General features: G+C 46.5%; 5 protein-coding genes across 7 annotated transcripts; 3 read left to right on the top strand and 2 right to left on the bottom strand.

Moving 5' to 3' along the window:
• The first annotated feature begins 25263 nt into the window (after positions 1 to 25263).
• SMARCD2 (SWI/SNF related, matrix associated, actin dependent regulator of chromatin, subfamily d, member 2) lies at positions 25264 to 34060 on the top strand. 2 transcript variants are annotated; one of them, XM_004617991.3, is made up of 13 exons: positions 25264 to 25770; positions 29253 to 29437; positions 29593 to 29635; positions 29730 to 29852; positions 30977 to 31132; positions 31645 to 31740; positions 31843 to 31944; positions 32046 to 32207; positions 32330 to 32427; positions 32542 to 32677; positions 32756 to 32878; positions 32970 to 33071; positions 33143 to 34060. In XM_004617991.3, the coding sequence occupies exons 1-13, from the start codon at positions 25555 to 25557 to the stop codon at positions 33194 to 33196; spliced, it is 1596 nt and encodes a 531-aa protein (XP_004618048.2). In that variant the 5' UTR covers positions 25264 to 25554; the 3' UTR covers positions 33197 to 34060. The 2 variants fall into 2 exon arrangements, with proteins under 2 accessions (XP_004618048.2, XP_054989829.1); XM_055133854.1 differs by lacking the exon at positions 25264 to 25770 and adding an exon at positions 25957 to 26238.
• Positions 34061 to 34115: 55 nt separating this feature from the next.
• PSMC5 (proteasome 26S subunit, ATPase 5) lies at positions 34116 to 37943 on the bottom strand. Of its 2 annotated transcripts, none has more exons than XM_004617992.2 (12): positions 37822 to 37943; positions 37352 to 37423; positions 36400 to 36469; positions 36052 to 36149; positions 35849 to 35905; positions 35544 to 35774; positions 35193 to 35319; positions 34902 to 35092; positions 34722 to 34820; positions 34494 to 34604; positions 34317 to 34403; positions 34116 to 34218 (listed from the first exon to the last, which is right to left on the bottom strand). In XM_004617992.2, the coding sequence occupies exons 1-12, from the start codon at positions 37843 to 37845 to the stop codon at positions 34165 to 34167; spliced, it is 1221 nt and encodes a 406-aa protein (XP_004618049.1). In that variant the 5' UTR covers positions 37846 to 37943; the 3' UTR covers positions 34116 to 34164. The 2 variants fall into 2 exon arrangements, with proteins under 2 accessions (XP_004618049.1, XP_054989830.1); XM_055133855.1 differs by lacking the exon at positions 37822 to 37943 and adding an exon at positions 37757 to 37821.
• Positions 37944 to 38038: 95 nt separating this feature from the next.
• FTSJ3 (FtsJ RNA 2'-O-methyltransferase 3) lies at positions 38039 to 46624 on the top strand. The gene is made up of 20 exons (XM_004617993.3): positions 38039 to 38440; positions 38786 to 38891; positions 39169 to 39215; positions 39804 to 39883; positions 40244 to 40343; positions 40438 to 40632; positions 41541 to 41656; positions 41752 to 41856; positions 41939 to 42039; positions 42193 to 42273; positions 42363 to 42506; positions 42581 to 42716; positions 43964 to 44145; positions 44285 to 44402; positions 44478 to 44725; positions 45126 to 45205; positions 45286 to 45385; positions 45491 to 45674; positions 45752 to 45846; positions 45938 to 46624. The coding sequence occupies exons 1-20, from the start codon at positions 38374 to 38376 to the stop codon at positions 46125 to 46127; spliced, it is 2475 nt and encodes an 824-aa protein (XP_004618050.2). The 5' UTR covers positions 38039 to 38373; the 3' UTR covers positions 46128 to 46624.
• Positions 46625 to 46728: 104 nt separating this feature from the next.
• On the bottom strand, positions 46729 to 92982 carry DDX42 (DEAD-box helicase 42). Its single transcript, XM_055133852.1, has 18 exons — positions 92791 to 92982; positions 77469 to 77705; positions 75929 to 76079; positions 70929 to 70990; positions 68987 to 69023; positions 68004 to 68153; positions 63930 to 64034; positions 61928 to 62047; positions 60433 to 60609; positions 59732 to 59860; positions 58953 to 59052; positions 58217 to 58264; positions 57461 to 57558; positions 56059 to 56335; positions 51625 to 51851; positions 49842 to 49952; positions 48896 to 48997; positions 46729 to 48378 (listed from the first exon to the last, which is right to left on the bottom strand). Exons 2-18 carry the CDS (start codon positions 77687 to 77689, stop codon positions 47569 to 47571), a joined length of 2925 nt encoding a protein of 974 aa, XP_054989827.1. The 5' UTR covers positions 77690 to 77705; positions 92791 to 92982; the 3' UTR covers positions 46729 to 47568.
• A 698-nt stretch (positions 92983 to 93680) lies between these two features.
• Positions 93681 to 112176, top strand: CCDC47 (coiled-coil domain containing 47). The gene is made up of 13 exons (XM_004617995.3): positions 93681 to 93890; positions 99698 to 99967; positions 100526 to 100633; positions 100952 to 101126; positions 102937 to 103058; positions 103363 to 103428; positions 103912 to 104013; positions 104170 to 104280; positions 106555 to 106640; positions 107835 to 107893; positions 108458 to 108567; positions 109026 to 109193; positions 111375 to 112176. Exons 2-13 carry the CDS (start codon positions 99704 to 99706, stop codon positions 111453 to 111455), a joined length of 1452 nt encoding a protein of 483 aa, XP_004618052.1. The 5' UTR covers positions 93681 to 93890; positions 99698 to 99703; the 3' UTR covers positions 111456 to 112176.
• The last annotated feature ends 6371 nt before the right edge of the window (positions 112177 to 118547 follow it).

The following is a 118547-nucleotide window of genomic DNA, read 5'->3' as shown; positions in this document are numbered from 1 at the left end:
TTTCAGCCATCTCCCCAGCCAGGCAACTATCCTCAGAAGGGCAGGGAGACCCTCTGAGGATGGAATGAGAGGCCAATTGCTCAAGAGTTGACAAAGGGTGGCCAGACTTCTGGCTATATGGCTCGCTATAAAAGCAAAGGGAAGGTCAAGCCTTGTAGGAGGGTTAACTCATTGTACTGAGCTCTGCCAGCTGCAAGCCTAGTGAGGAAAGTCATAGCTGGACAATGCCTGAGGAAGTGGATTGTCCTCCCTCAAAGATCCATGGCGGGGCTGGAGTGATAGCATAGCGGGTAGGGCGTTTGCCTTGCACGCGGCCGACCCAGGTTCAAATCCCAGCATCCCATATGGTCCCCTGAGCACCGCCAGGAGTAACCCCTGTGCATCTCCAGGTGTGACCCAAAAACCAAAAAAAAAAAAAAAAAAATTAAAAAAAAATTAAAAAGATCCATGGCAACCTGAGAACCTGGGTAGGCCCTACTGTAAGCACTGATGGGCAGTGTAGAGTGGGCAACAGTGCCACCATGTGGCAGCAAGAAGTACAGGCAAGTCAGGTTCGTGTCCAGGCTCCCCCAATGCAATTAGATGAACTTTCTCTGAGTAATTCTGGGTGCCTGGGGTCACGGATGCCACCGGGTGGAGTTTGCAGTCTGAAGGTCTCCATAGACCTGATGCAACTGATTCCAAGATTCAAAAAGAACTGGAAATTCCTAGATTCAGAGACTCTCTTTTTTAAAAATAATTTCACTAAGTACTCTGGAGCAATAGCATAGTGGGTAGGGCGTTTGCCTTGCATGCAGCCAACCCAGGTTCGATTTCCCTGTCCCTCTTGGAGAGCCCGGCAAGCTACTGAGAGTATCCCGCCCATATGGCAGAGCCTGGTATTGAATACTCGTGGCGTATTGGATATGCCAAAAACAGTAACAACAAGTTTCACAATGGAGACATTACTGGTGCCCACTTGAGCAAATCGATGAACAATGGGACAACAGTGCTACTGTGCTACTTTGCTTTACTGATAAAGAGGGGAAAAATCAAGACTTTTACCTACATAACCCTTTGATGCACAATATTTTGCAGAGGTTTGTGGATATTGCCAAAAAACAAAGACATATTGCCAAGGGGCAGAGTGATAGGTGGGTAGGATACTTGCCTTGCATGCGGCTGACTGGGGTTTGATTTCTGGCATCCCTAAGTATCATCAGGTATGATCCCCGAGCTCAGAGCCAGGAATAAACTCTGAGCACAGCCAGGTGTGACCTCCCCCAAAACAAAAACACATTGCCGAAGTGCTATTTTAACTTGCTTGACCCAAAATGTAACTTAAAATGTTTTTTTAAATTATAGTTTAGATACGTGCTTACAGTAGTATTAGCATTTATGGTCATGGTATACTCACCTCACCTCATTTCACCTCACCACCATCACAGCACCCAAGAATTTTCACCCAGGCCCCCATGCCAACTTCTAGTCCACGTCATCACCCTCCCCTCTCCCTCCCCCCCATTACAGTGCTTACTTCTGTATTCTAGTGCCTACAGTTTTTTTCTGCACAGTATTCCAATACGTCTATATACTTATTTTGGAGGGTTCACACCTGGCTGTATTCATGGGTCATTCTTGGTTTTGAGATACCATGTGTGGTACCAGAGATTGAACAAGATTGGCTGCACACAAGGCGAGTGCCTTACCCACTGTACTATTTCTCCAACTCTACCAGTTTTTTTATCCATTCATCTGTTGGACATTTTGGCTGTTTCCATATCATGACTACTGTATAAGTGCTGCAATGATCATAGGTGTACATGTAACTTTGGGGATGTTTTTGTACATCTGGGGTAGATGTTGAGAAGTGGAATTGCTGGATCATATGGGATCTCTAATCTTACTTTTTGGAGAAATCTCCATGATGTTTTCCATAAAGGCTGAGGCAGACAATATTCTCACAAACAATAAGATATGTCACTCACACCAGTGAGGATGGCTGTGTTTGAGGGGATGTTAAAAAACAAACAAACCTCGGGACAGAGATATAGTACAGGGAATTAAGGCGCTTGTCTTGCACTCAGCCAACCCTGGTTCAATCCCTGCCACCACATATGAGCACCACCAGAAATGATCCCTGAACACAGCCCTGAGCACCAACCCCACTCCACCTCCAATAAAAGAAGTCTCACTGACCTCTACTGGGATGGTTGTCTGGTTTTTTTTTTTTAATTAGACTCTGGGAAGAATGGGAAAGACCATCCAGTGTCAGGCAGAGTCTTGCACCTACTAGGCATGTGCTCTATCTACCATTTAGAATATCCCTAGGCCCCTATAATCTCTTTAACTTGATTTCTAATGTGCTTCCCTAAATGCTCAGTTCATAAACGAAATGATTATATTCTACTACTCACTTGACAAGACAGTGGGCGGGAGTGGATGTTTCATAAAATCAAACATAATTGCTCCTGATTCCATCTTGGAAACGTCCCTGATCTGAGTGAGACACCTTCCTAATCTTGGGAGCTTTCCCCAAATCCTAGATTAGGGCAGAATCATTCATGTCTGCCTATTTGCTCGAGCATGATCCTAGATTATAAGCTTGTCAAAGGCAGGCACAATTTTTTGTTCATCATTCTATCCCACTGCCATGTATGTGGAACCAAAGACATTCTTCTTTTTTGTTTTTGGGGTACACCCAGAAGTGCTCAGGGATCATTCCTGGTGGGCTTAGGAGAACCTTATATGGTATCTGGCATCAAACCTGAGTGGCTACATGCAAACCTGACATGCTGTATTATTGCTCCGGCCCAACACTTTTCAAACCTAACCCACAGAATAGAGCTCAGGGAAGACTGGGAAGAACGAGAACTTTTCCGCTCTGATGTTTGATGCTGTGTTCTAACTGGATCTATTATTTGTGGGTTTTTAAAAAAATTTTATTTGGGGTCACACCCAGCTGTACTTACTCCTGACAGGCTCAGAGGACCAGATAGAGTGTCAGAGAGAAACCTGGGTCAGCAGCCACATTTAAGGCAAAAGCCCTTCCTGCTGTCATCTCTTTGGATCCCTGGATCTATAATTTGGAAGTCTGTAAACCTCTAGACAAAGTCTGAATTTCAGTTTTGAGAGCTCATCAAATTGGCTGCTGTGCAGAACTAATTCACCATCTGCCCTGGACCACTACGTCTGTTGCCAACTCGTGTGACATTCTTTTCTTAGAAATTGTACTCAAGATACAATCATTTGGCTAAATAAAATCTGTACACAATGACACAGGAGAGAAATACATTCAGATGTCACCAAATCACTTTTATTTTTACATGCTGAACATTTCAGTGACCCATATCTGACTGACAGAGGAGAAAAATCCTGGTTTTATGATTCTTCCTGTCTCCTTTTAAAGGTTTCTCTTAAGCAAGTTCAAGACAGAAGGAAGCTAAATTATAAGGCCATATGGTGAACATTGCCCTGCGAGGATTCCCCTTGAAGTTTAACTATTTGGAAATAGTTTACAGATACATGAAATATATACTTCTTTGTCGAAATGAAAAATAATTTGGAATTCTACCTGAACAGCCTGTTTCAGGTTACTAAACTATTATACCGAGTGTGAACTTGCAGGTGATCACTCTGCTTCAATAGATTATGAATAGAAACTGAGACGTTAGAAGCCCTTGACTTCTGAGGCCAGTTCCATGAAAGAACTCTACCTCCCATTTCAGGCAGAACACCCATCTGGGTAAACTGCCTGACACTCTTTGGAATATTCTTACAATTTTCATACTCGCCTTAGGCACATAATGGGTGATCAGTGAACTGAAGCCTGACCAATCACTAACCCTCAATGCTGTCATTAAGTTCATTTGTTTTTCAGAAACTCCTATGAGGTGATCAGGGGGATGTGAGGGCAGGACTAGGGTTTTGATTCCTGATCTCTGTTTCTACTCACTCCATAAACCCTCTTCCCAGACTAAGAAAGACATTAGTTCCCTCTAGAGTAGTGAAGAACGGGGAGAAGTGAGTTGCATTCTGTGATACTTCTGTTAATTTCTTCAATTTATGTTTGTGACTGTGGGCAGTGAGAAAGAGTGACAATGGGGAAAGAACAGGTTCTATTTTTAAGTCTAAGAGTAAACTGGTTAAACCGACAGCAGGAAGTCATCCTCTCACTAGCTGAACACTGAAGCTGAAACCTCTAGTGATCAGAGTGAAATCAAAGGAGTTGAGCTTATGGATGGATTAGAGACAAGGGACAAGAGGGCTTGAAATACGTTTTATGGGACTCAAAACACAAATGGTAATGTGGCCTCACTTCTGCCTCTTCCTTTCTCCTTTACTCCCTCTTACTTCCTTAAGAAACCCCAGTAGTGAAAGTCTCCTTCAACCAAATAGTAATTTCTATTTAGCAAGTATGTGCATTGCTATATTTTTGCTTCTTGAACTGCAAACTGGCTTTCCTCATCTTTGTTCTTCTCTTTCTGTCTATAGGGCAATTTCCTCCTCTTTATTTTGCAGGACCCATAGTTCAAGTAGAGCACTATGGTGATTATACCTATTCCAAGAGCGACAATAATAATGACGAAGATGGTGCAGTTGATTCCTTCATCCAGTCCTGTCCAAGCACAGAAGACAGAATTTGGGAGGATTCAATGGCAAGAGAATCACCCGACTCCAGCCCACCAGACCTGCTTTTTAGCACTCCCCACCGTTCCCCACCCAGTCCACGAAAACCTTTCATTTTTCCACATTTGAATAAGCATCCCAAGCCCAGGGAACTTCCTTCCTGGGCCTGGCAATGGGGAGACTATATTCACCTTGAACAATGACAGAAATGTCTTTGCTGACTGAGCCCAGCCTGTTGGTGGCTGTGCAGCAGTAGGTTCCAGTGTGGTTCTGGGTTGCCTTCTGTGGCATGTGGAGGTTGAAGATTGCTCCATTCCAGGTACACACCAAGGTGGGAGTTGGGTTTCCCTTGGGGATGCAGGAAAGCATCTCTTCCGTCCCTTCCACCCACGTCTGGTTGCCAGGACACCCAGATTCCTCTAACTGTGGCTGGTCTGGAAGGGAGAGAGTTGTCCGTGGGGTAGCACTTAGAATACCAAAGTAAGGGGCAGCCCCTCCCCAATTCAAACATAGTGGGGATTTGGTTCAAAGGTGGAACACATGCTTCATCTGTGTGAGGCCCTGGTTGATCCTGGCACCACATGAGAGCTACCTAGTGTGTGGCACTTTATGGCCGCCAAGCACCACTGGGTCTAGCCCAGAGCTAATAACAAAAAACAAGATCACAATCAATGCTGTGCCCTCTTTGTCCAGCAGCTTTCTTCCCCAAGCTGCAGTTCACCAGTTCCCTGCTTCTCCCTTCCCTTCGGGCAAGAAGTCAAAGACACAGCCTCAGGCATTCTAACAGATTCAGCCCAAACAGCTCTGAGGATCCAGTTAATGGTGACACTGAGGCCCCTGCTTCCCAACTTGCTTCCCAGTGAATGTGGACATTATGTATGGAGAAGAATCTAGAGAGGAGGATTAAAAACAAAAATCAGGGGCTGGAGCGATCACACAGCAGGTAGGGCATTTGCCTTGTATGCAGCGGACCAGGGTTTGATTCCCAGCATCCCATATGGTCTTCTGAGCACCGCCAGGAGTAATTACTGAGTGCAGAGCCAGGAGGAACCCCTGAGCATCACTGGATGTGACCCAAAAAGAAAGAAAAAAATAAACACACAACCCCCCTTTTTTTTTTGGTGCAAGGGGATTGAATGCACACTGAGGCATCCATTTTGCCACTGAATCATATCCCTGGTCCCTCACAATACAGCTTTTCACGTGAAAATTTCCCTACTCCTCCTAAGCTCAGACCACGCTCTCAGTCATCAACCTTCGACAGATCTTCAAGCTGATCACTCTCATTATGTTTTCTTCTCTGCTCCCACTTTCCTCTCTTGTTTCTTCTGATTTACTCTCCTTAAATCAGAAGAAACAAGAGAGTAAAGTAAGTTTTGGAAAATTCTTATTTGATTTTCTCCTTCTTGCTATATGAGAAAAAGATGATGACTTTAATAATGAAGGTACTGGTCAAGAGCTCTGGAAGTGGGAGACTACTAGTCCCTACTAGTAGTCCCTGTTTTGACTTAGATGGCTTCGCTGCCATGTAAGTAATGGCCTGGATCCACAACTTCACCACTAATCTGGGGAGAGATGCAAGCCAAGCCGCTGAAACTCATGGGTAGACCGGTCTTCGAGCTGAAAATACTGGGGTGCTCTGAAGAGGGCCAAGTCCCTAGCCTGAAGTCCCACCAGCCACACCCCCACTCCACAGCTGCGGCCATACAAACAGCTCGACTTCACTACTTCACAACTTATCTCTGCAGAGATGCCGAACTGACAAAAAAATTCCAGGTATACCAGCTTGTGGTTTGAGGATTCCGGGGTCTTCTGGGAATGAGGACGGGCAGCCTCCCCCAGGGCCCCGTGCTGCCGGAAGTTCCAGCAGCCCTATCCATATCCCACAGCTACAGCCATGGAAGCAGAGGCCCAGCTCCACAGCTGATCTCGGTAGAGAGTCAAGCCAAGCCAAGCTGCTGAAGCTCAGCAGCCCAGTTCCACAGAACATGGAATTCCAGGAGCAGGCAGCTGCATACCAAATTCCATCATACTAACAGCCCCGTAGGAGCACACCGAATTAGATGGGAAAATAGCATAGAAGCCAACTAAGCTCAATAAACAAAAGCAGTAACACAGGGGGCTAAACTAGCAACAAACAGCTTAGGGAACCCTCAATGACTTTAATGACCCCATGGTGAGATGCAAAAAGTTTTCTTTGACTGCAGATTTTTTTGATGATTCCATTAGCTGTTTTGTTGTAACAAGCAGTATGAAATGATTTTTTTGTGCCTGCTAGGGAGACAGACTAGAAGGGTTGGTTGGAAACTGGGAATAATGGCAGAGAGAAGGTCACACTTGTGGTGGGACTGGTTTTGAAAAACATCGAATGCCTGAAAGAACAGTATGACGAACAACTTTGTAAATCAGGGTGTTTAAATAAAGTATAAAAAAATAATTCGAGCATCTACTCACATAAGACATGGAGCTGTATTGAAGTGGTTTTGATCAACTGCTGACCCTGAACTTCCAAGGAGGCCTCACAGGAGAAATTTCGGCCATCGTCTTCCTCCCTGGCAGTAAGGAAAAGCCAAGCAGGATTCCCAGGAGCAGGAAGATCAGGGGCTTCCTTAAGTCGAAGAGTAGGACTGGGTGACGTTAATATATGCCCTGTGCAGGTCACATTAATGTCTGTCCCTGCCAATGGGTATAATTCTTCCATCTCTAGAACTGGTGGAGGGAAACCTATCAAGAAAATAAAAAAGAGGAGCAAACATGTTTCTCAAAACTGGCAGCATTTCTGTACTTCTGCTGCTGTAACTCAGTTCAGTTGGGGAAGGACTGGGCACCACTCCTGCTTGTGTGTAAAAGGCAGAAGTGTGCTAGTAGAGAAATCTGAGAGTTTATACAATAAATGCAGTCTGTCCACATCTGACTACTCCTTGGAGCACGAAGAGCATAATGTCTTTTTACCCTGGCCTTGAATCAGAGTTCCTAGGGACAAGTTCAAACATTCACAATCCCTGTGAACGGATGGCTTAAGGAAACAGGGTGAAGGCTGTCTTTCTCTAAACGGTCGGCACTTAGCAAAGATGAAGATGAATATCATTCACTTGCAAGTAGACCTAGCAAAGGTTAGCAGGGGCATTTGTCCTAAGCCTTTAATTCTTGGGGAACCCTGTAGGAGAAAGGAAGAGGCAAGGTACTTACTATAAACATGCACCGGTTCTCTTGCTTCCTGTTCCATTGGACCCAGAGATACAAGGCAAGACAGCTCCTGATCACCTGTCTCCATGGCCCGAACCGTGGCATTGGCCCGTGCTGTGTCTCCCTCCCAAGAGAGGAGGGGGCTCAGCTCCTGGTCTCCCAGCAACATAGAGAACATCACCTCTTCAGCTGGGAACACCCCAACCACCTCACAGCTTACAGACTCTGCCATTCCAACCTCCAGGAGTGGAGAGATCCATATTTGAGGACTCTGAGAGAATTCTGTCAAAATACGAGACAAAGGAAAGGAAAAAAATCATGCGAGTCAAGTGTCATGTCAAAGTAGAACCCTATACTTTGGGCAGGGGAATGAAACCTCTATCTCTGTCCCTAGTGTGAATTTACAGCCCAAGTAAATGCTCAGTTATCCTCACACCTTCTATCTTAAACCTTATAGGAATTTAGTCCCAGAGAACAAGGGATGAGGAGGAAAAAGCCTCCCATGCAAGGATTCCTCCCATGCAAGGATTATGACTTACTGAAGATTCGAAGCATCTTGATGGTTGAGTTGCTTTGAAAGAACTCTCCACCCCGTGAACTCAAGTCCAGCTCTGCATGGCAGGAGAAATTGCATCTGTCATACTCCTTCCGGGCTCTTACATCAATGGTGACCTCAGATATTTTGGAGGCAACAGTCGAGTTCCTAAAGTCCTGTCTATGAAGTTCTTGATTACCCTGGAGAAGGGTAATGTTGAGGTTCTCCAAGGGTGCGACTCTGGCCACAGAGCACTTGACTGTAAAGATGTCACCCACAGCCACCCATGCAGGCTGGAGCTCCAGGATCACCTGCTCTGGAGGCTCTTGAAGACAAAGAATGATTGGTGAGAGGCAGCAACTCACTTTTCCGAAAAGAAATCATTTAAAAGAAGAAACTACTAGGAAGTGAAGGCTAGCCTCCAGCCATCTGACGCCTACTGCCCAAGATGGGGTAAGTTCACCTTCCGGCTCTCTGCTCATAAGAATGGCTACAGGGGTAATTCAGAAATGTGACTGTGGAGAGGTCACTTGCTTTGTTTTGTTGCTATTCTGGAGCACTTTCCCCTCTTACAGGGTTTCAAAGGCATGAGCAGCCACTAAGGAGCTCCTCTGCATCCCAGTTGTTCTGCAGGAGATGTTTAAGATCCTCCTTTCCCATGACATTTCTCCAACTATCAAAGTCTACAAAGACCAGTTCTTCAATCCATGTTTATCCTGGAATATCGTGACAAGTGATACACACTAATTTTTACTTATTTGATCATTTATAAGTATTGGGCACATAGGTCTAATGTTCTGCTCCTGTACTCTGCTAATTTAAAAGCCACACCAAGGGAAAATAGAAGTCTCTAGAAATCCTGGACAGGAATCTTTATTAAGGGCTCTGCTTCTCCACTCAGAGAGAAATTTCCAATTATTCTCAGAATGAGACCTGGTCATACTGCCCCACCTTTCCCTTCCCCCCATCCCTCAGCCCCACTTACGATATACCGTGATGCCAACGCTTATAGCTTTTTGGATTCCAGCACAGGAGAAGAAGCACTGAAAAATGGAATTCTCTGTGACATCCTCCAGGAGAAACTCCTTCCACTGAGGCCCTTTGCCCATCTGGGATTTCCTTAAGATGGTCTCAATTCCACTGGGCCCTGGGTCTGGGCAAGTGGTGCTGCAGTTGACCTTCAGGGACTGTCCAAACTCTACCAGGGCCGGATCTGGCCACACAGAAACCTCAAAGAGCTCTTCTGTGCCCCCTAAAATGATCAACACACACCAAAGATTCTGATGAGGGTCACATGTCCTCCCCATTCTACCTCCCCCGCAAATAAAACCAGAGCCTACCTATTTTAAAGTTAGAGAAAAGGAAACCTACCATGAACTTAAAAAAAAAAAAAGGCACAGGAGAGCCAGCTAAAAAGGCTCTTATTGAACAAGTCAGAACCTTGATTCTGCTGCCTCTTCCTCTGCTCATTTTCCTTGAGATATTGATTCATCATTAGAATCACCGTGGAAACTATGCCATTACTAAGAATTATGCCTAGAAAACTAAGACAAAACATCTCGACATCTCGGAAGCATCCATGATTGACTACTGAGGGTCCTTGTGGTGTGAGTAGACACCCTGAGAAAATTTTGTCATAGTGTTTCTCTCCAATTATGAACTAAAGATTGCCTTTGCCAGAAGGACCAGGAAGGCCTGTAAAACCAGCAACTCTAGTACTACCTTAGTTAGAATGAATCAAAACTCCTGAGGGTGGGGCTGGAGCGATAGCACAGCGGATAGGGCGTTTGCTTTGCACGCGGCCGACCCAGGTTCTAATCCCAGCATCCCATATGGTCCCCTGAGCACCGCCAGGGGTAATTCCTGAGTGAAAGAGCCAGGAGTAACCCCTGTGCATCGCCGGGCGTGACCCAAAAACCAAAAACCAAAACAAAACAAAACAAAAAAAACTCCTGAGGGTGGGCCCTGAAAACGTGCCAGTGAATAGGCATCCCATGTGACCCTGACACACAGCAAATTGTGAGAACCAAAAGGCTACCTTGGAGGATCCCTCACTCCCCCAGGCACTCTTTGCCACTTTCTCAAAATGAGTTGTTTAGCTTTGGTGCTAGGGGAACAGACATTTTGGGAAACTCAGGAATTCAGTCTCTTGGGAAAATCTCAGGTCCAGTTTGGGAGCTACCAGGAAAAAGTGAGACGCCTAATAAAGTGAGGCACAGTCTCCTGAAAGCTTCCCCACAGCTTCCCTTCAGTTACTCCATGTCCACCAGGCACTGTATCTCCCAAAGATCAGTCCCCTTTGTGAATTCTTGTCCTATAAAAATCCTGTTGTAATGTCATACACTTATGCTCTGGGTCCTTCCTTGTCATAATATGAAGAACCACTTCCTTACAACTGAGGTACAAGCTCCATTCTATCCAGATCCTACTCTAGCTTATCAAGACACAGAAGGAGGCAGCAAAGAAGTAAAAAGATTTTCAAGGGGCTGGAGCAATAGCACAGTGGGTAGGGCATTTGCCTTGCACGAGGCCAACCTGGGTTCAATTCCCAGCATCCCATATGGTCCCCTGAGCATCGACAGGAGTAATTCCTGAGTGTACAGCCAGGAGTAACCCCTGTGTATCACAAAAAGAAAAAAAAAAAAGATTTTCAAGCACAACAAAATAGTGCTTGGAGAGCAAGCAGGGAGCCCAAGAGAAAAGGTCTATTTTGTAGAGAGAAGTGGTCTTTACCTAAAATGGTCTATATCCTGTCCCTTCACTTGGGTTATCCCAACTACAAGTCCAAGCTCCTAAGAAGCCTGTCCTTGTTTCACAAGCAATGGGAATCTCTCTCAAAGGTCTGGATGAATGAAACCTTGCGTGTCACCTACACTCCGGGATTCCTCTGCTCTTCTTCACTGACCAGCCACTTGTGCCCTGGCACATCCTAACTAAGGATATTCCCAGAAAGTCTCACCTGAGCAGTGAATCCAGGCCAGTAAGGCCCAGACAGCAAACAGTGGTCTTTTCATCCTTTTGAGAAGGGTCAAAAGCTGGAGGAAGAAAGAAGACATCAATGCTGGAGAAAGTGTCCAACAAAAGAAAGAAAAGAAAAAGGATACAGAATGATCCATTCTCGGATCTTGTTAAAATTAGTCCCTTGTCTTCAGAAATTGCACCAAGAGAATCAGTGTACCAGTAGTATTAAAAAAATTGTGCCTATTTATTATGAAGGGGGGTTTATAGATTTAGAGAAAAAGAGGGGGTTAGGTCATACCCAGAGGTGCACAGGGGCTACTCCAGAGGGGAGTTCAGAGTTAATATAAGCTTCAATTAAACTTATGTTTTCATGTTTGCCTTCATCTACTTGAGTCAACAGAAGAATTCTATTAGCATAAAAACAGGAAAAATGAAGTTGAAAGAGGTCTTCAGAGTTAAAGACAGTATAGGGGACAGGGCACATGCTTTACAAGATGTGGCCAACCTGGGTTCGATCCCTGACACCCCATATGGTCCCCCAGGAGTAATTCCTGAATGCAGAGCCTGGAATTATCCCTGAGCATCTCTGGGTTTGTGACTCCCCAAAACAAGCCAAACAAAAAAGGTGTCTATCTGGCACTATCCATCTGATAAACAGCATCGATATATTCTCTGATGTAAGGGAGCAATGCTTCATCAGGCCTCTCCATGGTGTTAGAGATGTATCCTTCAAAACACTGTCTCTTCTTTGCTTCTACATTCAAGAAACCTTCTGGATTATTCTCTGAGTAATCTCTTTTGTCGCCACTCCATACCAAGCCTTTTCTTTCAAAACCCCACACAAGAGGTTTTGAAAGAAAGATGGTACAGGAGAAAGAAAGTCAGAGAGACAGAATAGGAGATAAGAATTAGAGGATAATCATTCATTTATATATTTCACATAATACACCAGACCCTGTGCCTAGGTGTTGAAGATATAAGGTGAGTAAATTTCAGTCTCCTATCCTAAGGCAATTCCTAGTATGGTGGTGATTATTCATTAAAATAATTCACTACAAGGCCAGAACCACAGCACAGCATGTAGGGAACTTGCCTTTGATTCCCAGAACTACCATGTAAGGTCCCCTAAGCACCACCAGGAGTGACCGCTGAGCGCAGAACCAGGAACAGCCCTTAGGATTTTAAGGTGTGATCTACCATCCCTCTTCCCCAAGAAAACTCATTCAAGTCTATTTCTTCTGAGAACAGTTTCCAGACTAACACTATCTCTCTTAAAATACCTCATTTGTTATATGTAGTCTCACTTTATACCAAACATGATTTCTCAAGCTGAGTATCAAAATATAATTTACTTTAGTCAATTCTTTTTTCTTTTTTTTTTGGTTTGTTTTGGGACCGCACCCTGTGATGTTCAGGGCTTATTCCCAGCCCTGAACTCAGAAATCACTCCTGGCAGGGCTGGGGAACCATATGTGGTGCTGGGGATCAAATCCAACTGTTGAGGACTATCCACTGTACTATTTCTCCAGCCTTTTAGTGTATTATTTTAATGAGTAATCACTACAATACTAGGAATTTCCTGAGGGCATGAGATTGAAATGTACTCATCTTACATCTTCAACCCTAGGCATAGTGCCTAGTATATAATGTGAGTTATACAAATGAATGACTACCCTCTAGTTCTACACTCTAGTGTATTTAAATGTTCACATATTGAGTTTTGTATCTTTATTTGTATGTTGGTCTGAATGAGTGTTTTGATCATTTTCATAGATACTAGCCCTATCAAAATTTCTATTCCCGGGGTCAGAGAGATCAGGCAGTGGGTAAGGTGCTTGTCTTGCACACAATCGACCCAAGTTGAGTCCCTCACACCACATAGCCCCAGAGTTCTGCCAGGAGTGACTCCTGAGCACAAAACTAGGAGTAAAACCTGAGTACCACTGAATGTGATTGTAAAACAACAAACATTCTACTCCAGATTAATTTTACCCTTATTTCAGAATAAAAATGGTAACACCATAATTCAGAATTTTCTTTGCAAATAATCTAGAACTGGCTTTTAAATGATGCCAAAATGTCTTTGTTTTCCTACTGTTCTCTGATTAAAAAAAAAAGCTATTTCTAAGTTACCCTATTTGCCAAACCTAGCTCCAAGTGACTTATACTTCTTTCTAGTTCTCCATTAATTGAAGCTATTCTTTTTCTGTTTTGTTTTTGAGTCACACCCAGCAATGCTCGGGGGTTACTCGTGCCTCTGCAGTCAGGAAATATTCCTGGTGGTGCTCAGGAGATCATATAGGATGCCAGTGATTGAACCTGGCATGCAAGGCCAAATGCCCTGCCCATTGTACTATCTCTCTGGCCCATAACTGAAGATATTCTAAATAAAGTATTCGCGCCTCTGAAGATAAATTTGAAACAAAAATTTTGAGTCATAACTGCCAGAAAAAGTACAAAAGGGGGCCAGATCAATAGTATAGCAGTGAGATGCTTGTCTTGTACAGAGTTCACACAGGTTCAATCCTTGGCACCCCATATGGTCTCCCAAGCCCTGCCAGGAGTGATCCCTGACTACAGTATGCCCTAAGCATCCCTGGGTATGGCCCAAAATTAGGAAGCAAGAAAGAGAGGGAGAGAGAGAGAGAGAGAGAGAGAGTGTGTGTGTGTGTGTGTGTGTGAGAGAGAGAGAGAGAGAGAGAAAAGAAAAGAAAGAGAGAGAAGGAAAGGTCCCAAGTGGGGCTGCTTATATTCACACATTCTTTCAGCAGTTACTGAACACTTAAAATAAGTTAGCTCTTAAAAAGGCACTGACACTGCCAAGATATATCCTATAGCAGGAATTTCTGCAAGTTAGCAGGAAAGACAAATGTGAATAAAAATAACAATGCACTGTGCCAAGTGTTATTATAAAAATTGAGACAGGGAGTAATGTGAGAATGAAGTGAATTAAATCAAGTGTTTAGCCCAACTCCTGGCACATGAGCCCTCACAGTGAGTTATGATGGTGACTGCACTGCTGTTGCCAATGGTGCTGAAATGCCAAATTACTTGGGAATGCTGAGGCGCGAATCATTACTTCTCTCTGAAAGAGTTGAGATTTCTCAGAGACACTGCTTTGGAGCTGAGTTTTCTATTATTTATGGAAGTTTATTAAAAGATAAGGCGACATGAAGAACAGGTCAGGCTTATTTGAGAAGATGTAAAAAATTCATTATGGATAACAGTTCACTTATAAAGAAGAGCTGTGAGATAAACTTAAAAGAAGCAGTTACATGCTGGGATAAGTAAGCAAGAATCCACAGAGCTTCTCAAATGGCCTTTTTTTTTTTTCTTTTTGGGTCATACCCGCCGATGCACAGGGGTTACTCCTGGCTCATGCACTCAGGAATTATGCCTGGCGGTGCTCAGGGGACCACATGGGATGCTGGGAATCGAACCCGGGTCGGCCGCGCACAAGGCAAACGCCCTATCCGCTGTGCTATCGCTCCAGCCCCTCAAATGGCCTTATTTTTGCTAAAAATGAAAGAATATCCAGTCTTATATTTCAAAATGACTACACTAGCAATATTGGAAAAAGAAATGTAAATAAAAGACACTGGTTGGGGGGGCTGGAGCGATAGCATAGTGGGTAGGGCGTTTGCCTTGCACGCGGCCAACCCGGGTTCGAATCCCAGCATCCCATATGGTCCCCTGAGCACCACCAGGAGTAATTTCTGAATGCAAAGCCAGGAGTAACCCCTGTGCATCGCCGGGTGTGACCCAAAAAGAAAAAAAAAAGACACTGGTGGCCACAAAATCAATTAGAATTGGGGTCGGAATGATAGGACAGTGGGTAGGGCATTTGCCTTGCATGCAGCTGACCCAGGTTTGATCCCCGGCACTCCATATGGTCCCCCGAGCACCATCAGGAGTAATACCTGAGTGCAGAGCCAGGAGTGACCCTGAGCATTGCCAGGTGTGATCCCCTGCCAAAAATCAACTAGAAGACTACTGGAGAGGCCAGAGCCATAGTACCGTGGGTAAGATGCTTCTAGTCATGAAGGGGTTGGGAGGTAGAGAAGTCGGCATTGGGGGAAGGGCAGTCAACATGGACACATTGTTGAGTTGTTTCAGCCACTTAGCATGACCTGGACTTCCTGTCCGAGTTTGAGGTTTCCCTATCCAATATATTCCAGGGTTGCATGTACACACACACACACACACACACACACACACACACACACAATCCTCTTTCCAATGTCTCTTCCCTCTGCCTGGTTTGTCCCCTCCTCCCTGAACATCCCTTTCATCTCTTTACCTGACTCAGTGTCCCCTTGCCATGAGACCTCCCATGAAGACTTTCCATCCCTGGAGCCTGGCCAGTATATAAGCTCCCTTTAACTACACTACTGCTTTCCTGGGAGGTGGGTGGTATTTGGCCACCCCCAGACTACTTCTGGCTCTGTGCCCAGGTGATCCCCTGCTGGTCGCTCAGGGGATCCTATGTGGTACCAGGGATGGAACCAGGGTGGCCTACACGCTAGGCAAGTGCCATTCCCCAGGACTGCCTCTGTGGTTGGAGTCTAGGCTATCGCTTTCTTTCCCCACCTTCCAACAGGCTCTGCTTAGGTCTGTGCCGCCCTCTGTGGCCTGCAGAGGACTGGAAGGCCCTCGAGGAAGCACCCATACTGGGCACGAATGGGGCAGGAGGCTGCTGCCCAGTGGTAGCACACTCCCCACCAACACCTGCACGTTTAGACCAGCTCAGTCACCCGGTGCTGACTGGGATTCTCCTGGCGAGACCACTGACCCCTCCCATCCTCCAGCTGGAAGTTCCTGGCATGGAGGTGCACCAGAAGCTGTTCATAAGATCATGGGGGGTGGGGCTTGAGTGATAGCACAGAGGGTAGGGAGTTTGCCTTGCAAGTGGCTGACCCGGGTTCAATTCCCAGCATCCCATATGTTTCCCTGAACACCGCCAGGATTAATTCCTGAGTGCAAAGCCAGGAATAACCCCTGTGCATCACCAGGTGTGACCCAAAAAGAAAAAAAAAAGAAAAAGGCTGGAGCGATGGCACAGCGGGTAGGGCATTTGCCTTGCACGCGGCCGACCCAGGTTTGATTCCCAGCATCCCACATGGTCCCCTGAGCACCACCAGGGGTGATTCCTGAGTGCAGAGCCAGGAGTGACCCCTGTGCATAATCGGTGAGACCTAAAAAGAAAAAATAAAATCACGCGGGGTGTTGCGGGGGAAGATAGCACAGCAGGTTGAATGCTCAGCACATAGGGAGTGATCCCTGAGTGCAGCGCTAGGGGTGAGCCCTGAGCACTTTGCGTGTGTGACCCACCCCTCCACCCCTCTACAGAGCTCCTGGGTGGAAAGATGGAGTGGCGCCAGATACTCACAATGGGACAATGCAAGCAACTGGGGGAGGAGCCCCGTGGGCCAGTCCATGGCGCCCTTTCGCAAGCCTGTCCTGGGAAAATCCATCCTTGTTCTCCCTCTGGAAATCTGCCTGCTGGACCCCACGGCCTTGTGATCCCCACCCCCCACTCGCCCCTCCCCACACACACCTCAGCCCTGGCTTTTTTTTTTTCTTTTGGGTCATACCTGGTGATGCACAGGGGTTCCTCCTGGCTCTGCACTCAGGAATTACTCCTGGCGGTGCTCAGGGGGACCATATGGGATGCTGGGAATCGAACCCGGGTGGGCTGCGTGCAAGGCAAACGCCCTCCCCGCTGCGCTATTGCTCCAGCCCTCAGCCCCGACTTTGTTTTCAGTTAGTTTGGGGGTCACACCAGCACTGCGTTCGGGGGTCACTGCTGGAGGGCTCAAGGGACACAGTGGGGCGCCCGGGGTCAAACCCACCGAGCGCACGACAAGAGCCCGGCCAGAGGACTATGGCGCCGGCCGCGGGGCCCTGGGTTCGGGGCCCCGCACCTAAGCGGCCGGGGCGAGGGAGGACCGGTAATACTCGCAAGCAGTTAAGGGAAGAGACTGATCAACCTCTCAAGCCCTTTCGAGAAATACTGATACTCCTCGGGAGCCCTTGACCGACCGGAGTCGTCGGCGCCTCCTTGGCCCCGGCCCCCTCCCCCACCTCGCTGGGCGGGGCCTGACGGGGGCCCCCAAAACATTAAAACTCATCGGGAATATTAAAACACTGATGTACTTGACACGTCGGGGGAGGAGGATTCTTCCCGGGAAAATTCTGGGAAAATTGCTCCGTGAGCGGGCCTCAGTGTGTCGCCAGCCCGAAGTGTGAGGTGCGAGGCAGCGAAGCCACCGGACTCGCTCCCCGCTACAGACAAAGGAGCTGGGGGCGGGGACGGGGTCCTGCCGTGCACCGAGACCGGGCCGGGAAGACCTACCCCGTGCCGCGATCCACTCGCTCTCCGATCACCGCGCGCGTCGCGTCCGTGGCCGCCTCGCCCGCAGCGCTCCGCGCTCGCCTCGCGCTAACCGACGACGACGGTTTGGAAGGCTGGGGGTGGGGCGGGCGGCCGCGCGCTACAGGCTCGCCGAGGCCCCGAGGCTTCTGATAGGCCTAGGGACGCGTGACGTCATTTGAAAGTCGAGCAACGATTGGCTGAAGCCCGGGGACGGGCTGGTGGGGTGAGACTCAGGTGAGCGGGAAAGAGGAGAGCGGGGAAGCCCGCGTTCCGCGCCCTCGGCAGCTCGGCTTTTGACTCGGGGAGGCGAACGGAAGAGAAAACAAAGTGGACTCAAAAGGAAACTGGTTCTGGCGGCCGATGATGGCCTCTCTGAGGATACCCGGCGCTTATTCTTCACCCCTCCCCCACCCCGCTGGTGCCTCTGGTGGTGAGGCCTGACCACGTGGTTCGCTTTGGCGGGAGAGGGCGGCCTTGGCGGGGAAAAACGAGTCTCGCAGCCGACTTCGCTGAGCGTCTGTCTCCTAATAATCGGCCACTGCCTCCCTGGGTGAGCCCCGAGGGGCTGGGGGATGGAAGAAGGGTTCGTGGGGTGCTTTGCAGGTATTAGAAGAGCCCTATTTGCACCCCGTTCCCGTTTCTGTAATTCTCCCTCGTGCACCCTCCGTCACTTCCTACCAGCCGGACCCCTACGCCCTTCCTGCCCTCGCCCCGGGAACTCTCGCGATAGTTGACTCTTGTCGTCCCCTCACTGCGGCTTCCAAGGGCTACCCATTGCGAATCAACCTCCATCCTGTCCTGACCCTGAGCACAAATGAATATTGTGGATTTGGAAGTTATTTTCGGGAGGAAAATTATTGAATAAAACTGTACGAGATGCGGGGCTGGGGTGGGGGGAATGGGGGGAACACACCGGTCACTCCAATTTTATGGATAAGGAAACATTTGGAAATGGCTTAGTAGTGGAATGACTAACGCAGGTGTCCTGTGCAAGTTTTTTTTTTTTTTTTTAATAAGGGCTACTCCCAGCAACACGGTGGGGAGGGGGGCAGTAGGACTATGCCCAGGAGGCCTCCCAGCTGTGATCAAATTTGAACCATGGAATTCAGGATCTCATACTAGTTGCTCTACCACTGGAGCCAGATCCCAGCCCCAGTGTAAGTTTTAAGAGCTGTATTTCTTGGGGACAGAAAGAGTAAAATGGGTCAGGCACTTGCTTTGTGTGAAGTCAACCTGGTTGATCCCCATCACCATATATAGTCACCAGAGCATCGCAGGGTGTGGCCCCAGAGTAATAAAATTTAAAATAACTATTTTTTTTAGTTTTTCAGTTATACTCAGTGATGCTCAAGGGTTACTTATTCCTGGCTCTGCATCCAGGAATTACTCTTGGTGGTGAACAGGGTATCATGTGGGACGCCAGAGATTGAACCCGGCTGGACCACATGCAAGCGCCTTACCTGCTGTACTATTGCTCTGACTCAAGAACTGCATTTCTTGCCCTGGACAAGCCTTTTCTCTAACTTCCACTTGCTTACGTAGACTCCAAGTGAGTGTCCTTGTCCTCAGACAGTTTTGGGCACTGGGATAGCTGCCTTCCCTATACTCTTAATGTACCAGCAACATTATGTCTCTGCATGTGACAGTTGAAGGGAGAATGTCAGGGGAAACAGAAACTTTGGGTCAGAGAAACCTGCCCATGAATCCCTTTTAGGAGCATGGGAAAAGAACGTAACTTCCAGTTTTCAAATCTGCCTAAAGGAAGTAATGTTTAGCTTTTGGATAGGAACCTAACATGGTTGTTTTTTGTTTTGGAGCCAGACCTGGTTGTGCTCAGAGCTTACTCCTGGCTCTGCTCAGGAATCACTCCTGGTGGGGTGTGGGGAGACCACAGGTGGCGCTGTAGATTGAACCTGGGTGTGCTGCGTGCAAGGCAAGCACCCTACTCTCTGTCTCTTTGGCCCTACATGATTTTTCATTTCAAATAGGTATTTGATAAATGGGAGCCTGTGCTTTATTTTTTTTTCTGGCTTAGAAATACCTTTCCTTGCCTTTCGTCCCTAAAATTGCCAGGCTGGATTTTAGGGGGAGCAGCTACCTGATCTTTGAAATCACCCCAGAAACCTGAGCTGTTGATTCCCTCCCAGGCCTCCTCAACCTGTTGCAACCGAGAGAAGCCTTTAGGACCTAAGAGATAAAAACATTAAATTGCCAGACTGTTTTTCTTTAGAGCACTTAGCACTAACTTATGTTAATTAACTAGTACTGGCTCGCGGTACGACCTCATCTCTTCCCAGCTCCACATTTCATGTTGTCAGGTAGGTTGAAAACAGCCACGTGCGAGTATTTATATCACTGAGATTGTACATTGAAATTAGATTTTGGGTTTTTTTTGGGGGGTTTGTTGTTGTTGCTGTTCTGTTTTGAGAACTGGTTGGTAAACCCTTACTACTATAGAATTGGAACTGGAGTGATAGCACAGCGGGTAGGGCCTTGCATGTGGCCGACCCAGGTTCGATTCCTCTGTCCCTCTTGGAGAGCCCGGCAAGCAACCAAGAGTATCCCACCCCCACGGTAGAGCCTGGCAAGCTACCCGTGGCGTATTTGATATGCCTAAAACAGTAACAAGTCTCATAATGGAGACGCTACTGGTGCCCACTTGAGCCAATCGATGAACAATGGGAAGGCAGTGCTACAGTGCTACTATAGAATTGAATATATCTATTTAATGTTTTCTTTCATGTTTTGAGGACATACTTTTTGTCTTATTGCTGTACCTTAGTACAAAAGTTCATTTTTTTTTTTGGTCAATGAAAAGGTTTACTGAGGTAGAAGTTAGTTTATAAGCTTTACCATAGTAATCCCTTCAAGCCAACCTTATTTCCCTTTTGAGTTATTTTGGATTTGGTTGTTTTGGTTTTTTGTTTTGCTGTTTGGGCTACACCCAGTGGTGCTCAGGGATTACTCCTGGCTCTGTGCTAAGGGATAACTTCTGGCTGTGCTCTGGGCACCATATGTGGTGCTGAGGATTAATCCAGACATGCAAGGCCACCATCTTATTTACTGAATTATCTCTCTGACCCTCTTTTGAGTTTTTGAATAGTTCTGGTCATTTATAGTAAATGTTTCTGCGTGTGCTACCAAGTAGCATCCTAAATCACTCTTTGCTAGAAACCAAAATTTCTGCATTTGTATTTGGCAGGATTTTTTTCATCTCATCTTTCCCCGTACCCCAAAACCATTGAATCTTATTTTCAAATTTCATCAGTGGCATTGTGATCTAAACTTTCATTTCCTAAATTAAAATAATAAATTTCAAATTCAAAAAAATTATCAGTTTAACTCTTCCTGAACTTCCCAAATCTGCTGCTTCCTTGGTCCTTCAAGATCTTCTCCCGCTTTGGGGCCTAAGAGATAGTACAGCCTGTAAGGCACTTACTTTGTATACAACCAGCCTAGATTCGATCCTGGCACCCTGTAGGTACTCCTAAGCCCTGCCAGGAGTGATCCCTAAACACAGAGCCAGAAGTAAGCCCTGAGCGCCACCAGCTGGAATCCATCCACTCCCTAAAAAAGAAGATTCTCTCCCTAACCTATGTTCCCCCTTTCTTTTCCCTTCCTTTTGTTGTTGTTGAGGTGTGTTGAGGGCTGCATATTCAGTTGTGGCAGTGAGGACCACACTGGTATAGCAGAGATCACAATGTGATGATGTGGGGCAGTGGTGTAGCACTGTAGCATGGTCCTCCTGTTGTTCACAGATTTGCTTGAGCGGGCACCAGTAACGTCTCCACTGTGAGACTTGTGACGGTTTTTGGCATATCGAATACACCACAGGTAGCTTGCCAGGCTCTGCCATGTGGGCGGTATACTCTCGGTAGCTTGCCGGGCTCTTAAAAAGAGACAGAAGAATTGAACCCAGGTAGGCCACTTGGGAGGCAAACGCCCTACTCATAGTGGTGTAAACAAAGAAAAATCCAGGAATGGGGTGGCGGAGGAGAGGCAGGTCACAAACAAATCACCAAGTTTGAAAAACAAGAGCATAAAGCTCAAGAAAGATTTGGAAGCCAGAGCTAATGTTACAATTAAGTTGGTTTTAACCTTTTGCCTCACTAAGTTGACTTCTCATCAGAACTGACTTGGAACAGAATTCTGGGTGGACAGGCAGAGGTAACTTTTATCAGTGTTATTTCCTGAACAGGCCTTGTGTCTGCACTGTCCTTGTCTTCCTGGAATTCATCATGGAAGAGAGTGTAGCTGGAGACAGAGCCCCAGACAAAAGCCACTTGGCACAATATGATGAGCAATGTTTCTTACAGAAATTTAGACTGCATGCTTGGGAAAAAGAAAGACAATGACAAATTGCCTATGGCAGTTGGAGGGTGGTGTAAGGAAAACAGAAAATTCCAGAGGCACCCATGTCAGCTGCATACAGGACAAGTGCCCTGCCCCCTATACTGTTTCTCCAATTTTAATTTTGGACCCAAGAGATAGTACAGAGAGTAAAGTGCTTGCTTTGCATATGGTCAACCTAGGTTCCATCCCCAGTGTACCACATATGGTTTCCCAAGCACTCCCAGGAGTGATCCCTGAGCACAATCAGGTGTGGCTCCCCCAAAAGAAGAAAACAAAATAATTAAATGATCAGAAGAACTTTGGGGGGGCTATACTTGTTGATGCTCAGGGCTTTCTCCTGGCTCTGCACTCAGGAATTATTCCTGGCGGTGCTCTGGGGACCATATGGATGCCAGGGATTGAACCCAGGTTGGCATCATGCAAAGCAAGCTCCCTACCTGCTATCGCTCTGGCCCTAAAATGATTAATTTTATATTACCTGAAGCTTGCCTCAATGAAAAATAGACAGTGCCTGTCTTCACAGAGTATGTATTTTAGTGAGGGAGCCAGATCAGACAAAATTAGTGCAATAAAATAAAATAATTATGTATTATAGCAATCAAATAATTATGTATTATAGCAATCACATTAGTGGGAGCTAAAATAAGGGACGAGTGGAAGGGTTAAAGAAAAGCAGGGACAAAGGCTGAGGAGAGAAGGAGCTTTCTAGTTTAAAAACCTCAGACTGATGCTTAGAGAGCCAAAGGCAGTGATTTTTCAAAAAACAATTCCCAGATGGAACTCGAGGAGGAGGGAGATTGCTCTGTGGCAAAATGTGCCTGCTACTGGAGTAGCACGTGGGGTGCTTGCCTCTCCTACGCTTGACCCAGTTTTGGGCCCTGGCATTCCAGATGGCTTCTAGAGCCTGCCAGGATAGATCCCTGAGCACAGAGCCAGAAGTCAGCCCTTGAGTGTGGCCCTCAAACCAAACCCAAAGCAAAACTTCATGAAGCCCTGAGTTTTATCCTGAATGCTGCCCACATGCCCCAGGAAAAGCCCCAGTGACTTAATTGGACCTCCACTGGCTGGTGCAACAAGTGTGCAGTATCTGGTGCATAGCGAGGTATGTGTGCACACCATGACACGTGAGCACTGCAGCAGGAACGCAAGTCCCTATTGAGCCTGTGTGTGTGTCACAGCCATACCCAGCGAGTACCACAGCTGAGATGAGTGGGACTTCAGGAAGCACCTGTACAAGAACCAAAAACAAAACTTTGTGCTCCCACCCCACGGGCATGGTGACTAAGCACAGCGACCAAGCATGTGGGATCCCTGCTTATTGCAACACAACAAAGGGAAGGGAGGGGGCAAAATTATGCTGCAGAAGCTGGAAAGTGAGGGGCATAACATTAGGTCCAAGAGCAGTAGGAGCTGGAATAGTTTTAAGCGAGGACATTGAACTCTGCTGTTTTAAAACATCAGTTTTCGTGTGTGGGGGGGTGGTGGTGTAGGGAGGTGGCTGATCTCATTTTAGTTACTCTAGAGCCAGCTTGTGTTCTAAGGCTGGAAATGGATATTAATCAGAGTATCATGAATTCTTGACCCACTTTCCAGGGACAGAATGGGCCCTCCCTCAGTGATACAGTAACTAACAATTTTGAGTAACTCTTTCAGACTGAGTGAAGCCACTTTTGTGGGAGAAATCAGAGCAGGATCTAAGAGGAGACCAAAAGGCAATAGAGCAGAAAGCAGTAGGGGTTCTCATCAAAGGAAGGAAACCAGGAAGACTGAGCAGAGCCAACTCATTCCTGTAAAGAGCTGGAGGACTGTGCTATAAACAGAATCTGGGGAATTACAGTGCAGGACTTGACTGGGGATCAAAACAAATCAGATGATTTATATCCAGAAAATATTTCTATCTTGGCTACTCAAAAGTGTACAGTTGGAAATGCAGACGCAGAATCATGGGCTCTTCCTCAGAGCTATGGAACTAGCATCAGCATTTAATGTTTTGCTTGTTTGTTTTTAATTTAGAGGGGGGGGATGACATTTGGTAGTGCTCAGGGAACACTCCTGGAGGTGCTGGGTAATTGAACCCAGGTCAGCAACCTTCAAGTTGTCTTACCTACTGTACTAATCTCTCTGGCCCAGCATCAGCATCTGCCCCAGTATCAGTATTTTAAGCAACCCCCAGGTATGATCACTGTGATCACTAACATTTAGGAAGTAAGGGGACGGATAGTACAATGGGTAGGGCACTTGCCTTGCAAATGACCGATCGGGTTCTATCCCTGGCATCCCATATAGCCCCCTGAGTACTTCCAGGAGTGATTACTGAACGCAGAGCCAGTAGTGAGCATTGAGCACTGCCAGGTGTGGCCAAAAAACTAAAATATAATTGAATTTAGGAATCACTGGTCTTTAGTATAGAGGAAACCCACCAGAGTTCAGATTCCCTGGCATAGAGGAAACACTTTTTCAGGTTTTGGTGACACACCGGTCTGTGCTCGAGGCTTACTGCTGGCTGCACTCAGGCATTACTCCTTGGTGGGGCCCGCGGAACCCTAGGGAGTGCCAGGTATCGAACCCGGGTTCGTCACCTCCAAGGCAACCGCCCGACCTGCTGTAAGATCGCTCCCATCTCCAGGAAACACGTTATTTTTGCATTCCTTCAAATAAGTGGTGTCTAAAGAGGTATTTAATATTCTTTAATTTGGATCCGTAAGTTCTGGAGAAAAACTTTAACTGCAGGAAGGCTTCTTACAATGCAAAAATTCATTCGCCTCAAGACACTACGTGTGGTGTAAAGTAATTGGCTTTCTTCGCGTGCAGCAGAGCCCTGCTGAGCTAAAAGAACGTGTCAAGATCACAGGCTGGGGTCTGCAACCATCGCTGTCACTTGGTAGCTCCCGGCTGCCGCGATGGCCTTTTCAAGAGTCAAGTTGATGTCCGCTCTGCCTTCAGCCAAGTCTTCGATGCTGAAAGTGTAAAAGTGACCACATTATTCTCAAAGTGCTTAACAGAGCCGCCCGGCGAATCGCACACACCGAGAGCGCGGCAAGCACCGGGAAAGCCGCATTTGACCGTTTCCGCGGGCAGCTTCCGCACCCGCGGAAGGGCCGGCCTAAGGCTGTGGGCGGGGCCCTGGGGACCGGCAGTTGGGGGCGGGGCCTTTTGGGGGCGTGTCTCCATAGGGGCGGGGTTTCAGGCGGCCTCTCTGTGGCGGGCTGCGGGGGCGGGGGCGGGGCCTGGCGCGGGGCGGGGCTGCGTGGTGGCCGCCTCTGGGCAACTGGACTCGGGCGGCCAAACCTCTGGAAGCCGGGGGCGGCTGGCCGGCCTCTAGCAGATCCCGGATCCGGAATTTCCCGGACAGGACCGGAATCGGGGGCGGCCGTGGCCCAAACCTAGTTTGCGAGGAGCTCGCGAACTTGGCCTGGGAAATCCCGGAACCGGAACGGCGAAGCCCAGAACCCGGAATTCAGGTCGGAAAGGCGCGGAGCGGACTCCACGCGAAGCCCGGAGCCCGGATCGCCGCACCGCCGGACGGGACGGAGCGATGTCGGGCCGTGGCGCGGGCGGGTTCCCGCTGCCCCCGCTCAGCCCCGGCGGCGGCGCCGTGGCCGCGGCCCTGGGGGCGCCGCCTCCGCCCGCGGGTCCCGGCATGCTGCCGGTGCCGGCGCTGAGGGGGCCGGGGCCGGCCGGCGGCGTGGTGGGTCCCGGCGCCGCCGCCTTCCGCCCCATGGGCCCCGCGGGGCCCGCGGCGCAATACCAGGTGAGCCGGGAGCGCCGACGGCCCGGGGCGGCGGGCGCCGGGCTCGGGACCTCTCGGACTCGGCTCGGGGGTGGTGGAGGGGCTCGGGGAGTGGCCAGCAGGGACCCTGAGCGGGGCGCTGAGCCTGGGGGTGAACTGGGGGCTCCAAGAGTGGGGGCTGGCTGGGAGTTGGGGCTACTGGGATCGGGAGGGGTGAGCGGGACGCTCCCGGGGCCAGGGGCGCGGGGAGTGGTGCTCAGTTGGAAAGGGGCCCTCCCCGAGACCCCGGCGTCACCCCGCACTGGCCCTGGTCCCGGGTCCAGTCGAGAACTGGCAGCCGTGCAGGGAGAGGAGATGGCTCCCAGCTGCTGGGGAGCAGGAAGCGGGGCCTAGCGCCCCACTGGCCAGGGAGGCCCAGCGCGGGCCGGGGGCTCCCGCCAGTGCAGGGAGAGTCGGCCCTGCGCAGACCCGAGCCCCGGGGGCAGGCAGGTGAGAAGGGAGAGGTGGTGGCCGGGCGGGAGGAAGGAGAGGCCGGTCCTGGGCCGACTCCCCCCACCCCCCTGCGTGCTGCCTGCTGGCCGGGTCTGGAGGAGCCTGCGAGAGTTGCTTCAAAGGTTCCGTCCGGACCCCTTTGGGGTTTGGCTGGGGAGGGAGCGTCTCAGGTTGCAGCTTCAAAGGCCACTGCCAGACAGACGGAGTCCGAGGGGCTGTGTGAGGAACTCAGCCTGACCCCGCCGCTGGGGCTCCTGGTCCGTGCTTTATGTCTGGCTTTCCAGAGCTTTGCCGGTCCCCGCTCCGCCTTGCTTTCGCCTTGAGGGTTGGGAAGATGCCCCAGCACGTGTGCGCCCTGCACTCTGTGGTTTCTAGCAGGGAGGAGGCAGGAGCGGGAAGGGAGCTGGCCCTTTCCGTCGCCCCGGCGGGTAGGGGTGAGTTACCCGATGAATCCTGCACGTGGAGCAGCAGGGCTCACCCGGACACGGTGACCCATTTTGCAGAGATGCCTACCTAGGGACAGTGAGCACCCCTCTTGTTTCTCGTTCCCTCGTCTCCCTTTGAAGAAAACAGACTGGGTGTTGACTGTTTGGGGCCCAGGGACTGAAATTGGGGTGTCGCTTTCCCACTCGCTCTTCCACTGGGGCTTCGTGGCCCTGCCGTGCCGCCGAGGGCTCCTAGCCTCCCTGGCGCAGCGCTTGCTCCACGGGCCGGGCCTGCTGGCCGGGAACCCATCAGTGCCCTCCGGAGGGGCTGTGCCCGCGGGAGACGGACCCAGCTCTCCTGGGCTGCCTTGGATGCGCGTCCTGCTTGGCCTCTTTCCAAGCCCAGCTTTGTGACTTCCAGGAGGAGGGACTTGAGCCCTGAGAAGCGAAGGAGTTGCTGGGTGTTGGAGCACAGGAGGGGTGTGGGAGGGGAGAGATGGGGGGGGGGCACGGATGTTGAGCAATCGGGGAGCTGAGAGGACAGCTGAGGACTGGCTGGGGAGCTTCCAGAGCACCCGCATGAGGGGCAGGCACGTAGCTCAGTTGGTAGCCCCGCGTTCAGCCCCTGGCACCGCACACCCCTCAGCCACGTACCACTGGGTCTGCGGCGGCCCTGAGCACTGCCAGAACGGCACCCCTGGGCCGAGTGGAGTGGCCCTGAATCCTGCCACCACAGGTGGGGGCCCCATAATCAAAAATAAATAAGAGGGAAAACCTAACCCTGAAATAACTTGGTCGCCAGGCTCACTGCAGAGTCCGGTGTTTCCTTCTTGGGGAGGGCCTCCTGGGACCCCCAGCCCCAAGACCCCCCCTGCCCCTGCCATCCTGGGGCCCCTGCAGTCCAGGGCATGGCCGGTGCGGGGTTCCATGCCCGGAGCCAAGCCTGCTCTGCTTTGCTGTGGCCAGGAGGCAGGGAGCTTGAATTCGGTTCTTTTTTCTTTCCTCTCAATCCCTGGGTTGTCCATCTGCAGACAGGAATCCCGGATGCTTTCCCCGGCCCCTGTGTGGAGCGTGGTAAAGCCGAGCTGGGACTTCCTGAACCAAGGCTGTCCTTGGGGGGGAGGCCGGGGCTCTGCAGGGGAGTCTGGAGCACATGGCGGGGCGGGGGTGGGGTCTGTTTGTGCCACCCGGTCCCAGGAGCAAGGCAGCCTGGGGCCGAGCGCCCCAGGGAGCAGCTTCCTGGGCATGGGGGGGGGGGGGCCCCGCTTACACACTGCAGGTCCCGGCACTTCTTTGTTCCCGCCTCTTGGCTCAGGTGCTGGGGTGGGTGGAGCAACTGGACACTGCTGCCGGCCTGAGGGTCTGGGGCCTGGCCTTCCCGCGCGGGCCATGCCGAGCTGTTTTCTGTCATCTCTGGCTATGGCCCATTAGGGTTCTAGATCCGGCTGCCTCCAGCCTCTCAGCAGCCCATCTCTTCCTGCTGAGGGGGGCCGGACACGGGGCTCCTGAGGCCCCCCCGTGAGGTCTCCCCACATTCATCTCCTGGTGAGAGCAGGGCTGGTGCTGGACGGGGCAGAGGAAGCGCCGTCTTGATGTTGCGGGCTGAGGGGTCCTTGATTTGGTGGCATCTCCCCCCCCAGCCTGGCTGGGTTCTGGGTTGGCTGGTTGTGCCGGTTGCATAATCTGGGCCCTGGGGCCAGCCCTGTGAGGCTGCCAGGGACAGTGTGTTCGAGGCAGAGCTGCCAGACAGGCCTTGCAGGCAGCGGGCGTGGGGAGGGGCGCTGGGGGCTGAGGTTACTCCCAGATGGCGGGGAAGTCCCCTGTAGGTTTCACGAGGGGCCATGTGGACCCTGAGTCCTCCCCGCCCCCCGCTGCCAGGTGCACCTGGGCTAGCACGCGGGCAGAGTCCAGTGCCAGCTGCCCTCTCGGCGGGCGTCCTGGGGGCCCAGGCAGCGGGAGGGAGGAAGGGTTCTAACCGGGGCCATCTGGTGACCAGATGGTCGCCCCTGTCTCTGCCGGGAGGCTGCCCCCACCAGTAGGTAGGTGGGACACGCCCTAACCGCCCGTCCTGTCTGAGCTTGCTCACCTGGGCCGAGGCCTTTCTCCCAGCCTCCTCAGCGACCCGCCCGCCAGCTCAGTTCCATCGCAGACCCCCAGAGGCACTCCCCTGCCGAGCTTCTTCAAGGGGAGAAGGATGGCGGTCGGGGTGACCTTCTCCGAGGGCCCTGGAGCCGGCCGGTCCCTGGGCGCAGGAGCTCAGCCTGCTGAGACTTGGAGGGCAGCGACAGGGCTTCAGGAGTCCCCGGGGCCCTTCCCTCTGCAGCAGGATTCTCCGCCCACCCCTGGGCTCTGGCGGGCCCCATTCGCTGGCAAGGCTGCCAGGGCGGTTGGAGGGGGTGGAGCAGGTGTGGTTTACACTTCTGCTCCCCGGCGCTGCTCCCCTTTGTTCCTGCCCCTCCAGCCCTGGAACCCTCGCTGTGCCGCTCCCGCGGACCCCGGCCAGGCAGAGAGATGGAGGGACTGGGCTTTGGGCCTCGCCGGGCCCTGCCCCTGACCTATGCGCCCCCCATGCCCTACTTCCCGCAGCGGCCTGGCATGTCACCTGGGAGCCGCATGCCCATGGCTGGCCTGCAGGTGGGACTCCCTGCCGGCGCCCCGTTTGGTGCAGCTGCTCCACTCCGACCTGGCATGCCACCCACCATGATGGACCCATTCCGAAAACGCCTGCTCGTGCCCCAGGCCCAGCCCCCGATGCCCGCCCAGCGCCGGGGGTAAGATGGCTCAACCCCCCCACCCTCCCGCCAGCCGTCGCAGTGCTGGCAGCCTAGGTTTCCGCCTGCCCGGTGCGATGTCTGCTCAACATGCCTGGTGGGGTGGAGAGGGTCCTTTGGGCCCTCGTCGTCTCAGTGGCTTTCTGTCCTCCCAGGCTGAAAAGGAGGAAGATGGCAGACAAGGTTCTACCTCAGCGCGTGAGTGTGGGAGGGGTGCGGGCGGTACCTGTGGCAGGCGGTGGGTGGTCCCTTCCCTCGCACAAACCGAAGCACGCCTTCTCCCTTCCTCCAGATTCGGGAGCTTGTCCCAGAGTCTCAGGCATACATGGACCTCTTGGCTTTTGAGAGGAAGCTGGACCAGACCATTGCTCGAAAGCGGATGGAGATCCAGGAGGCCATCAAAAAGCCTCTGACGGTGTGTGCGGCCCACCTGCTCCTGCCTGAGCCTCTGCCTGTCCCCGGCCTGGTGCTGTGGGACTTTCTGCAGCACCAGCGCCATCTCTAGGGGAGGGGGCCCTGACTTGTATTTAGGGAAATGATGATATTTTGTAGGGCCAGAGAGAATGCAGCATGGGAGGCATTTGTCTTGCAAACAGCTGTGGGCGGTGTGACTCTGGCTCTGCTCCTTTGCCCCCCATATGGTCCTTTGACCACTGCCCGGGGTCACTCCTGAGCATAGTGCCAGGAACAGCCCCTGAGCATGGTGGGGCACGGCCCCCAACCCCCCAAAAAGGAAATAATACTTGATAACTGTCATAGTACCTGTCGTAGTAGTGCTTCTGGCATTTCTGGGTGCACGTTGATGCTGGGTCATGGTTGTAGGCATGAGTTGTATGGGTTGGGGTCAGAATCTTGACTGGTTACATACAGGCAGTTTCTGTCTCTCCCCATCTCTAGAGAAGAACCCGCCTCCACCTTTTACAAAGAATATAAAACGGGCCGGGAGCTATTGGGGGTCTTGCACTCAGCAGTTGGGGGTCTTGCACTCAGCTAACCGAGTTCCACCCCGACATCCCATAAGGTCCCCCATGCACTGCCAGGAGTAACACCTGAGCATCCCTGGGTGTCGCCCAAAAAAAGAAAAAAAAAAAACAAAACACTGTAAAACGGTCCCGAGTGACAGGCTTCCCAGGAGACAAGGATATTTGGGGACAATGGTGAGCATTTATTTAAAGGGCCAGAGATATAGGGGTTAAGGGGTACAGGCAACTCCAGTTCAATTGCCAGCACCTTACGTGGTCCCTGAGCATTGCCAGGAGTGATTCCTGACTAGAACCAGGATTAAACCCTGAGCACAGCCAGGTGTTGCCCCTCCAAAACAGAAAGTGAGCCAGAGGTCTGATTTGCCTGATAGCTGTTGGCAGAGTTGGTGGCCACGCATGTGTCCCTTATAACTGAGATTTCCCTGAAGGCCAGGGCTGGGATTCACTCCTGATTCCTGGTGCCTCCAAAGACGCCTGGACCTCTGGGAGATGGTGGATTTGGGCACCATGACTTCCTGCCACTGTGCTTCACCTCTCCCTGTCTTCCTTTCTTTAGCAAAAACGGAAACTGCGGATCTATATTTCCAACACGTTCAGTCCCAGCAAGGTGGAAGGTGACAGCGCAGGAACTGCAGGGACCCCCGGGGGAACCCCAGCAGGGGACAAGGTGGCTTCCTGGGAGCTCCGAGTGGAGGGGAAACTGCTGGATGACGTGAGTTGGGGAAGGAGGTGCCTGAGGGGAGGTGCCTGTGTAGGTTTAGGATAGCGCCTAGCACTGGAGCGTAGCGGGTAGGCATTTGCCTTGTACACCGCGGGGCCCGAGCGTTGACAAGAGTGATCTCTGAGTGCAGAGGCAGGACTTTGTCCTGAGTACTGCCAGGTGTGGCCCCCTCAGTTCTTCCTCTCACCCCAACGAAAAGAAAGATTGGGGCTAGATCCTTGGGTGCTTGGGAGTGCTAGAGGGTGGTCACCAGTTTGGGGCTGAGGAGTTGCATGTCATTTCACCCGGGCCCCTGCAGAGGGCGGTACTGCATCTTGGGAAGGGGTATCCCTTTCTACGTCCGTCCGTTACTGGCAGTGAGAAGCCTTTCCCTCCAGTTTCTTGCTTTCCCCTCATGCCTTCCGGGGAGCTCTGAGACTAAAATAAAATGGTCCTTCTCATTTGGGGGCTGGGCCTAGCTTCCACAGGACCCCCTCACCCTCCATCCCTTCTTCCATCCCCAGCCTAGCAAACAGAAGAGGAAGTTTTCTTCCTTCTTTAAGAGCCTCGTCATCGAGCTAGACAAGGAACTCTACGGGCCTGACAATCACCTGGTGGAGGTGAGCGTGGGCCCCTGGCCCGGGGAACCACGGCTAGCGCGTGCAGCTGGGCCAGGAAGCAGGCGTGGCCCTGTGGGTGACGAGCTCTGGTCTCTCTGTCAGTGGCACCGGATGCCCACCACCCAGGAGACGGATGGCTTCCAGGTGAAGAGACCGGGAGACCTCAATGTGAAGTGCACCCTCCTGCTCATGCTGGACCATCAGGTGACAGACGCCTGGGGCCCACCTAGTGGAACAGCTGTCCTCGGCTGCTGCTCCTCTGGCTTCTCCCAGGAATCCCCTCTGATCCCTCTGTCCTACCCTAGCCTCCGCAGTACAAACTGGACCCCCGACTGGCAAGGCTGCTGGGGGTGCACACCCAGACGAGGGCGGCCATCATGCAGGCCCTGTGGCTGTACATCAAACACAACCAGCTGCAGGACGGCCACGAGCGCGAGTACATCAACTGCAACCGTTACTTCCGCCAGGTGAGCCGGGAGGCCAGCCCGCTGCTCCAAAGCCCCTCTGGACTGTCCGGGGCCACCTGCACCTTCTTCACACTTTCCTCTGACACCTCAAAGGCATCACAAGCTTCTGGTACTTTCTCCAGATCTTCAGTTGCGGCCGTCTTCGTTTCTCGGAGATTCCCATGAAGCTGGCCGGGTTGCTGCAGCATCCAGACCCCATCGTCATCAATCACGTCATTAGGTGATGGAGGGAGGGGAGAGGGAGGCTTGGGGCTGGATCTGAAGCCACCACAGGTGCGGCCCAGGGTGGGGCAGGGCTAGCCGGGTCACTCTTCCCTTCACGCTCTGCCTACAGTGTGGACCCCAATGACCAGAAGAAGACAGCCTGTTATGACATTGATGTGGAGGTAGACGACCCCCTCAAGGCCCAGATGAGCAATTTCCTGGCCTCTACCACCAATCAGCAAGAGATTGCCTCCCTGGACGTCAAGGTAGGCCTCTGCTCCCAGCGTCCCAGGTCTGTCTGGAGCCCTGGGGCGAGGAGGCCAGTAACACACTTTCCTCCCTAGATCCACGAGACCATTGAGTCCATCAACCAGCTGAAGACCCAGAGGGACTTTATGCTCAGCTTCAGCACTGACCCCCAGGACTTTATCCAGGAATGGCTCCGTTCCCAGCGCCGAGACCTCAAGGTGCAGCCCTCCTTCCTGAGGCTGAGCCCCCCCCCCATGCTGGGAATTGGTGGGGGGGCTGGCAACCACAGCTTTCCTCCTCGCTCTGCAGATCATCACTGATGTCATCGGGAACCCCGAGGAGGAGAGGCGAGCCGCTTTCTATCACCAGCCTTGGGCCCAGGAAGCCGTGGGGAGACACATCTTTGCTAAGGTGAGATTCGAGCCTGGCTGCCCTCCCCTGGGGGGTGAGCCATGGGGACCAACCCGCCGTCTCTTCTCCAGGTGCAGCAGCGAAGGCAGGAACTGGAACAGGTGCTGGGAATTCGCCTGACCTAACTGCTCAGGGACCCCTGCCTTCCCGCTCAGCCTGGAAGGGGTCCACCCTCTGGGGCCACAGATGCATAGGACAAGGATGGGGTGAGGGCTGTCTCCCATCACCCTCTGCCCCCCAGCTTTAGTTTCATACACGTAGTGATAGGATTCCCTGTTGCTTGGTCCCTGAAGCCTTATTAGTTACTTTGCAGTCGGCTTTAATTGGGTTCACACCAGCTGCCTCCTTGCCCCCGACAGGCAGGCCCAGGTGGGACTCCTGGAGGCTGTGCTTGGGCTGGATCAGCCGCTTCCGAACCAAAAGCCACTGGCTTTGCTTGTTTACAGATTCCCCTCCGGGGCTGGGGAGCTGGGCAGAGGAAGAGGGCGCAGCTCGTGTTCTTCCTGGCCTTTCTAAAACCAAAGTTCTTTGCCATTCCTACAAGTCCAGCCTTGCTGCTGGTTTTTTTTCTTTTCCTTTGGGATTTGCACTATGTGGGGAACAGGTTTTTCTATGCGGGAGCCACTTTTTTTGTACAGGGGTGAGTTGGGTTTTTTCAGGGAGCCCTGTTTGGTGCCTCCGTCTTGGTTTTCTTTCCTCAACTATGCAAGCGGCTATAGCCGCCATCATCTCCTGGGGTGCCGGAGGGCTGCTCCCCAGCTTCTTGGGTCCAGGGTGGGAAAACCTCAAAAGGAGGAGCCCCAGTTCTTGAGCATGGCCCAAGCTGTGGGTGTGCGAGCTGGTGGCGGGCAAGGGGAGCCCACGGTGGGGAGGTGGCAGGACTGTCACTGCCTGGCCGAGTGTGGTGAGGCATGTGGGCCCAGGGCATGGCAAGGGCCACTTCTGGCAGGTTTGGAAATTCCAAATAAACCTTTTGTTTATGAACGGTACCCGGCCTGGTCATTGAACATCACAGCCCGTCACGAACAGACTGAGCCCTAGAGCACTTGTCCCGCAAAGCTTTATTTGAGCGTGCCAACGGAGGACATGCACGTCACTTCCATAGCTTCTTGATGGACATGTTTTTCTCACTGTCCTTCTGCATGACCTGCAGGGAGACAGAATCAGGTTTGAAACCAGGGGGCACGAGCCCTGGCCCCGTAGCCCCGAACCCTGGACAAGCAGGTCCAGGCAGAGAGGCCCTACCTTGGCCACAGCCATCTCGAAGTCCTCCTGGGTGACGTGCACTCGCCGCTCCCGCAGCGCGTACATGCCCGCTTCTGTGCACACGCCCTGTGTGGGCAAAGGAAGCGCAGCTGTGGACAGGCTTTGAACCCAGGGCTTCCCGCCACCTCTGCCCCATGCCCCAGGCACTCCAATTACCTTCACTTCAGCCCCAGATGCTCCTGGCATAAGCTCTGCAATTTTCCTCAGGTTAATGCCCCGGGTCAGGTTCATTTTCCGAGAGTGAATTTTTAGAATGTCCAGGCGAGCCTGGAGATGAAGAGAAGGGCCTCAGACCCCACAATCTACCCGAGAGCCAGAGATGTTTTGCATTCAAAGCGCCTTGGTGCCACGGGCCCTCCCGCAGAAGCCCGCCCCATCACAAACCTCCTCATTGGGGGGTGGGAACTCGATCTTTCTGTCGATGCGGCCTGGGCGGAGCAGCGCCGAGTCCAGAATATCAATCCTATTAGTGGCCATGATCACCTGAGTGTAAGAACAGAGTGGCGTAGGCCAGGCCCGCCCGTGGCCTGTGCGCCCCCCATGGCCCACCAGGCGATACATTACCTTGATGTTCTTGGTGGCCTCAAAGCCGTCCAGCTGGTTGAGGAGCTCCAGCATGGTGCGCTGCACTTCACTGTCCCCCCCGGAGCCGCCCTCCAGCCGAGAGGAGCCGATGGAGTCGATTTCGTCCATAAAGATGATGGACGGCGCGTGTTCTCGGGCCATGACAAACAGCTCCCGCACCATTCTCGCTCCTGAGCAGTAGCCACACTAGTGTGAGGCGAATGCACCTCCTGCCACCCTCCCCTGCCCGCCCCCCTAACGTGGTTTCCATGCTGCTCGCCAGTCACCTACCTTCCCCAATGAACTTCTGCACCAACTCGGAGCCAGACACACGGATAAAGGTACAGTCTGTGTGATGAGCCACGGCACGGGCCAATAGCGTCTTCCCGGTGCCGGGGGGTCCGTAGAGCAGCACTCCCTGGGCAGAAACAAGGGCTCAGTCCCGTGCTTCAGTGGACATTTACAGGGCTCACTTGGTGCCAGGTCCCCATGCTAGACAGGAGGGCGCCCAAGATCACCAGCAGTTTTGCATTCAAAGCGCCCTGGAGCCACGAGCAGCTCTCTGCTAGCCGCTCTCTAGCAGGGCGAAGCAGGCTGCAGTCACCACACACCGGGCCCTCCCGCAGAAGCCCGGCTCCTCACCTTGGGCTGCGCGATGCCCAGCGCCTCGAAGAGCTCAGGATGCTTCACGGGCAGCTCGATCACCTCCTTAATCTCCTTGATTTGCTTGTCCAGTCCCCCGATCATCTCGTAGGTGGAGTCTGGCACCTTCTCCACCATCATCAAAGACACCAGAGGGTCTACCTTGTTTGGCAGGATCTTGTGCAGAGTGTAGCTGTCGTTTCTTAGGGCCACCCGGCAGTTGGGTGTCACCTGCGTGAAGGGAGAGCGTTTCAGGAAGTGCCGTGGGGACGGTCACTGCCAGCCTCTATCTCCTCTGCACTCACATCATTAATATCGATGTTCTTGTCCACATCCACCACGAACTTGCCCTCCGGATGTACCTAAAGAGACAAGAGATTGTGACTTCTCTGACAGTCACATCACCTACCCCACCCAGGAAGAACCGAGCTTCCTAACAACACTCGAGACTATCCTCACAAGTCTGCAAAGGGGTGGGAGTGTGGTCTCTGGGGTGGGCTGCCTGTACCTTCACCAGCACTTTCTTCTTATCCATGGCTCGGACGACTTCGCCCACGTAGGAGCCTTGTTCCTGCAGCAGCTGCAACTCTTCCCGCAACAGGCGAACTAGATGGGAAAGACAGAGGTCACCACGTCTGATGTCCCCTCCCTCACAAGTCAACTTGGGGCCCACACGCTAAGCCCTGTTTGAAAGCTCGAGTCCAAACTGTGTTTTAAGGAAGTGAAGGGGTTTGGCAGGGAGGCAAGGGAATATGTGGGGGCAGTATGAAGCACCACTCTGGCTGGATTTCAAAAAGTAATGAACTGAAGCCCACTTCAGGGAGATCTGAGCAGCCAGCCACAAAGTGCCGCTCACCTTTTGCATTGAGCTCATTTCTCTGTGCCTGCAGCCTCCGAAGGTTCTGGCTCTTATCATTCACAATCAGCTGCAGCGCATCAGACAAAAGAGAAAAGATCAGGGGTCAGATCTTGGTCAATACCGAGCCTAAGAGCCCTCCTGTCATATAAACTCCAAGAGATGCTCCAGGATCTATGACAGTCACCAAAAAAGACTTGAGAGTCCAGTGCTGGTCCAGGAAGAACAAACCCTAATGAAGAATCCTTGCAGCCAGCTCACTCCTGACAGGGCGGAACATACTACCATGGAAAGCTCGCTGAGGCAGAAGCGTGGTTTCTGTCTCACTGCTAGCAGCCAGGCACAGCTAAGGCGGGATATAACATCACTGACCCAGCCTCCTTTCCCAAGGCCAGTTACAACAACCGGAAGTGTTTCAGAAATGATAACTGAGCTGCAAATGCAGCTGAAATTCATAATATTCTCTTGTTTCCCTTCCCTTATTTTCTATGCTCCCTGCATCCTCTTTAGGTTGGAGCAGCATTCCTCAACGGGAGCCCATTTCAAGGGGAAAATGGCATCAATGGGGCTCTGGCGGGTGACCGGGGCGGGGGGCAGGGGCCGAGGTGGTGGGGCTGAGCACTGTCCCACACCAGCAGCTGTCCAGATGACTGACTCTTGGTTTTCCTTTCTACTCTGCCCCCATCATCTCCCCTGAATCTCAACGCCAGAGTTCGTCTTCTAGACCACAAATGAAAGGACCCAAAGAAACAATGAAGCAATTCCTGTAGCCGGAGCGAGAGTTCAACGCTGACCACCCAAAGGGCTGGGCGCGGGGTCACGGGCGCGTCATCGCCAGATACTTTGTATCTTTGGTTTCCTGCTTCCCCGGGCGCACGAGAGGACCACCCCCCCGGACTTTGGCACGGCGCCCCCCCACCCCCCACCCCCGAGCCCTGCAGCCCGCGCTCACCTGGAGCTCTTCGATCTTGGACAGGTAGTACTGGCGGAGACCGCTGCCTGCCTTCCCCTCCTCCAGCTCCATCTGAGGACAGTGTCCGTGAGGCACAGGCTGGCCACCAAGTCATCCCGGGCCGGCACGCGGGGCACGGACGCTGCCCACCCCCCGAAGCCCCTCGGGAGGCGCGAGGGCGCTTTGTGCCCCGGGCAGCACCATGCCGCGACCCCAGCGGCCGGCGGCGGCGACTCGCGGCCGGTCCTGCCCCTCCGCACCCCGGCGGGCACCGCACCCTCCTCTCCCGGCCGCGCAGGGCCCCGCCGGGGCGGCGCTGACACAGCAGATCCGGGCCCCGCCGGGCCCAGCCCACCCGCCGGCTCCCGCCTCCCCAGCCGACTCGTGCCCTCGCCGACTGCCCACCTCAGATCACGGCCGCTCCACCTCCAGTCCCGCTCCCCGCCGGCCCTCGCCGCCACCATCCATACCTGCTCTGGTCCGTCAAGCGCCATCTTCCCGCTTCAGCGGAGACCGCCGGCATTAGCCGCCAGGACGCGCAGGCGCAGTAACGCCGGCCTGAGGCCCCCGAGACCCGGGCAAAGAAGAGTTCCGGGTCAATGGGCGGGGTGTGTGGAGCGTCGGGAACCGGAGGCCATGATGGTGGGGGGGGGTGGGCGAGGGAAGGTCAGAAAATTCGGAGGAGGTCGAGGTCCTAGATAGTGTTTTCTAGAAACGCAGTTTTTATTTCAAGTGCTCCTCAGAGTTTCATTTTCTAAATGTATGTTCGCCGTATCGGCGGAGTATCGAGAAACGTTGAGGCCACGCCCAAAATGGCGGAAAACGGTGCGCCGGATCGTAAGCGACGCAAGCGGAAGCGGAAGTACGTTTTCTCTCTACACGTGCCTCTCCGAGTGTGGCGCTACCTGGCTGAGCCCACTTGGGTCTGTTAATGCGGTCGGGAGTCGAAAAGCTGGATCTAGTGCTCGGGAAAGCGAAGTTCCGTCTTCTTCTGTCTTCAGACTGAGTGACACCTCCCTGCCATGGGCAAGAAAGGCAAAGTCGGGAAGAGCCGACGGGACAAGTTCTATCACTTGGCGAAGGAGACGGGTGAGTGGTGTTCAGCGTCTCCGGGGAACACTGTTGCGCGGTTCGCCCGTCCTCCTGAGTACCCAGCTCCTCCGGCTCAGGACGGGCGGTGGGTTGTTAATTTAGCTTGGGGGCCACACCCGGCGATGCTCAGCGGTTACTCCTGACTCTGCACTCAGAAATTAACCCTGGCGATGCTCAGGGGCCCATATTATGGGGTGCCGGGGGATCGAGGCCGGGTTGGCCGCGTGCAAGGCAAACCCCCTACCCGCGACTATCTCATGGGTCCTGGGGTGGTGGGTTTTAGGATCTCAGCAGTCCCGCTTGGAAAAGCTTTCTCGGACTTACCTGTCTTGTCGTCTCCAGGTTACCGTTCCCGCTCTGCTTTCAAACTGATCCAGCTCAATCGCCGCTTTCAGTTCCTGCAGAAAGCCCGAGCCTTGCTGGACCTGTGTGCCGCGCCAGGAGGATGGTACGTGTCGGGCAGCACGGTCGCCCGGGAGGGCAACTTTTTATGTTCCAGAGTGACTTTGGGGGAGAGGGAATGCCCCTGCGTGTTGTCATTCCCCAGAACATAGTCTGTCGGGAGCTCAGTGGTTTCCTTTCATGGCTGTAGGGAAAGGGCTTGAGATGTGTGTGACCGCTGTGCCATGGTCATTGCACTTGACAGGTGTTCCTGATGCCAGCACAGGGGCATGCTGGAAGGCCGGCTGTGTGCAGGTTGTGTATTTGTCGATCCTTCTTTGTAGGTTGCAGGTGGCTGCCAAATTCATGCCCGTGTCCAGTCTCATTGTGGGTGAGTGAGAAGTGATTCTCTGTATATTGGTGGGCGGAAATATCCAGGGATTTTAACAATACTTTGGGGTTTTTTTGGTTGTTGTTGTTTTGGGCCACACCTGGTGACGCTGAGAGCTCTACTCAGAGATCCATCCTGGTGAGGGTCAGGGGACCAGATCCTTACAGAGGATCAAACCTAGGTTGGCCTACCCCCCGTGCTGTGTCTCCAGCTCTTGTTCTTTCTTTTTAATTGCAGCAGTTTATGCTAGTTTGGTTTGGTTTTGGTTGATTTGGTGTTTTGGCCACACTCAGTGGTGATCAGGGGCTATTCCTGGCTCTGCTCAGGAGTGAGCCCTGGTAGTCCTCAGGGGATCATATCGATGCATCCAAAAGATGCAAGGCAAATGCCTTAACCCCTGTACTCCCTATGTTGCAGGTTGGGTTTCTGTTTTGTTTTGTTTTTGGGACTGTGGTGTGCTGGGGATGGAGGACAGGAGCTCACACATCCTCAGCCACACCCTCACACCCTCTGTTCTGCCTTTGCCTCCTCCCTGTCTGAAGCAGGATATGAAGTTCTCTGGTTTGATTTTTTTTTTTTCCCCCTCAGGTGTGGACCTGGTTCCAATTAAGCCCCTTCCCAATGTGGTGACCCTCCAGGAAGACATCACCACAGAACGCTGTAAGCAGGTAACTGGTGCCTCTCTGCCCCTCCCCATTCAGACATCCGTGCCCTCTTCTGTTTGCCCACGTTTCCTCTTCGCCATACCTTGAGCAACATCTGCCCAGTGCCCATGACTGATCCTTGATGTTCTCTGTTCACACTAGCTTTTACTGAGGAAAGAGGGGTCTGGAGATCTTCAGTCCCCAACCATGAACTTTGTAGTTGCCTGTACGCTTCAACAAAACAGAAGTGTTTTGTTGGGCCTCAGGGATTTGGCTCAGAATGGACCCTCCGCAGCTGACTGGGTAGATAGGCACCTGAGCCGGGGTTTCTGCTCCTCATCCTGCTTCGGTTTCCCGCGCTGTAATCCTCCTCCTCCTCCACAGGCCCTGCGGAAGGAGCTGAAGACCTGGAAGGTTGATGTCGTGCTCAATGACGGGGCTCCCAATGTGGGGGCGAGCTGGGCTCACGATGCTTACTCTCAGGGTACCAGCAGTGGCGGGCTTGGAGCTGAGGGTAGCGGAGGGGGCACATTGTCCCAGGCTGCAGAGCCCTGAGACGCGCTGGCTCTTGTCCACAGCCCACCTGACGCTGATGGCTCTGCGTCTGGCTTGTGAGTTTCTGGCCCGCGGTGGCAGCTTCATCACCAAGGTCTTTCGCTCACGTGACTACCAGCCCTTGCTGTGGATCTTCCAGCAGCTGTTCCACCGAGTCCAGGCCACCAAGCCCCAAGCCTCCCGCCACGAGTCTGCAGAGATCTTTGTTGTCTGCCAGGGTAAGCCTCACTTCTCTTTTCTATTGTTTTTCTTTTTGGGTCACACCCAGCGATGCTCAGGGGTTACTCCTGACTGCACTCAGGAATCACTCATGGCAGTGCTGGGGGAACCATATGGGATGTCAGGGATCGAACCCCGGTAGGCTGCATGCAAGGCAAACGCCCTACCATTGTTGTATCACTTCAGCCTAGTTATCTTTTATTAGAAAATTGTTTTTTTTTTGTTTGTTTGTTTTTTTGTTTTTTGTGTCACACCTGGCGATGCCCAGGGGTTACTCCTGGCTCTTCACTCAGGATTTACCCCTGGCGGTGCTCAGGGGACCATATGGGATGCTGGGATTAGAACCTGGGTCGGCCGCGTGTAAGGCAAACGCCCTACCCGCTGTGCTATCACTCCAGCCCCAGAAAATTGTTTTTTTGCTTTTTGGGTCACACCTGGCGATGCAGGGATCACTCCTGGCTCTGCACTCAGGAATTACCCCTGGCGGCGCTTGGGGGACCATATGGGATGCTGGGAATCAAACCTAGGTCGGCCGCGTGCAAGGCAAATGCCCTACCCACTGTGCTATCATTCCAGCCCTTAGAAAATTTTTTCATTAAATTTTTAACTTAAAGTTCTCCCAAGCAGTGTTCAGGGGTCTTAGGGCAGCTCATAGCGATTCTTGCTTAACCCAGCAAGGTCAGTGCAAGAGCTCTGAGGTGCTGGGGATGACCTAGGTCACCTCAGCAATGCTTTGGGGCATCCAAGTGCTATACCTGGTGCTGCTCGGGGGACCGTGTGTTGAGGACTGAATGGGGTGAACGGTATGCAATGCATCTGCCTTCCGCCCTCATCCCCTTGTGCCCTCCTTTCTCTTGAGACTCTCTCCCGAATGCAAAAACTCACTTTCTTCTGTACCGTGTCATAGGATTCCTGGCTCCAGACAAGGTGGACAGTAAGTTTTTTGACCCCAAGTTTGCTTTCAAGGAGGTTGAAGTGCAGGCCAAGACGGTTACTGAGTTGGTGACTAAGAAGAAGCCAAAGGTATGTCTATGGGATGTCCCGGAACGCTGAGGCGTTTGGGCTGATGTCCTACAGGATGCCCCTGAGGAGACCTCATTTTTGTTTCCTTTCACCAGGCTGAAGGCTACGCTGAGGGCGACCTCACTCTCTATCATCGTGTCTCAGTCACCGACTTCCTGCGAGCCGCCAACCCCGTTGACTTCCTCTCCAAAGCCAGTGAGGTGAGTCCTCAGACTTGGGGACGTCGGGAGCGGGAGCCCCGGGAACATGGCCTGAGACTCTCCTCTCCCTTCTCCCACACAGATCTCGCTGGATGATGAAGAGTTGGCCCAGCACCCCGCCACCACTGAGGACATCCGCGCCTGCTGTCAGGACATCAAAGTGTTGGGGCGCAAGGAACTGAGGTGTGCAGAAGGCTCTGGTGTTGGGTTTGAGCTTTAGAATGCAGCTCTGAAATCTGGGGCGTGAGCCTAAACGGGCACACCTCAACGGGAGGGAGCTGCCAACGCCAGTAACGGGTACTTCTGGAACGCCAGTAACGGGTACTTCTGGGACAGGTCCCTGCTGAATTGGAGAACCAAGCTCCGGCGGTACATGGCCAAGAAGTTGAAGGAACAAGCCAAGGCCCTGGACATTAGGTGAGGAGGGACCTAAACCAGGGTGGGTGTGGCCTGGACAAGGTGAGAAGCATCTGGGCGATAAAACGCTTCGGACGGTTTCCGAACAGCCTGAGCTCGGGAGAGGAAGAGGAAGATGACAACGAGGAGACCACGGCCTCCACAAGGCAGCCCTCTCAGGAGGAGGAGGAGGAGGAGCAGCTGAACCAGACCCTGGCTGAGATGAAGGCCCAGGAGTTGGCAGAGTTAAAGAGGTGCGAGGAGAAGGGAGCGTGGGGAGGGGCTTGTCAGGGCCGGGCAGGCATCATGCCTTGACTCAACCCCTCAGGAAGAAAAAGAAGCTGCTGCGTGAGCAGAGGAAGCAGCGCGAGCGGGTGGAGCTGAAGATGGATCTGCCCGGCGTCTCCATCGCGGACGAGGGGGAGACGGGCATGTTTTCCCTGCGCACCATCCAGGGGCACCAGGTGAGGTGGGTTGCTCTCGTGGGTGGGTGATGGGTGGCTTTCTTACGTGTGCTCAGCGATCGTGGCTGTGGTTGCTGTCTTCACCTGTGAAATGACTGGGTAAAGGGAAGCAGTTGGGGTGTACCTCAGATAGAAATCCAGCAGAAGATTGGTGTGGGATGTCGCATTGTTCTGTGTAGCTAGAATGCCAGGCTGGGGCTGCCTGGATGCAGCGGGGTACCTGGTTACCAGAGGAAGGCTTCCCTCAGGGAAACCGTGTTCTTCAGCTCCTCACGCTGAGTGAGCAGATTGCACAGTGAGTGGCGCTTCTTGCTGAATACTGGGGAGCTGAGGGCGTGGGATCGCCATAGTGGCTAGTAGGCAGACCATGGAGCATGGTAGTCCTAGAGTCAGGACTCCACATTCATTCTTAGCCCGTTTCCTCGTGTCCAGAACAATACCCAGAGGAATACCCTTTGCAGGCAGGAGCCCTGGGTTTGGTCCGTGACACCACGGTGATCCCTGGGTGTGGCCCCTCACACCAAAATGAATGAATAACCAAATGAATGAACAGCAAAACCTACCTGCTTCAATTTTTGTGAGGAATAAAAATAAAGATGGTAAAATCACAAGTATATGATAGAGCATTGAAATAATAATTAGGTGTCACAAACAGATTTGGAGATTGTCCTGCTGACTTATAATAACCTTTCTGTTATATGCATATCTGGGCCCCTTTATTCAGTAGCAGCAGAATTAGTAGACTTTATCATCTCTGGAAGGCGATGAGGAACCCTCTGAGAACAGGTTTTTTTTTTTTTTTTTGCTTGCTTTTTGGGTCACACCCGGCAATGCACAGGGGTCATTCCTGGCTCAATCACTTAGGAATTACCCCTGGCGGTGCTCAGGGGACCATACGGGATGCTGGGATTCAAACCTGGGTCGGCCGCGTGCAAGGCAAATGCCCTACCTGCTGTGCTATCACTCCAGCCCCGAGAACAGGTTTTAAAGAAAAGCCAATGTTGTTGAGTGTCTTATGATCTGACACCGTGGCTCCGGGACGTGTTTCAGTTTTTCTGCTGTCACTAATGACAAGGCTGCCAGTGAATGGGATGTTTAAACAGCCCCGTCCCTTCCCAGCTTGTAAAGGGAGAAGGAACCTTCTTGCCACAGTATATTTCCTGGTATTGTTTCAGACAATAAAAGACCCGGGAAAAAAGCATGGTCCTCGAGAGTACCCTTGACCTGTTTCTCGGTTGTTATTCCAGTTATTCGAGAAGGTAACTCAAGGGGACATGAGTGCTGCGGACACGTTTCTGTCCGATCTCCCGGGAGATGACATCTATGTATCAGATGCCGAGGACGACGATGACACGTCTCTGGATAGTGATCTGGACCCAGAAGAGCTGGCAGGAGTAAGAAGACCTCCGAGCCCAAGGAGCCAAAAGCGGTAAGAAGGTGGGGGTGCAAGGTGGGTTGCTGGAGGGAATGGCGACACCCTAGGCCCGGACTGGAACAGTGGGCGCAGGTGGTCCCAGAGGCTAGGCAGAGTATGTTCTCTGGGCACTGATCTGCCACCTTGGGGTTAGTGTACAGTTTGCGGAAACAGAAGATAAGACAGAGGAGGAAGAAGAAAATCCACTCCTGGTACCACTGGAGGAAAAGGCCGTATTGCAGGAAGAACAGGCCAGTCTGTGGTTTTCAAAGGTAGGAGGCGGGGGCCCGGGACAGGAGGGGCCTTGCTGTGCGGGGAGAAGGGTGGCTGAGATTCCTCTCCCGCAGGACGGCTTCATCGGGATGGAGGATGATGCTGATGAAGCTCTGGAGATCAGCCAGGCGCAGCTGCTGAATGAGAGTCGCAGGAAGGGGCAGCCGCAGCCTCCGCCTCCACCACCTTCCCGTGTGAAATCGCAACCTCCTGTGTGCCCTGATAAGGCCCCTCAGGGGGCAGAAGCTCCCGGTGACTCCGGAGAGAAAGAAGCAGACAGCAGCTCCGACGGGGATAGCAGTAGCAGTGAGGACGAAGTGCGGTGAGTGGTTGCTGCTGACGCCAGGATGAAGCAGCAGCGCGGGGTTCCGAACCATTTCTGGGAGCTGAGTGTTCACGTGTGGCTGCCGTGGGTAGGAAGTTGTATTCAGACACCACCAGTTAGGCTGGAGAAGGGGACTGGCGTTAAGGTGTGAGCCTTGCCTGTGACTAACCGAGGTTTGAGCCCCAGCACTGCACACTGCCCCTGGCAGGAGGGACCCCAGAGCACGGCCAGAAGCCAGCCCTGAGCACTTGAGCGTGGTCCAAAAACAACAGAAAATTGGCTCAGGATATTGGTGTCAGTTCAGTCTGGGGTTTCCAGTGAACTGGGTTGTTTTAAAGACGGGCCCCACATGGGTCTGAGTGTAGAGATCAGTTCACTGACACCGCCTCTTCTACAGGCAGGAACCACCGCGCGCCAAGAAGCGAGGCCGTGTGCCTGCTGACGATGGGTTTGAGGTAGTGCCGATCGAGGATCCAGGTGAGCGCTGAGCCTAGCGGAGTGGATGGAGGAAGCTTCAGTGTCAGGAGCTGAGTTTTGGTTTTTGTCCTTCCCTCCAGTGAAGTACCGGATACTGGACCCCGAAGGTCTGGCTCTGGGTGCTGTTATTGCATCATCCAAAAAGGCCAAGAGAGACCTCATAGATAACTCCTTCAGCAGGTAAGGGGCCAGAGAGCCATGAGAAGTGGCCCAGGATGGGGGGCTTGGGGAGTGGATTTCTTAAAGCCTGGACTAGTCATCAGGGCCTGTGTCTTCTCTACCTAGATACACATTTAATGAGGAAGAAGAGGAGCTTCCAGAATGGTTTGTACAGGAGGAAAAGCAGCACAGGATACGGCAGTTGCCTGTTGATAAAAAGGAGGTGGAGCATTACCGCAAGCGCTGGCGGGAAATCAATGCACGTCCCATCAAGAAAGTGGCCGAGGCAAAGGCCAGAAAGAAACGGAGGGTAAATAGAGGGAAGGCTGAGATTAGGGCGGTGGGGTGGGGTCAAGGCAGAGGTTAACCTGACTGAGGTCTCTGCAGATGCTGAAGAAGCTGGAGCAAACCAAGAAGAAGGCAGAAGCTGTGGTGAACACTGTGGACATCTCTGAGCGAGAGAAAGTGGCACAGCTCCGAAGGTAGTGGGGGATGGGAGGGTCACCCAGAGGCACATGGAATTTGAAAGGGTGGCAGGAAGCCGCTAACCCCCTTTCTTCTATCCATCTATAGTCTCTACAAGAAGGCTGGACTTAAGGAGAAACGCCAAGTCACCTATGTTGTGGCCAAAAAAGGTGTGGGCCGCAAAGTACGGCGGCCAGCTGGAGTTAGAGGTCATTTCAAGGTGGTGGATTCAAGGATGAAGAAGGACCAAAGAGCACAGCAACGGAAAGAACAAAAGAAAAAACACAGGCGGAAATGAGCAGCACTGCTGGGGCCTCTGAGGATTTGATCATGCTTAAACCGACCCTTTGAATGCTTTGCATGTGTCGGAGGTGATGGGCAAGCTAGAGTTCTTGTGGTGGTCCCGAGTGGCAGGGGAAATCCTCTTATCTGGAGGCAGGTCCATTAGGCACAACTGAGCTATCTTCTCAGGCCTAACAGGGCTGCTTAAACTTTTCCAGTTACCTGAGAAATGCTGCCCAGGTGTGACACACCTAAGATTTGTCACATTTGATTTTTATTTTTGATCATTGTGCATTCAGTAATCATTTATGGTTGCTAAGATTTCCCCCAGTTAGGGTCCAAATCCACAATTTAATAAGCCCTTCTGTGAGAATGTGGGGTACTGTATGACAAAGTAGGGGGAAGGTCAAGCACCCGAGTGGCATTTACTGGATATATTTTGAGGCAAATGGACGTCAAGCCTTTTCCCCATCCGCTTTGTTATTACGTGAATAAAATAAGGGTGATATTTTCTTTATGGGAGCTTAAATGCCAACTCACAGAACATTAGAGCATTACATTATGTAGTATACTATTAACAATTCATATTTAACTGTGTGAAGAGAAATGACAAACAATCCACAGGTCCCAGTGGTAAAACATTTACTAGAGCAAGCAGAAAGGAATGCACATCTTAAAGAAACCTTCACAAAGTCACAAATTCAAAGTATGTATATTCTTTTCCTTTATAAACAAGATAGAACAAAAATCATCAGCAAAAGGTTTTTCTACCGTCGTGGCAAGTTAAAAAAAAAATACAATGAAATAGAAGACACTTAAAAAGCTGCTGTTGGGTCTTGTTTTTAACATTAGCGAGCACTTTAGAACTGGAACAATCCTAGAATTGTTCCCAGGATTATTTTTTTTTCCCCCTTCAAAAGGCTCTGGGTCTTGCAGGTGCTACTTCCCATCTCAGCTGGAGAGAGCACCTGAGTGATGAGTCCATTTAGGATGAAGCAACTTCCCTTTACTGCAATGTCGTTAACACCTCAACAGACTGGATTTGCAGAAATCAACTCCTAAAAAAGGGACTGTCTCGCCACACAGCTAAGATTTTTAATCTGTGGTTGTTTATAAGGTGACATTTTAGTAAAAAATATATGCTACATAAAATATAAACCTAGAGTGAGTTTTGTCACAAGGCCCCTTTCTTTCAGGGTATCCTCAATTGACCTTAACTCACCCAGAACCCAAAGAAGTTTTCCAGCTCTCAATGTTTCCAAGGACCAAGCAGCTTCCCAAAAAAACATCTGGAACATGATCCAGATGGAAGGGTCAGGCTCCAGGCGCCAGCTAGCCACTAAGGGCAGAGGGCCTTATACCTCAGGCCCCAGCTCAGCCCTGAGACACCTAATTACCAAAAATCTCTCTTAAAATAAAACAAAAGACAATTGTTTTCACCCTTTAGCACATATCCTCTAACTGTCCCATCGGCTTTTCTTGCGTTTGGGGGGCTCAGGGACAGCAAAGACATCAGCTGTCTTATCTGGCTTGCTGTCCGTCTTGTCCATCTTGCTGCTGTCCACCTTGGGGTCCATCTTGCTCTCACGATTACAGCCTTCTTTCCTGCTTTCACCATTCCGACCATCATTTGTATTTCTGCTTTCCCCATGTCGGCCTCCGCCTCCGCCTCCTCCTCCTCCTCCTCCTCCTCCTCCACCTCCACCACCACCTCCACCTCCACCTCCACCTCCAACACCAACACCAACACCTCCACTGCCTCCTCCTCCTCCTCCTCCTCCTCCTCCTCCGTGCCTGTTCTCCCCATGTCGATGGCTATCAGTGTGACGGCTGCTTTCTGGGTATCGGTATCCATCTCCATGGCGACCACCATCTCCATGACGTGGACTGTCACCATGCCGATTGCCACTCTCTCCATGACCATGACGATTGCCACCCCGGTTCTCAGTGTATCGCTCTCGTTTCCCATTGCCACCCCCGATCCCTTCTCGGCTGGTAGTCCCCGAAGCTGTGTTGTTGATGCCCTGGGCTCCAGGAGAAGGGTAGGTGACTGGAGCACTGCTGAGGTTCCCGGAATTGCCAAAACTTGGGATGCCCTTGGTGGCACTGGCAACAGGGCTGTCAGGACTATTATGGCCTTGCTGGGTAGAATTAGTTGGAACAGAATTCAAGCTCCCTGCACTAGTCCATCCACTTGCCCCAGCAGCTGAGCTTCCAGCCTTCTGGTTGCTTAAGCTGGCAGCAACAAAGTGACTCTTGTACTGTGACTGAAAGAGAAAAAGAGTCAAGTAAGACAGTTTAAGAAACGTGGTTTCTTGGCACCATTCTCTACTAATAAAAAGCAGAATCTTGGTACCTAACTACCTTCAGTCTGCAAACCTTAAAAGTGTATAAAGTCAGGCTGGCTAGTTAACTGGATTCTAGCAATGTTAACTCATGGAACATGCATGCACAGAGATGGACCTAACATTCAAAAAGATATGTAATCAAACTCTGAAAAGAGGTCAATTATCTCATCTAGATTACAATACCCTTAAAGGTGGGGAACATTCTAGATTGCTTAGGCCAAGAGACCGTATTACTAATCCTAATGGACCCAGACTGAGGTGAATGAACATTACACCTGTAGGTTTTAGCTTATATTCAAAATCCAAGCAGTGACAAGGCCCTAAATCCAGCATCAAATTATTAGGCCCAGCTACTATGTTAAGTACGATAAAGTGCCCCCTCATCATTGCCCAAGAGTTATTACTGAAAGCCCTCAGCTAAATGCTTGTGTCATACCTGGAAAGCTGCTTTCATCGCTGTCAGTCGATCTCCCATGGCTCCTGAGGAGGGCTTGTAAGCCTCATAGTTGCTCATGACGTTGTTGTTACTGCCTCGGTCCTAAAATTAAAAACAAAAGACAAAAATAGCCATGAAGAAAGAATAAGTAGGAAAGTCAACTGTCACAGACCAGTTCGATTTACCCAAAGGTGAAATGGAACCTGGTTATTTTTAGATGTTAAAATGATCACAAAGCAGTCTATCATCTGCCTAACTGCTCGGGCTCTTAGGAGTCTAAGTTTCAGTGTGAACTTTGGACGCCAAGATTTTCCATCTGTATGTACTCTCACTGGGAGTAGTGAAGAGTGATGGCCTAGAAAGACTCTGGCACATGTCACACAGTATTAGACTCTGCATTAGTCCTGCATCATCTCTACTGTAATGTGGGAACATACACTTGATCATGATGCCAAGATAAGCATCCTCTGGCAATGTCTTCCTTAGCAGTAGGCTATAAGGACCATTAGAGAATTGATGCTAATTTTGACTGCTTTTTCAACATGCATAGTAAGCTAAGTATGTGTTACATAGGTGTTTCTTTAGCAAGAAGTCACAATCAGCACATATGTCACCCACATCTCCCGTCCTGAGATGTATACTTTCATGCTTTCGTGTCTAATGTGTAGGGGCTCTCTCCGCCCTTAGAGAAGCCTGCATTTTTCTTGAGTGCATTACTTTCTCTTCAACCTCTCCTCCCCCATCTCATTGCTACACCTTCAAGCCCTCCAAATAAAATCTGTTTTGCTTAAAAAAAAAAAAAAAAGTCACAATCATTGCCAGTTAGTAACGGTAATAATTCAAATCAAATTGAACACAAAATCCCTCCTTTTCTTTGGCAGGGAACAGGAGTCCCATACACAATCCAGGACTCAGCCCTAAGATCACTTGTGTATTCTCTACTCACCGTGTTCTCAGAGCCTAGGCCAGGCCTCTCCCTGTAGCCTAGGCCACCTCCACCAATGTTAAGCTTTTTGCCTTTCCCTCCTTTGAAGCGGGATTTCCGAAACCAGGCATTCTGAATAAAACACAATAAAAACGTAAGCCAGGGGAAGAAAAGGCAGGCAGAGGAAAAGAATGAGATCAAAGAGAAAATGATTAAAAATGTACTATGCAAAGTGGAAACTTCACAGAAACAACAGATTTGCTTCTTTTGGTAACTGACGAGATGCAAAATTTTGATGAAATTATTTTCTATTTCTCGAGCAATCTATAATTGAACATAAAAATCAAGCTTTAAAGGCTGGAAGACTCAGTAGACTGAGCACAAATTTTACAGACCTGAGACCCAGGCTCAATCTGGGCAATGCCCTAGAATAGCCCCTAATCAGCTCCACATACTGCTCAAAAACCAAAATTAAATGTAAAACAAACAAGCCTTTAAAGACTTGGTGGGTTCAAGAGTGAAGGAAAACAAACAAAACCACAACTAAATTAGGTGTCAGGTGAGACTTTTTAGAAACAACTCTTGAAAGCAGACTTCCCAGGAATAGAAGCAACATATAATCCCCCAAACTAAACTTTCATTGACCTTGACTGCTGCCAGAATACTACTTATCAGATTTATTCACATTTTCTTCATAATGCAAACCTCTGTGAAGTGATTAAAGCTTCTAGGACAACTGCATGTTACCGCCAAAGTGAAGTACATGAGAGGTGGGCAGATTAGGGATAGGTGCTGATCAGGGGAGCCAATCACCAGAGCATAGGAAGTCTAAGGCAGCAGGAAGGAAATGCAGAAGACACAAAGTTCCAGTTCTAAAAATTCAGTTCAGAACTGACCAGTCATAGGGAGGAAACAGTTATATTCTGAACTCATGTAAGTTCAGGACTATGTACATATGAAGATGACTCAGGTTTCAATTCAGTAGACTCACTGAGTTTTAAACTCTAGAAGAGACTGTTCACATGTCAGATCTAAGTCTATGAACACAAGTACAAAGTTTAAGATAGCCTATTTGAAATACCACTACTACTACTATTAATAATAATAATAATAATAATAATAATAATAATAGCCTATTTTTAGCCCTGCAAAAAAGAAAAACGTTGGGGGAAGGGCAGCAGAGAGAATAGTAGCCATCTCTTAAAGTAATTTACTCACAAATATGCTATACAGAGGGATAGATTTAGCACAAGGAAAACCTTTCAATGCTTAATGTTACCGAGAGAAAAGTATGAGAAGAGAAATCAGATGAATGTTCATGTCACACAACACCAATCTATACCTGCAAAGTGCTTCCCCATCTAATATGGTTTTGACGTGCAGTTAGTGCACTCACCACCACCAAAACATCTCCCCTTACTGGTTAAGTTACTGTTATCAGTCTCAGATGTTTAAGTTCTTTTCTCTTGTATTCTCCCCAGCTTCCCTTTGCTGTTGCTGCCTTTACTGGAATTCACACACATTTCTGGCTGGTTGTAGTACTCACAACGTTTTAGTTGTGGTACTCACATATCTGGCTGCAGTATGGCCTGAAGTCACTTGTGGACCAATAACAGATATTAGAGTTGCCCTGCTCAAACAACACAACTGTCAAAATCACACTGCTCCAGAGCATGCAAGCAACACCAAGGATTAGATTTGCAGTTGTATGCTAGCAAGGGAAGCTTACTCTAAGTTCCCAAGTTATCCTCAGGGCTCTTTACTCTTATAATCTAAGGCAATCAAAATGTATCCAACCCCTTACCTGCATCGCCAGATCGAGAAGTTCCTTAGAAACATGCTGATTGGCCCCTTCCAAGTTCCGGACAAGGTCACCAGCAAAATTGCTATCCTTAGGGGTCAGCAAAGTATAGGCAACTCCTTTCTCCCCTGCTCGTCCCGTACGGCCAATTCTGTGAGTGTGAGTGTCAATATCTCGAGCCACATCATAGTTAATGACAGTCTTAATAGAAGGGATGTCCAGACCACGGGCTGAAAGTAAAAAACAACCAAATTCTTTTATTTTTTGCATTGGGACTCAAAAGACCAAGTAACCCTCTAGGAAAGTTTTTCTCATTTTCTCTGACCTCTCCCATTTTTGCTGTCATTATTGTTAAAACATCCAGGGGTCACACACTTGGCTGCAATATGTTAAAGGTCACACGGGTATTAAGGCAGCAGGGACCCACATAGCAGCACTGCTAAGACTGCAATCAGCAAAGCGCAGTTATGTCCGGAACAAAACTCTTGGGCTCAAGCCTGTCAAGAAGGCATTCATTCTACCACTAAGTCACTGAGTCACTAAGTTAACCTTCGGAAACAAATGCTCTTTGCCACCAGTCACCTGGCACGGCCTGTGTCTGACCAGGGATAAATTTTAAAATTTATGGCCAGAGGGGCTGGTGCGTCAAACTGCTGGAATGCATATACAGGAGCAATTGGGTTTGATGCCCAGCACCACATAATCCTCCCCGCCCCCTCCCCACCCCAGTGCTGCCAGGGGTGGCCACAAAATTAAATTATGGCCAGGGATGTGGCTCAGTGGCAAAGCATATGCTTTGCATATTATGAGGCCCTAGTTCAATCCCCAGCAACTGTGCCCCTTTACTTCTCTGACCACAAAAATTATAACCAGCATCAAATATGGCTTGAGTACACACACAGAAATCTCAGACCCGAGCAACTTGCGGCAGAGATGGCCTGGGACTTTGCAATAGGCCTTCTCCGCCAGGCCGCTCCAGACGGGGCAGGTGCCGTCCCACCGCCTACCCGCAAAGAACGCCAGCAGTCGCCATTTTCTAGAAGCCAGCAAGAAGCACCAGCTCCCACACGGCCACGATCCAGAGACACACACAGGAATCTTGGACATGAGCAACCTGCGGCAGCTATTTCTTCAGACCCTAATTATTAAAAATCTTAGAATTCCTAAGCAATAGAATTCTGTAGGATAACATAGCCTCAGGTAGTTTAGGTTTATTGGGTTACTCCCATCACAGTGCTCCTATTCCTCTTTGTTTATTTGTAGCTTCTTTCTTAGTGTTCTGTTGACTTGTAAATACTGTTTTTCTCTTCTCCTTGAGTCCTTTGCATAGTTTATTCAGAGCCATGTCCTTTTTGTATGGACACAGGAAGACTTAGCAAATGCTATGCTTTTATAACCTGGGAGTCATTTGACTCTACATATTTTCCTCCTGGGCATCTGTTCTCTCGACCTAAGCCTCAGCTGCCCTTACTTCCTAGCACCCCCAAAAGCAGGATCCCCACGAGGGACCGGACGGACCCAGGGCAAGCGGTGAGTTGTGTGCTACCCTGGCATTGAGATGGGCCTGGCCAAAGTGCCTAATGCTTAACTATAAGTTAAGAGCTTGATCATGGACAGATGACAAAACACAGTATTTTAAAATAGCTATCAAGCTATGTTGTCATGATCCAAACACCAGCTTGGTCCTCATTCTTCCCTTGCCGGTCCTTGGCCAACGGCCATCCAGATCCAGCCCATACACAGCGGTTCCAGAGCACCGAACGCGGGTGGTGAGACAGAGCCGCCCGGAGAGCCCTGGAGTGCACACGCCCCTCGGTGTGCTTTAGTTTTTTACAGAATTCCATAAAAAGCAATACAAAACACACTGTCTAGCAATTGTATTTTCGGCAGATATAAGGGGAGGTAGGACTGGTCTCGAAATATCGAAGGTAACTAAAGTAGAAAAAGAATACCTTGCAAATGGTCTGCCACACAAGCAGGGGGAGGTATGGAAAGTGGAGGGGGGGAAGAATAATGGGGATTTTGGTTGTGGAAAATGTGCACTGGTGAAGGGATGGGTGCTGAATGGCTGTATGATCGAAGTGCAAACATGAAATTTTTATTACTGTATCTCACAGTGGGGCTGGAGAGATAGCACAGCTGGTAGGGCTTTTGCCTTGCACACAGCCGACTCGGGTTTGAGTTCCTGGTTCACCGTCTCTCAACGAAACACTAAAAACCTGTCAAATCTGGAGTGAATTATACCAACTATTTTATCTAATCTATGTTTAGACACAAAATCGCAGACTAAAATGTAACTGCCTTTTCAGTTTTTTCCTAGACTCTATTGAAAGAAATCTTGTAGAGACAAACTAAACAAGAAAAGTAATCACGCCTACTCCAGATGGAATCCCGGTGACCAAGAGCTTCCACAAGCAAGGCACTCGGTACTCGGGTTCCAGGACTGAATCTCTAGACTGCATGGAGGCAGAGGACCTGGGCTGCCCTCCCCAGTCCCCGCCAGCCCAGCAGACTGGCTGTCGTGCCCACAATTTGCCTCCAGGCACCATCTTAGTGTACCAACAGCCCTGGCCCACAGACTCCCAACTGAATCCCAAAATGGATTGGTGCCATACACAGATATCTCTGGAACCCAACCATTTACAATCTAGAAATTTACATTTACAATTGCGGCCATGTGAGTTCTTATGATATTCAAAATGAGCAATGGAAAATAAATTATCTAGTGTCTACTCCTGACAGGTAGGCTTGAATGGGGGTGGGAAAATTCGAGCAAAACATTGTAGGATGACATTACTTTGTCCTTTTCCTGCTTGCCACAAGTAGCTTGTCCCGGTTTTACCCAGAGTTTAGGCTTACCCCAGTCTCACCCATCAAGGTGTTCCCGAATCTCTCCCATCCCTTTGTTTAGCTATAATCACTTCTCCATGCTCTCTTCCCCAAAAGAGTTAATCCTAGGCTTTCCCTTAATCTGACTCTGCTAATTTGCAAGGTCAGACCTTCCTAGGATACTGAATTTATATTATATAAGTTAATATTGCCTTTCTCCTCTTCTTGTGCCTTTTGAATAATTTACTTTAAAGCTATGTCTGTTTTGTATAGACACAAGAAGACAATATTATGTTTTTATAACTTGGGAATTAATTGGCCTCGAATATTATTCCCTCCCGGGCCTCTGCTTTCTCCACTTAAGCCTCAGTTGCCCTCAGTTCCTAGCATCCCAAAGTAGGGTCCCCGACGTGGGACGGGAAGGATCCAGGGCAAGCGGTGAGTTATGTGCTACCCTGGCATCGAGATGGGCCAGGCCAAAGTGCCTAATTCTTAACTATAAGTTAAGAGCTTGATCATAGACAAATGCTGTCATGATCCAATAGTAATTATGAGACTGGGACCCTGCCAGGGATAGGAAAGACTGATCTGGCCTGAGCACTGTAGTCTGAGATTGAGATGGCCCCAGGAGAGCAATTCTATAAGCTTTAATGCATCTCTTATTGTGTCCATACAAAATAATTAATATTATGAATTCTTATATGTTTGCTGGCTGAGGAGAAGAGAAACACATTCATGGGACTTCGCCCTTGGGTGGATCCTCCTGCTGAAAGAGAATTAAGTCCTAGGAGAAGCATCCCCTAAAGAAAAGGAACCTTACCCTATTGATGGGGACCAGACCTATGTGTATGCCCCAACCCCCTCATGCTGTGGAGATTTAACTAGGCTGTAAGAGTGGGTTGCGGGGCCAGATCCACGAGAGCGGGAGAGAAGCGGAGAGACAGAATGAAATAAACTGATTGAGCAACCAGTCTGGCCTTCTTCCTTCCGTCGCCTGCCCTCGACCGACAGCGCACACTGCGGTTCCGGGGCACCGAATGCGGGCGGTGAGACAGAGCTGCCCGGAGAGCCTGCGAGTGCGCTCGCCCCTCGGCGAGCTTTAGTTTTTTACAAAACATAATGCCCAAAATGAGAGAGAGAGAGAGTGAGAGAGAGTATTGGGGAAATTGTCTGCCATAGAGGCAGGGTGAGGACTGGGATGGGGGGGGGGTGGAGGGGAAACTGGGGACATCGGTGGTGGAATTTGTGCACTGTGGAGGGATAGGTGTTCCATCACTGTGCAGCTGAATCTCAAAACATGAAAGCTTTGTAACTATCTCACGGTGATACAATAAAATAAAAAAGTAATGAGGGGTTCATGCCCAGTTCAGTCAGCTTAATCAATGGCTGAACAAATAGCAGTACTCCTACATTATTTAAAAAAAAAAGTACTTAAAGCTCCAAGTTGTGATTAGGCTCTAAGCTGTGGCTGCTTCATGCAACTGTGCCCAGTCAAGCCGAGAAGGCGTGGTGTAGCTGACCCACTCAGATATTAGACACCTCATATAGTCACACAGATTGCCCTTACAGCACAGAAACCTAAACTCAGTAGGGAACTTCATACTCTACCTGCAACGTCTGTGGCAACCAGGACTGGAATGTCCTTTTTCTTGAAGTCTGAAATGACCTTGTTTCTTTCACTCTGATCCATGTCCCCATGGAGCAGCCCAAGGTTATGACCTTCCTGCTTAAGATTATTGGCTAGCTCTTCAGCATTGGCTTTCTTAGTCACAAACAGAAGGACACTTCCTGAAGAGGTAAACTCCACCAGCCGTCGTGTCAGCCAGTTCCATTTGCTGGGCCCAGAATGGAGAATTTCCACAATCTGTGTCACATCTTCATTTGCCTGAAAACAACAGTAACGACAAAAAACCCAGATGATTGTGACATGGCACCTGGAAAAGGACCAGACGTCACATTTTTGCATGCATCAAGAAGAAATAATTCCTCTTCTTGCACCTTCCTTCAGCAAGTCAAGAGCTGCTCAAAATTCACTGCACTCTGTCCCTCTACCTCACCTGGTGTGTATATACATACGAGCAATTTGTAACCACAACATTTTGCTATACAGTTTGAAATGCCTATGAACGTTATTCTCATAAAGAACCTTTTCTGTTTCTTTTATAAAGACATGTACATAAATACACTCAAAATAAAAAATAGACAAAGTTCAAATGTTAAATTCCCATTCTTTTTTTTTTTTTTTTTTTGGTTTTTGGGTTATACCCGGCAATGCACATGCACAGGGGTTACTCCTGGCTCTTCACTCAGGGTTAAATTCCCATTCTTTTTGTTTTCTTGTGCCAGACCTGGTGGTGTGCAATGTGAATGGGGATCAAATTCACAATGGCCACGTGCAAGAAAGTGCCTTACCCTCTGTACTATCGCTCTGGCCTGGAACCTTCTTTAGCAATTCATATGTAAACAATTTTAGGAGTTCTCATGGCAGTATTAACTGAATCCCAAATCACAATTCAGAAAAATATCCCACAGGTTGTATATATAATAAGAAGAGAAAGTCTTAACTCTCATTAGTGTGACTTCTAAGTCACACCACTTCAGACTGGTGCCAGCCTCCAAAAATCATTTAAAATGCCAATCCCACAAAGGGCCTATCCTGAAGATCTGACCACATCTCAAACATATACATCCTATTGCTAGAGCTTTCTCACTTGGCATATTTCTCTAAACACTATTTTACTGCAAAAAAAAAAAAAAAAATTGCAATCCCATTTTGGTAGTGGTAGGGCAACCGTGATGGAAACCAGGCCACAGTAGTGGTAGGACTTAACTAGGATCACATGCACTTTATTCTCTCTGGAGTCTCCCTCGGTGTTTGAAAGCCAAGCTGGAACTTGCTGCCCATAAATACATATATTTCTGCCCCCCTCAATAGCAAGATATTAATTTACATCTCCCCAACAAGAGAAGCAACACACTGGGGATACCACCCAGTCCTGCTTAGTTTTACCTCTCCAATATCTCCCTGCACGACTCGAATAGGATCGATCAGGATGTCTCGGGCCAATTTTTCAATTTTTTTCCGAAAAGTTGCGCTGAATAAGAGAGCTAAAAGCAAAGCAGATTCAGTTAAAAATATTTAATTCTTTTTTGAATACCCAGTATGCTTCCTACTGACATTCAGAATATTCAGGCTTTAAAAATAAGCCCACCTGAATTTTAAATTTAGTCTTAAAAAAATTGATTCTCTACAGAAAACTTAATTCTATTTTTATATTTCCTGTTTTTCATACTTGAAGACATGGGTTGTCAGTATGGTTCATAAAAAGGCTCTTTGACATTGCTTCTACTCACTAATAAACTGATAAATCATTTAATTCCGGGTCTTGCTTTTATTATCAACAAAAATGATCAAGTTATATCTGTTTATCCTAAGATCAAGTCCAGCTCAGATGAACTGTCATTATCTTCTCATTTAAGGTTCTTATCAGTATATACATGATCTAAAAAAAAATTTATTTTTTTTTTTGCCTTTTGGGCCACAACAGGCTATGCACAGGGGGTTAGTCCTGGACCTGCACTCAGGAAGTACTGACGGTGCTTGGGGGAACAAATGAGATTCCAGGGATTGAACCAAGTCAGCCGCATTCAAGGCAACACCCTACCCACTGTACTATCACTCCAGCCCCCACATGATCATTTTTGTTGTCATAATTGTGACTGTTTATAAGGTGTTTCAGTGACTTAATAAAACTTCCATACATACTCTGTCTGTCAGGACGGACATGACTTGCAATGGACCGCACCTGATATTCTGGAAGAAACAGAATAATAGAGCAGATTTAATAACGCAACTATATAGTATAAAGCGGGAGACCTGGAAAAAGTCATTTTAGCTAATACTTTTGTTATGAGAATATAGGAACTGGAAAAATAATTGAAACTCCTCAAACCTATCATTTTGTTGTCGTTCTTGGGCCTGGCAATGTTCAGACTATTTCCAGCAAGATGCCTGGGCAGGGCAAGAGTGGAGTGTATGCCACCCAGCAGTGCTCAGCTGACCATATGACACCTAGCATCAAACCCAGGCCTGTACAGCATGTACTCCAGACTTTTGGGTGATCTTCACCTTGTTTTTTTTTAGGTTTGTGTTTTAAATGGGTCAGACAGTGCTGGGGGCTTGGGATCTTATTCAGAACTTTGAACATGCCTGACATGTGCTCTACCACTTGAGTAACAACATCCTCATTTCCTTCCTCATAACATTTAGCATGAGATTCAGAAACACTTTCCTTCTGTCCAGCAAAGGCACTTATATAAATGTCCTCAAACCAATTAAGTCTTAACATTCTTTACCTAAAAGAATTCCTAAAGGTTAACGTCTTATCTCTATAGTTCCCACCCAGTACTTTTAGCTTCTCTTACACAGAAGATAAAAATATTAGCAAGACAGAATAAACCACTATGAGGACAGAGATAATAAAATGGCATTCAAGGCATACCAAATCCCATGTCAAACATTCTATCTGCTTCATCAAACACAAGGTAAGACACTCTCTGAAGATTGGTGGCTTTCTTCTTCACATGATCAATCAATCGACCCTATGAGATCCAGAAAATGAATAAGTATAATTAAAGGCACTTAAGAACTTTCCAGGGTTGTAGTTGTGTCATGTACCTAGTAAAAGCCCCAGTTTCATACTGTAACAGCACTACAATAGCCAAGAGAACAGAAATTCTCAAAACTAAAAAATATGGCTAGAACTATCCTAAGGCATCTAAAATAATGTAAAAGCTTATTGGTGGTCCTAAATGTTCAGACTGCATTCTTCTAGGCAATTCTAGTCATGTTCAGAAACAAAGATCCTTTCTCTCCCTTTCTTTGCTCAAGAGCTTACTCCTGGCTCTGTGCTCAGGGTCATTTCTGGAAATGCTAGGGAAACTTGAAGATGGAGACCAAACTAGGTCACTCATATGCAAGGCAACTGCCTTAACCCCTTAACCACTGCATTATCTCTTCAGTCTCCAAAGATCCATTTTCCCAAGAAAAAGAATTAAAAAGAAATTTAAGAGAATATTTGTAGCTATTGACATATATGTATGTTAGAGAACAGTCGGACTGCTATTTAACTCAAAACTAAACCAAACACTTGAAGCTGTTGCTTATCAGTATTCTAAATTCTGCTTTACCACATATCTTAGGGGAAGTTTCCTCCAATAACCTAATCATCTTCTCATACCAAGAGGTGTGAGAAACTACTAAAATTGAAAACATACTTACTGGGGTACACACAACAATCTCTGCCCCTTCCTGAAGGGCCTTGGCCTGCTCCCACATGCTCCCGCCTCCATACACGGCCACCGATCGAAGATTATATGCTTTCCCAAACCGTTTACATTCTGCATGGATCTATAAAGTTGGTAACAACATATTAACAAACTAACACTAATAATACCTATTACAACCCAAAAGAGTTCTGAAAAACACAAAGATGGCATTATTTAAAAAAAAAAAGTGAAAAAACACATTAGAATCACAATTTTCTTCATTTGGTAAATGAATATTAGAGGTACCATTACACATCAACAGACTATCTAAAATCTTGTTCTTCTTTTTACCCAATCTCTTCTTGACTCTGACACTGCTTTTCTACCTAGCAAAACAAATTAACCCAGGAAGAAAAAATATGGAAGCTTACATTCTAAACAAGTCCCATACTACACTTTTTTTTTCTTAAAAAGAATACATTTTAGGGAGATATATGTTAGTAGCTACATACAAAATATGTAATACACGTTTTCCAAAAGTTTTCTGGTTGACAAAACAATGTGAGGGCATTTAATGACACTGAAACAAATTTAAATGACCAAGTTCTTAAGTATTTCACCAAAATTTAAAAGTTTCCTGGCAATTCTATCCACCTGACTCTCTTCTCTTGCTAGGACACACACAGTAGGAGAGATTCTACACAAAGCACATACCTGTTGGCACAACTCCCTAGTAGGACACACAATCACTGCAATTGGCCCATCACCTGGCTCCAGTTCCTTCTGGTCCATTATGTGAATCAACATAGGCCAGATAAAGGCTGCAGTTTTTCCACTGCCTGTTTTGGCAATGCCAATCATATCTCTACCACTTAAGGCAACAGGCACACCCTAGAGAAAAAAAAAAAAAGTATATCCAATCTAAACTGGAAAAAAAATAAAAAGAAAAAGTAGGGTTTTTTTTTTTTTTTTTTAAGACAACCAGGGGTCAAATCCAGGGCCCATACATCCAGGGCACAGACTTTACCACTGAGACAAATACCAAACCCTAAATTTTCAAGTTCATTTTATTTTTGTTTTCTTGGGGGAGGGGTTTTTACACCTGATGGTGCTCACAGGCAATTCCTGGCTTGGTACTTGGGGGTCACTCTGAGTAGTACTCAGGGAACCATATAAAGTGTTGGATCTTGTACCTGGGACTCCTGCATGTAAAACATGTATTCTGATTATTGAGCTATTTGGAACCCATTTTTAAATTTTACAGATATACTAAAGAAAATTCTGGAAAAGGTAAATGATTGTGAATTATATTCATTTCCAAAAGAACAAAAATACTGTAACCTATCCCTATTTTTTTAACTAATAAAAAATACTTAGCATTCCCAAGCCTTCCTGATTTGAGTCTATTTAGGCAAATCAGCTATAAGCTACAAAATATAAATGACTCCATCTTATTTGAAACAGTCATTGAAAACTTATAATATATCATCTATGTGGTCTGCTAAATCATTTTTTCCTTTGAGAAGAAACTATCTTAACCCTTCAAACTCAAACTGTAGAAAATTCTGTTTCTATGTAGGAACAAATATATCTCATATACATGAGGGAAGCAGGTGCTATTATTTTCACTTACGAGACTTTTCAGGTTACAGAAAGAAAAAAAAGCTAGTGATAGTTGGTGCTAAAGAAATCTTTTTTAAATTTAGGCCAAACTCTTCTTCAGATCTCATTTTCAAAACATTTACCAAATTAAAAAAAAAGAGAACACATTCCAGCTCCTCAGAAACTGCTTAGGGTGGTAAATAATCCATTTTTTTTTTTCACTCTTTACTCTTTATAAAGGTTTCAAAATACTCTCAAATTTAATGTATGTCCCTTCCTCCCATTTTTAAAAGCAAAAACTAAAGCTACACCACAGCAGAAATATCTGGAAGCTCTGTGTCTACATAGGTTTTGGGGTTTTTATGGGGGGCGATGGGGGTTGTGTGTGCTTGGGGCCACACCTAGCTGTGCTCCTGGCAGAGTTGGGGGGCATTATGGGGTACCGGGGACTAAACCTGGTTGGCCGTGTGCAGACACCTCTGGTCACATGTATGTGTATGCATATGTCTCTACACTAAAAACTTATTTGTTGCTTGAAATGGTTTGTAAATTAATACAGCCACTGAATATCTCTATATTTCATTTTCTTTTATTATCTTTTACTTACCTGGCACTGTATTGGAGTGGGCTGTGTATATTCAGACTTCCGAATCTGGTGCATAAGTTGTTCATCAAACCCAAAATGAGCAAAACTACTTCCTGGTCGAGGAGGTGCAGCACCAGAGACCTAGAGATAAGGACAACTCCCAGGAATGACTTGCATTTAAAAACAGTGGTGTAAATTCAACACTGTTTACCTGTACCTAGGACAGAGCCTGAATATGAATAAAAATGCAAAGCGAAGTTTTCAGACTAAAAACTGGTATCTTCTCAGAGAGTGAGAGCGTGCAGCCTACCCTCCACCCCCACATTTCTGGAAGCCCCAGCAGCTACACAGACACCCCACAGCCTCCACCATGTCAACTCATCCACCCAGTCCTACAGATCCTGGAGTTCCTGGCACATGAAGCTGCATACCAAATTCCACCATAGTGACAGCCCAGTAGGAGCACATCAAATTCAATGGGAAAGTAGCATAGAAGCCAACTAAGTTCAATGAACAAAAACAGTTAACACAGAAGGCTCAACTAGCAACAAACAGCTTAGTAACCCCTCACACAAGGATTTAATGACCCCAGGGTGAGATGTAACAATTGTCACAAATTTTCTTTTACCAAATATTTTTTGATAGTTCCATTCGCCATTGAGTTATAATAAGCAATATAAATTATGCTGTGCCTGCTAAAGGTTTAGGCAGGCTTTGGGGAGGGGGGAAACTGGAGACAATGGTGGAGGGAAGGTCACACTGGTGGTGGGATTGGTGCTGGAACAGTGAATGCCCATAACAACTGTATTACGAACAATTTTTGTAAACCACAGTGCTTAAAAAAAAAAAAAAAAGCAGAATGAACACTGTTTGAAAAAGTTAAACTCAAAACAGTGGACATAAATGTTATACAAAATCCCCATGATGATAAATATTGAGATGATTGTTACATGTGTTACAAGTCATTTTCTCATAAGAAAATAAAACACACTTAAATAAATTGTAAAAATAAGGCAATGATGTACTTTTCAGTCCACTTTTCATTACTATTAACCAGATGGTAGACAAAAATAAAATTTACTCTTGAAATAAAATGGAATGTAAATGAATTTCAAATAAGACAAATCTATACTCACTGATTACAAAGATATTATCTACCATTTCCATTCTCAATCATGCGTAAAGAGTTGATGTCATACTTAATGATGGTCCAGCCAACCTTCAAGCATTGTTTGAACTGTACCCAAGTGAGGAACGAGGATTAATCTCAGTGTTGACTCTGAAGTGATAACTGATTTAAAGCTTCTTCAGTAATATTGACTAGTACTCACAATCAGGATTGCAACTAAGATTATTTTTGTTTATTTTGTTTTCTCTGGGAGTGGGTGTGTTGTATGTACCAACACACACATTCATTTTAATTCTCTCCTTCTCCCTTTCTTCCCTCTCCCCTTTCCTGTGCTATAATTTGCATTACTTCAACCACACTCAAGTATGAGTCACTCATGGTATCAACTGGAATCAAGGTGTGAAACCTTTATTCTGAAATTAGTGCAGGCATATTTATTAAAGGTGTGAATTTCTTTATTTAACAAAAGTATGCTGCATATCACTTGAAAGCATGTATTAATTTTAAAATATTCTAAGACTTCAAATTATTTTATTAATCTTCTTTCCTCTTCCTGAAGATACTGGTTTCTGACTTTCATCACTAGTCTATCCAATACAGTTCTTACAGTATGCTCAATGAAGAAATGCCTGCTTAATCATCACTATTTCAACAAAAAGCAATAAAGCACGTGTGTATGTTATTACATAAAAGAAAAAAAATCCTATTCTGAAACAGCTAGAGGCAAAAATAAAATCAAGCAAGCAAACCCACAAAATATATTTATTATTTTAATCAGATGGTTCAGTGATCATTAGAAATTTATTTCTTTTTAATTTGGTAAGTAATACTCTGAAGAAATTAAAATTTTAAAAAAAGAAAGAAAGAAAAAGAATATTTAGCTATTTGCCTTACCCGAAGATTGAGCTTATGCCGGAGATCTATAAGTTGCTGTGGTGTGAGGTTGGTTATCTCTTCATGTTCATTGTAAAAATTTTTTTCAAATGGTGGATAATCAATCTGCAGGTCCAATTATTCAAAGTTAGTCTAGAATTCAAGAGTCAATCCTGTAAGTTTGATTTTAATACAAAATAACCTTTTACAAATATTACACATGTAAAGCCATAGCCAGCTAGAAAGAACAAAGGGATTCACTTATTCATGACACACAACACACATCAGTTCCTTTTCCTATACCAATCTCAATGTAATGCCAACTTATTTTATTAAAAACAAAACAAAAACTGTCGGCAGGAGGGGGGAGGGCAGAGTACTTGCCTTGCACAAGGCCAACCTGGGTTCAATCCCTGGCACCCCAATATGGACCCTCAAGCACAGTCAGGATGATCTCTGAGTGCCGAGCCAGTAGCTCTGCGCACTAACAGGTGTGGCCCCAAAACAAAACAAAACAAAACAAAACAAGGCTCCACTGGATAGTGTGGGAAGCTTCCAAGCAGCCTAAGGAGCTAGGGAACTATTCCCAGCCTGGATGCCTCAATGCTCAGGCCTGTTTAAGCGATCTTACCAAACCTAGTGGTACTGGGTGCTAGTAGGGTCACACTTAACAGTGCTAAAAAGACCATGGTGTGGTGGGATCAAACTCATACATGCCAGGCATTGTACTCCAGGCCTTAACTCTCTGGGCTCCACAAAGACTCTTAGGAACACCTGAAACTTAAATTATCTTGACATACAAAAACTAAATTATCTCAGAGGGCATAAGGCCAAAGGCTGCAGAACTAGTATCTCAAATAAGATATTCTATTAACTGAAATATTTTTGAGAGTTCAGCTGTCCACTTAGCATTTGAAAACATTCCCAATGTTTCCTCTAGGAAGATGTCTGCCTTCAGAATTTTATTTTACCTTTTTTGTTGTTTTGAAGTGGCACCTTATTCCTGGCTCTGTGCTCAGGGATCCTTTTTGGCAGGGTTCGGGGAACCATATAGGATACCGGGGATAGAAGCTGGGTTAACCATATGCAAGGCAGCTGACCAGCTGTACTATCTGGTCTCAAGTTCTACTCTTTTTAAAAGCATGAAACTGTTTATAGAATTTTTAAAAAAGTTTATGACAAAGCATTTCAATTTCATAGAAGAGAAGAGAATTTTCTGTTATTCTTTTCATGCTGTAGTAAGAAACAACATATAAACAGATTAATTTGGCTAAATGATTCTCTTTTTTGTGATGGGGGGGGAAGAGATCTTGGGCCATACCTAGTAGTGCTCAGGGGACCATATGCAGTGCTGCTGATCAACTGTGGTCAAGCTGTATGCCAGGCAAGTGCCTTAACCAGTTTTGTCTCTCTGGCTCCCGAATGACTCTCTTTCTGTCAACATGCTATGTCTACAAAATACTTTTGGGGGGAGTGGGAGTTGGGCCACACTTGATTATGTTCAGAGTTTATTCCTGGCTCCATACTCAGGGATCACTCCCGGTGGTATTGAGGGTGGTGTAAGAGAATGACAAGGTTAGTCATATGCAAGGCAGGTGTTCCATCTCCTGTACTACCTCTCCAGTGACCAGAATATTGTTAATACTACTTAAAATCTTGACAGTCAAAAATTTCACTAATTTTGGGGATTGAAGAGGTAGTACAGTGGGAAGGGCGCTTGCTTTGCACACAGCTGACCCATGTTTGTTCCCTGGCCAGGAGTGATCCCGAAACACAGGATCAGGAAGCAGCCCTGACCACCGCCACACGTGTACCAAAAAAACACAAAGAAACAAAAACATAACTGAAAACCTAACAACAAAAAAATACACCTCACTAATTCTGGAGGGGAACTACCTCAAGTGGTCAGTCCATGCCTGAGAAGTATAAAGCAAGTAAGTTCTATCCCAGTCACCATGTAGCCCCCTGAGCAATAGGGGTAGTCCTATGGCCTCCAAACACCAAATACACTGCTGAGGGTGATTTGCTCCTATTTGAACAAAAACAGGCCATGGAGATAGATCGAAGGTGTGAAGCAAAGGCCTGCATTGGCAGGCACAAGCTTGATCTCTGGCACAACTTGCTTGCCCTTCACCCCCAGCCCACTGGCAATGGGCCCCAGGTTTCTAGTACCATTGGAGGTCACTATGAAAAGAACTACAGAAAATCATCTTTCTACAGTACTCTCAATATATAATAAATTAGGAATTTTTTTAGAGTATCCCTAAGCATTATTAAGAGGTAGGACATTTTGTAACGTTTCCTACAATGATATATTAAACTGTAACAAATATTTCTTTTCTTGCTTTATCCAATTTCACACATGTGGGGTTATATGTGCTCTACCATCAACCTATAGACCCAGACCTGCAACAGAATTTTCTTATAGTTCTCTTTATCAGAATGGGAGCTCCATGGGGAAATGAATTTTCCTTTTTGTTCACAGATTTTACATATAAACAGGCATACTTTTTACAAACAATTTTTTTACTATAAAAATGCAAAGAAAGTTACTCATAAGCAGCAGGAATGCCTTTCCTCACTTTTGACCTTTTCTGGCAGACTTCCCATTACATTAGGAAAACTATGTGATACCCCAGCATGATGATGAAGTGTGAGCACTTTGTCAATTATCTCAAACATTTTACTAGATGATTATTTCAAGTACTTGTTCTTCTAATTTTATTTTCACCCTTTATCACAGATGCTTCCTCTTAGATCAGTTTCATTTACTTCATTTCATTTGTCAAATGTAAAATACCAAGGCATTATGTAGTAGCATCTGCGCAAAAAGAAACATTTAAAAATTGAATATAACCTATACACTGCTCTAAATCAGCAGTTTGCAAATACTTTAGACTCAGGCGACCTTTATACTTAACAAACACACCCCAAGCATTCATTTATGTGAGACTGGATACTGAAAATACTTTGAAAAGCACTGATCTAGATTTAGAATCATTGGGGTAAGATCTGGTCTAGTGTTTCCCAAAGTAAGAATGCCCTGCCCCCTGATCCAGGGTTTGTGCTAGAAAAGTGTGGGTGTGGTAATAGCCTCAGGTTAAAATTATTAAGAAAAAAAAATCACAGGACTGGAGAGAGCAGAGAAGGTAAAGGTACTTGCCTTGCATGGGATTGCTTGGCTGAACCTGGTTCATTCCCTGACACTGCACATGACCCACTAAGCACTGTCAGGGGTCACCCCTGAGTAGTCAGGAGCAGCCCAAATATCAAGGGTGTGGCCCAATACCCCGCCGCCCACCCCACCCCACCCCAAGAAAAGAAGCTGAGACTTAAAGACAGATTTGGGAGCAGGGAGGAGGGTGTATTTCAGCTCCTGAGTGATAATTATTACTTTTCCATAAAGGAGGCTAAGGAAAAGTAAGTTTGGGGAACCTCTTACCTACACTAGAGACACTGCTCTACTCTCCTCCCCCACGAAAGTGTATGGATATCCCCATTTCCTTCTCCTGATAAAAAGAACCTGCAGTTCCTGGTTCCACTTTGAAGAAACAGGCTTTCCTACCCCAGATCTGGGAGCAACAGTTTAACACACAGTCAGTGAGAGACACCAGCTGGCTGCACTGAGAGCATGATATGCATGCAGGAGCTCAGGTTTGATCCCTGACACTGCGTGGTCCCCCGAGCACCACAAAGCCCAAGCACAGAGCTGGGATTAGTTCCTAAGTACCACTCAGTATGTTCAATGTGGCCCAGAATCAAAAACCCAAATGCAACTCAAAGGTCCATTTTGAAAGGAAAATGTTAGTGGTAATCTAGAAAATGAGTACAACTGATTTGTGCTCAAAACACATTCTTAACCAAAATTCAGACTTGAGTAAGTGATTCAGCTGTCTCTTGGACTCACAGGCTATAAAGCTTAAGGGAATTTCAGTCTCAACCACTTAGAAATGGATGACAAGACCCAAAAGAACAAACACTCTCAAAAAATAGTATGAATCAGAAGATTCAGCTACTGGGTCAACCTAAATACTAAAACCAAAACCTGTTATCAGTTTGGGAAAAAAAAATCAAATTCAGGAAGAGAGAATATACCTCTGAATGATCAATGGGAGGAAGAGGATCAATGATTTTTTTGGAAGGTGCAATTGGATTTCCATCACTATCATATTCCAAATTATCTTCCTCCTCCTCTTGAACCACACCAGCAGTTGGATTTTCTGCCATGTACCGAAAATAAGCTTCCTGCAGGAAAGCACAATAACATAATCATTCCCAAGTACAACTTAGAACATTTCAGATCCTGTAAACAGTACTGTGTACCAGATGATTATAGTTTAGAATACCTACCAAACAAGACTTTTACTAGCATGATTCGATAGGAGTAGTCAAATGGACAAGCAGAAGAAATGAGAACGTACTATAAAATTATTTAACTTTTTAAAAGACTTACAATAAGTGATTTTAAGACATATACAAAGATCTGGCGCTTTCTTAAAATTCATAAATCTATTCCACAGCCTTTCTGGGGTGGGGTGTCTGTCTACCCTTCCCAGAACTGTGCAAATACATCTGTGGCTTTACCAATCCAAGTCTGAAAGCTAACACAAACCTGGAGAGGATTACTACTTACGTGGGTTCCCTTTACACCATCTCATAACTTAACAGTGGGGGAAAAATATTCAAAACACAGTCCTATGTTCCATCTTAAAATAAAGAGTCACAAAGTAGAACACTTTGAAAAGAGGCAGCACTTAGGTGTTGCTACAGGCCATCAGTATATCCCACACTATTCTATTTGTGAGAATAAATATTAATATTGGATTAAAAAAGCTGAATAAAGCTGGTACTTGTTTTTGATGTCATAGTTGATGAAGTTTCATCTTCAATATGCAGTAAAGGCATGTGAATCTTTATTATTACCAATTAGTCACACAGGTAGAAACGAAGCAAGTAAAATGACATTCCCTACAGAACATAAGGAATGGCCATTTTGGTTAAAGGCAAGCTCTAACTTGTACCCAGTACAGATCTTGTGGAGTAAAAATAAAAGATAGAAATACTGCATAGAAACTCACTTGGTCATCTTCCTCTTCAATGTCATCTCGAATACCCCTGGAAAAACAAGCGGAGAAACAAACTTCCCTGCAAATGTTCCACATACCCAGCTCCACACTTACAGGTTAGTGTTGAATTCCATACAGCACAGGAAGTCTCAACACTAACAATAACAAAGCAGCAATAAGCATACTGTAAACTATCAACCTATTTTATGTGTGGTTTCATTCAATAAGCAACTGTGGTTTAACATTTATTCTGAATGGGATGATATGGGATCCCTAGAAACATTAATTTACTAAAACAAGGGTATAAGCAGTAAAAACTTTTAAGGACAAGATACTCAAGGACCCCACCTCTGTGAACTCCACACAACAAACAGTGCAGTTGTGAAAAACCTTTTTTATTAAAAGTTGGGCTGGGGCGATAGCACAGCGGGTAGGGCATTTGCCTTGCACGCAGCCGACCCGGGCTCCCAGCATCCCATATGGTCCCCTGAGCACAGTCAGGAGTAATTCCTGTGTGCAGAGCCAGGAATAACCCCTGTGCATCGCCGGGTGTGACTCAAAAGGCAAAAAAAAAAAAAAAAAAGTAAATTATCCCATGTTTGATATACAGTAGAAAGAATGTCACAAAACAGTTCTAGTTCTAGAATAACTGTTTCCTATCAAAACTACTGGGGACAGAGAAAAAAAAACAGTATCAATTCTTTCCTAAAATTAGGACTAATATTCCTAAGCTGACCACACTGAGAAATGGGTCACTACCACTTGTTTATCTCAGTAACCTGAGAAAGAACTATTGCTTAGTTCCTATAGGCATCTCTTTTAATTGGACTTTCTGCCTAACCTATAGCACTTGCTATTTCCCAGAAACCCAAAAAGTAACACCACCAGTGTGAGACAGCTGGAAGAGGATGCAACATAGAGTAAGTATCAAAGACAGGACTGGACCTCCATAAGGCTTGTGACCTTAAGGAGCACTGACTGCAAAACAAAGTGAGAAAAATACTCGAATACTCCATCCTTATTTGTGCCTTGCAGCAAAAAACTTTAAGAGGAAAGAGAAGGATTTTCTTTCCCAAATAAAGCACTTCAAGTTCTGTTACGGTTGCTAAGGTATGGTATCACTCTTTACATAGTTTTATTATTTATTAATACTATAGTTTCAAATTCCTCTGCCCCTCTCGGAGAGCCCGGCAAGCTACCACGAGTATCTTGCCCGCACTGCACAGCCTGGCAAGCTACCTGTGGCGTATTTCATATGCCAAAAAGCAGTAACAACAAGTCTCACAATAGAGACATTACTGGTGCCCGCTCGAGCAAATCATGAGCAATGGGATGACAGTGATAGTTTCTAATGGACTGGAGCGATAGCACAGCGGGTAGGGCATTTGTCTTGCATGTGGCCAACTCGAGTTCGATTCCTCTGTCCCTCTCGGAGAGCCCGGCAAGCTATCGATATTATTCCACCTGCACAGCAGAGCCTGGAAGCTACCCGGGGAGTATTGTATATGCCAAAAACAGTAACAAGTCTCATAATGGAGACGTTACTGGTACCTGCTCGAGCAAATCGATGAACAATGGGACGACAGTGCTAATAGTTTCTAATAATAAAATCATTAACTGCTCATAATCAATGGGCATTAACCTACTTTACCTTAACTACAAAACAAAAATGAAACAAACCCGTATTTTAGTTATTATGTCCACTTTAAATCTTTTAGGTCATTCATTCCTGAACTTACTAAAAAAATTTATAGCATTTGATAAAATATTCTACCAAAAAATTAAATTATGCAAATGCAGTCTTTTGTCCTTTCTACTACGTAAAAAACATACAGGGATAACTTCAAGCCAAGAAATTTTGGTATTTTAATTTTTCTCTATAAATTGTGGGGGAATAAGCTTTATAATAATTTAGCAATTTTCATGTAACATTTGGAAGAAGAATGTAACTTACTTTACGTTTTTTCTTTCCTTGTCCTTGTCTTCAAGTCTCTTCATATCTCTAGCCGCCTGATCCTAATAAAACAAAGAATATATGGAGTCATACCAATTAAAAATGCTAAAAGGGAAATATCTACAGCTATAACTATCCATTTTGACATGTGCATCTTAGTGTAATCAAATTGCTTTTCAGTACTTTTTAAAAGACAAATGCCCAAATATTTGACTATACTGAATTACATATATCTGAAATACAGTATTCCAGTTAATGATCTAAATGCTATGAAATAACATGCCCATTGCGTCTTACTTTCTACTATTTGGTGAGACCAGAGCTCAGAAACTTATTTCTTCATTATAAAATAAACTACAATGCAAGTGTGATGATTCCTACTAAACAGGGAAAATTAGATGAGCATCAGCTTTGCCACATAACATCAATGTCGCCAGAGGTGAAGGTCTGAATATCTTAAGAGTTCAATTTTCTACTGGTGGTATTAGGACACTAAATGCCTGAAAATGTATAATGAACAACTTTGTAAATCACAGTATTTTTAATTAGAAAGAAAAAAGAAAAAAGAGTTCAATTTTCCTGGGCTCAAATCCACAGTAGAGGGTAGGTGCTTGCCTTGCACATGACCGACCTGGGTTCAATCCCCAGCACCCACCCATATGGTTCCCCTGAGCCCCACCATGAGTGATCCTAGAGTGCAGAGCCAGGAGTAAGCCTCAGAACCACTGAGTGTGGTCTAATGCCCTGGACCCCCAAATAAAAGTTCAATTTTCCTATTACCTAAAAAAAGTTCACACACACACACACACACACACACACACACACACACACACACACACACACACACGTATTTTTTCTGCCTACTTCCCAATGCTACTTTGAGTACTAAATAAAACAGCATGATCATTGATAGTGCGCTAAAAAGAAATTAAGTAAAAGGAAGAAGTTAAAGCCAAGATGATTATGCTAATTTTAATGCCATTAAGAGATATAAAATTTAACACATGGCTGAGAATTGGACTTAAAAAGACCGATATGCTTTTGGCAACGTAGAACTGAAATTAAAGAATATAATATGCGGGGGCTGGAGCAATAGCACAGCGGGTAGGGCGTTTGCCTTGCACGTAGCCGACCCGGGTTCGATTCCCAGCATCCCATATGGTCCCCTGAGCACCACCAGGGGTAATTCCTGAGTGCATGAGCCAGGAGTAACCCCTATGCATCACCAGGTGTGACCCAAAAAGCAAAAAAAAAAAAAAATATATATATAATATGCTACACTATAGACACAAATTATTCACAAGCAAATTAAATGTTGCAAGTAGATACACTTCACTAAGGAATGTACAAACTGGCCAAATGACAGTACAGTGGGTACAGAGTTGTCTTGGATGTGGCTGACCTGGGTTCAATCCCCAATGTCCCGTATGTTCCCCCAAGCAATGCCATGAGTAATTCCTGAGTGCAGAGCCAAGAGTAACCCCTGAGCATGGCTGTGTTATGACCCAACACCCACTTCCCCCTAAAAAGGTGGTCAGATCAGAGTCAGTATAGTGGGTAAGGCATTTGTCTTGCACAAGGCACACGGGTTTGATCTCCAGCATGCCATATGGTCCCCCAGCTGGCCAAAGTGATCCCTGACTGCAAGATGGAAGTAAAACCTCAGCACCATTCCAGGTATGGTCCAAAAGAAGGGGGGGGGGGCTGGAAAGACAATAGCTTATATATAATGATTTCCTTAGTACAATGATACAATGTGGCTAGTGTGCTTGCACCTCATGTGGTCAACCTGGGTTTGATCCTGCCATCCCACTTGGTCCCCTGAGCACCGCCAGTTATGGTGCCCCAAACAAGCCAACAAACAAACAAAAAAACCCCCAAGAGTTCAAGAAATAAAGATGGATGAAATGCATAGCTGAAATGCATTAAAATGAGAGAGAAAGAAGGTCAGATTAAAATAGTTTTACCTGAAGTCATTAAAAGGGTGTATGGCAGCCACAGACACAGTTCAGGAGTTAAGGCATTCTGCATGGTCTAAGCAGGAGTAAAGGCCGAGTAGAGACAAGTACCCCAAAGCACTACAGGCTGTGACCCAAAACCCACCCATTTCCCCTCCACCCGAAAGTGTACATGGGGGCTCATGTTATATTATTCTTTTGTGTATTTCCCTTTTTTTTTTCGTAAGAAGAATGGAGAAGGTGTGGAGAGATAGTACAGCAGGTAGGACACTTGCCTTGCACATGGCCCGACAGTTTGATTCCTGGCACAGCCAGGAGTAACACCTGATCATCACTGGGTGTGGCCTCCAAAAAAACAACAAAAGGGGTTGTAACTCAGTGGCAGAGCACAAGCTTCTATATTTGACACACCCATAAAAGGGGGAAAAGTGGGAAAAATTTTAAGAAAGCAGTAAGACACGTTTTAATTTCTAGAGGAAAGTCATGGATGTTAGTGATAATGTAGGTATTAACAAATCAGCATCATTCCCAAACAGTGGAAGAGGGTTCTTTTCTCAACCCTGCTTTCATTGCCTGTTTCCAGGTTTCTTTTTCTTTTCCTTGTTGTGGACTACACCCAGCAATGCCCAGGTTACTCCTGGCTCTAGACTTGATCAAAGATCACCCTTGGCAGTGCTCAGGGAACCAAATGAGATAACAAGGATCGAAATGGGGTCGGCTGTGTGTAAGAAAAGCACCCAGGAAACTGTACTATCACTCAGCCCCCCTGCAGATTTCTTGATATGTGCCATTCTGAGAGGCATAAGACGGCACATTGTTGTTTTGATTTGCATTTCTCTAATATGGATTACATTCATCTCTTCATCCCATTATGGATGGGATCACTGGATTTTTTTGTTGGCAAGTTAAGTGAGTAGTGCTTTATAGATCTCGGATATCAACACTTATCTGAAGTATTATGTGCAAATATTTTCTCCCATTTAGCAGGCTATCTTTTTTTTTTTTTTTTTTGGGTCACACCCGGCGATGCACAGGGGCTACTCCTGGCTCTGCACTCAGGAATTACTCCTGGCGGTGCTCAGGGGACCATATGGGATGCTGGGATTTAAACCCGGGTCGGCTGCGTGCAAGGCAAACGCCCTACCCGCTGTGCTATCACTCCAGCCCCATGCAGGCTATCTTTTTATTAAAGCTTGGGTTTCTGAACTAATGGGTATCATGCTGAGTAAAATCAGAACGAAAGGGGAAGACACAGAAATCTCTCGTATGTGGGACTTAAAGATACATACTTGAGGTAGTAACAAAGATACAAAGGCGATATAAGGGGTAAAGTGACCCATACAATTGAGTTGGAGGGTGGAGAGGGAGGGGCGCTGGGTTCCTTGGAGGAGGAAGACGGTTATATTGGTGATGGGTGTGGTGTTATGTCCATGAGAAACCATTATTAATAGTATTACAAACAACCCCCCCCATTTTTTTTTTAAGTACAGAATTGTACAAGAATTATAAAGGGGTTAAGGTACATAACTTGCATTCAGCCAATCTCAGTTCATTCCACAATATCCAGGTACTTTGTATCCAGGTACAGGTATAGCTGGAGGCCAGAACACTGCCAAGTATAGCCCCAGAGGTCCCCAAGCACCACTGGAGTGTCCTCACAGCCTAATGTCCTTGGATCCTAGCACTGAACCACAGGCCCCGTTGACTAATAACCATCAGACAGGGCCTCTTGTACCCCTGAGCATTCATTGCTTGAAAGAGCCCATCACACTCCTCAAAAAAATACACAGAATATAGATTTTTAAATTGAGAATGTTCAATTTTAAGAATATACCAAGAATCATTAAGGGAATGCAAATTTGGAGCTATTTTGTTCAAACATTATTATTCCTGACTCCATTCCAGGCTGTTTTCACCCGAGGCGCCCCAGAGGGGGGCAGGTGAAAACCCTCCCCACCCCAAGAGACCCAGCCCCAGTAGCTGACCTCTACTACCCAACTGCTGCCACGCTCCAGGCTGCTTTCTGGATACGTTATAAGACACTTCCTACCCATTTTCCATAATTACCACACCGTATTTGATGGAGTCCAGACAGTAGGCAACAAATCATACCTCTCGGAGAGCCCAGCAAGCTACTAAGAGTATTCCGCCTGCACGGCAGAGCCTGGCAAGCTATCCGTGACGTATTTGATATGCCAAAAAGAGTAACAATAGGTCTTATTCCCCTGACCCTGAAAGAGCCTTCAATCGTTGGGAAAGAGGAGTAAGGAGAGACTGTTAAAATCTCAGGGCTGGGAGGAATAGAGACGTTACTGGTGCCCACTCAAGCAGATGACGAACAATGGGATGACAGTGATACAGTGATTATAATTCAAATTTCTAGGCTCCCAACACCTCTGAAAATGCTACAGGATAGGTTGAAGTAAATTTAAGAAATTGTTATTTGGGGACCAGAAATATGGCTCAAAAGGAGTGCTTGCCTTGCATGAGTGAAGCTTTGGGTGGATTATCAGAACCAGAAAAAAGAAAAACAAATTGTAAATAAAAAAATGAAATTCTAGGGGCTGGAGTGATAGTACAGTGGGTAGGGTGTTTGCCTTGCACACGGCCGACCCGGGTTCGAATCCCAGCATGCCCATATGGTCCCCTGAGCACTGCCAAGGGTAATTCCTGAGTGCAGAGCCAGGAGTAACCCCTGTGCATTGCCCGGTGTGACCCAAAAAGAAAAAAAAAAAGAATAAAATTCTAAAAAGAAAAAATAAATTAAAAAGAGGTATCTGCCTTGTGTGCAGCTAAGCTGGGTTCCATTCCCAGCACCCAATATGATCCCCCAAGCCCCAGCAGTGACCCTGAGCACAGAGTCAGAAGCCCTGAGAACCACCAAATGTGACCCCAAAACAAATAAAAGAGATGTAGTACTTTTATTGGTTTTGGGCCACACCTGGTGGTAATGCTTGGAAGTTGCTCTCACAGTGCTCAGCCCTTTAGGCAATCTTTCTAACCCTGACTGTTAAATATTTAAATAAAACAATTGACACATGCCTCCACTTCAGCCATGAATGCCTCCAAGGGATCATCATCGCTGTCAGAATCTGCAGGCTTGGAATGGAATTGCTGGCGGGTAGGCGAGTTTTCAGCAGGAATGTAAGGTAAGTCAACATTGCTGGAGTCTTCCTCCTCATCTTCAAAATACCTGAAATTAAAATGCAACAATAAAGTGAGTGATTTGGGAGTCAATAAATTTTTAACAGAATTTTTATGATGATGTATCTTAGTAAGTTTTAATTATACAGATCAAATTAGTGACTGACAAGTAAGAATTAAGATATGTGGGACGAAGCAATAGATAGTATAATAGGCAGGGTATTTGTCTTGCACAGAGCAGACCCAGGTTCAATCCCCAGCATCCCATAAGCACCGCCAGGAGTAATTCCTGAGTGCAGAGCCAGAAGTAATTCCTGCCAGGTGTGACCCCGCCCCCTCCCCAAAAAGAACAATAAAACAAAACAAAACAAACCAACCCACAAGCTTCTAGAATGAGGGACTAGAAAGCTAGTACAGCAGGTAGGCACTTGCTTTGCACACAGTCAACTGGGGTTGGATTTGAAATCCCATGTGGTGCTGAGGACCATATATGGTTCCAGGGATTGAACCTGAGTCAGCCGCATGATCCCCTGAGCATGAAAGCAGAAGAAGCTCAATAGCCCTGCCAAGAATGACCCCAAAATAAAAGCAAAAACAAACAAAAACCCCAAAAACAAACCCATTAACTGGGGGCTGTGACATGACTCAAGAGTGTATCTACACATTAAGTCCTGCGTTGAATCTTCGGTACTGTACACTCCTACAATGCCCCCTTGCCCCACCACTGCTGGCTGGTGTAATTCTGGTGGTTCCCAAGAACCACTGGGCTTGAATACGAAACACAGCCATGGCAACAATTTTTTTAAAAAAGTGAATGCTTTTCTGAAAATAATGAGCGAAAACATGAGTATATTTTCCTACCATTAACAATAAGATGCTACAAAATAACAGTTTTAAGGACTCAGATGTTCAGGTGAACTGCTTTTACTAGTTCTAACAATTGCTTAAGATACCAACTTTATATGGTACCAAAAAAGATTTCAATAAAGACCACCAAAACCCACATGAATTACTTAAAACTCATCAGTCTTCTCTGGTTTTCACAGGATTCTTTTTGAGTAAGTTAGTATATGCAACTCATAAGCATTACAGTCCTTACAAATACATAAACCTAATGATTTATTGGAAATAATGTAATTCAGTAAGATAACCAATTTAAGACATTACTAATTGGGAAAAATTTTTTGTTCTGTTTTGGAACACATCCAACTATATTCAGGGTTCACTTCTGGCTGTGCTCAGGGACCCTTCTGGCCTGGCTGGGGGCCCACATGTGGTGCCAGAGATCAAACATGGGTCAGCTGCATGCAAGGCAAACACCCTATCCCCTGTACTATCTCTCAGAACTCATGTATGGTTTCTTTTCCTTGATGGTTGTTGATAAAAAAGATTATCTCAAAGGCCGAGCTTTGATATGTTACAAGGAATTATCACTTACGCATTTTCTTCATCGAAGTTGGCCCGTTTAGATCCAATTTTGTAGAAAGAAGGGAGCTGTGGTGGAGCTGACTTTCCAAACCCAGACGCGGAGCTGGTTGACCCAAAGGCACTATGGGACTGTTGTGGAAGTTTTGGTTCCTCCTTCTTTCCAGCACTAATGGCAAAACCTCCAAAGCCAAATCCCCTCTTAGTGCCAGGGCCACCTTTATTCCAGTTCATGGTGCCAATGATTAATCTGTAAAAAAACAAGATACACTAATATAAATTCAACATTTATCTTTTGTTGTTGTTCATTCTGGATTTTAGCAGTGCTGGGGGAATCATATGGGTTAACAGGGATAGAACCCAAACTGGCAGTGTTGTATGCAAGGCAAGAACCCTACCCACTGTACTATCTCTCCAGCCCCTACATTCAACATTTAAAGTAAAAATCTCTGGGCTTTATGTCTCTTTCAACTTCTTCCTACAACTAATTTTTTAAAATAGGGAACACAGTGGTGTCAGGTGGTGCTAGGGATCAAACATAGGACCCTGTATATGCTAGGACAAATGCTCAAAAGTTAAGCCACCTCCCCAGTCTCTTACAACTTTTTTTTTTTTGCTTTTTGGGTCACACCCAGTGATGCACCAGGGTTACTCCTGGCTCATGCATTCAGGAATCACTCCTGGTGGTGCTCGGGGGACCATATGGGATGCTGGGAATTGAACCCGGGTCGGCCGCGTGCAAGGCAAACACCCCACCCACCATGCTATTGCGCAAACGCCCCACCTGCTGTGCTATCACTCCAGCCCCTCCTACAACTTTTTCTTAAAATTTCGTCTCTCAAATTTAGTTCTTCATATATGTAATATGCGAAAATAAAACTCATTTTCTAAAACGGAAAATTTTTTATTAGGCTATCAACCTAAATAAGAATGCATTATGTATGTATGTATGTATATTGGGGGGCTCCCAACTAGAAGCGCTTAAGGGCTAATCCTGGTGCAAGGTGCCCTGAGGAAAAACACAGAACCAGGGAATCAAAGTTGGGGCTCCTGCATGCACAGCAAGCACTCCACTCCTATGAACCATATCCCCAGCACAAGAATTTGATATATATCTTTTAAAAGTATTTAATATATTTAATATCCCCTTTAAAAGGAAATGACTATTAATTTAATATCTAAGCACTTAACCTACTTATATGATTACAAATATTTGGGAGAGGAGGATTTGATATAATTTTTATCCTCAAGGACCAGGAAAACAGACCAGAAAAAAAAACAAAACAAAAATGGGTTAGATGGGACTAGAGAGATAGATAATGCTGCAGTAAGGCAATTAATTGTCTTGCAAGCAGCAGACCCAGGTTTGATCCCCAGCTTCCCATATGGTCCCTTGAGCACTTCCAGGAATGATCCTTGAGGACAGGGAGGTGTGTACTCCCTCCCTTGAAAAATCTAAGTCCTGTCTCATTGGGGGCATCAAAGAGAGGGAGCGGGTGAGTTCCCCTCCTGGCCCCCGTGGAGCCCCGCCAGCCAAAAATCTCCAGAACTCAATTGCTGCCATGCTCGTGGCTGCCATGAGTGAATCTGCTGTATAACCCTAATTTAAATCTTAGAATTCTTGGAGTGTGAGGCCACAAATTCGACCATGCAACATCCCATACTCTACACCACTGATGTACCAAGAGTAGCATACCACATTTGATGGAGTTTAAAGTAGAAGGCAACCGATCTTAGGGGGTAAAATATACGTACAGATATATACGCACATAAGGTTCAACCTTTAGCAATATGTTAGTAATCTCTTATAGAAAGGCTTAATGGCTCCTGGGTGAAATACAACAATCTTCACACACTTTCCTCTAAGGAAACCTTTTGGATCATTTTTAGCAGATCATTAATAATAAGCAACACAAAAATAAATTACTTGGGGCTGGAGTGATAGCACAGTGGGTAGGGCGTTTGCCTTGCACACAGTCAACCCGGGTTTGATTCCCAGCATCCCATATGGCCCTCTGAGCACCGCCAGGGGTGATTCCTGAGTGCAGAGCCAGAAGTAACCCCTGTGCATTGCCAGGTGTGACCCAAAAAGAAAAAAAAAATTACTTTGGTTCTGCTTGGGGGCAGGGTTTGGGATGAAAACATTTGAAATATGGTGGTGGGAAGGTGTAATGATGGTAGGTTTGGTGTTCGAATGTTAAATGCAATCAATTATTGTGAACAACTTTATAAAAATAAACTCCTGAAAAAAGGAAAAAAAGAAAAACCTAAGCCTTGAAAATGTGGAGAAACTATTTGTATTAATATCTAATTATCTATGCATTTACTGAACAACTACTCAATAAATCTCTATCCATGTGGCAAAAAAAGGCCTATGGCTACAAATTAAGAAATGTCTTGAGCTTAAAAGCAACACTTTTCGTGTTGGGGCCACAACCAGCTGTGTTCAGGGCTTACTCCTGGCTCTGCTCATTGCTCCCACTCCAGGACCATATGCAGTGCCCAAGAGTGAACACGAGTTGTCTGTGTGCAAGGCAAATAAATGCCTTACCTGCTGTGCTATTTCTCTAAGCCACAAAAATCAGCATCCTTTATCTTTCAAAATAAAAAAAACCCTTTTGTCCTGACAAGATACCTCTGTCTGCAGAAAAGCAGAGAACTCCAAAAGCAAAAATGAAACAAAATTTGAAACTATCTAAAATGTCCTCTCACTCAGATACTTAATTTTGTTGATGTCTTATATGTTAATTTTTGTTTATATATACATGTATATTAACAATCTACACATTAAATCCTATATTGGTGTCCTCATCTAATAATATACTTAAATACCTTTAAAGAGCAATGTATTTACTATTTCTATAATGTGACATATACTATAGCTATGGCTTTTGTGAATACTCTATTTCTTTAGGATTTATTTATATGTAGCTGAGGACCAAATGCAGGACCTTACAAGTTTGATGCATGCACCCTATCACTGAGCTTCAACAGTACATCCAAATTCCAGGATCAAATTTGTGTGTGTGTGTTGAAGCACCATGACTTACAACGCTGTTAACAATAGGGCTTCATATACACAATGTTCCAACACCACTCCCTCCCACATTATCTCAGAGTCCCCTCCTACCCACCACCTCCAGGATCAATTTTTAAAATTCAATGCCCAGACCAGATAGAGTACAGCACGTAAGGTACTGCTAGCAGAGGGGTAAGCCAGTTTGATCCCCAGCACCAAGGTTCCCAGAGGGTCACAAGTGACCCCTGAGCACAGACCCAGGCATAAAATCTAAAACCAGCTGGGAATGATCAAAAAAGTTCAAATGATTTTAAAATGTAACTGTCAGGACCAGAGAAATAGTACAGCAGATAAGGCACTTGCCTTCATGCATCTGACCCTTCCCCGGCACCTCCTATGATCTCTGCCCGTCCTTCAGGAGTGATCCTTGAGTACAGAGCCTGGAGTAAGTACTAAGGACAGTCAGGTGTGTCTCCAAACCCAAAAAATACGTATAAATAAAAAAGCAATTGTTTAAAAAAAGGAATATTCTAAGAGCTTAAAAATTTAAAATTACTGGGACTGCAGCAATAGGACAGTGGATAGGGCGTTTGTCTTGCATTGGCTGACCCAGGTTCGATTCCCAGTATCCCGTATGGTCCCCCAAGCACCACCAGGAGTTAATTACTGAGTGCAGAGTCAGAAGTAACCCTTGTGCACTGCCGGGTGTGACCCAAAAAAGAAAAAAAAATTAAAATTATTATCTACATTTGGGGATTATACACCAAGTTAAAAAAAGACTATAAAATGAAGGGATTAATTTATGCAAAAACATGACACAAGTACAAATACAGCTAGAGGGTTTGTTAAGATGTTAATAGCAATTATTCAATTTGTTTGCTTCTTTATATTTATGTTTATCATTAATAAGAAAAATTATATGTTTATAGTTGTAGGATGACATTACTTTGCCCTTTCCCTCCTTGCCACAAGTAGCTTGTCCCGGTTTTACCGAGAGTTTAGGCTTACCCCAGTCTCATCCATCAAGGTGTTCCCGAATCTCTCCCATCCCTTTGTTTAGCTATAATCACTTCTCCATGTTCTCTTCCCCAAAATAGTTAATCCGCGGTTTTCCCTTAATCTGACTGCTAATTTGCAAGGTCAGACCTTCCTAGGATACTGAATTTATATTATATAAGTTAATATTGCCTTTCTCCTCTTCTTGTGCCTTTTGAATAATTTACTTTAAAGCTGTGTCTGTTTTGTATAGACACAAGAAGACAATATTATGTTTTTATAACTTGGGAATTAATTGGTCTCGAATATTATTCCCTCCCGGGCCTCTGCTTTCTCCACTTAAGCCTCAGTTGCCCTCAGTTCCTAGCATCCCAAAGTAGGGTCCCCGACGTGGGACGGGAAGGATCCAGGGCAAGCGGTGAGTTATGTGCTACCCTGGCATCGAGATGGGCCAGGCCAAAGTGCCTAATTCTTAACTATAAGTTAAGAGCTTGATCATAGACAAATGCTGTCATGATCCAATAGTAATTATGAGACTGGGACCCTGCCAGGGATAGGAAAGACTGATCTGGCCTGAGCACTGTAGTCTGAGATTGAGATGGCCCCAGGAGAGCAATTCTATAAGCTTTAATGCATCTCTTATTGTGTCCATACAAAATAATTAATATTATGAATTCTTATATGTTTGCTGGCTGAGGAGAAGAGAAAAACATTATTTACAAGTCAACAGAACACTAAGAAAGAAGCTACAAATAAAGAGGAATAGGAGCACTGTAACGGAAGTAACCAAATAAACCTAAACTACGTGAGGCTATGTTATCCTACATATAGTGAATTCTAAAGGAAACATGGTGCTTCCCATCCACCTTTCATTCTGTAAGAAAGTGCATATGGTACACTCTTCCCACTAAGCTGCAAAACTTCACCTCTGCCTCTAAAAAGATTTATACAACTGAAGACCCAAAAGTTGAAAAAAATACACTATCACTGTCACCCCACTGCTCATCGATTTGCTAGAGCGGTCACCAGTAATGTCTCCATTATGAGACTTGTTACTGTTTTTGGCATATCGGATATGCCACTGGTAGCTTGCCAGGCTCTCCGAAGTGGCGGAGGAATTGAACCTAGGTTGGCGGTGTGTAAGGCAAACGCCCTACCCACTGTGCTATCGCTCCACAACATGTTCTTAAAATTCTAAAACTGATTAATACGGTATACATGTTTTATTTAGGTAGCATAATAAAGTTAGGTTAGTTTTCAAAGAGCAAAGATCTCATCTACTCTGTGGACAATAGACGCTGGTACATGTTATTGTCTTGCAATTACTCCTGCAGGGAGCTGCAGACTGCACTGATCCCTTTTATTGTATTTCTAACTCTATACCCTCTTTTTTCAAAACTAATTTTTTACTTTAAAGCTCAAATTCTATTACTGGACAACTAATATTAGAGTGATATTAGTGTCAGAAAATTTCCAAACAATTGTATCCAACCATAGCTTTTCTCTGGATGGCATGGTGTTGGAACAGCACACGCATGAAATCCTGTCATTAACCATATTTTAAATCTGTTCCCCTGCCATGTTTTTTTTTTTAAAAAAATGTTATGTGAAAAACATGGCTAATTAGTTTGCGACAGAGTACTTTTTCTCTGATTTTACCCCGTTTCTTGGTTTTGGGGCCATACCCCCAGTGCTGAGGATTGCTGGGGCATTATCGGGAACTGAATCTGAGTCAGCAAGCATGGACGGCAAGCACTTTTTTATGTCTCTGGCCCTGAGGTTCAGTATTTTATTGCTTCAACAAATAAGACTATCTTTTAAAATGAACCTAAGGGAAAAAAAAACCTTGGAGTATGCAAGAGGGTATAGAGTTAGAAAAGAATACACTCAGAGAAGTAATTCAAAATAGTGAATTCAAGGCTGAAGAGAGCAGAGCGGGCAGGGTAACTGCCTTGCATGCAGCCTGCCCAGGTTTGATCCCCAGCATCAGATGGTCCCCGGAGTCCCACAAAGTCCCACCAGGAGTGACTCCTGAGCACAGAGACAGGAATATGCACCACCAGGTGCAGTCCCAAAATCAAAAGATTAAATGAAAATAACAAGTTTAGGACTGGGGAGATAGTTCAGAGATTAAGGCACTTGCCTTGCAATTGATCCACTTTGGTTCAATCCCCAGAGTTGGGAGAGCCCCAATCCAGGACAGAGATGGAGGAGCCCTTGGATCACCCCCTGACCCGACCCCAAGCAATTAATAATTAAAAACAAACTCAAGGGGCTGGAGTGATAGCACAGCGGGTAGGGCATTTGCCTTGTGCACCACCAACCCAGGTTCCATTCCTAGCATCCCATATGGTTCCCTGAGCACTAACAGGAGTAATTCCTGAGTGCAATGACAGGAGTAACCCCTGTGCATTGCCAGATGTGACCCAAAAAGAAAAAAAATTTTTTTTGGAAATTAAAAAAAATAAAAAATAAAAACAAATTCAAACACCCACATACACCATACAATCCAATAAAAACAGGAAAATGAAGGGAATTTCCCTAAAGGTGTACAATTTTAAAAACATAAAAGAGAAAGACAAAAAATATCACTAATCATTAAGGAAATGTAAATCAAAACCACAATCTCTAAAGGGAATCCTTACACAATAAAGACTGTAAACTGGTCCAACTGCTATGGAAATCAATATGGCAGCCTTTCAAAAAATTGGAAATACACCTACCAAACCATTTACCAATTCATCTCTGATATATATCCAAACAAATAAAAGGATTTCAACAAAATATCTGCATTTGCACATTTATCACAGCATTAATCACAATAGCTAAGATATGGAAATGACCCAAATGCCCATAAAAGATGAATGAATGCACAAAATATACATACCCTGGTGTAGGATAACATGGGGTTTGTCCTTTTACCCTTGCCTTAGGGAACATAGTTTACCTTAAAGCAATGTCCTTTCTGTATGGACACAGGAAGACAATATTGTGCTTGTAACTTGGGAGTTGATTGACTCCAATAATATTTACTCCTGCGCATCTGCTTTCTTAACTCAGTTGTCCTCAGTTTCTAGCACCCCAAAAGCAGGGTCCCAACGAGGGACAGGACGGATGGATCCAGGGCAAGCGGTGAGTTATGTGCTACCCTGGCATCGAAATGGGCCAGGCCAAAGTGCCACAATACTCAACTATAAGTTGAGAGCATGGTCATGGACAATGCTGTCATGACCCAAAAGTAACGACGAGATTAGGATCCTGCTGGGGTTAGGAAGACTAACCTGGCCTGAGGACTGTGGTCTGGAGATGTCCTCAGGAAAAACCAAAATTTATATCTCTTACCGTGCTCAACGCCAGTTGTGTAAAAACACAAAAAGAGAAGGGGGGCCCCAGCGGGGCTCTATCTCTCCTGCTGCCGGCGTTCGGTAGTCTCCAGCCGCTTCCCCACCCCGGGGAGGTTGATGGCGATGATGAGGCAGGCGAAGGAAGGAAGAAGGCCAAACTGGTTGCTCGATCAGTTTATTTCGTTCTCTCTCTCTGCTTCTCTCCCGGTTCTCGATCTCTCCCTGGATCTTCCTCTGTGCCTGTCTCTCTGCGTCTTCGGTCTTCTTCCTCTGTCTTCTTCTTCTGCCTCTCTGTCTCTTCTATCTCCTTCTGTCTTCTTCTATCTCCTTCTTCTGTCTCTCCTATCCCCTGTCTCTCTTGTCTTCTTTCTCTCCCCGTCTCTTCTATCTCTCCCCCTCAGTGCCCCACAGTCTTAGTTTATATAGCAAATTACATAGGGTGGTGACACAAAGGTGGGGTTAACATCAACAAATCAACAAAGAAGGGTAAGACCATTTCTCAGGAGATTAACAAAATCTCATCGAAGGAAATCTCATCTAAGGAGATCCACTCAAGGGTGGGGGTCCAAACAAGGGTGTATCAGGGTGTGAGCTAGTAATCTACTTAAATAGTTATAGTAAATCTACTTCTAATATTTCTAGCAATGTCATTCTGTATGAGCACAGTAAGAGATATAAAGTTCGGTTTTTCCTGAGGACATCTCCAGACCACAGTCCTCAGGCCAGGTTAATCTTCCTAACCCCAGCAGGATCCTAATCTCGTCGCTACTTTTGGGTCATGACAGCATTGTCCATGACCATGCTCTCAACTTATAGTTGAGTATTGTGGCACTTTGCCCTGGCCCATTTGATGCCAGGGTAGCACATAACTCACCGCTTGCCCTGGATCCATCCGTCCTGTCCCTCGTTGGGACCCTGCTTTTGGGGTGCTAGAAACTGAGGACAACTGAGTTAAGAAAGCAGATGCGCAGGAGTAAATATTATTGGAGTCAATCAACTCCCAAGTTACAAGCACAATATTGTCTTCCTGTGTCCATACAGAAAGGACATTGCTTTAAGGTAAACTATGTTCCCTAAGGCAAGGGTAAAAGGACAAACCCCATGTTATCCTACACCCTGGAATATTATTTGATCATGAAAAAGGAAGATATCTTGCTATTTACAATCATATGGATGGATTATGAGCACATTATGTAAACAAAATAAGCACAATAACTATTATGTGATATTGCTTGTATGTGGAATCTAAAAAAGTCATACCTAAAAACAAACAAACAAAAAAACCCTTGCAGTAGAGGCCAGACAGAGATAACAGAGGAGTGAAAGTGCTTGCCTTGCACTTGCCCTTGACCCCAGTTTGGTCTCAGAGGATATGGCCCTCAGAGCCAGACATCACCCTGTGCACCACAGGGTGTGGTTCCAAAACTGGAAACCTCACATCCCCGGGGAGGGGTGTGGGGAGGACCAGTAAATTCTGGTGATTATTATGAAATGAGGGGTAAGAAAAATAAAACTGATAGTGTTTGAGGGTACAAATTTGTTAATGATAAGTTATTTGTTAATGATAAGTTATAAGGCTGTAAATGCATAGTATAATGGAGAAAACAGGTAATGTGATAAATCACACTGGCAATCATACTACAATACATAAACAGCAAAGTTAAGCTGTACTACTTAAATTTACATAATGATACACATCAAATTTACTCAAAGAACAAAGCACCTTACATTATGCCCAGCAGAATGGCTATTTTAAAAAGTAATGGGCTGGAGAGATACAAGAGTGTATAAGGAGCTTGCTGGGTTCGATCCCTGACATCTTCTATGTCCCCTAAGCACCATCAGGAATAATTTCTGAGTGCAGAACCAAAAGTGACCCCTGAGTATTGCTGGGTGTGACCCCAAACAAAAAAGTAACAAGCTTTGTTAAGGAAATGAAGAAAATAGATCCCTTTATACTACTAGTGGGAATGAAAGCAGGTATCCGAACAGGTATTTGTATATTTATGTTCATGGCAAGATATTTCTAACAGTCAAAAGACAAGATGGAAGCAACCAGAGTCCACTGATGAACAAATAAACTATATATGTAAGAATATACAAATAAAGCAATACATATTGCTTTTCTCTAATATTCTAAGAGTTAATAAGAAAAATTAAAATGCTAAGTTAATAACATATGATCCAATGATGTAGGGGCTATACTATTATTAAGACCTTTCTTTACTTACACACACACAAACACACGCACAGCAATATTATTCAGTCTTATGGGTCAGAGAGATGGTACAGCCTGCTGTAAGGCACTTGCCTTACAAGCAGCCCATCCAGGTTCAATCCCTGGCACTGCATGTGGTCTCCCAGCACCACCAAGGAGTGATGCCTGAGAGCAGAGCCAGGAAAAAGCCCTAAACAGAAAGAACAAACAAAATTTTGACCTGATATATGGATAGATCTTGAGGACATAATGCTAACTGAATTACACAATCAATCTAGAACAGTCAAACTCAGAGAAGATGGTTGGACGGTGTTTGGGCAAAGGGGAATTTTGGTTTAATGGGTAGGTACAGTTGCAGTTTTACAAGATGAAGAGCTTTGTGTGCACCATGGTGGTGGTGGTGATGGCTGCAAAATAAATGGATGACCTTATTGCCACTTAATATGCCATTTACCACAATACAAAAAAAAATTTAGAGATTGAGAAATCTAGAGTGCATATGCTTTGTATACAGGAGGCCTAGGTTCATGCTTGGCATGAAACCATTCTCCCAGCTCTGCACAGGGAATGATCCCAAGTACCAGAGTCTTCCAAGCCCCCCAAAACATCAGAATTCTAGTGAATATACATTTTTAGACTTTTATCCAGTTTGAGGTAGTTATATTAAGATCTCAGTCTCAGGTCAGAGCAATAGTACAGTACAAAAAAAAAAAAATTTAAATTATGCTCTGAAATGGTGCCCGCTCGAGCAAATCGACAGACAACAGAACAATAGCACTTCTCTGAAATGCATTATACTTATAAATTTCCAATTACATTTTTCTTTTTAAAGGTTGCTCTTGAAAAAAAAAAACACAAGGGGCTGCAGAGGGGGGTGGGTGAGAGTTCTCCCTGCCCCCACAGCCAAAAAGCTCCACTACCCAACCGCTGCCATGCTCAAGGCCACTCCCCACACTCTCAGGCGAGCCTCACACACCTATTCCTGGACCTGGAGGCTCCATTCACTGCCTCGAGACACATCATAAGACACTCCCTACCCATTCTCCAAGAGCACCACACCACATTTAATGGGGTTCAAATAGTAGGCAACCAATTATAGAGGGAAACATATACATGCACATATATTTTTTCATATATATATATAGAGAGAGAGAAGTTCACATCACTCAACCTTTAAAAACATGTTTGTGATATCCTAAGGAAGGTCTTAATGGCCCCTGCCAAAGTAGAACAATCTTCACACTACTTCCTCTATGGATACTTTTTTGTAGCATTTTCAGCAGTTTTTCATAACAAACAAGAAAAATGAATTATTTTGGTTGTGCTTTGGGACAGGGCTCGGGGCTTGGGATGGCCACATCCCAAATATGGTGGTGGGAAGGTGTAATGATGATGAGGTTGGTGTTTGAATATTAAATGTAATCAAATATTGTGAACTAATTATAAAATAAAATGGGAAAAAAAGAAAAAAAAACATAAGGGGTTGGAATGGTGGTGCAGCAGGTAGGGCACTTGCCTTGCAAGTGACCAACCACCTGGTTCAATCCCTGGTATCCCATATGATCTCTGAGTGCAGAGCCAGGAGTAAACCCTGAGCAACACCTGGTGTGGCCCCAAAACAAGACAACAGAAAAAAGAAAGAAGAAGAGAAAAAAGAAAGAAAAAAAACAAACCATTAAGGCTGGTGACAGTACAGGGGTAGGGCTAAGATACTAAGAGGCTGTTCATGCAGCTTCCTCCCCCTCCCCCCAACAGCACTTTGTATGTTCCCATGACCACCAACAGTGATCTCTGAGCACCACTGGTTCACTGTATCACTGTCATCCCATTGTTCATTGATTTGCTCAAGCGGGCGCCAGTAACGTCTTCATTTGTCCCTGTCGCATGCTAGTGTAGCCCAATGTCATCTCCTCACTCCAGGAACACCGAAGAGCACGTTGTTGTTACTGTTTTTGGTACATGAAATACATCACAGGTAGCTTGCCAGGCTCTGCCGTATGAGCACCACTGGTTACAGTCCCAGAACTAACAACCAAACAGCAACAACAACAAAACAACAAAAACATATAAGAATTTTAAAGAGTATAATAGAATCATAAACAAAATTCAATGAATATAGAGAAAAACCTAAGTTGGGCCTTAGAAGTAAGTTTTATATTAATAACCAACTACTTTTATGTGCCCAATACTATGAAGAACATTCTCTCCTTTCCATCTGTATTTTCATTCCTAGTAACTTCCTGTAAGTATCTCAGTCATCCTAACTCCACACCAGAACCAAAGGAGTGACTCAAAGTTTACCAGGTGCCAATTTTGTCAGACACAGCCATGGTCCTCAGGGCCTCAGTGTGATCCAAGAAAAAGAAGTAAAAAAACATAATTATAAGGGGTGGAGCAATAGTACAGTGGATAGGGTGCTTGCCTTGCATGTGACCAACTTGGTTTTGATCTCAGCACCCCATATGGTCCCCTAAGCACTGCCAGGAGTGATCCCTGAGCACAGAGCCAGGAGTAAGCCCTGAGCAGCACCAGGTTTCCTCCCCCGACCCTTCCAAAAAACAGTGGTAAGACTGACAATTTGGCTTCTAAGAATGTGATCTAAATCACTTTTAAAATAGACTAAAGGCACGCCCACAAAATGCCTCTAGCCCATATAAGCTCATTAACTGCCATGATCCAGAGACCCACAAATAAATCTCAGAAGAACCAAGCTGCAGACATGCCTCTGGACCCCAAAGTCACCATCCAGTTAAAAACTTAACTCCAACCGTATCACCCTACTTAAAATTATAGAATTTCTACAGTGCGACAGCTCATACTCTGTACCACTGATACACCAGGAGCAGCACACCACATTGGATGGGGTGTAAAGAAGGCAACTGATCTCAATTAAAAAAACACCCCACAATTGTATATATTAGAATACAAGGCTCCACCTGTAATAGCATGTTAGTAAAGCTCTTATACAACAGCTAAATGGCTCCAGGCTGAGAAACAACAATCTTCACACATTTTCTTCAAAGGAAACTTGATCATTTTTAGCAGACTTATAATAAGCAATACAAAATAAATTATGTAGGACCTGCTATTGTGGTAGGTCGGGGTGGTGGTGGGGAAAATTTAAAATACTGGTGGTGGGAATGTGTAATGGTGGTGGGATTGGAGCTGGAATATTGAATGTAATAAATTATTGTGAACAACTTTATAAAAATAAAACAAAAATCTAAAAAACAGACTAAATAGAGCTAATTATAAACAACTACATCACTTTATCCTATTTGTTTTAAGAAAGGAATTTCTATGGCAGCGGATTAGCGTCTATTCCTTCCAATAGTGGGCCTTTAGAATATCTAAAACATCATAAACAATGTTGCTTTTAATGAAAGCCCAAATGATGGCTTATGATTATTTTAGAAGCATATCTTTCCTCCGCTAAATTAAAGAAACTAGTTAAGCTAATTTTATATCAATTTGATAGACTCAAACATGTATATAAAGTACATTTTGTAAAACAGTTACTATTTTTTTTTTTTTTTTTGCTTTTTCGGTCACACCCAGCGATGCTCAGGGGTTACTCCTGTCTTTGCGCTCAGGAATTACTCCTGGTGGTGCTTGGGGGACCATATGGGATGCCGGGGATCGAACCCGGGTTGGCTGCGTGCAAGGCAAACACCACCCGCTGTGCTATCGCTCCGGCCCCTAAACACAGTTACTATTAAATGAGCATTTACACTGCTGTTCAGAAATCTCAGATGGTTTCCAGGTCAAGCCAACATGAAATCCTCACAAAAGACTAAAAGGTCCTGGTTGTTCTTGTTCCCCATACCCTTCTTCCCTGACCTTATCTCCCACTACTCCCTCTTTGCTCAGTGCTCCAAGCACACTGATCTTGAAACCGCTTCTCTAGTAGGCCAGTATTGTACTCGTCAGGACTTTTTTGTTGTTGTTGTTGTTCCTTTGGTCTGGGGGAAGCCACACCTGGAGATGCTCAGAATTTATTCCTGGCTCTGTACTCTGAGGTCTCTGCTGGTGATACTTCGGGGACCATATGAGATGCTAGAGACCAAACAGGGGTCAACCATGTGAACGGCCTGAAAGAGAGGGCTTTTTCTATTACCACTTTTTCTCTTTTTCAGTCTTACTCTTCAAAGCCTTTCCTTTTCTCAAACACTACAAACTCAAACTCACTCTCGCTTTCTTCTAGTATTAGTAAAAATATCAACTTCTCCATGGGCTGGACTGATAGATAGTTCAGCACTTCTCTTGGACATGGCTGACTTGGGTTTGATCCCTGGTACTCCATCCAAATGGTTCTGAGCACCACAAGGAGTAATTCCTAAGTGCAGAGCCAGAACTAAACCCCTGACCATGGCCGGGTGTGGCCCCCAAAATAAAGAAAATTAAAATAAATATCAGCTTCCCCATAAATAATTCCTACTTCAATTTGCAAAAAATTCCCCAACATCTTTCCAGATTTGTTTGACCCTACAACACTAATCATCTACCGCAGAGTATAAATTGTATGTATGCTTTCAGTCCTTCTCCCCCCAAAACATCCTCCCACTTTAAAGTTTGTTTCTTCAAGGCTCAAATCACAAACTTGCAAAACCGCTAGGGAAAAGGCATACAGTAGGCATGGGTAAAAATAGGTGTTGAATTAATTAGCTGCAAATTAGACCACAGACTGCCCCTTCCAGGTTCAGGAAATCATAGAAGGCTTTTTTTTTTTTTTTTTGCTCATGCAGGAAACCTTGAAATTAATCTTTGGAATTAATAGTTTGTTTGGAACACTACCACTTACTACTTAAAGGTAAAAACTCGGGCCGGTTCTGAACAGTTACGATAATTAAGACGCAACCTCCAGCCTGAGACAGTGAGCAGCGGGGAAAGAACTTGCCTTGCACGTGCCTGACCCGGGTTCGATCCCCAGAACCCCGTATGGTCCCCCGTGCTCCACCAAGAGTGAGCCCTGAGTGCAGAGCCAGGATTCATATGCCCTGGGTCAGTACCGCCAGGTGATGCCCCCATAACAACAAGAACAAAAAAAGCAACACCCCCCCCCAAAAAAAAAAAAACACAACAAAACAAATATACAGCTGTTCTTTAGGGACTCCGGGCATGTGCGTACGCACAGAGTATTCAAACATCATTTCCCAAAAACCGGTATCAAAGCCAGAGGACGCGCGGCACGAGCGTGCAGAGAGCCTGAGGCACCGGGGGCATCGCTTGACCAAAGCGACCGCTCGGGGAGCTCCGAGCCCCCCAAACTCTCGGCCAGGACGCCAGTTTCCGCATAGGCGCCGGCAACTCGGTATAAATTATTCACTCCCGCCGGCCGGGCTCCCAACTAGGCCGCAGCAGAGTCGGGGCGACGCGGGCGAGCCCGGGGCTGAGCCCTCGCCGACTCGGGTCTTCCACCTTGACAGCCCGAGCCCCCCCGGACCCCCCGCCACGGGCTCCTGCGATGCCGGGGCCGCGGGTGCTCCCGGGGACTGTCCCTGCCCGGCAGCCTCCTTCCCCGGGCCGGCGGGAGCCGCCTCCGGGAAGCCGCCGCGGCCGCGGCCGCGGCCGGAGGAGCGCGCGCCGGGAAGGCGAGAAACGCGGGCGCCGGGTCGGGCGGGCGGCTCGCGGGGCAGCTCCGGGGCTCCGGGGCGCCGCCGACTCTTTGTTAGCACAGGCCGCGGCTCCCGGGCCCTCGCTAGGCCCCACCGCCGCTTCCCGCGGCCCCGGCGCCTAGCGGCCCCGCATACAGACTCACCTCGCCCAGTACCTGCTGCTGGAGCCGCAGCCGCAGCGACTCCCGCCGCCGCCGCCGCCGCCGAGGGAAGCCCACGGCCGAAGTACGCGCGGCCCAAGCCCCGTCCCGCCGCGCTCCTCCCTCTCCGCCCCCTTCGCCGCCGCCGCCGCCGCCTCACAGCCCGTTGCTGACCGAGGGGGGGGTGGGGGCGCACTCCTGACATGCGCGCTGAGGAGAGCACGGCCGAGGGGCGGGGCCGAGGGCTCCCGAGAGGCGCTGCGCGCTCCCACCCTTAAAGGCCCAGGGCACCCGCACCTCTGTCACGACGCGGTGACAGGCGCTGAGGGAAGTTTTGGAGCCGGTCTAGGAAGTGGGTCTGGAAGTGAAAGGAATGGCAGTGGCGGAGGGCCACCCAAAAGCCCTGAGAAGAGGGCTCGGGAGGGCAGGGCAGCCCTATTTGACTTAGACGGATTTATCGGTCCCTTATCTCTGGCCCTTCGCACACAGGACTAGGGTAGAGGCTTTCCTTGCACGCGGCCAACCCCGGGTTCGATGCTCCGAGCATCGATCGGCAGGAAATGGTTCCTGAGTGCAGAGCCAGGAAGTGACCCCTGAGCATCCCCGGGTGTGCCGCCCTCCCCCCCCAAAAAAAAAACCCCAAACAAAAACAAACCGGCCTACGGTAAGGGCACCGCATGCCTCTGACCACGTGGTACCACAGAGCATGGTCACCTTTAGCTTCCGGAGCACCAATTCTGTGGCATGACAACGTGACTGAACCCTAGCGGAGAGGCCTGGGACCGGCCCCGGGAAGCCGTTCTGGCCCAGGGGTCGGAATTATGTAATTTTCCCATCAGCCCCTCCGGGCGGGCCTCGGCGGGGCGGGGGCGGGGGAAGAGGCGGGCCCGGGGGCGGCGTGCGCAGGCGCAGACGGGCCGCATGCATTCGACGTAACGGAAGGCGGCGGCCGTGCGGGAGGCGCGGCGTGACCGTGCGCTACCGGCTCGGCTAGTGCCCAGGAGGCGGGCGGCGCTGTGAAGCGGCGGCGACCGTGCGGGTGGTGGCCGGGCCGAGAGACAGTCGCCGTCGAGCCGGCGGCCGCAGGACAGGCTCCGGGACAGGTATGGAGCGCGCCGCGCCTCGGCTGGCGGCCAGGCCGAGCGGTCACTAGTTGCGTGGCCTAACTAACCCAGGCCACTCAAAAGTTCAGCCTTTGGAGGCGGGGTGGGGGCGACCTGCATTGGTTTCCGAGCCTTCTCCCTTTAGCCGACTGAAAAAGAAAATGTTTCAAACCAACTTTCAGTGCCTGGTTTCTTTGGGGGAGGTCGAGATGGTTTTTTTTTTTTTTAACGGTCTTCAGGCGTCTCATCGCGGAGCTGTATGAGCAACTTTCCGCAAGGGCAGAGTTCCAGCAACTTGGCGTGTGCCGCGGGGTGGGTGGGGGGCAGACGTGCAGAGGAATCGCCTCGGTCCCGATTCCCAAAGTCCGTCACGGAGTGACAGCTTCTGGGGCCGCTCGCACGAGACAGGCTCGATCCACCGTGCACGCGGAGACGCGAGAATGCCGAGCTCCGGGCCTGGCCCTCGCCAGCAAGGGCTCACCGAAAATAGCAACGAGGAATGGTTCCACCAACGTATTATTCCTCTTTACTTTTAAAGATCTGACTCAAACCCTGGGAGACTGCTGGGTGAGCTCAAAGAATAGCCCCAGACCCGCCTTGTTGGTGTTTGTTGGTCTCGCCGGGTGTCGCCCGCGGAGTTGGGCATTTGACAGGTGAAGTGACAGGTGCTGTAGAGGAACCTTCAGGGGGAAGGGGAAGGAAGGCACAGATGGCTTGGCTGATTTTTTTTGGTGTTTTAATAACTTCATCCCTGTTACTTACAGGGCTGAGTTTTCTTGGAAATGCTTTTCTGGGGTGAACATTCCAAGTGCGAGTTCAGTTTGGAATGATCAGACCTTTGACCTGCTTTCACTCGGGTAGATCCTGGCCAGTGTTACCCATGATTTGCCGCTTTTTGAAAAATTGGGGGAAGTTGGGAGGGGATGAGACAAGTGTTACGGAGCTTGCCTCCCGTGCAGCCAACCCAGGTTGGATCCCAGCGCCACATATGGTCCCCCCGAGCTCTGCTAGGAGTGAACCTTGAGCACAGAACCAGCAGTTAGCCCTGAGCACCGGGTGTGGCACAAAAACCAAAAAAAGAAAAACTTAAGATTCCTTGGGGGAGAGGGGGCAGAGGAGGGTCACACCTAGAGGTACTCAGAGCTCATGCCTGGCACTGTGCTTAGAGAACACTCCAGGTCAGCTTTCTGAAAAGAGAAAAGTGAAAACAGCAACAAAATAAGTGTTCATGAGGCACAAAGTAAGGAAGTAATGGAAACTAATATTCATTTAGTGCCTTCTGTGTGTTGGCACAGACTCCAGAATACCAATTGCACTGTGCAGCCTTGAACATGGGAATGGCATTCCTTTTTATTTTTTTCCTTGTACATGGGAAACAGACTTTTAAAAAAATGGAGGGAGGGTGGTTTATGCCACACCCATTGGTGCTTGGGGCTTACTCCTGGTAGTGGTCTGTGTATAATGCCGTATCCCAGGTTGAACCAGGTCAGCTTCATACAAGGCAAAAAGCCTTATGTCCAGTATTTTCTCTCCAATCTCTTTTAAAAATTTGTTTGATTTTGGGCCACTTGGGAACACTTGGGAGGAACAGGGTGGTGGTGGGGGGGGGGAAGAGGGGCTTGGGAAGTTGGCACTCCTGCTCAGAGGACCAGCTGTGGTCCTGGGGATCAGTCCTGGCTTCCTGCTTGCAAAGAATGTTCTCTAGCCCCCTGAACTTTCCCAAAACAGGGACTTTTAAGTGTTAGCCCAAGATCATATGGCTGGCAAATGGTAAAACTGGGATTATTCAAATAGTTGGACCTCACCGGAACATATGTGTTTCCTTTTGACTCTAGTGAAAGATTACTAAAGAAGCTAGGGATCTCTGGAAACACATCACATACCTGTGGCCGGTGTTGGGAAGGCAGCTATTTTCCCCTATAAAATGTCCCCAGTACTAATCTCCAAGAACAAAGATTGAACTGGGGCCATGGATAAGGTGGTTTGGTCCCCTGAGATCCCACATGAGACCCCACAGCTCCACCAGGAGATCCCCTGGTGCTGTGTCCCACCACTGGGTGTGGTCTCCGCAACCAACAAAAAAGAGGAATTGTTAGGTCCATGATCATAGCATTTCCCAAAATGGATTTCAGGCACCCGAGCGATAGTGCAGTGGGTAGCGCACTTACCTTGCATGCAGCCAACCTGGGTTTGAGCTCCAGCATCCTATATGTTAGCCAGAACCCAAAGAAAGGAGAATTTCTTTGTCTTCCATATTTTCATATCATTTAGCAGATATTGAGTCATAGATCTGATTTCCTTTTATTTGTCAGTTCAGCCACTTTCGAATCTAGAATGTCTACTGTTCTTGGGGCTGGAGCGATAGCACAGCGGGTAGGGCGTTTGCCTTGCACGCGGCCGACCCAGTTCAAATCCCAGCATCCCATATGGTCCCCTGAGCACCGCCAGGAGTAATTCCTGAGTGCAGAGCCAGGAGTAACACCTGTGCATCGCCAGGTGTGACCCAAAAAGCAAGTAGAATGTCTACTGTTCTTTTAAGATGCTATGAAATGTGTTTATACTCCAAGCACGCCCGGCGTGATCCCTGAGTGCAGAACCCTGAGCACTGAGGGGTGTGGCCTAAAAACCCAAAGAATAATGTGGATTTCAAAACTGATGAACTTTACAAAAGGTCCTGAGAATACTTCTCAAGCATTCACCGGTTGCATGATATTGGGCAATAGCAGCCTTTGATATTGCATGGATTGCTGCCACAATGTACAGTGCTATAAATATGAGGTAAATACTCAATTACCTAAGAGCACCTTGAGAGAGTACTTCATTTTGTCACCTGCTCTTGCAGTTAGTACTTCAGTCCCCTGTTTCTGGCTCTCATGTTTACCATTTCCCGGTTGTTGCCAATAATGATTTCCTAGGGGCTGGAGCGATAGCACAGCAGGTAGGGCGTTTGCCTTGCACATGGCCAACCCGGGTTCGATTCCCAGCATCCCATATGGTCCCCCGAGTACCGCTGGGAGTAATTCCTGAGTGCATGAGCCAGGAGTAACCCCTCTGCATCTCCGGGTGTGACCCCCGAAAAGCAAAATAATAATAATAATAATAACAACAATAATAATAAAAAATGATTTCCTAATTTCTATTTGTATATCTTTGGCCTATTTCTTACATGTTCTACAGAACTCCCAAGTCAGGTATTTTTCTCTCTTAGAAATATGATTTGATTTTGGGGCTGGAGCGATAGCACAGCAGGAAGGGCATTTGCCTTGCACAGCGGTCAACCCTGGTTCGATTCCCAGCATCCCATATGGTCCCCCAAGCACCGCCAGGAGTAATGTAATTCCTGAGAGCAGAGTCAAGAGTAAGCCCTGAGCATCACTGGGTGTGACTCAAAAAGCCAAAAATATATATATATATATGATTTGACTTTTCCATTGTAACCTGTCTCTTCTGAGAGAAGGATGGAAACCGTTTCTTTCATCTCAGAAGTTTCCCATGGCAGTAGTTAAGGTGCTTGCTTTGCATGTGGCCAACTTCAGTTCCATCCCTGGCAGTAGGGATGGTCTCACACACTGCCAGAAGTGATCCCTAGGCACAGAGCCCAAAGTAGGCCTGAGCACCACCCCTGAGTGTGGCCTATTAAGCCCACCCCTTCTGCCCTTGAAAGAGTGCTTTTTCAGGCCCCCACTTAGAGCCACTCCTCAAACTGTAGTACCTCTTTTGGAATGCAGACTGTTTTTACTTTATTTTCTAAGTAATTTTATTTTATTGTAGCATCAAATGAGGAAAATTAGAAAAATATAAAGAAAAGGACAAATGCTTATAATCCTACCACATTAAAAACTATAAACCTAAAAGAGAAAAAGAAGTGAAATTTATCAGTTACGTGGGGGGGAGGGGTGGGATGTATACGGGTTTTTTTTTTTAATTGGTGGTGGAATATGGGCACTGGTGAAGGGACGGGTGTTTGAGCATTGTATAACTGAGACATAAGCCTGAGAACTTTGTAACTTTCCACATGGTGATTCAATAAAATAAATTTAAAAAATATATATAAACCTAGGTCTGACTTTTGAAAAAAATGTTTAGTAACTTATTCTTCTGGAGACTAAACTTAGCCATGCTGGGGGGTGGTCCCAGGTCCAATCCATCTGTGCCTGGGATCTATCATGGTGCTAGGGGCTCATGTGTTTTGGGGATCTGACTAAAGCTATCTACCCAAACCCATAACAGTATTTTATTTTAGGCCACACCTAGTGGTGGTGCTCAGAACTTGCTTTTGTGCACTGAGGGCTCATGTCTGTCAGTGCTCAGGAGACCATATGGAGTACCAAGGATTGAACCCGGGTCAGCCATATGCAAGGCAAGCACCCTACCCACTGTCCTGGTCACAGCTAGCATAGGGCTTAAAGGCCTGGGCTTTGCATGCAGCTGGCCCAGTTCTATCCCCCCGGTACCAAGCATTGCTGTATGTTCCCCTGAGCATCCCTTGGAGTGAGCTTGAGCACAGAGCCAGTAAAAACCGCACACCAGTATTCTGACTGTTAGCCAGAATCCATAGAATTTCTTTGTTTTCCATGTTTTTATATCATTTGGCAGATTTTGTGTCATAGATCTGATTTCCTTTTATTTATCATTTCAGCCACTTTAGAATGCTTACTGTTCTTTTCAGATGCTAGTATTTAATTCCATCATGCAAATCAGAAATGGTTTGTGAGCAAATAATTAACCTTTGGGGGCTGGAGAGAAGTAGAGGGGCTTTTGCCTTGCACTCAGCTGACATGGATTCTGTCTCTGGCACTACATATAACCATGTGCCCGAGCACTGCCAGAAGTGATTCCTGAGCACAGAACCAGGAATAAGCACTGAGCACTGCTGCATGTGGCCCAGAAATCAAAAGAGAAGAAAAATTAATATAAAATCGCACCCACTGTCTTAGATTTGAGGAGTGGCTCCTGGGATTCTCAGATCCCTGTGTCGTTTGGTCATTTATATTGCTTTAAATTGCTGTGCCTCCTTTTCCTTATCTGCAAAGTGGGGTGTTAATAATACTTATTTCCTCAAAGAATTGTCAGGAGAATTAAATAAGTTGCTTTTCGTAAAATCACCTGGACTATTTTGCCTAGTGCTTGGTCTTTGAACATTTGCTTGTGTGGGAGGATCTTGCTCATACCTGAGGGTGCATCAGTTATTTTTGTTACCACTAACGAAATAGTTGCATCTCTTTAGGGTGGGGCAGACCACTCCTAGCAGTGCTGGGGGACCTTGCAGTGATAGAAATCAGACCCTGGACTTCAGCCCATTGAGCAATCTCTATTGGCCCTATTCGTGCATTTCTCATTTTCTGTATGAAGCTTTTTTTTTTTCCTTTTTGGGTCACACCTGGCGATGCACAGGGGTTACTCCTGGCTTTGCACTCAGGAATTACCCCTGGTGGTGCTCAGGGGACCATATGGGATGCTGGGAATCGAATCCGGGTTGGCCACGTGCAAGGCAAATGCCCTACCCGCTGTGCCATCGCTCCAGCCCCTATGAAGCTTTTTAAAGATATGCAAAATGCTTGCTGAATGATCATTGTAAGTGGAAAGAGGATTTGTAAAAAACCAACCTAAAGAAATTAAATGGTTTGTCCAAGATTTTATGTACGGAATTTTGATGAGAACTCCAGCTTTTTCATACTTTCTTCTTTGTTCTTTATATAATGCTGTTTTCATTGAATAAGAGAAACAAAAAAAAAAAAAGAAGAGACTTGTAGATTTAATTAGTTTAAGTAGAATAGCAATCCATTTTTTTCTTCTCCTATTTTTAGGGTACAATGAAAGCCTTCCATGCTTTCTGTGTTGTGCTTTTGGTGTTGGCAAGGATCTCTGAAGCCAAGTTCGATGATTTCGAGGATGAGGATGACATAGTAGAGTATGATGATAATGACTTTGCTGAATTTGAGGATGTCACGGAAGATTCTGTCACTGAATCTCCTCAGAGGGTAATTACCACTGAAGATGATGAAGATGAGACCACTGTGGAGTTAGAAGGGCAGGATGAAAGCCAAGAAGGGGATTTTGAGGATGCAGATATCCAGGTAAGTTTCTTTTTCAATTTATAGGGAAACTGGAAGAATGGGAAATTTTTGTTTGTTTGTTTGGGGCCATACCTGGCAGTGTTCAGGACATACTCCTGGCTCTGCACTCAGAAGTCGCTCCTGACCAGGCTCTGGGGACCATCTGGGGTGCTGAAGCTTGAACCCAGGCAGCTATGTGCAAGGCAAGTGCCGTACCCACTGTACTATTACTCCGGCCCAAGATGGGAAATTCTCTAACTAGCACTTTTCACTGACATTGAAAGACCCAGGCCTAAGGAAACCTTTACTCTAGAGTCTTCATTTTCATTTAGTAGATGAAACTTTTCTCAGTGTTCTGTGTTATATTCCGATCTGTTACATTGATGGGAGAATGGGTTTTATTTTTCACATCTGTGAAAGTCTGACTGGGGAGAGGGGTAGAGAAGAGGTGCGTTAGTGTGGGTGTGTTCTATACTAAGTGCTCACATATATTGTTTTCCCCCAACAAATGCTGCCTGCAAAAATGAGACAATTGCTGGAAACATTGTGGGGGAAACAGGTTGTGCCTTATTTTTATAGGAGGGAGATACCGAGAGTGAGCCATACGATGATGAAGAGTTTGAAGGTTATGAAGACAAACCAGACACTTCTTCTAGCAAAAATAAAGACCCAATCACAATTGTTGATGTAGGTATACAGAATTCTGTTTTTTTTTCTTTCTAGTCCCAGTTTATTTATCAGTGTATGAAGGGGCTAGGCCTAACATTGGATTTATTTAAAGATCTTTCCAGCTTTTTACCTCACTTGATCATCCTAGGATATTTTCTTAAAATAATCTTACAAAGTGACTTAGAAAACCAAAGTGGTTGTGTTTTTGACCTCAAAGAATAAGAGTGTTCAATATGTCTCTTATCTGTTATACCTACAGTATCTATTTCTGTTTATGGATCTTCTTATTGTTCATTCACCTTAGCCAGTATTAACTGACATGATCATTTCTTTTAGGTGCCTGCACACCTCCAAAACAGCTGGGAAAGTTATTATTTGGAAATTTTGATGGTGACCGGACTGCTTGCCTACATCATGAATTATATCATCGGGAAGAATAAAAACAGTCGCCTCGCTCAGGCCTGGTTTAACACACACAGAGAGCTTTTGGAGAGCAACTTTACCTTAGTAGGTAAGTTAGGCTAAGTCTAGCGCAACTGCCTGCCTGAAAAAAGTTGGGTTAAAACTGTTTATTATGGGGCTGGAGCAATAGCACAGCGGGTAGGGCGTTTGCCTTGCACGCGTTCGACCCGGGTTCAATTCCCAGCACCCCATATGGTCCCCTGAGCACCGCCAGGAGTGATTCCTGAGTGCAGAGCCAGGAGTAACCTCTGTGCATTGCCAGGTGTGACCCAAAAAGCAAAAAGCAAAAAAAAAAACCTTTATTATTATTCTTAGTGTAAGCACTTGACCGCTCTGTGGACTGCTGAAAAGGGTGCTTTTTCTTTCAAATATCCCATTTCTGTAGGCCTTCTGTAACAGCATTATTTTTTGGTTATAGTTTATAGTTCTCGCTGTATATTTTTAATGGAGACAATAAAGAGTTTTAAAAGGAACAATGCTCATCTGATTTAATACCTGTCCTAGGAAATTCAACTAACATTGAAATTCCTCATCTTTTATTATTCACAGCAGCTACTAAGTAGCTATTGATTAGACTTTGATAATGTTGTCAAAACAAGTTGATTTTAAAGTCTCAACTGAATTCAAAGACTTTTAGTATTCAGTTTTTAGTTCATTCTTTAGAATAAACTCATTTGGCTTCTATTTGCTGGGTACTTTGTTTCAGATCCACAGAGGACCTCCCATGGTTTGAGGGGTGGGGTAGAGCTGAACTCCCTACATTCCTCCCACTTTGGTTTAGTACTTTGTTTCTTATCTGTGTGCACGGGGACAGAAAAGGGAGTGCTTTGGACCATACCCCAGGCTGCTCAGAAGCTGCTCCTGGGTCTGTGCTCAGGAATGTCCCCTGGCTATGCTTATGGTCCCAGGCATTCAAAGTGGGGTTGGCTACGTGCAGGGTGTCTTAACCCCTACATTATATCTCCTGCTCCTCCTTTGTTTTCTTTCATGTCGGTTCTCACAAATTCCATATAATGCTAGGGACTTGGAAAACACTGTTTCTTCTAGTAATTTGGTCATACCCTACTGTGCTCAGGGCTTACTCCTGGCTCTGTACTTGGGGATCCTCCTCACTCCTGCCAGAGCTCAGGGCGACCATATGTGGTGCCCAGGATGGAACCAAGTTTGCAGTTCCTTACTGTTTATACTGTCTAGCTGGCCAGCATACGCTGCTTCTTTTTTGTTTGTTTGTTTGTTTGTTTTTTGCTTTTTGGATCACACCCGGCGATGCACAGGGGTTACTCCTGTCTCTGCACTCAGGAATTACCCCTGGAGGTGCTCAGGGGACCATATGGGATGCTGGGAATCGAACCCCGGTCAGCCACGTGCAAGGCAAACGCCCTACCCACTGTGCTATTGCTCCAGCCCCAACATATGCTGTTTCTTATTGTCTGTAACAGCATTATTTTTTGGTTATAGTTTCTGTTTCTCTCTCTCTCTCATATATAATATATATACATATATATGTGTGTGTGTGTATATATATTCATACCTGGCAATGCACAGGGGTTATTCCTGGCTCTACACTCAGGAATTACTCCTGATGGTGCTTGGGGGACCATATGGGATGCTGGGGATCGAACCCAGGTCGGCCATATTCATGGCAAACACCCTACCTGCTGTACTCCATCCCCTCTTTATATTTTTAATGGAGACAGTAAAAAGTTATAAAAGGAATGATGCTCCTCTGATTTAATACCTGTCCAAAGAAATTCTACTAAATAACAAAGTAATGCTACAGGAAATTATGCTTATTTGAGGGTCAGTGTGGTGATGAGGCCCCTAACCTTTTTAGTGACACGTGCTCTTTAATCTCCTAGGGGATGATGGAACGAACAAAGAAGCCACGAGCACAGGGAAGCTGAACCAGGAGAATGAGCATATCTATAACCTCTGGTGTTCTGGTCGGGTGTGCTGTGAAGGGATGCTTATCCAGCTGAGGGTAAGGAGGAATTGCAGCTCCTCGGTTTTCCCACCGCTGAGTCCAAATCCTCTGAGTTCCTGGTCTCAATCCTACATCAGGTTTGATGTGGGACAAGGTGTGGGCTGAGCCTGCAGCTCAGCGGGAGAGGGAGAGTGTGTTCACAGGGGCGAGGCTCTGGGGTCAAGCCCTGGCATGGAAAAAAGGATGGTAAAAACCTTATCTCTCTGTCAATCAGCAAGCAGAAGATATATTGAATAGAATATTTATTCACTCTTCCAAGATCTTTCGTTGTCAGTAAAAATTTCCACTGTGTTTATTTCAGTTCCTCAAGAGACAGGACTTACTGAATGTCCTGGCCAGGATGATGAGGCCAGTTAGTGACCAAGTGGTATGTATCCTTTCTGTTTCCTCTGTACAGATAGAATTTGTAGTTTCTTAGAACTTACCTCAAATCTCGCTTGGACTTGAATTTGGAGTCACTTGTGCCTTGCACCACCACCACTCCGCCTCCAAATAAAGTGGACCTTTTCCTAATTGTTCAAACCATCTTCCATTCAGTGTACGACTGAGGGGGTGTTGGAAGGGGACATGTGTTTTCATTTCTTTGGTTTGGGGCCACACGTGGCTGTGCTCAGTCAGGGCTTACCCCTGACTCTCGGCTCAGAGATCACTCCTGGCAGTGCTCAGGGTCAACAGATGAGGGACCTTCTGCCCTGTAACACAGTATATTCCTGGGAGTGATCGTCCACTATATTCGGAGTCACACCTTCAGGGGGAGGGTGGTTAGAACAGAAGGTTGAAGTCTTGGAAGCCACCGTAGATACCTGCTTATATAGAACCTAATAGGTGAGATTTTGTTGTTGTTTTTAAGCAAATAAAAGTAACCATGAATGATGAAGACATGGATACCTATGTGTTTGCTGTCGGTACACGAAAAGCTTTGGTCCGACTACAGAAAGAGATGCAGGATCTGGTATGTTGTTCTAACTTATCTACAAACCATCTACTACATATTCAACTTCAATCACTTTGGAATAGGTCCATGCATATGTTTCCGGGTGTGGGGGCAGAAAGTGTTTGAGCATTAAAAAAGGCTAAATCTCACTTTCCATTTACCTTTTTTCTCTAGAGCGAGTTTTGTAGTGACAAACCGAAGTCTGGAGCCAAGTATGGACTGCCAGACTCCTTGGCCATCCTGTCAGAGATGGGAGAAGTGACAGAGGGAATGATGGACACTAAGGTAAAGCCACAGATGACTTGTAATTACAGACTTTGGTGTTTATAAGACACTCTCCCTGAAAATCACACTATTTCATTTTATGACATTGCACTTGTTAGGAATTCCTGTCCCACACAGCATTCAAAATATCATCTTAAGCAATAGATTAACTCGTCAAGAAGACAGTTGGATTAGTCAAGTTCTCTCACAATCAAGAGCAGTTTGTTCCCAAGATTTCAGGGTTTGGGGGAAAAGAATATAATTTTAATCCTTACCACGTGTGCCACCCAACCTTGTTTTTTTGTTTGTTTATGTGTTTTTTGCAATGTTGGGGCTCAAATTCAGGTCTCCAGATTTGAAGGGTAGGCACTCTGTGGCTGAGCCAATCTTCGGGCTGTGATTTAGTCCTTTTTTTTTGAGCGCTAATGGAGGAGAAAAGGAATGCATTAAAAGCCCCCCCCCATTATTTTTTGCCATTCATTATGGAATGGTAACAACATATATAGCATAGTAAAGATGACTGTGAGTGCAGAGTGATGGGTTTATGAAAAATCCCCTTTCTGGGCCAGAAGATAGTACATTGGGTAGGGTGCCTGCCTTGCATGTGGCCGAGCAGATTCAATCAATCTCCAGCACCCTATATGGTCTTCAAGCCTGCCATGAGTGATCTTTGAGCACAGAACCAGGAGTCAGCCCTGAGCACCACAAGGTGTGACCCCAAAAAACAATTCAAAAATGAATTATAAAGAATCCCCTTTGGGACTGAAGCCATAGCACAGCCAGTAGAGCATTTGCCTTGCACGTGGCCAACCCAGGTTCTATTCCCAGCATTCTATGTGGTCCCCTGAGCACTGCCAGGAGTTAATTCCTGAGTGCATGAGCCAGGAGTAATCCCTGTGCATCGCTGGGTGTAAGCCAAAAAAAAATCCCCTTTGTGGGCTGGAGTGATAGACAGCAGATAGGGTGCTTACCTTGCACATGGCCGACCAGGTTCAATCCCCAGCATCCCATACAGTCCCCTGAGCACTGTCAGGAGTAATTCCTGAGTGCAGAGCCAGGAGTTGCCCCTGAGTATCGCTGGGAATGGCCCAAGAACTAAAACAGAAAATCCCCTTTGTGCTTTCATTTCTATTTGAACATTAATTTGAAACCTGTTTTCACCTGCTCAATCAGAAATTTAATCAGATGCCAGGGATGTAGCTCAGTGGCAGAGTACTTGCCATGCGTGCATAGGTTGGATCTTATCCCCAAAACTGCTGAAAAAGAAAAATAGTGTGGGGAAGGGCAAAAAAATTAAAGGCAATCGTTGATGTGACTTAAGAAAAATACTAGTTTCATTGTATAATGGCTTTGGTTGTTTTCCAAGGACATTGTGCAAAAATAAGGACATCTGAAGGGTGATATCATTTGACTTTTTGTTTTTGGGTCATCCCTTGTGGGGCTATGGGGCTGCTCCTAGAGCTTCCTTTCCTGGGTCGTTCCTGGCAGTGTTCGGACGCGTGCTAGAGCTTGAACCCAGACCTCCTGCATGTCACGCCAGTCTCTGAGCTCCTTCCCCAGCTCTCAAAGGGTGAATTTTGTTTTTCTTTTTCAAGAGCAGGATTGAGTAGAGTGGAGGGTGGCAGGGAAAGGAGCAGAGCAGAGACACTCAGAAAGTGCAGGGCTCCCAGTTGTCAATCCAGAAGACCACAGTAGGCGTGAAGCCACTGCCATCTGGGATGAGTGGCTCTTCAGACACCCGTCTTAAACTGACCAGCAGTAGATTGGTAAGCCCCACTTCCTAGAGATGCGGATCTCAGGTGGTAGAGAACTTGGCTCGGCCTGACACAGAGCCTCCGTCACATGCTCCTTGACTCAGCCTTCGGTATGGATTGGTGGGCATAATGATTTGTCCCATGTGGCCCCTGGCCACTGTGACCATGGCTTTTCATAGGCACCCTTCACACTTGTTTCCTGGGGACAGCATGAGAGCAGTTAGGCATGTCCACTGAAAAGACGGTCCCAAGGTCCCTTACGGCAGCCTTCACAAACACGAGGCTGCCATTTGTAGCCGTTGCACATCGGACCCAGAGAGGTAGAGGACGCACAGTTGGCTTAATTGGGAAATGCATTGGGCCAGAGACAGAACCAGCAAGGATTAAGGTGCTTGCTTTGCATACAGCTAACCATCACCACTGGGCCAGGAGTACCCCCTCCCCAGGCACCATGGGGTGTGACCCAGTCCCCCAACACACCCCAACAAAAGGCAAAGGCATCAAGTCCCACTTAAAAATAATCTTCTCTTCTTTGTTTCAGATGGTTCACTTCCTAACACACTACGCTGACAGGATTGAATCCGTTCACTTTTCAGACCAGTTCTCTGGTCCAAAAATTATGCAAGAGTACGTATGAGATAAAGTAATGAAATTCATTTTCTTCACTGGCTTTTTGTGTTGAGATGCCCATGTGACGTTTTTGCGGTTTCCTTGCCGGGCCGAGTGAGGGAAGTTGATGATAGGCATGCAACTTGCCCCTTGCTTGCTTTATTGCATGTGAGAACGGTGGGCTTGGAGACAAATAGACCTTTCCAGTTTGCCTGTGTCATGGCTTCCACTCAATGTTCTCTCAGTGACAGGGATGACACTGACTAGCTGGTGCTGAGAAAATGCTTTTAATTTTTTTCTTTTTTTCAGTTGATGGTATCTAATGTTTGAATTCTGTTGGATTTCAAATTAAGTGTTTTTTTTAATCCATGGATCTTTGTAACTTTCTGAGAATATGCCCTCCATGCCCGTGGAATGTTTGCCTTCATGATACTATGGCTCTAGTATACATATTAAGTGCTTGAAACTGTTGTTTGCCTTTACACCCCTCTTCAGGAAAACATGCTTGGTTAAGTTTTTCCTTTAGTGTTGAACTGGTTCTGATCAAAGCTTTTAGTTACAGGTAAACTCTCATAAGCAGCAGCAGAGTTGTAAAAGCCAATCTGTATTTTAATTATGTGTCATAATGATTCAAGTCCTTCTGCCTTTCATTAGTCTGGATAGGCCTTGCAAGGGGGTAGGGGGCTGGGGGAGGGGGGAGAAGTATCACATTGTAGCATTCCTTGAGTCTTAGGAGGAAAATAGGGGCTAATTATTTCAGAAAAGTTATCTTTGGTGATAATAGGGACTAAATTATGCTACAGTAGATTCTTTCTAAATTTGAACTAGGCTCAAAGATTCTTCTTTATAGAAGATAGAAGTAGGAAACTAAACTTAAAGATCCATCAGAATAAGCAGTAACACTTTTCAGAATATGGGCCTTATGCTTAAACATAGGCTCGTTTCTGGCTCCCAGGTGAGATGGAATATGTCCTCTCTGGAGCGAACCACTCTGGAAGTTCAGATAGAGGATTAAGATCCCTTGGTGATGCACCTGTTAGATGAGTGAACCAGATGGCCTTTGAGGTCCCCTCAGGCCCTGAGATTATATTTGAAGTGGAGAGGATAAGCCAAAAATTATTACTTGCGAGTATCTAAGTGAATTGAGCTACTTACGTGCCTGGAAAACATCTTTCCCATATTCTTTCTAATTAGACTTTTCTTTCATGACAGGGAAGGCCAGCCTTTAAAGCTACCTGAAACTAAGAGAACACTACTGTTTACATTTAATGGTAATTGTTTGAGTCCTGTGTGGGTTACCCATTTTCTGTGAGATGGTCTTTTGGGGTTTGTTTGTTTGTTTGAGGTGGTCTCCCCAAAAGTGCTAGGAGCCATCCAGCAATGCTCAGGAGGCCCTGCTCTGCCGAGGATCAGGCCCGGGCCCGGCCCATGCTGGCCCTGCTCTTTCGTCCTCTACTCATTCCCCCCGGCCCCATTTCTGGGAAATATATCCTTTTTTATTTTTGTTTTTCGGCCACACCCAGTAGTGCTCAGGGAAGAGATCCCTTTGTTTGTTTGTTTGTTAGTTTTTGGGGTGAGGCAAACTTGGAGGTGCTCAGGGCGTAGCTGTGCTCAGGGATCATTCCTGGTGGGGCTCAGGGGACCTAAGTGGTAACGGACCCAATCTGGGTCACCATGTGCACAGCAAGCCCCTTGCTTGCTCTCTCCAGCCCTAGATTTCCTGCTACATTTTAATGGCCTAAGAAACTTGAAAAGAGATTGTAGTAATACTACTGCTAAAATAGAGATTCGGTGATGCAGGAGTAACTCATTGGGAAAATTACTTTGTTTTCCAGTTCCTGGCTCAGGAAACACTTACCCAAAGGATATGGAGGCTTTGCTACCCCTGATGAACATGGTGATCTATTCTATTGATAAAGCCAAAAAGTTCCGACTCAACAGAGAAGTAAGACCTGCAACCTTGACTACAAGTTGTCACCTACTGTTGTTTGTGGGTGGGGGTGTCAGCTATCTGTGAATTCAGTTGACTGGTTGACTCTAAAATGTTAAATAGAGGCCAAGATGTTGCTCAGAGTTAGAGCACATGCCTTATATGTGGGTTTAATGTTCTGCATAGCCCCAAAGAAAAGAAAATGCTTAGGGGCTGGAGTGATAGCACAGCAGGTAGAGTGTTTGCTTTGCACACGGCAGACCCGGGTTTGATTTCCAGCATCCCATATGGTCCCCCGAGCATCGCCAGGAGTAATTCCTGAGTGCACAGCCAGGAGTAACCCCTGTGCACCGCCAGGTGTGACCCAAAAAGAAAAAAAAAAAAAAGAAAATGCTTAGAGAATAGTTTTATGAACAATATTGAGTGGGATAGCATTTTTTTAAAAAACAAAATGCTTTATTTCTTGGGGAAAGGGCAAGCAGAAGGCTGACAAGAACCGTGCCCGAGTAGAAGAGAACTTCCTGAAGCTGACACATGTGCAAAGGCAGGAAGCTGCACAGTCCCGGCGAGAGGAAAAGAAAAGGGCAGAGAAGGAGCGAATCATGAATGAGGAAGATCCTGAGAAACAGCGCAGGCTGGAGGTAAGAGACACTTTTCTTTCTTTTTTTTTTTCTCCCTCTTTTTTGGGTCACACCCAGCATTGCACAGGGGTTACTCCTGGCCCTGCACTCAGAAATCACTCCTGGCAGTGCTCAGGGGACCATATGGGATGCTGGGAATCGAACCTGGGTTGGCCTCGTGCAAGGCAAATGCCCTACCCGCTGTTTTATCACCCCAGCCCCGAGAGACACTTTTCTTATTGTTGGGGTAAAATTCAGGCAAGGAAGCCCATTAGTGCAGTAGATGTTAAGTTAATGCTCTGCAGGCATATTCATAAGCTAAAAGTTTGGCCTTTTCTCAGCCCTTGAGCCCGAGACTATTAGTTGTGAAGACTGAAGAGGCGCCCTTCCAGTTAGACTGGAGAATGGAATCAGTTACCTTGTTCTCCCAACACAATCCCATTTTGAAGGTTTTACTGTCTTTTTTTTTTTTTTAACCAAACACTGAGGCGGAAAGGAATTCGAAATTTTATCTTTGTTTGAGTTTTAGGGCACAGCTGTCTGTAGGGGCTGTTCTCAGCTCTGTGCTCAGGTGTTACTTCAAGAATGCTTGAAGGACTGTGTGGTACTGATGATCAGATCGAGGCCTCCCACATACCAGCCTGTCTCTGTCTGTCTGCCCCGCTCTCTCTCTTTCTCTCTCTCTCTCTCTCTACCCCCCTCTTTCCTCTCTACCACCCCCTTTTCCCCTCCCTCCCTATTTCAGTTTTGAGAATTGTTCACTTCTCTCTAGGGTTTGAAACCACAGTAGTTTAGAGTGGGTGGAGGCAGCCGCTTCCGGGATTCTCAGCTGGGCAGCAGGCAGTTTATTGCAAGGGCCTGAGGATGCGCTGCTGCCTGGGCCCTGCAGTGCCAGGGATTACCTAAGCTACCTTGGTGGTACTCGGTGGCCTTCGGGGCCTCCAGTGCTGTAACTGGTGATGCTCATCAGGGGTGAGGGCGCCAGGACGGCACACCCATGTGATGCCAGGAGGCAACTGAAATAAGTTTTCTTAAGATGTGACCATTAATGACCAACAGTAAATCCTACTTTAATTTGTCCTCTAAGATTTCTCTCAGAAAAGCTATCATATCCGGGCTGGAGCAATAGCACAGCGGGTAGGGCGTTTGCCTTGCACGCAGCCAACCCAGATTCAATTCCCAGCATCCCATATGGTCCCCCGAGCACCACCAGGAGTAATTCCTGAGTGCTTGAGCCAAAGGTAAGTAACCCTTGTGCATCGCCGGGTATGACCCAAAAAGCCAAGTAAATAAATAAATATTTTTTTTAAAAAGAAAAGTTATCATATCTATTAGTGTTTGTTACTAATGAATTTTAAACATCTTTCTCTTCTATAATCTAATTCCTAAATAAATGTCTTTGGTAATAAGAGAATTATCAGCTAATATCCTGACTTAATGAGAAATTTGATGTTGTTGGATTTTTTTTTTTTTTTGCTTTTTTTTTTTATGTCACACCTGGCGATGCACAGGGATTACTCCTGGCTCTGCACTCAGGAATTACTCCTGGCGGTGCTCAGGGGACCATATGGGATGCTGGGAATAGAACTCGGGTCTGCCGAGTGCAAGGCAAACGCCCTACCCGCTGTGCTATCACTTCAGCCCCTCGGTTATTTTTTTCTTTAAAAAAAACTAAAATAAAAAAAAAATAAATAAATAAAAAATAAAAAAAAAACTAAAATAGAATTTCTGGCTGAAAGATAGCACAGAAGGTAGGGCACTTGCCTTGCATGCAGCTGACCTGGTTGGATCCTCAGCACTCCATATGGTCCCTGGAACACTGCCAGAAGTGAGTTTTGAATGCAGAGCAAGGAGTAACTCTTGAGCATCACCGGGTGTGGCCCAAGACAAAAATTACTGAGCTGTTTCCTCCTGGGTGCAGTAAGGGGGAAAAAAAAACAGAATAACAAAGTATTTAATATAGTATTTAATTCCTTTGTAACTTGAGATTTTCATTACATTTGCTTCATTTTAAGTTACTTTTTATTCACTAACAGATATTAACAATTATTTTTGTAACTGTCCTCTGGAGTGTTATTTATGGTACAGCAGTACCTTAAATACCATTTACCATAGTTTTTTTTTTTTAATTATATTGATTATATTCTAGTTAGATTTTTTTAAATATGTGCTTAGAACTGATTTTGGATTCTTTCTCTCTAGGAAGCTGCCTTGAGACGTGAACAAAAGAAATTGGAGAAGAAGCAAATGAAGATGAAACAAATCAAAGTGAAAGCCATGTGAAGATCATCCCAGACAGCTGAGTTCTATAATCTCTGAATTGACAGGAAACATAAAAAGTTCGAGTCCATTTCTCTTCCTAAAGTTCAGACACTCCTGGTGATTGAGATACTTGTATTTCATCATCTGTTATTCAGCTTTTGGTTTGGAGTAGCATAAAATTTATAGGTAGTGATGGAAGGACTATTTCAGTAATTTTCTTCCAGATAATCAAATTATTTTGATTATTTTATAAGAGGAATTATATATGAAATCTGTGTAATTTTAAAATATTTTTAAAGTTATAACATGAATCATCTGTGCTTTTAGTGCTTTGATGTTTGAAGAAATATTATGAAATTTATAGATAAAGATTGTTACTTTTTATTTAAACTAGGCAGTTGAAATGGCTGTGGAGACAGACCTCTAAACCACAATTCCACCAGTAACTATTGGAATTGCACAATAAATATTACTTGGTGTTTTCTTTTTTGTCTACATTAAACTTGTTTTTAAAAAAGAAAGTAAAATTTAGAACACTATATGTGGTATTGAAATTTCAGGGATTTAAGACAGTGTAGTTTAATATGTTTTGTAGATGGGAGATGCTGATGACAGTGTTATAGAATATCTATAGGCTTTAGGATACTATGTGTATGTGGAAAATTCTAGGGGTAGGTGGTATATGCAAACACAGTTTTCTCTTTACCTGATACCACAAGCTATTAAATGCTGTAGTTTTTAAGTGGTTGTACATTTTTTCTTGAGTAACAAATGCATGAAAAATTCACTACTTCCCCGGGTCAGGGCAGTGGTCCGTGGAGTCAGCAATGTTTCCCTTGGTTGCTGCGGCCTATTGATGTTTGTGGAAAAGCTCTGTCGTCTCTGTGATGGCTGTGTCCCTTTGCTTCTCCTGCTTTTGTGTCTTCCACAGTTGAGGCTGGGTGTACTCTTTCAAAGAAATAGCCATGAACATGCATAAATAGACTTTTTTAAAATGAGCTTCCCCAGAGTACGAGAGTTCTCCTTGCCTCCCTCAGGAGGAAGCAGCTCTCATGGGAGAGGCCCATCTATCTGCTCAAGCATTTAGCTTGCTCAGATCTCTGCATTTTATAAATGCTTCCTACTAAGAAAGCATTTTTTAAGTCAGTGCTCGTACCAGGTAATTTTTGCTGGGAATGGGAAGGAGCTGGGTTTTTTTTGGGGGGGGTGGGGGGGCGGGTATTTTTGTTGACGCTTTATGTGCAGGTGTGTTTCGAGGCAATAACAAGTTGCTGTGAAAACAGCCCGTGCTGCTGCCTTTGTAACTGCATGGAATTTTTCACACGGATTTTTCTCTAGGTTAATGCAGAAATGTGTAAGCTGGAAAATGCAAATACAATATTTTTTTAACAGTTCATAAAATTAAGTTATTAAAATAACAAAAGTAAAATTTAATTACTTTAATGCTATATAATTCTAGAATTAGCTTTGTTTTACAAATCTTTAAAATACATTTTAGAGATCAAAGTTGATATGCCTAGCTCTCTTTTGATTATTAAAAGCTTTCTTAAAATCCCACACATTTGGACCATGGCAGCTAATTTTGTAATTTAAGCATTCATATGAACTACCTATGGACATATATATTAAATTAATTGACAAAAGTCTCAAGAGTGCCGCCTTTACTTTTCTGGGGTTGTTCTGTAGATATTCATTCTACTCTATAAAAATTAGCACTGAGGGGCCGGAGCAAATAGTACAGCGGGTAGGGCGTTTGCCTTGCATGCAGCCGACCTGGGTTCGATCCCCGGTGTCCCATATGGTCCTCCAAGAACCAGAAGTAATTCCTGAGTGCAGAGCCAGGAGTAACCTCTGAGCATAGATGGGTGTAACCCAAAAAGAAAAAAAAATTAGCACTGAAATGCTTTCCTTTCCATAGAGTTGGCCTTGAATATATTTTCTTAGTTGTTTACCTGTTACCATTTCTAGAGTGGTCTGTATTTTCAAAGGTTTAATATTATGAATGGGTTCTCCCCAAAGATACCCTATTTGAGTTAGTACCATTATCATTCCATGAAGAAGAGAAGAATGTTTTTGACACATTGGACAAGTGCTAAGCTCTCCATTCTTGTCTGTATTGCTTGGGTCCTCAGAGGTACTGAAACCAGTGCTGCATTAGAAAATTTTACTTTGAGTGTCAGCAAAACAACACCAGTTACTAAAATCCTTTGGCTTTGGGCATGTCACTAACCTCTTGTATTCTCTCTTCTGTTCCTCCTTATGCAAAGTACATATAGTAATTATTTTCATTTCCCTTCAGACCTCACAAAGTAGGTCAATGCCATGAGATCAACATAAAATTGTAAACCAAAGCACTTCAAAAATGTAAATGCTGGGGCTGGAGCAATAGCACAGTGGGTAGGGCCTTTGCCTCGCATGAGGCTGACCTAGGTTCGATTCCCAGCATCCCATATGGTCCCCTGAGCACTGCCAGGGGTAATTCCTGAGTGCAGAGCCAGGAGTGACCCCTGTGCATTGCCGGGTGTGACCCAAAAAGCAAAAAAAAAAAAAAAAGAAAGAAAGAAAGTAAATGCTTACAAAGCAAGCATCATATATTGTCAGTCCCTAGCACCAGATATGGTCCCCTGAACTCTGCCAGGAGTGATCCCTGAGTACCACCTGGTGTGGCTGTTTTAAAAAAAAAAGGGGGGGATTTATACCTTTTAGAGTGACTTCCTTTACGTAATGCTAAAATAGAATAGCCAAAAAAACCTCTTCTCAGTTTCTGAAATTGATGATAAACAGATTTATTTGCATATGGAAGAAAATATAAATTCTTAGCGCCATTGGGAAACATTGAAGAATCCACATCGTGGTTATCATGAAGCCTAGGCCAGATTAGCAGTTACCTAGAGATAACCCCGAACTGCACTTTCTGTTTATAACCACTCTTAAAACCTCAATTGAAAAACCCAGATTCTTTGGGCCAGAGAGATAGTCCAAGGGTTCAAGTACTTATTTTGCATATGGACAAACCCTGGTTTTATTCTTATCACCTTATGGTTCCCTAAGCAGGAGTAACCCCAGTGTGGCCTGAAAAAAGAAAACAATAAAAGATTATCTAGATTGGTGAGACCTTGATATCTGTCATGCCCTGAAAGCTAGAGCCAACTCTGTAGGCTTTTTTAGAGAAGATGACTATTTTCCCATCATGTTCTCTTTTTTTGTTTGTTTGTTTGTTTGCACAAATTTAATCCCTTTATCTCTGCTCCAATTGGAAAGCAATCCATATTTAGAAGAAAACTGAGTTTTGACTGGTGTATGACTGGTGTTCCGCCCAGTTGTTTAGTGATAATCCTCTAAGGTGCTTTCTGCATCTGAAATCCTCAGTTAGGAACTAACGAAGATTAGGAAAGACAGAAAACAAAGGATTGTTTTTATTTGTTGTTTTCACAGGTTTGTCTTTCTCCCTCTTATTCACACTCCCTCTTGTTCTAGTATCATCTTTTCATTGTGGGCCTGTGGAGGGACCTTTCAGGCAATGCTCAGAATACCCAGGGTCATCTCCTAGCAATACATGGCCAGTTGACTTGTTCAGTGCACTGACGTAAAGATGTTGTGCCACTTGCCCCTTGGTGTCTTGCTTGGGATTACCTGGGCCATCCCACCAACCCAGTGGTGACCAAAGGCCTTCAGGGCAGCACCTGGCAATATTCTGGGGGAACATGTCATGCTGGGGATCAAACTGGGGTCAGCTGCATGCAAAGCATGTGCCCTAACCCCTGAACTCGGGTAGGGCATTTGCCTTGCACATGTCCAACTCGGGTTCGATTCCTCCGTCCCTCTCGGAGGGCCTGGCAAGCTACCAAGAGTATCCCGCCAGCATGGCAGAGCCTGGCAAGCTCCCCGTGGTGTATTCGATATGCCAAAAACAGTAACAAGTCTCACAATGGAGACGTTTCTGGTGCCTGCTCCAGCAAATCTATAAACAACGGGACAACAGTGCTACAATGCTACTCTATCTACTACCAAATACTAAGAGTCTACCCAACTGTACAGTGGTGAAGGGACTTCTGTTCATGTGTCTGATCGATATTAGATCTCGGTCAAATTCACTGCACTGTGGACTCAAGCACTGAAGCGTTGTTGAACACAGAGATAGGAGTAGCTTGAGAGCACCAATGGCTATGAACACACACAGAGGAATATCGCTTACACATATAATACTTGCCCACTCATCACCAATCCGGAGCCCCTTTCTGGGCTTGCATGGAAGGTAAACAATCACAGGGCTCAGAGAGATGGTCCAGCGGGGATGCAGCTGACCCAGGCTCCATCCTTAGCACCCCAGAGGGCTCCCAAGCCCAGTCTGGAGTGTTCCCTGAGCACAGAGTCAGGAATAAGTCCCCAGCACTACTGGACATGACCCATCAAATGAGTCAATACACACAAAACATTATGAATATCTGAATATTACCTCCTGTGGTTTCTGTGCGATAATTGCGGGGATGGGAGGTCAGTGGGGCAGGGCTGAGGCATGGCCCTTGCAGTTGTTGATAAAGGAAAGGAATTGTTGTGGATTATATTCTCCTAGTGCAAAAAAAAATCAAGTTGCGCATTATGCTCTCTCTAGAAAGAAAATTCCTCAGATTATTTTTAGCATCCTGCTCATCTTAAGCTATATTCATACAGCCACTTGCATTTGAGAAAGTTTAGTGCATAATGACTTCAGTTTAGAAATGTAAATATCCATTGATATTTCCATTGAGAAACCTCATCCCCATCCCTGTCCTGCCTTACTCCTGCTCTCGGGCTGTACTAGAGTCTTCCACCAGCCCCAGTAGATGAGTCTCTGAGTTCCTTATAAATTTTATATTGTTATAAGTGTGCTTCAGTGAATGGTCTTATATGTTATTTATTGTTTAGGCAAGTGTGGGGAAATTCCCAGAAATAGAAAATTAATTCCCAGGTGCCAGTTTTTTTGGATGGGTATTGTATCATTCTGAGCATCTGTCAGTTTCAGAGAACCACTAATTATGAGGGCAGTGATGGGGATTTTTGAAACCTTTGGAGACCGAAAAGGGAAGCTGAAGCACTGTTTCTTCAGTCTCAACACATATAAAGGACTTAGATTTCCATTCAAATTGTTACTTCCAAAAACAGCGTTGGATTAGGTGAGTAGTTGTGGGCGAAAGTTTTTAGCTAACAAAGATGTGTTAAAGGAGGGGCTGGAGTGATAGCACAGCGGGTAGGGCATTTGCCTTGCACGCGGCCGACCCAGGTTCAAATCCCAGCATCCCATATGGTCCCCTGAGCACCGCCAGGTGTGATTCCTGAGTGCATGAGCCAGGAGTGATCCCTGTGCATTGCTAGGTGTGACCCAAAAAGCAAAAAAAATAAAATAAAAGATATGTTAAAGGAGATCCCTTCTCATCTTTTTTTGTGGGGGTTTTATTGTTTTCTTGGTTCTTTTTTTTCCCGTTTGTTTTGATTTTGTATCCCGCCTGCAGGGGCAGAGCCTGGCAAGCTACCCATGGCATATTTGAGATGCTGAAAACAGTAAAGATAGGTCTCGTTCCCCTGACCCTGAAAGAGCCTCAAATCGTTGGGATAGATGAGTAAGGAGAGGCTGCTAAATTCTCAGGGCTGGGAGGAATAGTGACGTTACTGGTGCCCGATTGAGTAAATCGATGAACAATGGGATGACAGTGATACAGTATGACAGGTGAGGTCCTCCTAAGCAATGTCACCATTTTCAGTGATTCTTGGCCATCTGAGCTGGTGCTTCAATGCAAGGGTGTCTGTGGAGATGGTACTGCTTGAGTCCTGCAGTGTCCCCTGGTGGTGCTCAGGGGACCACATAGTATGGGGTTGGCCACATGCAAAACTTGTGCTTTAGTGCCTTGTGCTTTAATGTAGCATAAAAAAACTTTTCTAGGGGCCGGAGCGATAGCACAGCGGGTAGGGCGTTTGCCTTGCACGCGGCCGACCCGGGTTCGATCCCCGGCATCCCATATGGTCCCCCAAGCACCGCCAGGAGTAATTCCTGAGTGCAAAGCCAGGAGTAACGCCTGAGCATCGCTGGGTGTGACCCAAAAAGAAAAAAAAAAAAAAAACTTTTCTAAAAAGCGAAAATTGTATCTAATCCTATATTTGTTTTTGTTTGCATCTTATTTTGGTATAAACAATGCAATCCAGGGGCTGGAGAGACAGCACAGCGGGTAGGACGTTTGCCTTGCACGCGGCCGACCCAGGTTCATTCCCAGAATCCCATAAAGGTCCCCTGAGCACTGCTAGGCGTAATTCTTGAGTGCAGAGCCAGGAGTAACCCCTTTGCATTGCCAGGTGTGACCCAAAAAGCAAAAAAAAAGAAAAAAAAATGCAATCCAGAGCCTCATATGGCCCAAAAAGCATAAAGCATTTTTTTGGGAGGTTGCATAAGAGGCAGAGAGGGGTGGGGACCTACCTAACAGCTCACAGATTGCTCCCAGCAGTGCTTTGGGGACTATGCAGTGCTAGGAATCCAGCCTGGTGCTGCAGCATGAAAGCATGTGCTCTAGTCTTTGAGCGACATCCCTGTCCCTACTATCAATGTTTTCAATAGCTTTCTTCTTCATATTTTTCTTTCATGTAGCCAGCAAAGTTGGAATTCAAGCCATTTTTCTGCTTCCGGAAAGAACCCTAAGTCTGTAAATAGGCACCATAGTGTAATCCTGATACTTTAGGAAGTCTGTTTCTTCCTAAGGAAATTCCCTTTCAATAAGCAGGTGCTATCATCTATCCTAAAATGACTGTTCAAAGGATCATATTAAAATAAAAGTGCTTATGGGGCGGGGGGAGGGTTCAAAGGATCATGTTAAAATGTAAAGTTCTGGGGCTGAGTGATAGCACAGCGGGTAGGGCGTTTGCCTTGCACGCAGCGGACCCAGGTTCGGGACCCAGGTTCGATCCCCGGCATCCCATATGGTCCCCCAAGCACTGCCAGGAGCAATTCCTGAGTGCAAAGCCAGGAGTAACCCCCCTGAGCATCGCTGGGTGTGACCCAAAAAGAAAAAAAAATGTAAAGTGGTTATGTGGTGGGCAGACCCACCTAGCAGTGCTCAGACATCACTCCTGGAAGGGCTCAGGGTACCA

Source organism: Sorex araneus, chromosome 3 (genome assembly GCF_027595985.1).
Source record: "Sorex araneus isolate mSorAra2 chromosome 3, mSorAra2.pri, whole genome shotgun sequence".
Taxonomy (NCBI): domain Eukaryota; kingdom Metazoa; phylum Chordata; class Mammalia; order Eulipotyphla; family Soricidae; genus Sorex; species Sorex araneus.
Note: the sequence above shows the minus strand (reverse complement) of the source record. Positions and strands in the feature narration are given on the sequence as shown.

Excerpts from the sequence above, each read along its gene's own strand:
- FTSJ3 (XM_004617993.3), top strand. The coding sequence starts at position 38,374 with ATGGGCAAGAAAGGCAAAGTCGGGAAGAGCCGACGGGACAAGTTCTAT. Across the intron at positions 42,040-42,192 it reads TTGGGGCGCAAGGAACTGAG|GTCCCTGCTGAATTGGAGAA; the intron begins GTGTGCAGAAGG and ends CTTCTGGGACAG. Across the intron at positions 45,847-45,937 it reads AAAGTGGCACAGCTCCGAAG|TCTCTACAAGAAGGCTGGAC; the intron begins GTAGTGGGGGAT and ends ATCCATCTATAG.
- CCDC47 (XM_004617995.3), top strand. The coding sequence starts at position 99,704 with ATGAAAGCCTTCCATGCTTTCTGTGTTGTGCTTTTGGTGTTGGCAAGG. Across the intron at positions 100,634-100,951 it reads ACCCAATCACAATTGTTGAT|GTGCCTGCACACCTCCAAAA; the intron begins GTAGGTATACAG and ends CATTTCTTTTAG. Across the intron at positions 101,127-102,936 it reads GAGCAACTTTACCTTAGTAG|GGGATGATGGAACGAACAAA; the intron begins GTAAGTTAGGCT and ends TTAATCTCCTAG.
- SMARCD2 (XM_004617991.3), top strand. The coding sequence starts at position 25,555 with ATGTCGGGCCGTGGCGCGGGCGGGTTCCCGCTGCCCCCGCTCAGCCCC. Across the intron at positions 31,945-32,045 it reads TGCTCATGCTGGACCATCAG|CCTCCGCAGTACAAACTGGA; the intron begins GTGACAGACGCC and ends GTCCTACCCTAG. Across the intron at positions 32,208-32,329 it reads GCAACCGTTACTTCCGCCAG|ATCTTCAGTTGCGGCCGTCT; the intron begins GTGAGCCGGGAG and ends TACTTTCTCCAG.
- PSMC5 (XM_004617992.2), bottom strand. The coding sequence starts at position 37,845 with ATGGCGCTTGACGGACCAGAGCAG. Across the intron at positions 35,320-35,543 it reads TGGGCATCGCGCAGCCCAAG|GGAGTGCTGCTCTACGGACC; the intron begins GTGAGGAGCCGG and ends GTTTCTGCCCAG. Across the intron at positions 34,605-34,721 it reads TCCCACCCCCCAATGAGGAG|GCTCGCCTGGACATTCTAAA; the intron begins GTTTGTGATGGG and ends CTTCATCTCCAG.
- DDX42 (XM_055133852.1), bottom strand. The coding sequence starts at position 77,689 with ATGAACTGGAATAAAGGTGGCCCTGGCACTAAGAGGGGATTTGGCTTT. Across the intron at positions 49,953-51,624 it reads TTCTCGATCTGGCGATGCAG|AATGCCTGGTTTCGGAAATC; the intron begins GTAAGGGGTTGG and ends TGTTTTATTCAG. Across the intron at positions 48,998-49,841 it reads GCCTAGGCTCTGAGAACACG|GACCGAGGCAGTAACAACAA; the intron begins GTGAGTAGAGAA and ends TTTTAATTTTAG.